Below are 144,179 nucleotides of genomic sequence, written 5' to 3' on the forward strand. Positions count from 1 at the left end.
GGGAAAATTCCTCCAAGGCATACCGTGGATCATATAGTTCGGGGCCTATGTATAGGCAGCCCTATAGGCCATCTGGCTATCCTCCTAGGCCAGTTGGTGGTTCGGGTTCTACTTCCTTTCGCCCGAACACTAGTGTGGCACCTACAGCTTCAAGGCCACCTCGACCTTCGTCTGCATCGGGTCAAGTGCAGAGGGGCCCCGCTCCAGTTCCGACGTCTCAGATTCGTTGCTTCAACTGCCATTCCTATGGGCATTATGCGAAAGACTGTCGGGCCCGACCAGCCTTGCCCTCCAGTCAGCCCTCTGCGTATCGACCTCCCTTACCTCGAGGCAGTCAACCGCAGGGAAGGATGTATGCCCTATCAGCCGAGGAAGCTGAGGCTAGTACAGAAGTCGTGGCAGGTACATTTTAAATTAAGAAGTTCATTATGATTAATGTGGATGACCTGCTGAAATTATATGCATTGTTATATTAGGTATCCTACCCATATCGGGCATACCAGCCTATGTTTTATTTGATTCAGGCGCTACCCATTCCTTCGCATCTAAGAGATTTGTGGGGAAGCTTGGGATGTCACCCAAAATCCTAGACCATGGAATGATTGTTAGTATGCCTACTGGTAAAGTTGCACAGTTGAAGGAAGTGTATGGGCCGTGCCCGGTGGAGATTAGTGGGAAGAACTTTGATGCGCAACTCATTAAGTTCAATATGCAGAATTTTGATGCTATATTGGGTATGGATTGGCTGTCGGCTCACCGAGCTAATGTGATCTGTGCGGAAAAGCTGATTAAGGTAACAGATGACGAAGGGAAAGAGTGGGTATACCGAGCAGATACCATGAAAAGAGTGCGGAAGGTTCTGGTCTCCGCTCTTCAAGCGGTAAAGTTACTAGAAAGTGGATGTCAGGGTTACATAGCCTCGGTACTCGATGTTGATGCAAGAGTTACACCTCTAGAAGAAGTAAAGGTGGTTAAAGAGTTTCCCGATGTTTTCCCAGATGATCTGATGCATTTACCACCTGACAGAGAGTTGGAGTTTGCCATAGACTTGATTCCTGGAGCAGCTCCAGTATCAAAGGCTCCATATAGGATGGCACCAGCTGAATTAAAGGAGTTGCAGATGCAGTTACAGGAACTATTGGAAAAGGGGTTTATTCGCCCAAGTGTTTCACCTTGGGGTGCCCCGGTGTTGTTTGTCAAGAAGAAGGATGGTAGTTTGCGTATGTGCATAGATTACCGGGAGTTGAATAAGCTAACCATTAAGAACCGGTATCCATTGCCACGCATTGATGATTTATTTGATCAGTTGCAGGGAGCCAGAGTATTTTCAAAGATAGACCTTCGGTCCGGCTATTATCAGCTCAAGATAAAGAGTAGTGATATACCCAAAACAACATTTAGGACTCGATACGGCCATTATGAATTCCTAGTGTTGTCCTTTGGGTTAACCAATGCGCCGGCAGCATTTATGGATCTAATGAATCGAGTATTTCAGGATGTGCTCGACAAATGGGTAATTGTTTTTATTGACGATATCCTGATCTACTCCAAGACCGAAGAGGAGCACACTCAACACTTGAGAATGGTGTTACAGAGGTTGAGAGATCAACAGTTGTTTGCCAAGTACAGCAAGTGTGAATTTTGGCTTGAACAAGTTGGATTCCTGGGGCACGTAGTGTCTAAAGCTGGAATCGAAGTAGATCCTGCTAAGGTAAAAGCAGTAGTGGAATGGGAAATTCCCAAGAATGTTACTGAAATTAGAAGCTTCCTGGGTTTGGCTGGATACTACCGGCGTTTCATCGAGAATTTTGCTCGGATCTCAGCACCAATGACCAAGTTGACTAAAAAGGGTGTGAAATTCGACTGGGCAGAAGAGTGTGAGAAGAGCTTCCAGGAATTGAAAGAAAAGTTGGTGACTGCCCCTGTGCTGACTATTCCTGAAGGCACAGGTGGGATGACGGTCTATACCGATGCTTCCAAAGTTGGGTTGGGTTGTGTTCTCATGCAACGTGGGAAGGTAATAGCATATGCATCTCGACAACTAAGGGAATATGAGAAGAATTACCCCACTCATGACTTGGAACTAGCGGCAGTCATTTTTGCCCTTAAGATCTGGCGACACTATTTGTATGGAGAGAGGTGTGAGATATACAGCGACCACAAGAGCCTGAAATACTTCTTCACCCAGAAGGATTTGAATATGAGACAGAGAAGATGGCTTGAACTCATGAAGGATTATGACTGTGATATTCAGTATCATCCCGGCAAGGCTAATGTAGTGGCAGATGCATTAAGTCGGAAGACACAGACGGTGTCGCTCTCATACTTAGCAGTCAGCTCACCGCTTGTGCAGGAGGCGATGCTAATGGATGAAACCCTCTTGTATGAAGGGGCAACCTTAGAGCTTGAACCTTAACCAGAAAACCTTAAGTGGTTGACGGTATCCTTATCGGCCCTACAGGTGCATCCGGCAATTAGGCAAGAGGTGATAATGAAGCAACCCTTGGATCCTGAATTGCAGCGGATCAGAGTTAAGGTTCAAGACCAAACAATGAATGACCCAGATTTTACTTTAGCCAGTGACGGGGCATTGATGTTTCGAGACAGATTGTGTGTACCCGATGACTTGGATATACAGGACAAAATCGTGAGAGAAGCACATAGCTCCGAGTACTCACTCCACCCAGGAAGTACCAAAATGTACAAAGACCTCAAACAGAGTTACTGGTGGCCAAGCATGAAAATCACCATAGCCTTGTATGTGGCGACTTGTCTTACCTGCCAGAAGGTGAAAGCTGAGAGGCATCGACCTTACGGTACCCTTCAGCCACTCCCAGTACCAGAATGGAAGTGGGAAAGGATTACAATGGACTTCGTCACCGGACTACCAGGTACACCTAAGGGAATGGATGCGATATGGGTGATTGTGGATCGGCTTACCAAGACTGCTCATTTCATTCCTATCAAGACCAAGTTCTCCATGGCCAAACTAGCACAACTTTACATGGACAACATAGTGCGTTTACATGGAGTGCCAGTGAGCATTGTTTCAGATAGGGACCCAAGGTTCACTTCCAGATTTTGGAAAAGCTTACAGCGTGCCTTGGGATCGCAACTGAACTTGAGTACAGCTTTTCACCCACAGACGGACGGTCAGTCGGAGCGAACCATACAGATATTGGAAGACATGCTCAGGGCGTGTGCAATGGAGATGGGTGGCAGCTGGGAAGAATATATACCTCTTATGGAGTTTGCATATAATAATAGTTACCAAGCTACAATTGGGATGGCTCCATATGAGGCGTTATATGGCAGAAAGTGCAGAACTCCTTTGTATTGGGATGAGGTAGGTGAACGTCGAATGTTAGGACCTGAGATGATCCAGATGACTTGTGACAAAGTCGACGTTATTAGAGAACGGATCAAAGCAGCTCAGTCCCGTCAAAAGAGCTATGCAGACACCCGCAGGAAGGAGATTGAATTTCAGCCAGGAGAAAAGGTATTTCTCAAGATCTCTCCTACTAAAGGTTTGTAAAGGTTTCACAGAAAGGGGAAGCTGAGCCCAAGATACATGGGGCCATTTGAGATCTTGTCCCGGGTGGGCTCAGTAGCCTACATGCTTGCCCTGCCACCTTCACTTGGAAATGTTCACAATGTATTCCATGTATCCATGCTGAAGAAGTACGTGCATGATTCATCTCATGTACTACCCGTGGAACCAGGGTACCTGGAAGCTGATATGACCTGCACAGAACAGCCAGCTGAAATTTTGGACCGTAAGGTGAAAACCCTTCGTAACCGCTCCATTTCCTATGTAAAGGTGCGATGGGCTGATCATTCACTTGAAGAAGCATCTTGGGAGGTAGAAGAAGAAATGCGAGCCAAGTACCCTCATCTTTTTGATCAACCAGGTACGCAATTTCGAGGACGAAATTTTTCATAAGGGGGGGTAATGTAATATCCCGCTTCTTAAACCCGGTCTGATTTCATGGTTGAACCGGTTTAACCATGTAGGAACCGAGCCAGAGGATGTTAGAGCGGGTTCCTTATGGGCTATGATGGCACGGGTGACCTTAAACACCGGCTGGCCCGACAAGTCTGAGCCAGTGCCAGAAGAGACGGGAGTACCCAAACCGTGTACGTGCACCTACCATAAGGCTATGTACGGATAAAACAGGTATTATATCTGTACTTTAAGATATATACGGAGGCTACAATGTATGCCTGGGGTGGGGTTTGAGCCGAGGTCCGAGCCCGGTCAAAATCCCAAGTTTTGACTCTCGGATGGGTATGTCAGGTGGGTACACCCACCCACCTGAGTGACCCATCCATCACTATTCACTTAAGCAGGAATAGTATATAAAGCTTTATGACTTCTTTTCTTTCCATTTATTGCCCTCGTACGTTTGGTGAGAAAAGTAAAGAGGAGAGAGAAAAAGAAGGGGAAGAAGAAAGGAAGAGGAAGAAAGGGAGGATTTCAGCGGCGCCGAAGCTCGATCTTGCCATTCCGGTGCCGGGAGAGTAATCTTCAACTCGAGATCTACAGTTGGAGGTAAGAAAAGTTGGGTTTCATGAACATTAACCATACCCACGCTTTAAACCCTTGATTCGAGTATGGTTTCTTAAGATCTTGTAAACACCCTTTGAAATGACGAATCTAAGGTTAAATAGATGATTTATGTGTTGATCTTGAAGGATTTGAAGAGATATTGACAAGGTAGAAGGAGCATTGTGAGTTGGAAGTGATTTGGAGGGTTTGAAGCCATACTTGAGCAAAGAAGGTATGATGGTTCCCCTTACTTAAATCTAACTTAGATCTAAGCTTGAACCATCCAATAGGACTTTAAAGGTGTGAAGAATGGGTTGGGAAAAGCCCTATTTGGATCCCCAAGGAATGGAGGAAGTGGAGAAGAAACTGGGGTTTTTCCGCCAAAACCGGCGGGTGCAACCGGTGGGTAGACGACCCGCCTGAGTCACCCACCTGAGAGGCCAGGGGGGTCCCTGGCCTAACCGGCGGGTAGGACCGGCGGGTCCTACCGGCGGGTCCCTACCCGCCGGTCCCAAACCGGCGGGTTGGACCGGTGGGTAGGCTGCCCACCTGTCCGACCCCCCTGTGTGGCCCCGAAGGTGATCCGGGGGTCCGATTGAGCCCAAATCGGACGTGTGACCTTCTTTCGACGTTCTAAACACGATTTTGAAGTCGGATTTCATTAATTTTGATTCTAAAATGGTGAAGTACTAACCCCGCTCAATTATGTTAGGTTCACCAAATCATACCCGATTCGCTCCGGATCTCGCCCGTACCGAACGAGACTTCTTGTACGCTACAAGTAAGTGGAGAGAGGACGTTTGGCCTTGTTTCAAGGCATTTGTTTGGCATTCATATAACTATATCTAATTTAGTCATGTCATCATGAATGCGCTATATAGATTAGTCATTTCACTCATTGATGTGCATATATGCTATGTTTACTTTTCAAATGCAAATTGAATGTGATGTTATATGTTGAATGTGTACATCATGTTGCATAATGCCTTGATAGACTAGGTGCCGTTGTCGGCTTGGAAACGAATGCATTGGTGGCCCGTGGTATGGGACACGGTGGCACTATGCAGTCGTACTGCATATAGGAGCATGCGGTATTAGGATTCTCACCATCCCGTGCTACGACCCTTCCCAACAGGGGTTGAGGTGTTGGGTTGCCATTTGGGGGGAAGCAGGGGTCGCGGTTGTCGGACACTGTGGCGGTTAGGCATTACGCCCGGCGAGTCGTGTAGGACAGCCGGCAACCCCGGTGGTATTTCAAGAGGGCCAATCGTACTGCTTTTAAATTGCTGGAGTCAGCACTGTCATTTAATTTATTTACATTTCTGTTGAGAGCCGGTGGACGGCATTGTCTTTATTTTTCCGAGTACTCACGGTGGGCCTTCTCCAACAGCCCTATGGGCGTATCGCGGGAGGGAGTTCGCGGCTCGTACCCGGAGTATACGCGCACTGTGGTTGTAGTAGCACTAAAACCAAAGACTTAGTAATGTTGATTAGGTGTATGTGATCTAAAATGATTTGCATGGCATGTAGTGCATATGATGTGTTGTGATGTGTGGACTGTTGTGTGTGGTCCACCTCTCTACTTACTGAGCTAGTGAGCTCATTCCACGTGTACACCCTTTTTTTAGATGATTTTGCAGGTCATGCATCTGAGGAGCAGGGGGTGGGTCCCACCGTCGAGTTCCCTGAGGAGGACTGGTGGACCCCTGAGGAGTTTGAGCACGGCATAGACTGCGCGTGTGAGAGCTGTGTTGCGAGGCAGCGGTTCTGAGGCCGAGCTGAGCTCCAGCCTTGATACCGATGCCGGGCTGTGTACTCTGATGTTTTTGATAATTTCCTGTATATAATTGATATTCAAACTTTATTCTTTTTGTGTATATATATCATGCCTTCGGGCCCAAATGTATATAATTATGGTATCGCCATTTGGGTATCAGGTATATGGGAATTATTACAGGTAAAACTTAGTCTTCTGCTGATTTGATGAGTTGATGTTAGTGTGTGTATGCTGTGGTGGAATACAGTGTCTGATGATCCTGGTAGGTTTGGGTTAACCGGTGTTAACTCGGTCACCGCTCCGGTTCAGTGCGAACGGGGTGTGACAATCTCCCTACCGTTTGGTGTATGGGAAAGCTTGTCACTTACCAGTTGAGTTGGAGCATATGGCCTTTTGGGCCATCAAGAAGCTCAACTTTGATTTGTCTGATGCGGGAATTCACCGTAGGCTCCAACTATCTGAGTTGGAGGAACTTAGGAATGATGCCTATGAAAGTTCTAAGATTTACAAGGAAAAGACCAAAGCTTTCCATGATAAACACATTCTGCGTAAATCTTTTACAATTGGTGATAAGGTCTTATTGTACAACTCTCGATTACATCTTTTTCCTGGTAAACTTAGATCCCGATGGGATGGCCCATTTATTGTCCATAATGTATATCCTCATGGGGCTGTGGAGATTTTGAACCCAGGAACAAGGGTAATTTCGAAGGTTAATGGTCAGCGTTTGAAACCGTTCCTCGAGTTTCCTAATACTAGTAGTGAAGAGGTCATGGATCTTCATGAACCTCTTTACACTGATGACTAACTGTTATTCAGGTATGACCCCCTTGCATTATCTTTGTTTTTAATTCTTTCCATGCATTGAGGACATTGCATGACTTAAGTGTGGGGGAGGGAAACCAGTTTTTATTTTTATTTTTTTCACTTTGTTCTGTTTGTTTTTCTTTTTATTTTTTTTGAGCTTGCTAAGGATGAAATCCCACTTTGGCTTTTGGCTAATGATCATACCATTCGGTTGCTTGATGTATGAAAATAAAATTTTTGATTAAGGTACCCATTTTTAACGTATAAAAACCCTGTTGAGAAGAAAGAAACAAGCATGTGTCTTGAGATGGGACTTTCTTTTGAAAAATAAGAGACCCCTGTTTTATGGTGATGGACCATATGTAAGTCTGTGGGTTCCTTGAACTTTTGATTTGGAGTTGAGGCCTTCTTTTTAATTTGGCATGGGTTAACAAATGCACAATTTTAAATGAAATGTGAAATCTGGTATAAAGAAGAATAAGAGTTGATTCCCTTGGAACTAGACAGGGCATTGCGCCTCAGGAAGCGTGGTGTCTTGATCGAAATTCCTTGGGAGGAAACTTCTGAAGTAACTCTAGCATCACTGCCTTTGTAGACATATGCAAAAAGCGAAGCTACATAGTAACTTGGGTGTCTGGTGTTTGCTCCACCATGTCATTCAGGCCAAAAGTAGTGGAGTAGAATAGAGTTTATTTAAAAAAAAAAATGTGCAAATGTCATTATTGCTTGGTAACATGTTTGGTCAAAAACACTCCAACGCCTTAGTCATTGGTTCCCTATTTCTTCACAAGTGGTTTTGCCTTAAGATAAGGATGTTTTGGAAGAGACGAGGTGAGTTCCAAATTAAGAAATGTGCTAGTGCCTGGAATTGATAAAGGGTAATAAAAGTTCAAGTGTGGGGGTCCCTTGTAAGAGAAATTATCTTTGCTCTGGATCGGTATGAGCCTTACCTTTAGCCAAAGTTGGGATTTGTTTATTCTGAATTTTGGGTGTATATTCATTGTAAACACCCACGAGACACAACTCGTCCACTAGGGGTGACCTAGGGGTTTAAAGGCTTGTTGCACATGCTAAGTGCAACCGTGATTCCTACGAAAGTGAGTTAGGTTTTTTATCTTTATTCTTTTTCTTTTTGTTTTGCTCGAGCACTAACAAAGTCTAAGTGTGGGGGAATTCTGATGAGCACATTTATGTGTGAAATCTATGGTAGTAAAACATGCATTTTACATATTTAGAATGGAGCTACCTTGGGTTTTACTCTCTTTTTGCAGGTTTTATATTTTCAAGGCCTTAAGGACTATCGGGCGCTATATCTTCAATTTTACACGTAAAGAGGTCCTATTTCTTTTCATGGTTGCGAAGAGGACAAAATTCTGAGCAAGATGGATGTGTTCAATTAAAAGTACATATTCGTTTGGTCACCTGTACAAATGATTATTCTTTTCGGGTCAGAAAAAGAATAATGGATCAGAACTGAACCGAGATGCAGAATCAGCCCGTTTGCAATTGTCCCAGAGGTACAAGGAATACTCCAAATGCCAACAAGGATCGATGGACCACATCCTTAAGTGATTAAAGATTTTTTTTTGGTAACAGCAACTACCTAGTGTAGTTGGTGAGCTATGGTGTACAAAATTCCCCTTGCTCACCAAGAGGTCTCAAGTTCGAATCTCATGGTTGTTTTTTTTAGAGAATTTTGTTGAAGATTTCCTGCTTTTCACTCACTTAAAGCACTAAGGGCATGGAAGGGATTTTCACATCAAATTAGAAGCAAGGAAAATCGTGGAAGCAAGAAGAGAAGAAAAAAGAAGGAAAGAGAAAAAAAGGGGAGAACCAAAGATTGTCCAAATCTTCTCTCTCCTCCACCTCATCACCAAATATTGTCTAAATCACACAAAGAAGAAGAAAATCATCCCTAGGAGAGAGAAAAAGAAGAAAAATAAATTAGGAAAAAAAAAAGGAAAGAAAATAAGCAAAAAAAAAATTATAGGAAATTTATTTCTCTCTTCTCTCTCCTCCACCTTAGCACTTTTGGACTCAAAAGATCTCACAATCAATTGTGGGTTTCTCTCTTTTAGGAAAGAGAAAATTGTTACTCTACCTCCCCATTCCCTATAAATACAACTCATGTAAAAGGAGGAGAGACAATTCATTCTTCTTCTAGTTTTTTTTTAGTTGCTCTCTCTCTCCCTCTCTCACTCTTTGGTTTTAGTTCTTCTCTATTTTTGCTTTAATCACTTTTGTAATAGTTTTTTTTTTTATGTCAATTAATGCAAGCACTCTTTTATTTTTATTCAGTTCTTTTTATGTTTATGATTTATGCAATTGAGTTGTAATTTTTTAAGTTATAGTTCTAGGCTTAGATCTAGGTGACAAGATCACGAGCCGTGGAGCAATTTTTTTTCAAGTTCAAGCATTGATTCAAGTAAGTAGGCTCCTTCAGTAGTCTTCTCTCCCCCCTCTCATTCCCTCTTCTGACTACCCTTTCTTTCTTAATTTAGGATTTTTATTTTCAGTCGTTACATTATTGTTATTCCTTTCCCCCAAGGTTCATGGCCAGTGTATGTGTTGGTTTTGCCCCTCCTAGCCATAGAACCATCAATTTATTGCTTTTATTTTAATTGTCTCCCTTTCCCTAAAGCCAAGTAGAGAAACCCTTGTAAGAGTGACTCTCTGGTCAAGTAGGGAAGCTCATATTATGATGCATCCCTCGGGCTAAGTAGAGAAACCTATTTGTGAGTCTCTCTCTAGCTTTATCCCCTTTCTTTTACTTTATTTTTATTTCAGCATTTTTTTTTCTTTATTTATTTATTTATTTTTAATTGCATGGGTTGTTTATTTTCAGTTATTTATTTATTTAATTTTAATTGCGTGGCTTGCGTCTTTAAATTCTTAGATGACGAATGGTTAGGACGTTATTTTTAGGACGGTAATTAGAATTAGATCACAACCATTAATCAGTTCACTTTCGCATTATTAAAAGAAATAAAAAATAAAGTGGCTGCTCTCCCTGTGTTCGAACCGTAGCTACACTGATCCGTACGCTTGCGGTTACATTTTAAATCTCAAACAGCTACAGCCAGCAAGGGTGTTGGCAGTAGCCTGTGGGCATGGACTACAGCCAACGGGGCCGTAGGCTATGGCCAGAGGGGGCATGAGTCATGGCCAAAGGGGACGCGAGTCATGCCCAGCGGGGGCACAAGCTATGGCCAGAGGGGGCACGGGTCATGGTCAGCTGCAGTGCAGGTTATGGCCAGAGGGGGCATGGGCTGGGTAGCAAACATGGGTAGCAACCATGGGCAATAGCCAGCACGTAGCAGCACTATCCATCCCTATGGTCATCTTTACCAGATTCCTTCATATATAAAAAGTCAAAATTGGACCCTCTTCTCTCTCACGTGAGGGTTTCTAGGGTTTCAGGTAGGGGAGTGTTTCCATCATCATCTCTATTGATCGGATGCTGGAAGTCGCATCCAAGATCCACATTTCATCATAGCTGAGGGAGGGTGATAAAATTGGGAGTCTACAATTATACCTGAGTTCGACCCCTATTTCAGGTCAAGGGGGGTATGACCCTTCTGAAATGGATGCAAGTTGTTTCTTGATTCTCTCGTCTCAGTGGAAAGCCTCTAATTTCCTTTCTTCAGATGTTCTGACTTCAGTGGTTCTTTGGATGCTCAGACAGAGGTTTGATTTGTGAGGACTAGCTAGTCGACTAGAACTTCGGCAGAGCTTCGGCTTGGGAAGGCTAGTTCTTTGACTAAGACTTCGGCAGAGCTTTGGCTAGGGAAGGCTATTTCCTAGACTGAGACTTTGGTAGAATTTTGCCTAGGGAATGCTAGTTCTTTAACTAAGACTTCGGTAGAGCTTCGGCTAGGGAAGACTAATTCTGGGACTGAGACTTCAGCAGAGCTTCGGCTAGGGAAGACTGATAAGGGACTAGGCTTGCAAGGGCTAACAAGGGACTAGGCTTGCAAGGACTAAAAAGGGATTGGGCTATCAAGGGCTAACTAGAGACTGGGCTAACAATGGCTAACTAGGGACTAGGCTAACAAGGGCAAAGGCTAGCAAAGGGATAACTCACCCAAGGGAGGGGGGTAGGTATACCAACCAAGAGTGCTTTGGAATGAGTGGATAGTGCCCTATTTTTAGATTTCTGGATCCCAAGGGGGGAAATCTGTGGTCTTGCCAAATCTGGTCACCCATTGGCTGAGGGTTGTTCACAGGGCCACGGGCTTCGTGGTCTTACAAAGTTTTGGCATGGGGACCACGAGGCTCGTGGCCTTATAAAGTTTCTCCATGGGTCCATAAGGGAATATTCTTGGAACATTCTAATCTGGCTGTCTACAAGAATTTTATCTTCTGGAGGGGATTACAGGAGATCCAATTGTCCGACTTTGCTATACCATATATTATGGGAATTGTGGTTCTAAGCACTACCCATCTATACGGTCATTTAGACTTATTTATCCATATATGTCATGCCATAATCAGACCCCTTTCCCCAAGTTCTAAGTCTGGGTTTGGGTGTGAGGGGGGGTTTTTTAGCCTGGACCACCGTAGAAAGTCATCTTCTCTGTTGATCGAAAGCAGAGCCCGTGTCCACACTCCATAAGTCATTATAGCCAGGGGAGGGTCACAAAATTGGGTGTCTACGCTACCAAAATGGGGTTATCAGGGGTTTGCTGGGTGACCAATAGCACTTTCTGGACTAATAGGCTCTTATCTAGGACTAGGGTTTGTATTACTGGGTGACCGCGGTGATTTTAGGACTAAGGATACTGCCTAATGTGTTGCAGTAGCATTAACCTAACTTAGTTATATGTTAGGTGGTTAATAATAAAATGAACTGCATCATCTCGCAACATGGCTTATTTGTGTTTACTTTCATAAAAACCCATCCCTCACTGAGCTAGTTGGAGCTCATATCACGTGCATGTTGCTTTTAGATGATTATGCGGGTATGGTGGTGCAAATGGGTATCAATACGTCCTCCTCCATGGTTGAGTATGGTGAGGACTATGGACTCCAAAAACTGAGAAGCACAACAGAGATTGTGCTTGTGATACTTGTGCCTATAGTGCACCGAGATCAAAGACTTGTTGCTGCCATCATTTCTTTTATACTTTTGGGTATTAAATTTTATGGATATTATACTGTATATCTTAACACTTGAACTGGAGGTCATTTTTTTATTATAATATAATAATTAGATTCTCCCCAGTTCTTACAATCCAATATCTATGATATTATTTTTGTTGTATGATTTTCGAATTGGTTTTGGTTGTGGATTGTGAGGTAACGTACTACTTTAGAGATCCTAAAAGTGTGGTAGGTTCTAGTCACAAGTTTGACACCGAAGTAGAGGTAGGGTGTGACAGCTTGGTATCAGAGCATGATGCTTGATGAGTACATTTATGTGTGAAATCTAGGCCATAAAACATGCATTTTTTGATACTTAGAATGGAGCTACCTTGGGTTTTACTCTCTTTTTGCAAGTTTTGTATTTTAAAGGTCTTACGGACTATCGGGTGCCATATCTCTAATTTTACACCTAAAGAGGTCGAGTTTCTTTTCTTGGCTACGAAAAGGACACAATTTTGAGCAAGATGGATGTGTTGCATTAAAAGTACACATTCATTTGGATAACCGTACAAGCGATTATTCTTTTCGGGCCAGAAAAAGAATAATGGACCAGAACAAAACCAAGATGCAGGCCAGCCTTCTACAGTTGTCCCAAGGGAATATTCTAGATGCCAACAAGATGGAGGGACCCACATGGGGCATTGAACACTCTCTCTCTTCCACTTTAAGAGATTCTCTCTTTTTGGAGATTTTGTGAAGATTTTCTCTCTCCTATTTTCCACCTACTTAAAGCACTAAGGGCATGGATGAGATTTTCCATTAAATTAAAAGATTGGTTAAAGAAAAGCAAGAAAAATCGTCCAAAGGGGGGGTTTGTGGACAAGTTTGAAGAGAGAGAGAGAAAAAGAAGGAAATAAAAGAGAAAAAGTAGGGAAGAAAGGCAAGATAAATCGTGGGAGAATCTCTCTCCATACGTTTTTTCCATTTCTTTCTTCTCTCTCCTCCACCTCATCAACAAGATATAAAAAATCATATATTTTTTTAGAAGCTAAAATCGATGGGTTCTCTCCCCCATTCTCTATATAATAGAATCAACACAAGGAAGGGGCGCTTCTCTTTTTCTTAAGGTTTTCTTCTAGTTTGTCTTCTCTAGTTCTTTTTAGTTTTTGTATTATGCACTTTTGTAATTGCTTTTTATTTTATTAATGCAAGCATTTTTGTTTTGATTTAGTTTTTTTATTTTATTGTTTATGGTATTGAAGTTGTAATTTTCAATTTCTAGTTCTAGGCTTAGTTCTAGGTGACAAGAATAAGTTGTAAAGCATCTCTTTCAAGTTTAATTTTTCTTTTCTAGATTTTTGTCTCCAGGCCTAGCAATTTTAGATTTGATTTATTCCAGATCTGGTTTTTAGGGCTGGTAGTATCCCAAATCTATCAAGTTTTCAGTTCAAGTATTAAAGTTCAGGTAGGTAGGCTTCTACATAAGTTTTCTCACTCCCATCTCATTCCTTCTTCTTGCTACCCATCATTCTTAAATTAGGTTTTAAATTTTCAATTTACATTATTGCTTTCCCTTTCTCCCAAGGTTCATGGCTAGATTATGCATTGGCTTTGGCCCTCTCTATCCATAGAATCATCATTTTATTGCCTTTACTTTTAGTTATTTACTTTCAATCATTTACTTTGCCTCCCTACCCCTAAAACTAAGTAGAGCAGCCCTTGTAAGAGTTACTCTCAGGCCATGTAAGAAAGCTCATATTATTTATGGTGCATCCCTTGGGCTAAGTAGAGAAACCTACTTGTGTGCTTCCCTCTGGCTTTGTCCCCTTTATTTGCACTTTTATTTACTTTTCAACACTTTCTATTTCAACACTTTTACTTTTAGTTATTTTCTTTTTAATTGTGTGGTTTGAGTATTTAAATTCTTAGATGACAAATGGTTAGGTTTTTAATTTCAATTGCAATTCCAATTTCCCCAGATGTGTTGGTTAGGACATTTTTAGATGCATTTGTGTTAGAGCGGTAGTTAGAAATAGATCACCCTAATTAATCTGTGCACTTTTGCATTACCAAAAAAACCATAAATAAAGTGGCTGCTCTCCTTGTGTTCGACCTGTTAGCTACATTGATCCATACGCTTGCTGTTACATTTAAATCTCAAACAAGTTTTTGGTGCCATTGCCGGGGAGACAGTTCCATGTTATTTTTCGCTTTCTTTTGGTAGATTGGAGTGTTTTGTTTTCTTTTTCTTTCATTATTTATTGAATTCCTAAGAATAACAACTTGCAATAATTGTTGTATCGGTGGAGGTCACCAAGCCTCACAATATGATCAAGACAGGTTTTGCCCTGTAGCAGTACCTCAGGAATTGAGCATCCCCGGATCCCTGCCAGTAAGCTCCCAAAAAGTAAAAAAAATTCAAAAAATATTTTTTTCTTTTGTGCTTCTCTTATTCTAGTTGTGGGTAGTATTCTATTGCATGAGTTCTAGGTGGGTATGCAATACTGAGAATAGGTTAGAAAGAAGAGATCCAACAAGTAGTGACCCTATACTTATACTCTCATTAATACCTTTCAATATGGGAGACCAACAACCAAAACGTCTACCTAAATCTCTAAAAGATAGGTTCTACCCTGCTAGAGCAGCCCAACCTTCTTGCATAGTTCTACCACAAGCCCAGGGCAATAATTTTGAGCTTAAATCTCAGTACATCACTATGTTGCCCCACTTCCATGGGCTACCCTTTGAGGATGCATATCTATTCCTTAGGGAATTGGAGGAGGTTTGCATTCTCATTAAGGTCCAACAGTTGACTGATGATGCTGTAAATTAAGGTTCATAACTTTTGTGCTCAAGGACCAAGCTAAGAAATGGCTCTATGGTCTGCCTACCAATTCCATTACCGCACGGGATGGATTTACTATAGTCTTCCTGAAAAAGTTCTTTCATTTGCATAAAACCAATAAATTCAGGAGTGACATTCTTCAATTTAGGCAAAAACCTAGTGAGTCATTCTCCAAATTTATGGAGAGATTTAAGGACCACCTTCAAGAATGCCCTCACCATGGAATTGATACATGGAAATTTTGTCAAATCATTTATGAGGGTATTGATTATCAGATCAAGTAATTTTTGGGGTCTATGAGCCCCAAAGGTTTTACATCTTTTATAGATGAAGACGACACTTGGAACTTTTTGTTTGAATTAACTGAGAAAACCAGAGAGTGGGAGTCTACTCAAGAAATTGAGAGGACAAATAAGGGTTACCTAGTAGAAGGTGTTGTGGCCAAAGAGGCGCAACTTGAGAATCTTATCAAGAGACTCGAAGCCATAGTAGTCAAAGGACCTACCCAACTGAACCAAATAAATCATTCTGTGCCTATGTGTAGTTGGTGCCAGTCTCCCACGCATATGATGGAGAAGTGCCCTAATATTTCTAGTGTCAATGGTTTGAGTGTAGGTCCTGAAAATGTGAATTCCATGTCCCAAAACAACCCTTATAGTCAGACCTATAAACCAAGATGGAGGAACCATCCTAACATCTCTTGGAATTAAACCAATAATCAAGCAGGCCCTAATTTTCAACCCAGAGTCAAGGACAGTTTATTCCCCAACAAGCCAATCAAAAGAACATGCCCCCCAATCAGCACAATTTTAGGATCCCCACTCAATCTGCTATTCCACCACCTCCTGCAAATCAACCTCCAGGATTCATTACAGAAGGTGGTGATTCGGCTAGGCTTTCTTTTTTAGAGAAAAGCATGGAACTTCTCATGAGTACTTTCATGACTAGCCAACATAACATGGAGAAGCAAATCTCCCAACTTGCTAATGTTTTGCATGAAAGGGAAAAAGGAAAGATGCCTAGTCAGCCTAAACCAAATCCTAGGAATGTGAATATGAATCATCAACCAACCCCAAATTAGTTGAATTCAATTCAAAAGAGTCCACAACAAGAGCCCTCCAATCGTCATAATTCCATTTATGCCTTAAGGAGTGGTCGTGAATACAAAAGGGATGATTGTGTACCCATTCTACCTGATAATCCCAAGGACTCTTCTGATGAGGTTAGCACTCAACTTCCTTTCCCAGGTTTGTCTGATGAACCTGAAGTTGTTAGAGAAGAAACACCTGAACGAGTCTATGTCCCTAAAGCCCCATTCCCTAAAAGACTAGTAAACAACAAGAAAAATGTTGCCTATGATAAAATTCTTAATATCTATAAGAAGGTGTAGGTCAACATCCCCTTGTTGGATTCAATATCCCAGGTAGCCCCTTATGCTAAAGTCCTTAAAGATATATGCACTCATAAGCGGACTATAAATGTGCCCAAGAAAGCTTTCTTGGCTGCAAATATTAGCTCCATCTTGGCTCAACCAATGGTGGCTAAATATAGGGACCCTAGGTGTCCAATAGTCTCTTGTGTTATTGGTAACACCAAGATTGACCACGCTCTTCTTGATTTAGGTGCAAGTGTCAATCTATTGCCTACTCTATTTACCAACAATTGGCATTGGGAGAGATAAAACCGACGACTATCACGCTTCAACTAGTAGAAAGATCTATCAAGACTCCAAAAGGAATGGTTGAGGATGTCTTAATTAAAGTTAGGGAATTCTTGTTCCCTATTGATTTCATTGTTTTAGACACCCAGCCTGTCTCTTCCATTAGAGATCAAATCCCAATCATTTTTGGTAGACCTTTTCTTGCTACCAGCAATGCCTTAATTAATTGTAGGAATGGTTTGATGGAGCTTTCCTTTGGCAACAGTTCAGTGGAATTTAATTTCTTTAGGTTAGGCAAGCAACCTCATTTAGATGAAGAAGAAGTTCATATGCTCCAGAAATCCCAGATTCCATTAGACATATTTTGATATTGATTTCAATTCAAGATTTCAAGAGTGCATGGAACAATTGGGTGATTTTGATGAGGAAATTATGTCTAAGGTTTGGAGTCTCCAACCACCTATAGAGCCCATTGGACCCTTGTCTACCTCAATGTCCAACCCCTCCATTGTTGAGCCTCCTAAACTTGAGTTGAAGGAGTTGCCTTCTAATCTTAAATATACTTTTTTGGGAGAGGATCATACTCTTCCAGTTATTATTGCTTCTGATTTGACTTCTAGTCAAGAGGAGGAGTTGATCAAGCTTTTAACGAAAAATAAGGAAGCCATAGGATGGACCATGGCTGACATCAAAGGAATTAGTTCTTCCATTGTTCAACATCATATTCATATCATTGAGGGATCCAAACCTTCAAAAAAACCCCATAGAAGAGCTAACCCAGCGATGAAGGAAGCCATACAAAAAGAAATTTTAAAGTGGATGGATAATGGGATCATTTATCCCATTTCTGACAGTCAATGGGTGAGTCTAGTTCAAGTTGTGCCAAAGAGATCTGGAATTACTGTAGTTCAAAATGCCAATAATGAGTTAATTCCAACTCATATCCAAACAGGATGGAGAGTTTACATTGACGACCGTAGGTTAAATGTGGTAACTTGGAAGGATCACTTTCCTTTGCTATTTCTTAATCAGATGTTAGAGCATCTAGCTGGCCACGAGTATTATTGTTTCTTAGATGGCTATTATGGTTATAACCAAATCCCAATTACCCCTAAGGATCAACATAAGATCACTTTCACTTGCCCATTCGGAACTTTTGCTTACCAGCACATGCCATTTGGGTTATGCAATGTCCCTACAACTTTCCAGCAGTGTATGATGGGTATCTTCTCTGATATGGTGGAGACATTTCTTGAGGTCTTTATGGATGATTTTTCCATTCATGGATCCACCTACTCTGTTTGCCTTCACCATCTCTGATTGGTATTAGTGAGGTGTAGGAGAAGAACTTGGTCTTAAATTGGGAGAAATGTCATTTCATGGTGAAATAGGGTATTGTCCTAGGTCATGTAATTTCCAAAGATGGGATTATGGTTGACAAAGCCAAGGTAGACCTCATTTTCAATCTACCACCCCCCCCCCCAGAATTTGTAAGGGACATATGTTCCATGTTGGGGCATGCTGGCTTTTACAGGAGATTCATTTAGGATTTTAGCAAAGTAGTTAGACCTCTAACTAACCTACTGGCTAAGGATCAACCCTTTGAGTTCTCTAAATATTGTCTCGAGAGTTTCGAGCACTTGAAGAAAGAGTTGACCACTACACCCATCATCCAACCATCTGTGTGGACTGAGCCCTTTGAGCTGATGTGTGCTACGTCTGACTTTGATATAGGGGCCGTTTTGGGACAAAGACTCAATAAATTGCCCACAGTGATTTATTATGCAAGTAGGACTCTAAATGATGCACAGCTCAATTACACTACTACTACTACTGAGAAGGAATTCCTAGCTGTTGTATTTGCTTTAGAGAAGTTCCGACCCTACTTGATTGGGTCTCATGTGATCATCTATATGGACCATGTAGCAATCAGATACTTTGTAACAAAGCAAATATGCTAAAGCCCATCTCATTCGATGGGTCTTGTTGCCGCAAGAGTTTGATCTTGAGATACGAGAAAAGAAAGGAACGGAGAATATGGTTACAGATCATCTATCTCGGCTGCCAAATTCTTTGACTAGTAAATCTATAGTCAACAAGAGCTTTCCTGATGAGCAGTTGTTAGCAGCCGCTAGTGAACTGTGGTTCGCTGACATTGTCAACTATTTGGTTTGTGTGACACCTCGCCATTGGTCCAACCAAGATAAGTATAGGTTTTATTCCCAAGTTGAGTACTTTTTTCTGGGATGATCCTCATTTGTTTAAGACATGTCTGGATCAGATTATCTAATGTTGTGTTCCTGATCATGAGCAGCATTCCATTCTATCTTTTTGTCATGATCAGGCATGTGGAGGCCATTTTAGTGTGAAGAAGACTGCGGCCAAAGTTTTACAGTGTGGATTCTATTGGCCTAGCCTCTTCAAGGATGCTTTTGTGTATTGCAAGTCTTGTAAGGCCTATCAATCTTTAGGACATGTGACCAAGAGAAATATGATTCCCCCCAACTCAATTATAGTTGGTAAAATTTTTATGTGTGGGGTATTGATTTCATGGGACCATTCCTTAATTCTTTTGGGAATTTATATATCTTATTAGCTATAGATTATGTTTCCAAATGGATTGTAGCCATTGATTGTAAATCTAATGATCACAAAGTGGTGGTCAAGTTTATGAAAGAGTACATTTTCTCCCGCTTTGGTACACCACATGCTATTATTAGTGATAGGGGTGCACCCATAAGCTGGCTACCCCTTCTCACCCCCAAATAAGTGGCCAAGTGGAGGTGTCTAATAGCCAAATCAAGCAGATTTTAGAGAAAACTATTAATCCCAATCGCAAGGATTGGTCTAATCGATTGGTGGATGCCTTGTGGGTGCATAGGACACTTATAAGATCAATTTGGATCAATCTCCCTATAGTATGGTGTATGAGAAGGCATGTCATTTACCGGTTGAGTTAGAACATAAGGTTTTTTGGGCTATCAAACAGTTAAATTTTGATCTGCCTACTACTGGAGCGCATATGAAACTCCACCTAGTAGAGTTAGAGGAGATTAGGAATGACACCTATGATAGTGCTCGCATTTATAAGGCCAAAACCAAAGCCTTCCATGATAGACAAATTCTTAGGAAATCTTTTCAAGTTGGCAACAATGTTTTGTTATATAACGCTAGGTTACATTTTTTTCTAGGCAAGTTGAGATCTCATTGGGATGGTCCTTATATTGTGCAGACTGTTTTTTGTCATGGTGCTGTTGAGGTTTTGAACCCTATCATATGTGCAATTTTAAAGGTCAATGGTCAACGATTGAAACCCTTCATTGAGTTGCCATCTTCTACTCTGGAAGAGGTCATGGATCTGCATGAACCTCTTTACACAGATGACTGACTTTTACCCAGGTATGGCCCCCTTGAATTGTCCTTACTTTAAATTATTTCCATGCATTGAGGACATTGCATGACTTAAGTGTGGGGAAGGGAAATCAGTGTATTATTTTTCTATTTTCTCCTTTGTTTGTGTTTGTTTTTTTCTTTTTGTTTTTGAGCTTTCTAAGCATGAAGTCCTACTTTGGTTTTTGGCTAATGATCATACCATTCGGTTGCTTGATGTATGAAAGTAATAGTTTTGATTAAGGTACCCATCTTGATCCATAAAAACCCTATTGTGAAAAAAGAAACAAGCCTATCTCTTGAGATGGGACTCTCTTTTGAAAAATAAGAGACCCTTGTTTTACGGTGTTGGACCATATGTAAGTCTATGGGTTCCTTGTACTCTTAATTTGGAGTTGAGACCTTTTTAATTTGGCATGTGTTGACAAATACACAATTGTAAATGAAGTTAGGAAAGAAAGAATAGGAGTTGATTTCCTGGGAACAAGACAAGACATTGCGCCTCAGGAAGCAGAGTGTCTTGATTGAAACTCTTAGGGAGGAAATTTCTGAAAGAACTCTGGCATCACTGTCTATGTGGACATATGCAAAAAGCGAAGCTACATAGTATCTCGCGTGTCTAGTGTTTACTCCACTATGTCATTCAAGCCAACAATAGTGGAGTAGGATAGAGTTCATTATGAAAAGAAAAAAAAAACCACACAACAGGAAAGTATATGAAAATGTCATCAATACCTTAGTAACATATTTGGTAAAAAAAACACTCAAACACCTTAGTCCTTGGTTCCATATTACTTTAGAAGTGGTTTTACCTTAAGATAAGGATGTTTTGGAAGAGACAAAGTGAGTTCCAAATTAAGAAATATGCTTGCACCTGGAATAGATATGGGGTAACAAAAATTTAAGTGTGGGGATACCCAAATCAAGTATAAAAGGAATGATCTTTGCTCCAGATTTGTATAGCCCTTACCTTTAGCCAAGGCTGGGATTTTTTTTTTTTTTTTTTTGAATTTTGGGTGTATATTCACTGCAAACACCCATGAGACACAACTCGTCCACTAGGGGTGACCTAGGGGTTTAAAGGCTTGTTGCATATGCTAAGTGCAACCATGATTCCTACGAAAGTCAGTTAGGTTTTTTTTTATTTACTTTTTATTCTTTTTCTTGTTGTTTTGCTCGAGGACTAGCAAAGTCTAAATGTAGGGGAATTTTGATGACCACATTTATGTGTGAAATCTAGGTCATAAAACATGCATTTTTACATATTTATATTGGAGCTACCTTGGGTTTTACTCTCTTTTTGCAGGTTTTGTATTTTAAAGGCCTTGGGGACTATCGGGTGCCACATCTCCAATTGTACACATAAAGAGGTCCAGTTTCTTTTCATGGCTGTGAATAAGATGAAGTTCTAAGCAAGATGGACGTATTGCATTAAAAGTACACATTCGTTTGGACAATCATACACGCGATTATTCCTTTCGTGCCAGAAAAAAAACAATGGACCAGAACTGAACCGAGATGCAGGGCAACCCTGCTGTAATTGTCCTAGGGGAATATTCCAGATGCCAACAAGATGGAGGAACCCACATGGGGCATTGAACACTCTCTCTCCTCCACTTTGAGTGATTCTCTCTTTTTGAAGATTTTATGAAGATTTTCTCTCTCCTATTTTCCACCTACTTAAAGCACTAAGGGCATGGATAAGATTTTCCATTAAATTAGAAGATTGGTCAAAGAAAAGCAAGAAAAATTGTCCAAAGGGGGGGTTTGTGCGCAAGTTTGAAGAGAGAGAAAAAAAGGAAATAAAAGAGAAAAAATAGGGAAGAAAGGCAAGAAAAATCGTGGGAGATTCTCTCTCCACACGTTTTCTCCCTTTCTCTCTTCTCCACCTCATCAAGAAGATCTAAAAAAATCCTATTTTTTTTTAGAAGCTAAAATCGTTGGCTTCCCTCCCCCATTCACTATATAATAGAATCAACACAAGGAGGGGGCACTTCTCTTTCTCTTAGGGTTTTCTTCTAGTTTGTCTTCTCTAGTTCTTCTTAGTTTTTGCTTTATGCACTTTTATTATAGCTTTTTATTTTATTAATGCAAGCATTTTTGTTTTTGATTCAGTCTTTTAATTTTATTCTTTATGGTATTGAAGTTGTAATTTTTAATTTCTAATTCTAGGCTTAGTTCTAGGTGATAAAAACAAGCTGTGGAGCATCTTTTTCAAGTTATGTTATACCCGTGCCCTAATCCGGTCAAATTTGAACTGTTGTGAAAGGCCTCAGATCAGAGATCGGAAGTATGATCGGGTTTTGGCTTCTGGCTACGCATTGCCGAAGGGGTAGAGATGACCCCACATGTTCATGCATTTCATGCCTATCTAACTGGAGGGGATTCATACCTTCCGATCCCAGACGGTAAGTGACTCAACTCCCCACACTTGAATTCTGGCATGCATCATAATTATCGAGAATCCTTGGGCATGATTGAGGGCAACCACCCATGCGAGACCAACCCTGGGACAGCAAGCTGTCAAGATAGTAGGCTGCCTTGACCACCGGAAACAAGCCACCGAAAGCAGCCTGGGTATGAATCTGGTGCCTATTTTCGGTGGGTCCACTGGCTACTGTCGAGGTTCCGATGTCCGTGGGTCCCGCCACTCACATCGTAAATGGTTCTGGATGATCCCAAATCATCCTCCACATATTCCTCTTGTTGTGAACACCTTATGGACCCAATTATGCGGGTCCTCGTGCCTCGAAACTCGTTTTAACCCTATTGGTTCAAAAGAGGCCCAAACCAAACGGACCCAAAGGGCTAACTTAAGTTATAAGTTGGGAAATGAGGATTCAATGAGGATTGAATCCTCATTTCCCCTGTGCCCAACGTAGGAGAGGAGAGAAATAAGAGAGGAAGGAAGAAGAAGAGGAAGGAGAAGGGGATTGAAGGCCTACCTTGGTGCCGACTGTCGCCTTGTTACCGGAATCACCTTCGGAGGTAAGTACAAGCTCCCATGCCTCTCTCTCTCTTCAATTTGACCTAGGCAAAGCTAGGTATGGATGGAATCTTAGTGTACACACCATGTTAGGGTTGTAGGATGGGTGTTCTACTCTCCCAGTGTTTTTGCCGAGCTCGAACCAAACCCAGTGAGCTCCGACAACATGTAATGCCAAAAGACCAACTAGGGTTTTGATCATTCGATCGATGTATCACCCAAACAACTTAATGGAAATGGAATTTTCTTGGATTAGAATGATGCTAGAAACATCCCCTACAAACTCCACAGAACAAATCCCAATAATCGGGCCCGAGTTGGACCTTTCTGTTTCCACCAAAAATATGGCACAGGAAGCACTATAGCTGTTTTCGGTGAGTTTTTTCCGATGGACAAATGAGCCGAATGTGATCTCTGTCACCTCCATCGGAAACAAGACTGATATTTCTGATGGAAATGCCCTATTTTTGGTGGGTGTTTCCGGTGACAGTGTCTGTACATTTTGGGGGTGACCTGTGTGGGTTCCTCCCAATGTTTCTAACACGTACTGATGTACGATTCCCTTGTGTCTAGGATAGTGACACGCACATGCCCTGAAGTCAAAATTGAATTGATTGATCGGTGGTCGTACTTGAACCCAAACACAACCAATAGTAAAACAGGTGAGGGATTGACTGTGTTTATTTTTTAAATGGTTATTATTTATTAAATTGCTCACATCCTTAAAATTATCTATTTAATTGAAATTGTCATTTTACAATCATGATATGAATTGTATGGAATGTCTGACGGGATCCGGTGTGGCCGAGGTGGTACCGGTACCTTGATCACCATATGTATGTTGGATGTGTATATGTGTGAGACATAATTCGGCATGGCCGAGGTGGTATCGGTGCCATGATTGTCATATGTATGATGCATTCATGCATTGATTATGTGCATTAGAGTTAGTTGTCGTTGCGGGTTACACTTTGTGACTATGGTCACGCTGGTATCGTGTACCCCGGGACTACATTTGGAAATGGATACGCTTCGTGGATGAGGTATTGCCAGTGTTGCATAGTCCATACTCAACTGCTATTTGTATGCTAGATTAGGTAAATGGTCTCGGGTTTCACTTTGTGGCCAAGGTCTCGCTGGTGTCGTGTACCCGATACTGTATTTGGAGATGGATTACACTTTGTGACCGAGGTCTCTCTGGTATTGTGTTATCTATATTAACTATATCATTATGAGGGCATATAGCATATATGTGGTTAGGCATCACTCCCTATGCTACGCACCCTTGCCAACAGGAGTTGAGGTGTTGGATAACCCATTGTGGTATGTTTGATGAGCCTTTCTGAAGTGCCACTCCCACGGTACGATGTGATTGTTGTCGGAGATGGGAACATATCCGGCATGGCCGATGTGTTACCGATGTCGTGACTGCCAGGAGGGTGTTATCAGGGGTTTATTGGGTGACCCATGGATGCACACCGGGACCGGTAGGCTTCTAATCACAGCTAGGATTTGTACCGCCATAGTAGCATTTACCAGACTTAGTTTGTATTGTTAGGTGGATAATAAATAAATGAACTGCATCACGAGCATCATGGACTATGTGTTTAATTTATGCAATCATGCATCATAAATTTCTACTGCTATTGACTTACTTGGATGTGCTTGACCCCACCCCTCACTGAGCGAGTTAGAAAGCTCACCCTACGTATACACCCCTTTTTATATGATGATGCAGGTATCGTGGTGCCAATGGCGGGTGATCCAGTATCTTTTGGGTCGGAGTGCGGTGTGAGCGACTAGTGGATGCCAGAAGCGAAGGAGCACGACCAGGACTGTGCTTGCAACCACTGTGCTTACGTCGCATCGTGAGATTGTATATCATCTTTGATACTTTTTGATATAGTTGTGAATTGTATATTTTGAGATTATAGTATATGTCATGGATGAATGTAACAGAATAACTCAGTTATTGCTATTATATTACAATTAGATGTTTTTTCCATTTTATTTATAAATTCAGCTACTTTGCTCTGATTCCGCTGCTTATATTGGTTTGTGTTGTGTGATTGTGAATATGTTAAGGTATTGCTATCAGAGATCCTGGTACGTGGTAAGATAGGTACGCGTCTTACTCACACCGTCAGTATTCCTAATGGTAAATTAGGTCTACTTTAAGGTGGGGTGTGACAAGTTCAATTTTTCTTTTTCAGATTTGTTTTCTCCAGGCCTAGCAATTTTAGATTTGGTTTATTCCAGATCTGGTTTTTAGGGCTGGTAGTATCTCAAATCTATCAAGTTTTCATTTCAAGTATTGAAGTTCAGGTAGGTAGGCTTCTACACAAGTCTTCTCACCCCTCTCTCATTCCCTCTTCTCGCTACCCATAATTCTTAAATTAGGTTTTAAATTTTCAATTTTACGTTATTGCTTTCCCTTTCCCCCAAGGTTCATGGCTAGATTATGCATTGGCTTTGCCCCTCTCTAGCCATAGAACCATCCTTTTATTGCCTTTACTTTTAGTTATTTACTTTCAGTCATTTACTTTGACTCCCTTCCCCTAAAGTTAAGTAGAGCAGTCCTTGTAAGAGTAACTCTCTGGTCAAGTAGGGAAGCTCACATTATTTATGGTGCATCCCTCGGGCTAAGTAGAGAAACCTACTTGTGTGCCTTTTTGTCTTTGTCCCCTTTATTTGCATTTTTAATAACTTTTCAGCAACTCGTATTTCAGCACTTTCACTTTTAGTTATTTGCTTTTTAATTGCGTGGTTTGAATATTTAAATTCTTAGATGACGAATGGTTAGGATTTTAATTTCAATTACAATTCCAATTTCCTTAGATGTGTTGGTTAGGACATTTTTAGATGCATTGTGTTAGAGCGGTAGTTAGAAATAGATCACCCCAATTAATCTGTGCACTTTCGCATTACTAAAGAAACCAAAAATAAAGTGGCTGCTCTCCTTGTGTTTGACCTATTAGCTACACTGATCCATATGCTTGCAGTTACTTTTAAATCCCAAACAATGCTCTATCTTAATTCACAATCTGATTGAATCTTAAGATTTCTGGGGATTAAGAACCGAACTTAAAAAATCTTAATGAACAAATAAATTAAGTAGTGCACAATTAGGAGACTACAATAGTTGTATAATCTGATTTCATTAATAATCACTGAAGAGCATAAACCTTTACATCAATTTTAGGTAAAGAAGGGAACATAACTAAAATTAAAGAGAAGTTGTATAACTGACAAAAGAGATCTAGGACATAGAACTTTGGAATGAAAACCTCGAACATCAAAGCATAGAAAGGTAAGCCTACTATGTCGGAAAGCAAAAGTCATAAGACTAGAGGGCATTCCAGTGCCACCACTCCTGAGGTGGTGCTGAATGTACCCCGAAGAATGCGGTCCACTCCCTCATCTGCCTCCCGAGAGACACTACCCATCTATCCAGAGTGCCAAACTGCCTGTTTATGCTCTTGAGCCGATTGTCCATCCTCCAAAATAAGGTAGTCATGGTGTTTAGAAGACCACCACCTCTTTCCACCATGTTCCTATGGCTCCGGTGACGAGAAGGCTCCAAATCTCCGAGAAGTGGTGGTGGTGTAGGACCCTAGGCAATAGAGGAGGAAATTCCTCATCGTTCCTCCCCGTATCCATCAGCTATCTATCCTCCTCTTCCCCCTCCTCAGCCAAAGCATCCTATAGGTTTACATTCATCTTCTTGAGGGAGGATGTGATACCCCGTATCAAAATTCAGTTGCATGCCTCAGGTGCCTAGACATAGTAGGCACTGAGGGAAGTTGGGCTGCCTAGTTAGCCAGTGAAGGTTGCATAATGGGCATTCCTACTGCCTGTGCACCTGAGTAAAACACTAAAGGAAATAGGTCAAGGTGGTGCTCTGAAGGTCATGTACATGTATGACATATGGGCCAATGGTGGGGACATCTGGGTGGACAGTTTTGTTGTCATCGATAGGCAACCTACCTAACCACCAGGCAGTTGGTGGTGCTGTCTACAACCCAAAATGCATTAAAGGTCTATGGGCCCCACAACCTTGCTGGCATGCCTCGACCATTCACATAGACTAAAATGGCATCCAATCCTAGTCATATGCCACCCAATATGAAAATGATCAAGTGGGCCCACATGCCAGCATTGATGATTAATGCCAAATAGCTTCTCCTCTCTCATTTCTCTCATTTACAAGAAGCAAATTTAGCTTAAGGGAGAGGAGAAGAAAGAAAGAAGAACAAAAAAAAGGAGAAGAACAAGAAGAAGGAAGAGGAGTAGGGTTGCTTGGGGCTGGTTCTTAGGCTATCGTACAAGCTACTGCTGCATGCTGCCCAACTGCTGCTACAAAATCCTTGGTTCTCCTGTTGTACCCTCATGCTGCTGATGTTAGGGTGGTGATGCTGTTGTAATTGAGTTTTCCATGTCCAATTTAGTGCATGCAACTGGAGTTCAGTACCAAGAGTGGTCCAAGATGAATTCCTACATGCTACTACTGCATGGTTGTGCATGGAGGACTACTATTGCTGCTGCTACTGGTGCTACATGCTACCCTTTTATACTGCTGTTGTACACTGCTACTGCTACTGCCCTACTGCTGCCCCTGATGTTGTTGCTGCTGCTACTTCTACAATTGTTGTCCAATTTGGGGGTACTACTGCTACTACTTCCCTACTGCTATACACATAAGGAAGGTAAAAATCCTACCTCTATAATTTTTGTATAGTAGGGTAATTGGGTTTTAGATGTAATTTCATCCAAGGTTCCAAGCATGTAGCCACCCAGAAATAGGAACCTTAAACTGCATGCCTGGGATTTGGGTAAAATTAGTCACAGGGACTATGTAATTTATATTAGGATGCTTTAATTGTGTCAATGGGGTAAATTATAGGATGGTAGTGGTCCCTATAGCTTCCTTCAGCCAAATTTGGGGCTGAGTGTGTAGGATAAGTAACCCAGGGATGGGGAACTTAACTTGCATGTATGGAAATGGGAAAAATTCAGTCATAGGGACTGATTTCATGCATGGTAGTATGTTGTACATGTGCTCATTAGGAATTGTACAGGTCCCATGTAATCCCTGTAGCTCTCTTTAGCTAAATTGAGAGTTGTAGGTGAAGAATTGGCTAACCCAAGACAAGAAATTGGGTTTTTTGCCTAAGAATTGAGCAAGTTCTTATTGTAATTGACTTATGGGTTTTAATACCCTTGTTGTCCATACATTTGGGACAGTGTATATGTCATAGGACTTGCCTCTACAGCTAATGACAGTTGGGTTTAGAGTGGCACACTAGGGATCCATCTTCCCTAGATTGGAAACCCAACTATGGAAATTGGAATATATGAACTTGGGTTCCACACCCTTGATGTCCACACATTTAGAACAGCATATAGACCTTGGGTGTGGTGTCAGTAATTTGCTACAGCTGACCCTGAGTTGGATATCTAGGATCACTATCTCAGAATTTGGGAAAATTCAACTATGTAGGGTTAATAGTTGTTGTCCATGTAATTAGGGTAGTGTCTAGACTTCATGGCTACCCAATTATGATTTTGGGTTTTCTCATGCCCAATGTGGGGGTTGCTTGTGCTGGAAAGCACAAGTTAGCAGTGCTTGCCTATGCATTGCTGAAATTCAGAAAAGTAGGCCAAGTATGGTTTATGGACCATGATGAAAGGGGGTAAATCATTTGGAAATGATCCCCAGAGTGTGGGACATGTCCACATGCATGGAAGGAACCTTGGGAAACTAAGTTGGTCACATAGAAGGGTTGGATCACCTTAGGCTAGTGGGGAGTTCAGCAGCTGCCAGGAGCTGCTAGAACACCACCACCGGCAAGTGTCTACGGCAGGCCGATGGCCCTGCATCTGACCTGTCGGTGGGTGATTTTTATAGGAGAAATGCTTCTGTCTCACCCACCTATGGAATTTGTGTCTAACCAATTGGTCATTCTATAGCTCAATAAGGTTTAGATATATGTAAGTATATGAATGTATATGCATGCAATATATATATACTTATATATATGCATATATATCTAAGTACCCATACTTAGGTATATATGCACTTAAGGGCCTTTTTCACTCATGAATTCAAATTTATTGCTTGGCCTAGGGTATTAGTCAAAAAGAGACCAAAATACCCCTAGTTGGCCCCATTATCTCTAAGCCCAAGGTATCAGGTTTAAGAATAACCAAAATACTCCTGGTTGGCCCCATTACTGCTTGGCCTAGGGTATTAGGTCAAAAAGAGACCAAAATACCCTTAGTTGGCCCCATTACTACTTGGCCCAGGGTATCATATCTAAGAGTGACCAAAATACCCCTGGTTCACCCCATTATTACTTCACCCAAGGTATCAGATCAAAAAGAGATCAAAATACCCCTGTTTGGCCCCATTATTGCTTAGCCCAGGGTATCAGGTCTGAGAGTGACCAAAATACCCCTGGTTGGTCCCATTATTGCTTGGCCCAGGTATCAGGTTGAAAAGAAACCAAAATACCCTGGTTGGCCCCATTATTACTTGGCCCAGGGTATGAAGTCGAAAAGAGAACAAAATAACCCTTGTTGGCCCCATTACTACTGGCCCAGTGTATAAGGTCTAAGAGTGACAAAAATACCCCTAGTTGGCCTAAATTCTAATTTGATCCTGAGATCAAGGATTGCTTAAGATAACATTGCTTGACCAAATCTGGTCAAAATTATTGTGTACTAACATCTTGGTAGGAACCAATCAATGATAGCTTGTTAAAGGATTCCCACTTAGCTGCTTAGGTAAGATTTCAACTTTCTAGTCAAATTCTCTAGATAGGATCACATTAATTTTTGATTTATCAGGGTTTGCCCACTAAAAATTGATTATCCTTGAAAACTTCATCGATGAATTATTTACTTGTGTTTTCGTATTTGCACTTCTACCATATTTGAGCAAGTTGACGGCAATACATGCTCTGGGTAACAAAATGTGGTAGTTCTTTTCTTTGCCCTTTATCCATGGCACAAGCCTCAGCCAAAAAGGGGCATTCTGTAGACACCTAATTTTTCCATCCACCCCGACAATGATGACAAACAAGGAATGATCAAGGTTCTTTACATCGGAGGAGAATCTAGACCTTTTCTAACAACCCAACCCCAAAAGTAACCTGTAACCCTAATCCGACCTAGGACCCCTTTATAAAAATCATGAACGATCTAGTGGAACATGATATTGGCATGCTATATACTGAAGATTCAATTCTAAGTACTCTCTCATGGTGCAGGAACGGTATAAATAAGGATTGTCGGAACACCCCAATTTCCAATAGGCAGAAAAACCTTCCCTGAAAATCTCAAATTTTTATAAGCAAAAAATGAGCTCAAAAATGCCATGGGATAGTGCTCGAAAAGACGATTCTGACGATATATATTATGCAAAAGTTGGACCACCGGATCTCCCGTAATCACTCCTGGAATTTAGCATAAGGCAGACCAGACCTATTTTTTTCCTTCGATCATTCCTGGACCAGCCAGATTTTTTGTGAGCCCACCAGATTCCCACCAGTTTTCCTATGTTTTTTTACCAGATTTGGCCCGAAACACGTGAAATGCTACCATTTTGGGTGGCGGACTAGAAAAAAAGATACCCGCTTTGGCAGGTCCAAAAAAATCCATGCTGCCTATAAGTAGCACCCCTTTTTGCCATTTTTAGAGTGTGAAAGGAATATGGGAGTGACCTCCAACCTACCTCATGATTGCCTGCCCATTCCCTTGTGAGAGAGCCAAGTGTGGAGAGAATGTTCTCATTCCCTAATCATTAGCCTTTCTTTCCATTTTATTATATTCCTTCACCAATTATCAACCAAACTTTTCCATTTTTATCCCATTCCTTCATTCCAATTATGGCCAATCTAGGTGATGTGTCCTAGGTCAACATTCATTCCGAGGCCAAAATTCTGCCTGATTGCGTCCTACCTTTATTTTTTCACATTGAAGTTCTGTCGAAATTTCTAGAGATTCTCAAGAAGGGTACCAGGTTTGAGGTATTTCCAAACGCCTAGATTCTCCAAAGAAGAGGAGCAAACAGCCAAGATTATTCCTATTCATACAATCATTTCCCCCTCAGACAATACCTTATCTGAGTTTCTCAAAAACCTTACTATCCCAGATCCCCTTCCTTCTTTCATGAATGAAGGACCACAGCCTGCTACACCTCATGTTTCTGAAATGGATGATGATCTTGAAATCCAGAATCCTGAGGATACACCTAGACTGCCCCCTGTCCAACCTTCACCTTTTACCCCATACCAAAACAAGGACCCCAAGCAATTTTTCACCCTCAATGATATTCATGTTTCTAAATGGGCATCCCGGATTGTAGATTTTCATGCATGGATTAATGCTGAACTACTTCATGAAGGAGCTTCAACTGTCACTGTCTTGTCTAAATTTGTTGCAAGACTTCAAGGAAAACTCAGGGAATGGTATTTAGCTCTTGGCCCTTATAGACAACTGCAACTTGTGCAACTTACTGAGAGCCAGTTTATTACCACTCTCTATCAAGAGTTCCTTGGCCTCGTATCAAATGATCTTTCAAAGGCCCATGACGAATTTCTCCAAATGAAGTGTTGTTCTCTGCTTAGACCAGATCTTGACAAACATTTCTCCAGAATAACTGATCGATTCCATAAAATCGGTGGTATTGATGATGAAAATCTAAAACAAGTTTTCTTGAACTCTCTTCCAAAGCCTCTTGGCGCAGATACATAGCAATTTTTGAAGAACCAGAATATTCCATTGGCTTCATGCACTATTGGTTCTCTTTATAGCTATGCTCTTACTGCCCTTGATAAGCTTTGCAACATCAAAAAAGTCTGGAAAGATTTGCAAGATCGTTCTGATAAAGTCTCCTCTGCTTGTGATACTTCTTATCTTAAAATTAAGTGCAAAGGTGACAAATCTTGTGATTGTACTACCAAGACTTCTCATCACAGAAGGTTTCCTCCTTTCTCTCAGCATCAGAAATGGAAGCCAATGAGAAAAAAGAGATTCTCCATCCATTCTCTAAAGAAAAAATGAAGATTTCTCAGGAAAAAACAAGTCCACTGCTTGTTATGTCTGTGGGAAAGACGGCCATTTTGCCAAAAATTGTCCCATGTCTCGCAAAAAAGATAAGGTCATGCACATGTTATCCTCTCTTCACCATGAAGATCTTCAGGATGCAGACCTTGAATCTTTATATTCTCTTGATGAAACAGCCACAGATCTCTCTCTATTTGCTATTGATTTCCCTGACACAGACTCAGACCCAGAGTCTTCTCTCTCCGAGTCCAAGAAATTTGATCCCCTCTACCAAGTGATCCCTTTCCTTTCTCCCACTCAAACCAGTATCCAACCCTCTCTTTTTCCATGCCAGTCAGTTTCTCTTCCTCATGTCTCAGTCCAAATAATCCCTAAACCCTATGCTAAACCTATCAACCTTATTGCCTTCTTAGACACAGGAGCTGCTACCACAATCCTGAACCCAAAAATCCTTCCTAAACCTTTTTGGAAAGTCTGAGATCCACCTCTCCCTTTCCTTGCAGCTAATGGTGAAATTTTCCATATCACCTTAGTGTCTAAACACCCTATCAAAATCCAGATTCTCCCTACCTTGTTTGTCACCCATACAGTCCTAGGAACCCATTTTCTAGGAAAAGACCTCATCATGATGATCTTTTAAGATACATTGATTATTAATCAAGGAACTAATTTATTGCCTTTAGATGTTTGAAACCGCACTTGCCCATGTCAAGTTGCCTATGTATCCCTCGAAAGGAATTAGGTCTAACGTAGTTTAGGCTATTTACCCTTTCAGACATAATATTTCTTGAGTTGATCTATGTTAAACTGTCTGGGTATTTCTTCACCGTTGTTGTCTACGTGTTTCACATTGCCTGGTAGAATCTCTTTGACAATGAATGGGCCACTCTAGTTAGGCCTGAATTTCCCTTTTGGGTCATAAATTGAGGCTCTTTGTTCTTAAAGAACAAGTTCTCCTTCTTCGATGTGACGAGGCTTCACATTCTTCTTGAAGGCCCGGGCCATTCTCAATTGATATTTCTTCAAATTATCCATGGCTTTCATGTGCCTTTCATCGAGAAAATTGAGCTCATCATGTCTGGCCTTTACCCACTCTCCTTCAGGTAACTGACTATCAAGGAGTACCCTTAAGGACGGTACTAGGATTTCCATGGGTAAACCGCCTCAACTCCATACACCAAAGAGAAAGGTGTTGCCCCTGTCGAGGATCGTACAGAAGTCTGGTATGCCCATAAGGCAAGGGGTAACTTATCATCCCAATCCTTGTGTGTATCCGCCATTTTCTGCAGAATGACTTTGATATTCTAGTTAGCTGCTTCTACTGCTCCATTAATCTGTGGCCTATAAGTGGTAGAGTGATGCCTTCTGATACCAAACTTTGTGCAGATTTTGTCTCTCTTGCCCCATAAATGGGATCCCTGATCTGATATCAATTCTTGAGGTACTCCATATCGCGCAATGATATTTTCTTGGATGAATTTGGCTACCTTACCAGATGTGAGGACCGCATAGGACTGAGCTTCTACCCACTTGGTGAAATAATCAATGACTACCAAGATGAACTCGTGACCGTTGGATGCCTTGGGGTTGACCTTTCTAATGATGTCGATGCCCCAAGTGGAGAATGGCCAAGGTGAACTGAGCGAATGCAGCTTGGTTGGCAGGATATGTATGATGTTAGCAAATATCTGACACTTATGACATTTTTTGAGAAAGTCCACGCAATCTACTTCTATTGTGTTCAGTAATATCCCTGCCTGAGGATCTTCTTAGATGACATCTTGGCATTCATATGGGGTCCACAAAGACCTTAATGAATTTCCTCCATAATGGTTGTAGCTTGATCTTCATCCACACATAACAACTGTATTCCGTTATAGGATCTCTTGTATAACAGATCCTCTTAGAGAATAAACTGGGTGGCATATCTTCTCAAAAACTTCTTCTCTCTGTCAGTTGCCTCAATTGGGTACTTCCTTTCCCTCATGAAATCCACTTTGTGAGCGAACTAAGACCAACCATCCACAGTGAGAGAGTTTACGAAATTCTGATAAATGGACCTACTTCTTTGTTCTACTAAGAATGGTAAGACTCTAGCCATAGGGTTGCACTCTACCATGAAAGCCAAGGTTGCAAGGGTATCTTCTTAAAGTGTTCAATCACCTTTTCCAGATGTTCTTGATATGGACTCAACTTTTCATCTCTAGTTTTCCACTTTCCCTATGTCTGACAGATGTCAATGGATGAATCACCGTAAACCTTGATCCTTTTCACCACAATGGTTAAAGCAGTTTTGAGACCCAAAGCACAAGCTTCATATTTAACAATATTTTTTGTACAGAGAAAGTTGAGGCGAAATGATGAAGGCAAAGAAAGGCTGTCAGGAGTGACTAGCAATATTCTTGTGCCACATCCCTTCTGATTGGCTGCTCCATCAAAGAATAACTGCCATTCATTAAATATATCTTCTTCCTCTACCGCTGCTATTCCTTTATTGGGAAAGGCATCATCTAAGGATCTTCCATCTTCAATGGGGTGAGTAGCCAAATGATCAGCTATAGTCTGGCCCTTGATAGATTTCTGAATAACATAGGTGATGTCAAACTCTGATAACAAAAGTAACCAACTGGCCATCCATCCTATTAAGGCCGGTTTCTCGAAGAGATATTTGATGGGATCCATCTTTGAGATCAAATGCACTGGATAGGAAACCATGTAGTGTCACAACCTTTTAATTGCCCAAATCAACGTAGCACAAGTTTTTTCCAAAGATGTGTACCGGGTCTCATATTTCAGAAACTTCTTGCTGAGGTAATATATGGCATACTCTGGCCCCTTTTCTATCTCCTTCTATGCTAACAAAGAGCCCATGGAGTATTCTTTTACAGACAGATACAACAGAAGTGGTTCTCCTTCCACCGGCAGTGTTAATACTGGTGGGTTCATGAGGTATCCCTTGATCTTATCAAAAGCTTGTTGGCATTGGTCATTCTATTCTGTTGGTTGATCCTTCTTCAACAACTTGAATATTGGTTCACAGATTGTAGTCTATTGAGCTATGAATCTGCTACTATACTGGATGTGACCCAAAAATCCTCTTATTTGCTTCTCAGTATGAGGTGTTGGCATTTCCTGAATTGCCTTGATCTTGATAGGGTCCACTTCAATGCCTCTTTCACTCACCAAGAATCTTAACAACTTTCCCGCCATTGGGTAAAGAGGAGGGCTTTTATCCAGTGGGTAAAGGGGAGGGCTTTTATCCAGTGGGTAAAAGGGGGTTTTCAAAAAAATGGGAGGAGAGAAATTTTAGCCGAAAAAAGCGATTTTCAAAAAAACGGGAGGAGGGAGGAACACCAATTTTGGTCGCTGATGGTGGCGCACGGGACCAGGCCGAAGTGCCCCAGGTATGGTCAGTTTAGGCAAGTAGTTGGAGTGACATCACGGGTGCGAGACGAATGATGTGTGGGTAATGGCCGAGGTGGTACGGGTATAGACAATAGGCCTGTGCATATATGGGCAGCAATCAGCGCATGCATGCGTGGGGGCTGGCCTGCTGGCCATGCATGCGTGCAGTCAGGCAGGTGTGAGCAGTAGTGGCCAGCAAGGTTGGGCACCAGTGGGCAGCAGTGTTGGCAAGGGGGCACAGGCCAGCAGGCCATGGGCAGTAGCAAGGCCGCGGGCCTGTGCCCATGGGGGAGCTGTTCTGTGCCCGCTAGGGTGCAGGCTAGTAGGCCATAGGTAGGGGGCTGTGTGCGGCAAGGGGTTGTGTGCGGCGGGGGGCTGGTGTGTGCTGCAGCCCATGGCAAGGGCAGTGAGCATGCATCGAAGCCATAGGTAGCAAGTAAACGTGTGGGCTGGCCCCTTGACCAGTGTGCGCACCACACGTGATTACGAGTTTTTTTGGTAACAATTACATGAAATCCATCGGTCTGATTTTGGCATATCATATATCATCAAAATCGAATTCTCGAACACTATCCATCTATACGGTTATCTTGACCAGATTCCTTCGTATATAAAAAGCCAAAATTGGATCCCCTTCTTTCCCATACAAGGGTTTCAAGCCCAGGAGTGTTTCGAGGTTATCTGGGTAGGTAGGGGATGAATTTTAAAGTATTTGGGCTAGATGGGGGATTTTTCCAGGTTTCCAGCGGGACTGTCCATGTGCGCGGCATATGCGGGAAAGTGTGATTTTTTGGGGATGATTGCGAGAGATCCATCAGTCCAATTTTGACGTATCATATATCGTCGGAATTGTGTTTTTGAGCACTATTCATTTGTACGGTCATATTCACCAGATTCCTTCATATATAAAAAGTCAAAATTAGACTTTCCTCTCTCCCGCATAGGGATTTTAAGGGTTTTGGATAGGGGAATGTTTCCATTAGCATCTCTGTTGGTGGAAGCTGGAAGTCGCGTCCATGATCCATATTTCATCATAGCTAGAGGAGGGTGTCAAAATTGGGTGTCTACAGTACTAAAATCCAGATCTAAACTAAATCAAATATGAAATTGCTAGTACTAGAAAAGACAACTCTTAAGAGAAAAACTGAACTTAAAAGAGATGCTCCACAGCTTGTTCTTGTCACCTAGAACTAAGCCTAGAACTAGAAATTAAAATTATTACACCTTTGAATAACATAAATCATAAAAATAAAAAACATTGCATTCATTAAATAAAAACCAATTACAAAAGTGTTAAAAGTAAGAAAAACTAAGAAGAACTACAACTACAACTACAACTAGAAGGAAAGCACAACTAAAATTAGAGAAAAAGAGAGTAAGAGACGGACAACCCTTTAGGATTTCGGCGACTCCCTTTTATAGGGAATAGGGGAGAGAGGAGGATGTCCAAAGGTTTCCTAATTGGGTGGAATCTCAATTGGTAGGTGAGATTTTTTAGATCCAAAGTGAGGAGGTGGAAAATAAGAGAATAAAGAGAAAAATGAAAGAAAATAGGGGAGAGAAGAGAGAACAGATTTGGTGGGTCCCTCTTGGATCGAATTTGTGTGGTGGAGGATAGAGAAGAGAGAAAATAGGAAAGAAAGTAAGGGAGAGAAAAGCTTGGACGATTTTTCCTTTTTTTTTTCCTTTCCTATTTTTTCTCCTTTTTTTTTATTTTTCTCTTTTATTTCCTTTTTTTCTCTCTTTTCAAATGTTCTCTCTCTTCAAACTTGCGCACAAAGCTCTCCCTTGGCCGACCTCCTTGCTTTAAGTGATGAGTAGGAGAGAGAAAATCTTCCAAAAAATGGCAGCCAAGAGTTTCGAACTTGAGACATCCTGGTGAGGAAGGGATTTTTGCACACCAGAACTCACCAACTACACTAGGTAATTGTTGTTACCAAAAAGGAATCTTCAATCACTCAAGGGGGGTCTATCGATCCTTGTTGGCATCTTGGAATATTCGTTGGACACCTGGGACAACTGCAAACAGGCTAGTTTTGCATCTCGATTCAGTTCTAATCCATTATTCTTTTTTCTAGCCTGAAAAGAATAATCACTTGTACCGGTGACCAAACGGATGTGTACTTTTAATGCAACACTTTCATCTTGCTCAAAATTTCATCTTCTTCGCAACTATAAAAAGAAACGGGACCTCTTTATATGTAAAATTGGAGATATAGCGCTCGATAGTCCTTAAGGCCTTTAAAATACAAAACCTACAAAAAGAGAGTAAAACCCAAGGTAGTTCCATTCTAAATATGTAAAATGCATGCTTTTATACCCTAGATTTCACACATAAATGTGCTCATCATGTATGCAATAACTTTACCATTTTGCATCATCACACAACATAAACCCAATTTGGATGCATCACTATATACTACCATTCTTGAGTTACCACCTGGAATAGTAAGTATTAGAGCTAATACTAATCTTTGCTTCAACTCTTGGAAACTCTTCTCACATTCCTTAGACAATTCAAATTTCACTCCCTTCCTTGTTAATTGGGTCATAGGAGCAAAAATGCATGAGAAGTTCTCTATAAATCTCCTATAATATCTTGCTAGCCCCAGGAAACTATGAATCTCATCCACATTCTTGGGTGCTTCCCAATCAAGAACAACCTTCATTTTTCTAGGATCAACTTCAATGCCCTTTTCCAAGAAACATAATACACATGCTCGATAGGTGGATAACCAATCCACTCCTAATTTGACATCAAAGTCATGCATATTCAGCTTGATTAGGCGAGCAATCATGTCCCCTCCGCAGACTTGTATGGGGCATGGCGCATACACTTCATCCAATCCTAATTCATTTCTAGTGGGTGTCATGTAACCACTTATCTGTGTGTCAAAATCTTGGGTTTAATATTTATTTCGGTAGAAAAAGTTGGAGATACAAATGAATGTGATGCACCCGTATTAAACAATACATATGTAGGTATCATCAAGATCAATAATGTACTTATGACAACCCCGTGCGAAGACCCGGCATCCTCAACAATAAAAAAAAACACCCTACTTTGTGGTCTGACTCCCTGTGGTTAGAGTTGGACAGATAGTTGCTTGTGGCTGAACTGGTCTAGGAGGTCCTACAAATGGGTCACCTGGTCTCCTCTATGGGCAAGTCCTAGAAGAATGACCGGTCTGCTGACATGTGAAGCACTTATAGGGTACCATCTGTGGCTCTGCTACAATAGGCGTAGGTGATTGTGAGTCTTGACCTACCTCGGGCCTCTTGAATCGGATAGGAGCTATATTGGGATAAGCTCCCCTACTAAACCTACTTGCCATTATTGTCCTTCTTCTTTGCTAGGCTAAGTAGTTGTCTCTCTGTCTATCCTTAATAGACTTGGCTACTTGAACAACTTGATCATAGCTCTGAAGGCATTGTGCCACCAATATGGCACCAATCTCTGGCCTTAACCCTTTCTCAAGTCTCTTGGCTTTGGCATTGTCTCATCTCAGATGTTCAAGTGCAAAGAAAAACAACTTCTTAAACTCTTGTTGGTATTCCAACACTGATCTAAATCCTTGCTTTAGGTTCATGAACTCTATATCTTTCCTTTCCTTCACACTATCAGGAAAGTAATTGTTATTGAATGCAACCTTGAAGTGTTCCCTAGTGAGTTTTGTTTCCAATGTTGTTAATATAGGCACAGTGGATTTCCACCATGCATTTGCCTCATTCTGTAATTGGTAATTAGCACAAACCAATTAATGCTCATCTATGCTAGCCAACACCTCAAATGCCTTCTCCCTCTACCCATTTAGTAGGTGTCAGTAGGTCTTGTGCAATCCCACTAAAATAGAGAGGCCTAAACTTTTGTAACTTCTCCATCTGCTTCTCAGTGTCCATCACAAGAGGAAATTTGATCTAGCTCTGCGGTGCCATTTGCATTTGTTGTACTGAAAGGATCTGGTTGTGGAGCTGAGAGTGCATTGGATGTTGTCAGATGCACTATTGGGAGAACTGTGAGTGCGGGAACTTAATGCACTTGGGGAGGAGTTGTTTATGTAGTAGCAGATACTTGTTGCACCTATGGAGGATCTGAACCTCATGAGCCTGAATCACAACATTAATCTATACATTCAATCCTTCATAAAATCCAATTGTTGTTGGTACAACCCTTATAACATGGTATTTTACACCTGCTGCAACCCTTGCAACATATTACCCATGATAGAGGTAACATCCTGGGCAGTCAAAACTGGTGGGGCAGGAGGAGCACCGAGCACTACTTCCCGATCAAGTTCATGAGGTGGTGACCAGTCAGTATTGGATCAAGTAACATGGTGTTGCCTTTTAGATGGTCGTCCTGCTTGTGCTCGGGTTTTCCTCGACGGAATTTCATTTTTTTTAGGGAATGCAGTCAATTCCATTCCATATTGCATTAATTAATAAAAATTGCACATGCACAATTAATAATTGGCCATTCATTCATGTACAACAAAAATCACCCAATTCAGGCCAGCAATGCCTTCACCGGTGGATGCTCACCGATGGATGGTCCAAAGCCACCAATTGACCAGAGGACAAATGCTCTATATATTTACCCCAGCCCTAGAAACCAACTTTTCATTCTAAAAATCCATTTTCCCACCAAGAACGATCAGAGAGATTCCCCTGAGTTTAAGGAACTTCAACTGACGATTTTTATCGCCAATCTATGCCATTTTCACACACAAGGTAAGACCTAATCACTATGTGTAGGTATGGGTTCCAAAAGAAACACACGTAGTCAGACTGCTGCCAGGCAAGGTTAGGCACCCTAGGAGTTTTTGACAAGTTACGGTTGCAAGAAATTAGGAGTTGTCTGGAAACAAGCTCGTAGAGCATGACAAGCCTTTCATTCACTTCTAGATGCCCCCCTTCGAGATTGAGAGGAGGTTTCAAGCTTTGGGCTGGGGGGAGCTTTTGGACCCAAGGAGCAAATGCTACCCGAGGTTGGTTAGAAACTTTTACTATAACCTTAGAGGTGAGCACATTGGCAAATAAGACTACCATCTTACAAGTAGAGTGATGGGAGTATATATTTCCTTCACTATATCCGAGTTTGGAGCAATCACCAGCATTTCCAATGAGGTGAAAGTGTTTATTGTGCCCCCAAAACCAAGCGAAGAGCATTTATGACTCCAAAAGACTTGGAAGAGATGATCCTAACTCGGATTGGGGCAGTAGGGGGATGGGCCAAGTTTAAGAACTTCAAAACCACAATCAAGGTGTTGTGCAGGATCATCCAATTTATTGTAGTACCCACTAGCAGACATTACAATGAAATCTCCCTCCTTAAGGTATATGTCACTTTTTGTGTATACATCGGGGATCAACTCAACCTCCCATACCTGATGATGAGGCATATGATGTACTGAGCCAACTACCTGAAAGATAGCATCCTATTCTGTGGCAGGATCCTCACTAGCATTTTCATTCACTTTGGCGTTCCCTACACTTGGGAGCCTATAGACGGATAGAAAAATATCTGTTTGACAAGCATACACTCAAGAAGATGAAGATCAACCCAATGCAAGTAGTGATACAAGGGATGTTCCCAGAATGTACATATGGAGTGGGCAATGAGGAGGAAGTTGAGGAAACTGAAGAGGATGAAGGAAGTGAAGAAGATGAAGAAGATACTGAAGAAGTTGATTGTCCTCTGAGTTAGGGTCACAGCAAGACCACTCCACCTCCTTACACTTTAGCCCACTGCGATGGTGGGGCTTCTACTTTTGCAGGACCCAGTGGTGGAGCAGGATGGGACCAGGTAATGGAAGCCATGGAGCTGGGCTTCTTGGGTTTAATTACTAGCTTTGACAGCTTGGAGTGTAGAGTCACTAACATAGAGAAATGGTGCCAGTTGCTGAGAGCATCACAACTTTTTATTGAACTTGTTAGTTGTTAAGTCAAAGTGAACTTCTAATTATGTCTTTTCCTTTCTTGTTTCCTTGTAATTTCACTTTCCCTAAGTGTAAGGCTTATGCTTTGAATGGTATTATCAATGTTGTCGACTTTGACACCTATCTAGTCTCCTATGGTGTGTGCTAAAATTTATGATAGTATCTTTTAAGTTTTTATTTACATCCTATTCACCAGCTCTCCAAACATTTCATAAGTTTGTGACTTAAAGCAGAGCATCATGCTCTGATATCACACTTGTCACACCCCACCTTCACTTACCTGAAGGCTGGTGACTTGGACACGCACTTATATCCAAGTGATCCAACTAGGATCTCTGTTGCAGTACTTTAAGATCATAATTTATGAAATGACTAAAACCCACAAGTATTTAATAACAGTAATATAAATACAACTAGTGAACTTCTATTGATATATACCATATTACACGAAAATAATGTTTAATCCTGCTTGAACATAGTTACAAATAGTTACCATCAAATTACATCCATTCTATACATAAAAGAACCAAAAGTAGAAATTGACACTATCATCTTCAAAGTGCCCCATACGCACAATCCACATAAACACACCCTGGCTCGTGCTCAGCTAGTTCTTTGACCTACATCTCATCTCCAAGTAGAGCTGGAGTTTCCACAATAGCATCCGAAGAAATTCCTACATCACCATCTGAAATTCCTACATCACCATCTGAAAGCATACAACAAATGGGGTGAGGTTCCATGAAGCCCAGTGAGGGTTGGACATGCAAGCAAGCACAAACAAATATAAATGCAACAATAATGATCAACAACTTTAAATGAATACCAATATAATTTGGATTATTATCACACAACCTATTCAACAAATCGAAGTCCATATGGGGTCTTAGTGCTGCTGTAACATAGGTGGTATCCTTGGTCCCAAAATTTGCTATCAGTCACCCAGTGATACAAGCTAGTTGGGAGTTAGGAGCATACAAGTCCCTATATACGTACTTCAGTTCCTGGTAAGCCCCTATTAATAATCCCTAGAAATTACAACATTGAAAACTACCTCAGCCATGAAGAGTTTGTCTCAACACCAGAAACAACCTTGGCCATGTCAGACGATTGGGGTTAGCTGATACTTTTCCCCCTAGTGGCAAGGGGTTGTAGCACACGGGTCTGTGTTCCTAGCCCAATGCAAATCTAATATGCACCACATCACATCACAATAGTAAAGTGACCATGATTGGGAATGCAGTACTGGAAACTACCACGGCCACGCTGCACCCACACAACCATAACCACATACTCTCTCACTCGGTGGGCATACAGTACCGAAAACTACCTCGGCCATGTTGCATCCCACCCAACAACAACAACCACAATCTCTCACATTTCACCAACACACTCTATCCACAAATCACCACATGCACTTCCCATTTCTCAAAATAAAAGCAACTTATAAAATGCTCAAACACATAATCATATGCAAAATTAAAATAAAAACAAACACTCAAAATAAAATACAACACCCACTCACCTCTTGTCTCTATGAGTCGTGTGTTGCCGATGACCTTATGTTGTGTAGCCTTACCTCTTGACGGCTCTATTCATTGGAAGCATAGGGGTTTAGGTCAAGAATCAAGAATAGAAGAGGTCTTCCTATGGGTCAACTGACCAACCAAAATGAAAGTCGAAATTAAGTTTCATACAGCTCATCGGTGGATGCTCACCAACTGGAGGTGACCCACCAGTGAGCTCACAATCTGGTAAACCTGAGAGCTTTAGGAACTATGCAGGGTGTCCACCAGTGGATGCTCACCGATTGGTGTTCACCCACAGGCATCCTTCGACCAGTGGAGCCAAATCTAGGGTTTCTCTGCTCGGATTGGCCCTTTTTATGCCTGTGTATGTCCCTAATTTCATCTATGGTGATGATCCAACCCATACTTCTTAGTTTACCCACTTTAGGTTAGTTAACATGTTAGGGTTAGTGTTTTAAGGTTAGATTTCATGTATATAGCACATACATACAATGATTAACTTAGGAATGATGTAATTAGTAACTTAGGTTACATAGATTCTAGGGGGTTTGATCATTTCCCCCCAATTTTAGGTTTTAGGTTTCTATATCTTAGGGAATACGGTTGGGATTTCATGCATTGGTCTTCAATTCCACTTGTGATACTCCAATCTCCTAATCTAGGTGTATTACATCAATTCCCCAACTTATAGTTGAGTTAGGGTTGTAGATCATAGGGATTTTGGTCAAATTCCCAAATTTATTAAGTAGCTCAACTTAGAGATTGAATTGGGGTTTTCCTATCTTACGTCCTCATACTCAAATGTGAGTAGTTCAATTAGCTAAATAAGGTCTCCCACATTAAATCCCCAAATTAATTTGTAAACCAAGTAGGTGTGAGGTGGGGATTTCAGTTAGGGTTGACCCAACTAGCTTTGTGAGAAGGTTAGGGTAAGAGAGAGAGCAAGAGTACATAAGAGGTAGAAGAGAGAGAGAGAGAGAGAGAGAGGATTGAACTAACCTTTGATGGTATAGGTGAGTGGAGATGCTCCCCTCCTTGCTCTAACCCTCCTTCCCTTCTCTTCTTCTCTTGTCTTCACAAATTGTGGTTGTGAAATGAATGAGCTAATAGCTCCTAATATAATTACTTAAGTTCACTAAGGTCTGTTTGGGAAATAAACATGTTTTCTCCCATTACTTGGTTAATTTTCCAATCAGCATTAGTATGTCCACCTCTGGGTGATCTAACACATCAATCTATTCATTTGTACGTTGTACCAACTATTTGAGGTGGTATGAGGTGTACGGGTGCGAGGGCTAGGGCTCCATGGTCAATTAGCCCCTTATTGTCAAGCATTTTCACTAGTGGGTGCTCAACGGCTGGTAGTGACCCACTGGTGAGTATCAACAGGTGTGGGGGCCAAACCTTAGAGCATTTCCCATACTTGGTTTATGTAATTCTCCTCAATGGCAAAGGACTTACACTGACTTCTTTGGGGGCTTGAATCTCTTCCAATTCTTGTAACATGAGTAGCACTAGCACGTGGGATCATTCTTCCCTCTTCGACAGAAAACAACTACTAAGAGGTAACCATTGGTGATAGCCTCCTCATGTAATTCATCTATAATGCATTTAAAGGTAGGTTAGGACTCGGGTATGACACATTTTATCACCCCGTTCGAAACCCTTTGAGACACAGAGTGATCCTATATTTATGGTTAAGATCTTATCTTAGACCTCGTAACATATTTTTTCTTCCATACTGGCATAGGATGGTTAATAAATTGACTGAAAATGTTTTCAAAATTTGTAAATGGTTTTGATACACTTAGAATTGACTAAGACCACCCAACAAACCATAGAATTGAGCCAAAAATCCAGTTGGGCCAAACCAATTGAGTCAACTCAAGCCAGAGTTACACTGACTCAAGCTGATGTCGGGTGCACCTAGTCGATGCTATTTTCATCTAAGCCAACGTCGGCCAAATACCAATTATGTCAATTAGAGTACAAATTGTGCTGGATTCTGTAAATTTTATAGGGATTTGGTGAATCTTTGGCTATATCTTATCTCAATCTCGCACTTGCTACCCAAGGCAATGCACCTAGACCAAGGATTAAAGTATTGGTATCGGTCGCCATATCGGTCGGCCAAAATTAAGATACGTATTGGAGGGTATCGTATCGTATCAGAGATACGCTAAGATACACTAAAGATACACACATAAATGGATAGGAAACACTTTTTTATACACTTTTGCATAAAAAAAATAGTTAAAAAAAGTTATATATAACATGTATTATGCATAAACAGTAAATTAGAGAGTATCGCACTAAGAATCCAAGGTTTGTAAAATCCTTGTTCCCAACCTTGATTTCCACTTTAGTCAGAGAGAAAAATTGTTTGCAGCAACTTTGGAATAAAAACACCTCAAAAAATTGTGTTTTTCTAAAAAATTATCCATTTTGGCCATTTTATGACCGTATCAGTACATATCGGTGTGTATCGGTCGATACATACCAATACACACCGATACATATCGATACATACCGAAACGTACATTTCACTTCAATTTTAAATTTTTCATAGAGTATCGGTGAGTATTGGTGTGTATCGGTGCATATCGGTGTGTATCATAAGATACGTATCGATATAAAAGGGTTTTAAAAATTATATGTATCGTATCGGTAAAGGTCGATACGGTACGATACGGACCGACACTTTAAACCATGACCTAGACACACACTAAGACCTCTAGGACACCGAGAAGATTCTATAAAATCCATGACAAATGTGATTATTTGCCCACACCTTAGAAAATATACACTTCCCATAAATAGACACAAGATCTCTCTCTAAGGAGGAAAGATTTCACCCCTATAGATGGAAGCATTCCTCACCTTCCTTGGTTGACCAAGTGCTCTCCCAACTATAAATACACGACCCCTCCCATGTTTAGGGGATCTACACAAAATTTGGTTATCCCACAATAGTTCAAGTTACCACTATCAACGAGATTTGCGCACTGGAATCACATATAGGAGCTGCTTTGTTGTACTTTGCATCAGTTTTGGTTTTCACTTACAATACCTAAGCCTACACCCTTCCAACCATAACGTACCATTCATGAAAGTTGTAGAGGGCTAAGTTCTATTTCATCTCCATTTTACATTTTTGCATTCCGAATCTTGTGCATTGAGTTATCGCACTTTTACTTAGCATAACTCACTATTGTCCCTAGTATGGCAACAATGAAGTGCAATCAATTACATGATTTTTCATTTAGATTCTTACAGAGCTTTTTCTTTCAAAGTTATAGATTATGTCTAATCTATTTACCGTACAATTTTCATATTTTTCTACTTTTATTAGATCTATTTCCTTACTACTTTGCTCAAATCCTGAGATTTTCGTGCTATGGAATATTACATTAGGAATCTAAAGGCATTTCCCCGTAGTTTTGCAAAATATTTCTCATTTCAAATTGTTTAATTCGATGTTTTCTATCAAACCTTATTTTCGATATTTTTATTTCATTTTCTAATCGAGGGTTTTCTAGTGGTTAGTTCTCTTTTTCAGCATATTTGCATCCTTGCATTTCCCAATTCAATATTCTAATTACCATCTCATCTTGTTTATATGTACACGATACTTATGATGGCTTTATGCAATGATCCTCATCCCCATGTCCATGATGTCATTTGCATCATGTTTCAAAGATCTAGGGCAAACTTTTGTCTTTGATTTCTCAACTATATATCGTGCTTGCTTAATTTTAGTACACTAACCATGCAGACCAGTTGATACTCATATCGTACTTTCTTTTGCATCTCTTGAACATGCTTTCCTTTCAATGTGTGTGTATGTGATATTGATCCATGGTTATACAAAACGAGTTAGTCCATCTAATACCATATGTATTTACTTAGGGTTTAAGGCTAGTTTTTACCAGGTGGACCGAGGTACCTAGCCCCTTTCTCGAACTGCAATCTGGCACGAACCCTAACCTATGGTTAGACAATTCAGATGAAGTCAGTTCAATTTCAATTGTAATTAGTGATGATTCCTAGACCATAATCTAGGCACGAACCCACACTGCTCTTTTCACAATGAAGAAGAGGTCCGTGAAAACTCCTCTTATCCTCACAGTTAGCATAGCTTGAACCAGAAATTTATACTAGTGGTGGGGATAAGGGTGGGTTAGGAACCAATGCTGTGGCATGAGTAGGGGGTGGGCTTGGTGGGATCGGGGAATTACTCACGTGGAAGGAGAGGATTTGCAGAAGAGAGAGAAATATCGAGAAAATGATAGGCCAGACCAAGAGGGAGTTGAAAGCAAGTAAGCCTCAGGTGTGGGTGCCGATGATGGAGATATGGGAAAGGGGAAGGACAAAAGGCCTCATGGAGATGGTAAGGGGTAGGAGCAAGGGCAAAAGGAGAATTGGGGGGATAGGGAGCAGAGAAAGAATCGTGGGGAGAAGTAAGGGGAGGTATGAGAGAAATATTGGGGGGGGTAGAGGAGGGCTGAGAGATACTCAGGTAAAGTGAACCAGAGGGAGGGAATCGAAAGCAGTGATAAGGTCAGGCAAACAGAGATTGAGTGGGGATCTAGTCTTTGCAATCTTGGAGGAGAGGGAAAATTGGGAGAGGAGAGTCATTGCAAGAGAAAAATGAGGGGAGGGTGAATCGGGAAGGAGACCGATATTTTAATTAGGTAATCAAGAGATAAAATCAGGTAGCATCTAGGCATAGGCATAGTTAGTAAATTCGGATTCGGGAATTATTCGGACGGAGAATTATTCGAAATAATTCGACTGGTCAATTTAAGGGTTCGGTCAAAAAAGCAGTCAAAAAGCGGACAAAATAAAAATCGGATTCGGATTCGGGAATTATTCGATTATAAAAATAAAAGTCGGGCAAAAAATTCGGACGTTTTTTTTTATTATAATTTATTGTATCTTTTTTATTTATCAAGTAATTAACTTGATATGTACACCTAGAAAGAGCAAATTACTGTAGTTCAAATATACAATACAATAAAAAACTAGGAAAAAGCTGTCATTGGGTGATAGAAACGATAGTTATAGTAATCCAATTTCTAAAGAAATTGTCTTGTAGGAATATAAAAGTTCAAAATCACATCATTCAATCCATGACTCACCTAGTTCCATGATTCCATCATCCATGCTTAAAAGGAAAAACTATTCTAAATAAAGCAAAACATCCACAAAAGCATAACAAAAGTTATTACTTCACCACAACTTAAGTACTTAACTAAATCAGATAATATTATCTGAGGGTTGAGTCTCGCTCTCAGTAAAACTAGCACTTGCACCAAATAGCAAGTCTTCAGCGATGCTATCATCCACATCATCCAATAATCTTTCTAGCTCTTTATCAACGTCCTCAATGCTCTGATCAAAATCATTGACACCAATACTATCAAGATTAATGGGCAACATGTTTTTTTGTTCAAGTTCACCCCTCTTTTCCATCATTAACGAATTCATTCCGAATTAGACTAAATCATCTAACATCGCTGCTGACAATCTATTCCTCTTTTTTGTTTGTGTTGCATCCTAGACACTCCAATTTCTCTCACAAGACGAAGAACTACATGGTTGGCTCAATATTCGAATGGCATACTTCTGTAAGATAGGAATAGCATCACCTTGCATATGCCACCAAACCCCTGTCATTGGTAAAAGAAAAAAAAATATATATATATATATATATAAATATAAATATACAATTTTAAATGACAAGTAACTTTTACATAAGAAAGAAAAAACTAAAATTTTTAAAAATAAAGTAATTGTTACACTTACGAGGATGACTAGTTTCCATCAGCATCTTGGCACTAGGAGTAAAAATAGTGCTAGACTTCATGTGGTATACTGCCAATTGTCCATAATATTCTCTAGAAGTAAAAACAGTGCTAGACTTCTGTCATTGGTATACTACCACATGTGGTATACTTCATGTGGTGTACTGCCAGTTTTTCACAAAATTTGCATTTGAAATGTGAACCATCAAGTGGCTTAGCGTGCTGCCAAAACTTAACTTTTTGTCTCCCCATTTTTCCTATTTGTTGAAAGTTGAAACACAAAAAAAATAACATAAAAATCATTTCATCTGAACAAACAAATAAATCATATTAATAATTACAAAGAAAACACATCAAGAATACCAAGATTTTTGCATTATGAGTAGAACATACTAGCAGAAACTCATTTGGTTACTGTGCTGATGGCTGATGCAGAGATTTTAATCTGATAAACCTAAGTTTGAATAACCTGATATGCCAGAGGTATAACACCTCCAATAATTAAAAAAAAAAAAAAAAAAAAAAAAACAGAACCAGAAAATACATTCTGATCCAGAACATGAATCATCCAAGATGAACTCTAAAGGTGAATAACACAGTGATAGAAACAACCAAGTGGGGTAGCAGACTTACGTAATAGAGGATGTCGTTTTTTTTTATTTATTTCTGATTGCTCCAATTTCTTGCAAGTTTCGTATTGCCCACTCTGTGCAACATAGTTTAATTCACAAATTTCATTCAATTAAAAAAAAATCCAAACCTATGAAACAGAAGTATAGAACTATAGAAGTGTTACAGAACAAAACAACAATCAAATGCAAATTTAACACAGAGAGGGCAGTTAGATACAATTAGAGAAAAACTCCTATGACAGATGATTTATGGCGATTTGTCATAGGAGTTTATCAAATGCAAATTGTTTGAGATAATCCACACATGGGCTGCAAAGATCCTTCTTTGCAATCTAGTAAGAATCCCTTGATTGTAGACAACCATGAGTTCCAACATCCAACACTTACTGTTTTCTCCTTTAAACAATCAAATTATTTTGGATTTTGCTACCATTGTTTAGGAGGATGATTACTAACCCGTAGCCACAAGAGTCCACAAGAAGGAAGTGGATCAAAAGTTCGGAACTCCGAGGGACTGAAGGAGTGAGGTTGCCGGTAGCCCGTAGCCGCAAGACGGCAAGAGTCCACAGAACCAAAAGATGCCGCTTCTTCAACCATAAGTAGAAAGTGGAAACTCAAAAGGCCAAACCGTGAGATGGGTCTACAAGCTGAGAAGCCTGAAATCTGTTAGTTTTTTCAGAGAGGGCGAGTCGACGAGGCAGCGAGAGGCGAGGCAAGACCGCAGAAGGCGGCGAGCGGCGAGGCAAGGCCGCAGAAGATGGAGAGCGGTGAGGCAGCAAGGGGGCGAGGCTACGAGCGGCGAGGCAGCTAGGTGGCGAGTGGCGAGCCAATGAGGTGCAAACACTGGTTTTCAGAGAGGGTAAGAGATGGGAGAGATTTGATTTCCAGAGAAAATCACGCGGACTTCAAACGCAAGACCGCAGAAGGCGGCGAGGGTGAGGCAGGGCCGCAGGAGGCGACGAGCGGTGAGGCAGTGAGGCAGCGATCGGTGAGGCAACGAGGTGACGAGCTACGAGGTGGTGAGGTGCAGACACTGGTTTTCAGAGAGGGTAAGAGATGGGAGAGATTTAGTTTCCAGAGAAAATCACGCGGACTTCAAAGTTCGGTTTTGAGTTTTTGTATATTTTTCTTTTCTTATCTTTTCTATCCTACCAAACAGCCAAAAACATTTTGTTTTTTTTTTTTATAAGTGGGTTGATTTTCTTTTTGTCTCCTCATACGACAAGCAGTACTTCTGTAGAACCAAGGAGCGATAGTAGGATGTGCTGAATTAAGCGGTGATGGGGCAAGGGGTTTCTTTCAGTAGGCTACCAACTCCATGGGCTTCCCCATCTATCGTTCCAAACACAACATAAAAGAAAATTGTCAGAAAGGAGAAAACTATTCCATGAGTCGGTACGACAAATAGAACCAGAGCATTCAAGAAATGTTGACTGTTGATATTTTTCTACTGCAATCTAACGGAAAAAAATCGTCTGCAATTTCGATCTCGTACAATTCCGTGCAATACCACCTTCAGAAGGTGACACGTGTATTGATACCAATGCAATGGTCCATATCTGATTTAAATGCCTCTTCACTGATTTAATGTTTTATTAGTTGTACCAGATCTGGACCATTGTATTGGTATCAATACACATGTCACCCCCTAAAGGTGGTATTGCACGGAATTGTACGAGATCGGAATTGCAGACGATTTCAACCCCAATCTAACGGTCCAGTCTATTTAATAACGCCCTTTTATCTTCCAGGCTAAAACCCTCGACACTCGTCTCTTCTCCTTTCCTCTGTCCCTTTGCATTTCTTCTCCAAATGGCCGCTACATCTTATCCCGTCGAACCAGCAGAGAATGGTACAGTGCCGGTGCCGGTGCCGGTGATGGAGACTTCTTCGGCAACGGCAATGGGATCTAAAGCAGTGCCGGAGACATCAGACGCTGCAATTGCTCCTGCCGAGGACGGTTCCGACGACGCCACTGAACAACCTCCGGAGACGCCGGCGGCACCAACATCGACAGCGGCTGCTCCTTCAACGGCGGTGACACCGGCGGATAAGAAATGGCCAGGGTGGCCTGGAGACTGCGTGTTTCGTCTCATCGTCCCTGTTCTCAAGGTGGGAAGCATCATTGGCCGCAAAGGTGAAGTCATTAAGAAGATGTGTGAGGAGACTCGGGCTCGCATTCGCATCCTTGAAGGTGCCATAGGCACTGCTGACCGCATCGTGAGTACCTCTCTCTTTTAGGGTTGCTGGATTGTTCTCTGCTTCTTGTTTGTCTGAGTGAAATGCTCTTTTTGGTGTTTTACCCTAGGGTTTGGGTTTTGCTTGGTACATTATTATTAGACTATTTAAGTACAAGATAATAATTTGTTAAATTTACTGGTAGTGGGTATTTTGTAAACACTGAACCCCAATGATTAAAAGACATGGCGATCAGTCACCATTAACAAATGATTGTTTAGTTTTTGTGGTGTTCTATCACTTAATTTAGGGTTTTGCTTGATAAACTGTTGTGACTTAAGCAGAAGATAATAGATTCTTAATGCTTGGAGCTTTAATGGATGATGTGGAAGAGTAGGCTTTTACTTTGAAATTATTTGTTGTGCGGGGCAAAGTGCTGAATTTTTTATTTGTAAAAAAATTCTAAAATTGTTGATTGTACTTTTTTTTTGATAAAACAAATCCTTAATTATTGAAAAGAAGATTTACAGAACGGGGTCTAGTTGCCGAAGAAAAGTTAGAAAATAAGAAGGAAGAGATAAAGGGAGGGGGAGTGAGGTCCCAACTAACAAAACACCGATTATCACAACTAAAGTTCAAAAGAGCATCAGCGACAAAATTTCCTTCCCGATAAACATGGTGGAAAGAGATCATATTGAATCTGGAAGTGAGATTAAAGCAATCTGAGATGATATGAGAAATGCGCCAAGGAGGATCATTGAAGACTCCTTTGAGAAGATTGATGACCATAAGGTTGTCACTTTCCATGATAATATTCTGATATCCCCTTTCAGCTGCAATAGATAACACTTGACGAATAGCCAATGCTTCAGCAACGTAGCCATATGTGAAACCCACAAATTCAGCAAAAGCCGATATGAATTGACCGAACTCATCTCTGAAGACTCCACCAATGCCTGCAGGGCCGGGAGAACCCAAGCAAGAGCCATCAACAGTGATCTTAATAAAATTTGTTGGTGGAGGTGACCAAGAAATAAATAAGGTGTGATTCCTCAGATTGGGTTGTCGATCTTTAAGGAAGTACTCAGCAGCAAATTTAGAGCTTGTGGTGGCAGTATGTTGAGCGCTATGGAGTTTCCCTCTGAATAAAGCATCATTAAATGTGATCCAAATGTTCCAAAAAATCCCAGCCAAAAGGGAAAGATTCCATCTCTTGATACGAGGAGCGTGTTGAAGAGCAAGATTAGAGGCTATCCATGTTTGAATGAAAGCGGAATCAGAGAGATTCCTAAAGCCAACAATATTCCAAACTGCCTTGGCATAGGTGCAATGCAAAAATATATGTTCCGAGTCTGTAAAGAATGAAGAACACATAGGACATATAGAGATTGAAGCCCCATGAATTAAGAAGGCTAGCATGGGGAACCCGATCAAGGAGGAGCTTCCATAGAATTTTTTTTTGCTTTGGGAGCAGTTTTGATATGCCACACATGCTACCAAATGGGATTAGAAGATGAGTCTGATCCATTTAAAGATAGCCGATAAGCAGAGGAAACAAAAATTTTTCTATTAGATGTTATACTCCAAATAATTGAGTCCTCTCTTTGTGAGAAAGCAAGGGGAATAGAAAGGATTGAATTCACCATATTTGCGGGTCACCAGACTCTAAGAAGATCAGCCTTCCAAGTAAAGGAGTTGTAATTAATGAAATCAGCAACCGTAGATGGGGCATTCAATGGAAGAGGGTATGGGGCTTTAGCTAGAGGAAATCCTGGGATCCATGGATCAGTCCATGGATTAACATTATGACCATGGCCAATACGTATGAATAAACCTTTGCAAAGTAGGCTTCTGGTCCGAAAGATTGATTTGAATCCCCAAGAAGCATTTGAATGGCAAGAGGCTTGAAGAAAGGATGAATGAGGAAAATACTTTGCCTTAATGAGACGACCCCATAGATTGTTATTTGGTGAAAGTTATTACCAGGCTTTTTTGCTAGAAGAGCTGAATTCATATGAGAGCATAATTTAAGATTTAGGCCACCTGATTTCTTTGATTTGCATATAGTTTTCTAGTTCACTGTAAGGACAAGAGACTGGTCGCCGCATGACCAAAAGAATTTCCTAGAAATGTTATCCAATTCCTTGTGAATAGAAGCCGGTAGTTGAAAACAAGACATATGATAGAGAGGCATTGCAGATAATGTAGCTTGAATAAGAGTATGCTTTCCAGCAATACTCAAAAACTTGGATTTCCATGAACTGAGCTTTTGGTTGACTCTGTCAATAAGAGTCTGGCAATGAGATCGATTCAAACGTCGTCCCAGAAATGGTATCCCAAGATAATGATCCCAATGTAAAGATGGGGCAATATGAAATCTGTCAAACAACAATCTTTTGATTAATGAAGGGACACATGGACAATATTTCGCTCTTGTTTTGGAGACATTAAGTGCTTGTCCAGAGTACTGACAATATGTTTCAATGACAGATTGAAACTCTGAACACTCTCGGGAGGTGGCCTGCCCAAATAAAATTATGTCATCCGCAAACGCCATGTGAGTAATGGGCTCGCACCCTCAAATACCATGGATTTTCTTCTGCTGTAAAGCCATATCCGGATGACAAGATAGAAGCCCCCGAACTAAACACAAATAAATAAGAGGAAAGTGGATCACCTTGACGTAAACCCCTAGAAGGAGAGAAGTAAGGAAGGGGGGATCCATTGAGCAGAATAGACAGTTCAGAAGTTTGAACACAAAACATGATATGCTGAATCCAGTCACTGTGGAAACCATGAGCAGTCAAAGCTTTACGTAGAAAACTCCATCCAAGGCGATCATACGCCTTACTCATATCAAGTTTGACTGCCATAAACCCAAACTTCCCTTTTTGCTTTTTAAGAATGGTTGACAGAATTTCATGACTGATGAGAACATTATCCTGAATATGACGGCCTTTGATGAAGCCATTTTGACTGAACCCAATCAGCTTGTGAAGAATAGGGCGAAGCCTATTAATCAAAATTTTTGTAATGATTTTATAGATAAAATTACACAAGCTGATCGGTCTGAATTCTCCCACAGAAGATTGGGATTGAACTTTGGGAATCAAGGTGATGAAAGTTCTATTCAAGCTTCGTGAAAAATGCCCATGAGTGAAGAAAGAGGTCACAATATTAACAATATCATGAGATATGAGATCCCACACCTTATGAAAGAAGTGACCAGAAAATCCAATCTGGTCCAGGGGATTTAGAGGCTTTCAAAGAAAAGACTGTCTTTTAAATTTCTGCTGCAGTTACTGGAGCCATAAGAAATTGATTATCCTCTGCAGAAACTCTTCCAACAACAGGAGTGAAGTATGCATCACTAAGAACTGGGTTGGAAGTGCGATAATGTATTGGAGAAGCGACTGTGAAAGATGGCAGCAATATCCTCTCTGGAAGTGAAAGATAACCCATTATGGTTGATGGAGGAAATCCGATTACGAGCTTGTCTTTTTGCAGTAGTGAGATGGAAAATTTTTGTATTAGCATCTCTTGAAGAAACCCAGCTAAGACGAGATTTCTGTTCCCATAAAATTTCTTCTTGTATAATAGACCTCTTGAGGATTGCATTGAGGAGACGTTCTTGTAGAAACCAATGCTCATCTCTTTCATTGAATGGGACAACTTGGAGATCTGAAATGAGATTGCGAGTTTCAGATATGCGATTATTCAGATTACCCACAGTGGTTCGATTCCAACTTCGAAGATGATTGCTTAATCGAGAAAGTTTCTGAACCAGTTGAAAAGAATGAGAACCATTAATGGGAGCAATCCAAGAAGCAGTCACAACATCTTTGAAAGAATCTTCCATAGTCCAAAATGCTTCAAATCTAAAAGGAGATGGCAATCTTGAATCTGATCCATTTGTCTTGAGAATGATGGCACTATGATCAGATGATGTAACATGAATATGATAGACCTGAGAAGAAGGATTATTGGAAAACCAAGCATCATTACAAAGGAATCTATCAAGTCTCTCCTCAATTCTCTGATTTCCATGACGCTGATTACACCATGTGAAAGGGCAACCAGAGAAATTGATGTCAAGAAGCGCTGCTTCATTGATAAAATTAATAAATGTATAGTGATGTGAGAGACTAAATGGTCTGCCCCCGCGCTTCTCTTGTTGTGATGTACAGGCATTCCAATCTCCAAAAGGAATCCAAGAGGAGTCAGAAAAACACGCTAGTTGCTGAAGTGTCTGTAGTTGAGTTGCCCGAAGAATATGATTGGAGCTCAAATACACTGCTGTAAGAAGACTAGGACTTGTACCTGAAGAAGCAGAGACTGAACAATGGAAGCACCGATTGCTTCTCCAAATAATGTCAACTTGAAACTGATCAGACCATAGAAGAACAATACAGCCTCCAGAATTAATGGCGGGGGAAGAGATGAAATGTTCAAGCTGAAGCTGCCGAGAGAAAGTGCTGAAATTAAGAGACTGAGACTTTGTTTCTGAGAGGAAAACAAAGTCGGGTCTATTGGAGCGCGTTAGGGATCGGATCTCTCGACGAGTCGAGGTTCGTCCAAGCCCTCTACAATTCAAGGAGAGAATAATCATGGATTCATGCAATCTGCATGAACACCAAGTGGTAAAGTGGCAGGGGAGTAAAAAAGTATGGACAGTGTGATGCAGTACCAACAAGGGTTTACACAAGGAGAACCAAGACCAAGGTCGACCCAAGTGGCTGACTGAGTCGACCCAGATCTGGTCCAAGTCAGCCCACGGTTTGGGCTGCTGATGGGGTTACTAATTAGTTATTTTTAGTTTCTATTTTGAAGTCCTAAATTAGTTTCTAATTTCAAGTCATTGTTAGTTTCTAATTTCTGTCTAGACTAGTTTCTATTTTCATTAGATTCTAATTTCCAGTTTTTAGTAACTGTTTGTAATCAATTTTTAGTAACTCAGATTTAGTAACTCTGAGTTACTATTACTTGTAAACCCTCCCCATCATTATAAATAAAGGATATGGCTCTTTTATGAGCCACGATTTTGACTAATAAGAAAAAAAAAAAACTCTCTTGTTGCTGTCGCTGGGTATCAATGATGGTTCCTTGTGTTTGATCAAGGCCTAGGGATTGGTGTTTGATCCAATCGACACTCTGCGGCGAGAAGTCCGAGTGGATTGTTATTATTTTCTGGTTTCTCTTATTGTGGATATCTTCTTTAATTTCCCAAGTAAGTAATCTGGACTTTCTGCAGAATTATTCTGGGTTCTGAATCTCTGTTTCTCTTCCACTGACCCGTATTGTTCTAATCATCTAGCCATCTGATGGCTTTAAGCTTCTGGTCGAGTGTTACCCTGGCTGTGTGGAAGACTCGATCCCATTTATAGTGTATTCTGACGATGGATCTGTTAGTTGTTGTAATTATTCCCATTCTAGCCGATTGAAGTTTTCTGCCCAGAATTGCCATCTAATCTGTGTTGAATGTTGATGTTGGTTGCTGCCTTTATTCTCCGATGGACTGGACTTTCTAATTAATAATTTGAGTTGAGTATATGCTCCTTATATTCTGCTATAGAATTTCCTGAAGTTGCTGGGATCGACTGCAAGGTGTCAGAACCTGCTGTCCAGAATTGAGTTATGGTCTGGTTTATCTGTTCCTGTGGTGTCTTGTTTCTGATTGTGCCTTATTCAGTAATCTATACCTGCTGCTGGTTAGTCTACTTGCTGGTGTAATTTCTGTTTTCAGAAATTCCAGATTCTGGGTTTGAAAATTCTGGTTTTCAATGACCGTTGACTGATTACTTCTGGACTGTTGTTGCTGTCTAATGTTGGGTGATTATTGGTTGTTCTTTGGTTTAACTTTCCTGCAGTCTTGGGTCTAGTTTGATTGTCAAATCTATCCCTACATTAAGTTGTATCAGAGCATGGCTGGGAACAACACCCCCACCCTAGCTTCTCTTATGGAGATGCTACAGACTATGAGGACTGAGATGAAGGCTGAACAGCAAGCCTTACGGACTGAATTAAAGGCTGAATTGGATGCCAGGTTGTTGAATGAAGAGACCTCACCACAATAGCCTACTGGCGATTCACGTACAACACCCGAAGTAGAAACCCCATTGAATGTAGTTGCTCAGTTGATTAACAGGAGAGTAAACCCTAATCTGAGAGCACCACAGAGGATTGCGATAGCACAACTTACTGTTGAAAAGCATGTAAGAGGATATTTTGAGACTGAGCGTCCCATACAACAGAGGTATTCTGGAGATTCACAGAAGGTCAAGCTCGATCTGAAGGAGTTTGATGTGAGATATGACCCCCAATTGTTCTGTGATTGGGTAGTGGCACTAGACGACTATTTTGACTATTATGAGTTACCTGAGGAGCGGAAGATGAAACTAGCTTGTGCTAAGCTAGTTGGGGCTGCTCGTGAGTGGTGGAGGACCTATGAGCTAGAGTTAGAAGACCGTGGTAGAGAACCTACTAGTTGGGAGGAGATGAAGCTTGAGTTATCAGATAAATACTTGCCATGCAACTTCAGAGCTCGCATACAAGACCGGCTAAACTCTCTTTGTCAAGGGTCTATGACTGTTGCCGAGTACATGAACAAGTTTGACGCACTTTATTCTCGTACAGGCATAAGGGAGAATGAAAGGCAACTGTTATCTCAGTTTCGACTGGGATTGTGAGCTGAAATCAACAGGGGTATCGGAGTTGTTGAAATGCACTCAGTGAGGGATTGTTTTGACAAGGCCCTACGAGCAGAGGAGCTTCTAGCACAACCATTTAGAAGGTTTGGGTTCCAAGCTGGGGAGGTAAATAAGAATTTTTCAGCTAATAAACCTAGTAGCTCAGCACCTCCAAAGTCCACTGTTCCTCCATGAGCTGATCATAAAGGAAAGGCACCCATGACCGGTGGTAATCAGGTATAGTGTTTCCATTGCCAAGAGGTAGGACATTTTGCTAACTCTTGTCCGCATAAGCATAGGGTTAATGCAGTAACTGAGGTCGAGGGTTCCAATGAGGTGGATGAGTCAGCTCTTTATCCCTATCATTTAGAGGATGATGATGATGGTGGATATGACTATGATATGGAAAACACTAATGAGGATGATACTCAGGGAATAAATATTGTTACTCGCATATTGGTGGCTGAAACCAAAGGAGATGATTGGCGACGTAACTGCATATTCTACAGCCGTATGAAGTCAGGTGAGCATACTTGTCAGATTATCATTGATAGTGGTAGCTGTGTCAACGTTGTTTCTGAGGCCTTTGTGAAGAGAGCAACTTTGAAAGCTGACCCACATCCTCAGCCTTATATGGTATCCTTGCTGAATGGTAATACTCTAGAGGTGAATAAGAGATGCTCAGTTCCTTTGAAACTTTACCGATATGAAGAGAAAGTTTGGTGTGATGTGATCCCAATGAAACTCACAGATGTATTGCTTGGTCATCCCTGGATGTATGACAATGATGTCATGGTTGGAGGGAAGAAGAATCTGTGTACTTTCATGTGGAAGGATGTTCCTACTACTCTCTATCCGGTGAATCTACCGGCTGAAATACGACAAAAAAGATCATTAAGGTCAAATCAGAAGGACATTGACAATGAGAAGAAGGTATTAGCTATGCCCACAAAGGAGTTGCTAGCTATTCCCCACAAACAGTTCTTACGCACAAGTCATGAGACTGGAATGGTTATGGCACTTGTTCCTAGGGAAGTCACTCCCTAACTTAAAGTAACGCATAGTGCACCTATCAGAGAGCTCCTATCTGATTTTTCTGACTTAGTCCCTGATGATCTCCCAGATGAGTTGCCTCCTATGAGAGATACAACATGTTATTGACTTGGTACTTGGTTCGGTTTTACCCAACCTTCTTGCTTACAGACTTAGTCCTACTGAGCATGCCGAGCTGAAACGGCAAGTGGATGGGTTACTACAGAAGGGCTTCATTGAGGAGAGCTTAAGTCCTTGTGCAGTATCAGCTTTATTCATGCCAAAGAAGGATGGTTCTTGGCGTATGTGTGTGGACAGCCGTGCTATCAACAAGATAACAGTCAAGTATAGGTTTCCTATACCACGACTAGATGATATGTTGGATATGTTGTCTGGGGCAAAGGTCTTTTCCAAGTTAGATATGAGGAGTGGCTATCATCAGATTCGCATCCGTTTTGGAGATGAGTGGAAGATCGCCTTTAAGACCAAGGATGGCTTATATGAGTATGCCTTTCGGTCTGACAAATGCAACTAGTACTTTTATGAGGGTGATGACACAGGTCCTTCGTCCCTTCATTGGTCACTTTTTGGTTGTTTATTTTGATGACATTCTGGTATACAGTAAGAACCAAGAAGAGCATAAGGATCACTTGAGGCAAGTCTTGAGAGTACTCTGTGCTGAGAAGTTATACATTAATCTCAAGAAGTGTTCCTTCATGCTGCCCAAGGTTGTATTCCTGGGATTTATAGTATCATCAAAGGGGGTTGAAGTTGATCCGGAGAAGATCAAGAGCATCACTGATTGGCTCACACCTAAGACTCTAACAGAAGTCCGTAGCTTCCATGGGTTGGCTTCCTTCTATAGGAGATTTATTCGGAACTTCAATGTAGTTATGGCACCCATCACTGAATGTATAAAGTCGAGTAAAGGGAAGTTTGAATGGACAACTGTAGCGACCAAAGCCTTCACTCTTGTGAAGAGGAAGATGACAGAGGCACCCATCCTACACCTACCAGATTTTGACAAAGTATTTGAGATAGCTACAGATGCTTCACATGTTGGGCTAGGAGGAGTGATAATGCAAGGAGGACACCCCATTGCCTTTTATAGTGAAAAATTGAATGAGGCCAAGAAACACTATTCGACTTATGATCTGGAGTTGTATGCAGTCGTCCAAGTGCTACGCCATTGGAGGCACTACCTCATTGGTAAGGAGTTCATTTTGTACACTGATCATGAGGCCTTGAAGCACCTTCACTCACAGAAGTTGATTAGCCACAGACATGCCAAATGGGTAGCCTACTTGCAGGAGTTTGTATTTGCTATGAAGTACAAGGCGGGAAAAGAAAATACAGTGGCTGATGCACTTAAGCGGAAAGTGCTCACACTTAACACATTTTCAGCACATGTTATTAACATAAATCAGATACGGGGTGAGTACACATCTGATTCTGATTTTAGCACTGTCTTTATGGAGTTACAACAAGGTGGGCAGCACCTAAAGTACTCTATTCATGATGGGTATTTGTTCTTTGGCACACGGCTTTGTATCCCAAACTCTTCCCTACGTCATCACATCATACGAGAGTTACATGGAAGAGGATTAGGAGGACATTTTGGGGAGATAAGACTCTTGCACAGGTGACTGATCGATATTATTGGCCATGCATTGTAAAGGATGTCGATCATGTGATCAAGAGATACCGTGTATGTCAGTTGGCAAAAGGGGGAAAACATAACACAGGTTTATACTCTCCACTACCTTTTCCTCATGCACTGTGGCTTGATGTTAGCATGGATTTTGTTCTTGGACTATCCCCTACTAAAGAAAGATATGATTCCATTATGGTGGTTGTGGATCGTTTCTCTAAGATGACTCATTTTATACCTTGTCATAAGACTTTTGATGCTTATCAGGTTGCAAAGCTCTTCTTCAAGGAAGTAGTACGACTACATGGGCTGCCAACTAGTATTGTCTGACCGTGATGTTAAGTTCATGAGTTATTTTTGGAAGACATTGTGGTTGAAGACAAATACAAAGCTGAACTTTTCAATTGCATTTCATCCACAGACAGACAGACAGACAGAGGTGGTGAACCGTAGCTTGGGAAACTTGTTGAGGTGTTTGGTTCGAGACTATGAGAAGACATGGCCTTCTATTCTTGACATCGCAGAATTTGCCTACAACAGCTCAGTGAATAGGACAACAGGTCGTACTCCTTTTGAGATCTTGCTTGGAGTTCAACCTAAGCGGCCTATTGACCTTATGTCACTTCCACCCCAGGCTCGAGTTGGTATTGAAGCTGAAGAGTTCTTGCGTCATATCACTGAGGTGCATGCCAACGTCCGACGACGTATTGCCTTGAACAATGAGGTGTATAAGGCTTTTGCTGATCGTCATCGGCGTTATGTGGAGTTCAAACCCGGGGACATGGTGATGATTCGAGTAAATCCTGAACGGTTTCAGACGAGTGTCAATGCTAAGCTACATCCACGAAAGATGGGTCCCTACAAGGTGCTGAAACGTATAGAACCTAATGTTTATGTGCTTGAGCTGTCGGATGACATGACCATAAGCAACGTGTTTAATGTGGCTGATCTTCACCTTTATGTTGGGCATCATTCGAATGATGGAGACATTGAGCAAATGCTGATGTTGCCTCAACTGAAGCTACCCACTTCTGAAGTTATTGAAGACGTCTTGGATGATAATTACAAGACCTCCCGCCGTGGCACCGGTTATCACACTTTTCTTGTCAAGAGGAAAGGCCGTCCCCGTGGTGACTGTACTTGGATTCATGCTGATGATTTCAAGAGTCTTGATCCCGACTTGTATGAGCGCTACATGTCCCTTATCCATTCGTCGGAGTCGAATGTTTTCAAGCTGGGGCGAGCTGATGCAGTACCAACAAGGGTTTACACAAGGAGAACCAGGACCAAGGTCGACCCAAGTGGCTGACTGGGTCGACCCAGATCTGGTCCAAGTCAGCCCACGGTTTGGGCTGCTGATGGGGTTACTAATTAGTTATTTAGTTTCTATTTTGAAGTCCTAAATTAGTTTCTAATTTCAAGTCATTGTTAGTTTCTAATTTCTATCTAGAGTAGTTTTTATTTTCATTAGATTCTAATTTCCAGTTTTTAGTAACTGCTTGTAATCAATTTTTAGTAACTCAGATTTAGTAACTTTGAGTTACAATTACTTGTAAACCCTCCCCATCATTATAAATAAAGGATATGGCTCTTTTATGAGCCACGATTTTGACTAATAAGGAAAAAAAAAACTCTCTTGTTGCTGCCGCTGGGTATCAATGGTGGTTCCTTGTGTTTGATCAAGGCCTAGGGATTGGTGTTTGATCCAATCGACACTCTGCGGCGAGAAGTCCGAGTGGATTGCTATTATTTTCTGGTTTCTCTTATTGTGGATATCTTCTTTAATTTCCCAAGTAAGTAATCTGGACTTTCTGCAGAATTATTCTGGGTTCTGAATCTCTTTCTCTTCCACCGACCTGTACTGTTCTAATCATCCAGCCATCTGATGGCTTTAAGCTTCTGGTCGAGTGTTACCCTGGCTGTGTGGAAGACTCGATCCCATTTATAGTGTATACTGACGATGGATCTTTTAGTTGTTGTAATTATTCCTATTCTGGCCAATTGAAGTTTTCTGCCCAGAATTGCCGTCTAATCTGTGTTGAATGTTGATGTTGATTGCTGCCTTTATTCTCCGATGGACTGGACTTTCTAATTAATAATCTGAGTTGAGTATATGCTCCTTATATTCTGCTATAGAATTTCCTGAAGTTGCTGGGATCGACTGCAAGGTTTCAGAACCTGCTGTCCAGAATTGAGTTCTGGTCTGGTTTATCTGTTCCTGTGGTGTCTTGTTTCTGATTGTGCCTTATTCAGTAATCTATACCTGCTGCTGGTTAGTCTACTTGCTGGTGTAATTTCTGTTTTCAGAAATTCCAGATTCTGGGTTTGAAAATTCTGGTTTTCAATGACTGTTGACTGATTAATTCTGGACTGTTGTTGCTGTCTAATATTGGGTGATTATTGGTTGTTCTTTGGTTTAACTTTCCTGCAGTCTTGGGTCTGGTTTGGTTGTCAAATCTATCCCTACATTACGGTGGGAATAAAATGGCATTTAAAACACTACGAGGGAAATAGAAACATGCATTGGTCAGGATTGGAGGTTATTTACATTTGGCCTAACTGCAGATTTTTGACACATGCATTGGCCCAACAAAAGGAAAGTATTTTCTCCAACTTTTGGAGATCAGAGAAGGACCCAAAGGTAGTCTACACTCTACAGAAATGACTACCAGTCATAAAGAGGAAAATGCTTCCCAAAAGGAAAATCAAACAATGGCGTAGTTGCTGAAATTCAACAAGGACAAGCAAAAACCAACTTGTCTGAACAAAATGGAATTGGAACACTAATGAAACTGATAACAGTAAAAGCAGAAATCTAAAACATCAAAACCACAGGATGAAAGAAGAGGGATTCAGTAAAAGGGAAATGAAACAATAGCAGAAAGGTGAGGGAAATAATGGTGCATGCAAGGAATATCCAAAGATAGGAGGAAAGAACTAGTAGAAGAAAAGAGAAAGGAGAGGACACAGATAAGAAAAAGGATCAGAGGAACAGACCGCTAGGCAAGAACAAAAACAAAGGAAAAACAGCAGGGGAGGCAAAGGCACAAAGAACACCTGGCAGAGAAGACGGAAAAGGACGCCTGAAAACGACTTCAAAAACACCACACACAACCAAGGCGTAGACTGGTGAACAGAAGAAGAGAGACGAACAACCGGAAAACCTGCCATTGGAGTCGCACACCGACCTTCACCCCTGTCATCTTCATTGTATGCATCGAATAATAAGTTGCATTTGTGTGGCCAGACCGGCATGATCCGATCGGCAAACCAAAATAGAGACGAAACAAATCCAAACAAGGGGATTCTCGTCCAAAAGGGGTTGGTAGGGAGTTTATTTGTTTTTTGGGGTTGTTTTTGTCGTTTGATGTTTATTATTTTTGTTTATTAGTTTTATAGTATATGTTGTAGTTTATTTTTTGTCTATGAGACTCTTTTTATGTTTCAACAACATTGTTTATGTAAGCTGCCGAACGATTGAATGAACAGAGTTGAATGAATGGAAATTTTATTGGAGTTATATGTGGTTGCTGTGAGAGTCTACAGATTGGTTCGTTTGCTGCTGTTTTCTTCCCCCTTTGTGCAGATTCTCTGTTCAGTTTAGTCTTTTTCTCAGGTTTGATTTTCTTCTTAAATCTTTTGATTGTTCATATTCTTTGTTCTTTATTTTCTTCTTCCCACCCCCATCTTCTGTTCCTCTTCCTCACCTGATATTCTTGCTATTATCCTCTTCTGATTTCTTTACTGGCAATGTCATTGGTTTGATAAGAGGTTGCTGGTACTCCCATCTCTGAAACTCAGAACGACCTGAAATTTGGGGGTTAGTTTTTCCCTCAAGGATGACTTAAACCTTATAAAGTTAGCTCTTTCACACCTTCTTGTTGTGAGATACTTGCCTGAAATCAAGTCTGATCCTGCTTCTACCGCTACTTCTAGTTTCAGGAATTTTTGTATTAATGTTCAGAATGTTAGTTTGACTGATTTGTGGTTGATCTTCAGAGTCTTTCTGTTAGAAAATATTCTCTTAAATTTTCATGTCAATAGGTTCTCTCAACCCCAAGAGGATCCTCTCCTCTGCTGTGTATTTTTCCATCATTAAGTTGAAGATAACCTTATCTGCTCTATTAGCCAATAAAAAACTTAATCTGTTCTTTTAAGTTAAGGCCAAATTCTCTGATTATTTCCAATAAACCCCTCATTGTTCTGAGTTTTCTTCTGTTTTGTCCCATTCTCATTTCAAATTCCAGAGAGAACCTCTTTTCCAGGTTTAATTACCAATTAGTCCCTCGTATTTTCTTTACCAAAACGGATCGTGAACTTATAAGTCAATTATGAAATTGCCATTATCCTTCTAATCGAATTGTTTATTATTCGGGTGGACCCGTAGCGACCCAACAACAGGTTTTTGAAATATAGGGTTGCCTTAATTGGTATTGATGCGGTAAAATATGACCAGGCGACGATCCTCCTCGCAAGATTGCGTTCTCCATGTTAGACCTACATAGGAGAAAAGATAGGGGAGAGCCGGGCTGATCTGGTTGGGGACTCTTTGACGCAAGTTAGAATCACACAGGTGATTCCAGTAGTAAAAGAATCAATCCCTTTTTTGTTGGTTTACCTTAGTATTTATAAGGTTAGTAGTGGCGGTTGTGGAGAGTCTTACGTTTGGCAAGTGTCCCTATTTGATAGGAGAGCTTAATTAAGAATCTGACTCCTTGTTTGAGGAGTAGATCTTTTGCAAGAGTCCGAGTAGGAAACTGCCTCCACATTTGGAGAGTCCGGATAAGGCAGGAAATCTCTTAGAGAGATTGCTTCCTTGCACCTCAGGTGATGAGATCTGCTGAGCTAGCGGTGTGAGATCCTCAGGATCTTCCCTCAATCATCGGGAGGGTCGACCACGAGGCTGGGTGACTTGGAGGGTCGACCACGAGGCTGGGTGATCGGGAGGGTCGGTGATGTAGATCCATATTATGGGCTAGGCTATCGCAAGAGGAAGCCCAGCCAAAGGACCACTACTGCCCCTCTTAAGTGAGAGGGCTGGCTTATTATTTAGTTCCTTATTATTTAGTAAATTAAATGAAGGCCATTAGGCCCATCGATTGTAAGTCCCCCAGTGGGCCATCGATCATAAGCCCTTTATGGACTATTAGTTGAAATCCTACTCCATGTTGGAGTTAGAAGTCAAGTCCTAGTTCTATTTTCAATTCCTAGTTGTAATAGGAGTGTCTAGTCCTCTTTGGAAACTAGCTCCTAGTCTTAGTATGATTCTAAACTTTTCCTCTATAAATAGAGAGGCATATGTACCATTATTTCTCAGATTTGAATAAAGAAGTTTGCAACTAATTTGCTTAGAGCAGCTGGGATAGCTGTGGGTGAGAAGCCCAGGCTGAGATAGCCACCTTCTCCCCCACTTTCCCTTTGTTATTGCTTCCTTATTTCTGATCTCCTATTTCTGTTACTGTTTACTGTTATTGTGAAGAGCTTAGAGAATTTCAGATCTGTCCAAGGCATCAGAACCAGAATTGATAGACAGGAATCCTCCATTCTTGTGACCTGTGATCTCTCTCCTCTTCTCTATTCTGCAGTCTGATTAAAGAGCTACTGTTAAGGGGTGTTCCAGGCCACTGTAGGACCACTCGGTCCCCTTCTAGGAGCTGTCCAGATAGTCTAGATGTCGTCTCTCTCTCTCTCTCTCCTCTTCTCTACTCTGTAGTATGATTAAAGAGCTACTGTTAAGGGGTGTTCCAGGCATAGTTGTCATGGCATCGCCTAGGTGTCGCCAAGGCGGCCATTTGGCATCCGGCGGAAAAAAAAGTTCATGGCAGTGCTACGATTTATGTGACTCACAAATGGCGGTCGCCATGGCACCGCCATGGACTCCAGGTTATGCCTGATTCACTAAGCGGTCGATTTTTTGTAAAATGCAGGGTGATTTTGATAGGGCTATGTTGATTTTTGATGATTTGATGTTGCTTAATGTTGGTTTTATATGTTGTTGGGTATATATTGTAGGCTTGCAGCATGTTAAATAACTTTAGAAAATAGGGGAAATAAAAAAGTAGCATATTCAATAACTTTAGAAAATAGGAAAAATAAAAAATGATACATGGGTGATTTGACCGCCATGGCAATGCTATAATGGGCGATTCATCGCCAAATCGATTAGCCACCCCTCCACTGCCTTGGATCGATTTGCCGCCGTGACAACTATGGTTCCAGGCCATTGTAGGACCACTCGGTCCCCTTCTTGGAGCTATCCAGATAGTCCAGCTGTTGTCTCTGCAAAAGGCTTTCCGATTCTCTCTTCACAACCAGCCAACAGAAGTTGTTCATCTTTGGGGGTTTTTGTGCCCATAGTGAGGCCTTCCTTCAACCAAAAGATCAGCTCCATCTGAGCTCTGCCCAGCCAACCATAGGTCCCTCTCTAGGACCCTGCACAGGTCCTTTTTCTCTCTCCTATTGTTTGGTTCTTTTTTTTTTTTTTCTGGTTTTGGGGTATTGATTTGCTTGTTTCTTGTGGGCATAACCCTGGGTTGTGTCCTCTTGTGTTTCTAATCTGATTTGGGTGTTTTAAGTTAGTCTTGTTTGGGGTTATACATTGTGGGGGTTAGTTTCTTGTGATCTACTCCTACATTAAGTGGTATCAGAGCTATGGCTGAAGAATGACCCCAACAAATCATTCTAGAAGATGTGTGGAAAGCCCTCCAAGCCTTGACTATAAGGTTGGACGGATGTGACCAACAGATAGCTGAACTAAGAGAGTCGACTGCTGCTCACTCTAATACTTAAACTAATGTTCAGCCTACTGTTAAAAACACTTACAATGTACCTAAAAGGGTCACTATGCAAGCTTGAAAGAATATACCAGTTCGTGATGAAGAATATGATGATTATGACAATTACCAATATTGCTAGGATGCTACACATAAGGTGAAATTGGAACTGAAAGAGTGTTTACTCATGGCTGAGATGTCCAAGTTTTGTAAGGCTATTTAAAGCCGATTGATCATAATGTTAATAGAGATGGAAGTTTATGAAATTGAGTGTTTATGCATGGCTGAGACATAGTTTTTAATGCGGTAAGGCGACGGAGGCGTTTGAGGGTCTTTCGGAGCGCCTTAGCGATAAGGCGGGCATAAAGCGTCGCCTTATTGACTAAAGCGTTCCTGTGTAATTTTTTTATAAAACCAATCTATTTGGCTCAAATCCTAGTTGAATCCTATAACTCATATGTTAAATAAATATTAAAGGTTCATATTCATACTAATGTAAGATACTCATCAAGAAAACAAATCAATAAAGTGAATAAATTAAGTTCATCTTCATCAATCATCAATCATCATAACATATTAACATATAATATAAATACATAATTATGAAGCAAAATTATAAAAATAAAGAAAAGAAGACATAAAAAATACAAGTATTTATTATACCTACCTCTATGATGCCAAAATGAGTGTTTAAGCCCTAAGATCATCCACTATATTTCTACTTCTGTCAATGAAGAATGAAGCTCACTGCTGCCGGAGCAAACTCACCGCTACAGGAGCAAAATGGTCGCCTAGATAAGTGGTTCTTCCTTGTTCCTTGATTCCTTCTCCAAGCCCTTTCTTAAAACCCTTGACAAAATCCAAATCCTGTTTGTGAATCATGTTTTTGTTTTGTTAGTTTTGGTTATTTTTGGTGGAATAAAGTTGGTCACATACATCTTAAGTGTTAATAAAATCATACACCTACCAATAAAAAATCTATATTTGGAATCTTCATTAAGTAATTTTAAAATTGTGTTTTAAAAAAAAAAAAAAAAACCCATAAGGCGCCACTTCACGTAAGGCGGAACACTGCCTTACCATCTCTAGACCGCATCAGCGCCAAGGCGCTAGTAAGGCGTCGCCTTAGCAGCGCCTTAAAAACTATGGGCTGAGATAACTATTACCTTGATGGGTGAGATACCCAAAAACCTGAGGGGTAAGATGCCCATTCACTGATTCTTCCCCCTTCTCAACCCCACTATCGAATTATCTTTCTTTTTTTATTTTCCTTTTATTTTTTTTTTCTCTGAGAGAGTGTCTAAGTGATCAAAGCAAGATTGTTGAAGCCTAGAAGCACCATCGAAAGACCAGTTTGAAAGCCTATGGCTGCTGTTTTGCAGAACTTCCATAAAGTTTCCTTTTCATTCATTAAAACATAACTTCCCAACTAGCCATCAGTTGAGGCTCATCATTTGAAGGATATTTGGGCATCACACGAGGGACCTTTGCTCCAAATTTAAGGTTTATCGGAGTCTGAAATCGCAAGATATCGAAAGTTGTTGAAAGTTTCCTAATTCATGTCAACAACGTAACTCTCAATTCAACCATTAGAATTGGCTCATCTTTTGAGGGGCTTGTTGACCCATCTAGGACCTTCATCTACTCCAACTTTCAGCTCCATCTGAGCCACAGTTTGTGAGTTCTCGAATTTCTCCCTATTCAGCCAGATTTTGAGATCTTGCATGGGGTTAGGATCATTTGTGATTCTAGTCTTACGTTAGTCTTACTTTCAGTCATAATTGCAAAGTCACCTTTTTCCCATGTCATTATGTTTTCCAGGATCTTGTAACAGAGGCAGTATTGGCTCTGGTAGGGTGTGTGGTCTATATTTGCTTGATTATGGCTCGACGTTAGTCTCTGATGAGGCCTTTCTTCTATGTCACCCCCCATATTTGAGTTAAATACAGTGGCATCGTCGGTCATAGTTGTCATGGTGCCAAGACGAACTAAGGCGTTGGAGGGATGCCGAAACGCTTAGGCAACAAGGCGCCTGCCTTACATCGAATAAGGCGATCGAGTGCTATTTTTTATTTCACTATTTTCTAATATTATTTAGTATGTTACATATACCTTGTATCATAAAAAATCAACATTAAACCACATCAAGTCATTAAAAATCAATAGTAAGCCACATCAAATCATCAAATTAAGTCACATTAAGTCATAAAAAATCAACATTTAAAGAAATGCTCTTGTTCTATAGTAAGCTTTACTGGTCAAATGATTTTATTTTTATATGAGACTTTTTGTATTAGGTATAGCACAAAATCAGATTTCCAACAAGTCTAAGATTATTTAAATTTGAGTTGTAATGACAAAGTTATGTTTTTATTAACTTATTTTAAAGTATGCGAATGCTGTTAAAATCACCTAAATGAAAATAGTTTCAAGGACAGCAAAACAAAAGATGGAATTTAATTTTTAAACTATTTTTATTGGATTCAAATAGGGAGTATTCCCATATTTATGAATAATATCTTAAGTAAATGAAATAACAAAATGATATTTGGCATAAATAAGTCAAAAAATATAAGACGACATTCAGTGCAATATGGCTACAGTCGCCTAGAGTCCAGACAAACCGCTTGGATGCCAAGTCATTGCCTTGGCGACGCCTTGACAGCTATGTTGTCTGTTAGGAAACCCTCAATTGGGAACATTAGCTAGCTTTTTTCTTTCTTGTAAGCATTTTACTTCGAGTTAATTTTTTTGTGAGGCATGTGTATTGGCTAAACGACTCGAATCACATATTTTGTTTCGGAAATAAAAGTGCTACTCCATTTTGATTGATACATTTTGATATTTGGGGTCCATCCCACTATGTGTCTGTCAATGGTTATCGGTGATTTGTTTCTTTTATTGATTGTTATTCTTGGATTACTTGAGTGTATATAATGCGAACCAAAGGCGAGACCTTCTAATTCTTTCAGCAGTTTCACCGAATGATTCATACTCAGGTTGGTGCTACCATTAAGATCCTTCTTAGTAACAATGGTCATAAATATACTTCGAAGGGTCCTTTTATTCCTACCCTTTTGCCCATAGGATGATTCATCAGACAAGTTGTGTTGATACTCCGACTTAGAATGGTGTTGCTGAGTGGAAGAATTGCCAACTCTGTGAGGTAGGCTGCCCTCTTATGTTTGAAATGCATGCTCTTCAATATTGGAATGATGCGGTTCTTGCTGCCGCCTTTCTGATTAACCGAATGCCTTCTTGGTTTCTCACCATCCTGTCACGACCTTTGATCTTTCTAAGCAACTGCACAGGCTCTTAGCACTCTCACTAGTTCTAAGTCAGCCTTACTATGCTCCTTAAGGGACTTGGGAAGAGAAGTAGTGAGCACAAAAGAGTTTGAGTGAAAGAACTTGTATTGCACTTGAGAGCTATGAGTATAATGCTTAGATGCTCACTTGCTTGGTGCCTTGGCCAAATGAGACCACTCCTATTTATAGGCAACCAAGGTCTCATAGAATGCCTAAGATGTTTACACTTGTCCTCCATCCAATGGTTAGGAATGCTCTAGTTAAGGAGACTAGAAACTTCCCACTTTCTTAGTGGAGAAATCTAGAAATCTCCTATTCTCTTAGCTGCGTTTAAGTATCATCTAGATGCTTCCATGCTTCTAGAGGTTTCTCTAGAAGTCTCTTTAAACTTGTCCACACAGTGGCAGAAGGTTCTAGAAAAAGGATTTTTCTACAAGTATCTAGACTTCCTACACTTCGGTAAAAGTTCTAGAAACTTACCTAGCCGAATGAACTAAGTTCACGAACCTTTGTTGGGCGGGTTGTGGCATTCCGCTCTCTTCTAGATCTTCTCCAAGATTCTGCTGCCTTCCCTGTTCCTCCCAAGGTATTTGGTAGTGTCTGCTATGCTCAGGATCATCAACTTCACATAATGACTTGAAATTCTGTGGGTTGGTTTTTCCATAAGGGTGACTTTAAACCCTAGAAGTTATCTCTACAACTAATTACTGAGAGACAAGGTTCTAAAACTCGGGAACGGTCAAGGCCGATACCATTCTAGAATGGATTGGATCAGTCGATATTGGACAGATCTATCCCTATTTTTGTTTTTAAACTCAATTTTATTACGTTTTTACCCTTGAACCATACATGTGGAACGAGATTGGAAAGGTCAGGATCGGGGATTGGTCAAGGCCGATACCGTTTTGATCGGGTCGATATTGACCCTTCCGTTCCATTCTTTAGAACCATGCTGAGGGATAATTACATGAATTCAAGTCTGATTCGGTTTCTATCACTACTTCTAGTTTCAAGAATATTTTATTCGTGTTCATATTGTTATTTCAACTGATTTTTGGTTGATCTTCAGAGATCCGTTGTGTTAGAATTCTTCTCTTAAATTTTCAGGTTGATTAGTTTCTGGTTGAGAGAGTTCTCTCAGCCGCAAGAGAAGTCTCTACAACAATTACCACTCACTACCACATGGAGTTTTTTGGTGGGCTAATCCATGAGCTACGTACCGTTGAAGATGTCAGTGATGCTCCTTTGAATGCATGACATGTCTCCCATGATATATTTTGTGCCCATCAATATATCTATATACTAATTCTTCCAAAAATTATATTTGGGGAAAAAACCATTACCTTTAATCTCCAATCATACAAATTCAAGCCGTCAAAGGGTTGAATGAGTAGAACAATGCCAAAAAGCAGGAAAAATCAAGTTTGACAAAAAATGCAAGTTTTTGGAAAAAAAAATCCCCCTTTGCAATGTCATAGCTTGTTAAACTCCCAGCTCTTGGTCAAAACCAAGTGTTGGAACTTGGAACTTGGAACTTGATACAAACCAGTTTTTGATCCTTGGTTTTGTCTCGGACAAGTTCAAGAGTTGTCTCGGTCAAAACTCTCTAAGTTTCGACCGAAACTAAGAACCATGTTTGTATTAAACCGTGTATAATATTTGATAATTTTGAAATGCTTATAATTTTATGTCTGTCCATTCTTAATGCATATTTAAAATTTTTAATTGAATTAAATGATTTATAATACTAAATTTTGTGTGGAATAGGCCATATTAGAGCATGTATATTACAACGTACAATGCCTACTATGTTTTTTTAAGTGTGTATGTTTTTTTTTTATTCTGTGGGTTCCACTATGTTTAGAGGTTCTAAAATAGTATTCACGAGAAGTTTCTGGACCTAATTTGGCTATTTGGGCTTCAAAACCAACCACCGAAACTTGGCCGAAATTTGTGGTTTCGGGAAATATTTAAATTTTGAGCTTTGTCAAAACTAGGCTTGAACTCGAAACCTGGAACTATGATTGTGCCATTGTGGGTAGAGAGTTGCCTACTTTAGTCGGGAGTTTTTGTTTAATACCACAACTTCCAAGGGTCATGGCCAACGACTCCTATTATGATGAATGAATTCTGGCTTATGCTTTTGCTTTTGATACAGTTAGCATGTTGTGAGAGTAGTGAAGAGGGTGGACCTTGGTACAACGGTTAAGGTTGCTCCATTGTGATCAACTGGCAAGGTTCAAATTATCGGGTTATGATCATTAGGGAGAAAAAATTCGGTCGAAATCTGGGAAATTTCAAGGAAATTAGGGAAATTTTTTCGGTTTGGTGGAAACTTTAGTTATGACCCCCAAAATGTGCTCTTTTTTGCCTAATTTTTTGTGTACGTCATATTTTAGACATTTCTAACCCATTCACATAATTAGTTTCATTGAAAAAACACTTAAAGTCATACTTATGGTGTTGACCAAAGTTTGCTAATGCACGTTGAGTCATTGACTGAAAATATACTACATAAGTACATATATAAGTTACTACCTAAAAATGTGAAATATATGATTAAAAATTTAAAACAAACAAAACATAATGTAATGGATCCAAAATACATAATATTACATAATTGTGAGTTATCTCTCAAGTCTCAACAGTCAACAGTCAACAGTCAATAGTCAACAATCAACACTCAATTCCAAGTAGTGTGTCTGGGCGGTTCTAGTTGACGAGCTGCGTACCATTGCAGATGTCGTAGCTGCTCCTCTGAATGCACCATATATGAGTCCCATGACAGGATTTGGGCCCAATTGTTTTGGTAGTCCATCACTGTCCATATATAAGATGCATCATCAATATCAGCTAGGTATCCCAGCCTAAGTAATGGCTCATTCATAGCGATAAGATGTGGATGTCGCACACAAGATTGGGATGGATACCCAAAGATACTGGTAAGAAAGATGACCCACCACTTGAACTATCCTCTTGTCCAAATGAAGTAGAAGATCCACCATACTGTCCATACCCACCACCATATCCAAATGAACCGGTGCTCTCGAAGGATGACACGTAAGATTTGGGGAAGATGAGATTTACCCTTTCGGTCCAAGCTCCCTTATGTAGATTTGCTATTAATGTGCAAAATCCAAGCTTAGAATGAAGATTTGATGCCATAAGATAAAATCTTGAGTGTTTTCCCAAGTTTCCCATTTCACAAAGAAGAAATAGGGTGAGAGGGTCGGAATTTGAAATAAGAAGGTTTGTTTTCCCATTGAAGAAGGTTTTATAAAGGCTTAGGTCGAACCCATTGGTCCACTCCAAAATTCCCACAGTTCGGTCGAAATGTGGGGATTTTGGTTTATACTAGTCGAAACCAATGACTTTTAAAAGTCACATGGTATTTGGAATTGGAGTCCTGGGATATCGTCAAAATGTGGGAAGTTTCGACGGTATCAGTGGAAACCTTGAATCATGCCAAGTGGTTATGGGTTTGAGCAGGAAACAACCTTTCCACAAGCGGGGGTAAGGCTGCTTACATTATGACCCTCGCCAGACCATGTAGTGGTGGGAGCCTTGTGCACTAGGTACACCCGCTGTGAGAGATTGAAGAGAGTAAGAAGCTTTACACTATTGTTTAAGAACTCGAGCAAAACATGCAATATTTTGCATGTAATCATAGTTGTCACGGCGACAAGGCGAACCAAGGCAGTGGAGGGTTGTCTAAGCGCTTAGGCGAGAAGGCACCCGGCTTAAGGCGAACAAGTGTTATTTTTTATTTTTTCTATTTTCTAACATTATTTAATAAGTTATATATACCTTGTATCATAAAAAATCAAGATTAAGCCACATCAAGTCATTAAAAATCAACATTTAGCCACATCAAATCATAAAAAATTAACATTGAGTCATATTAAGTTATAAAAAATCAACATTTAGAGAAATGCTCTTATTCTATAATAAGTTTGACTGGTCAAATGATTTTATTTTTACATGAGATTTTTTGTATTAGTTATAACATAAAACCAGCTTTCTAACAAGTCTAAGATTACTTAAATCTGAGTTGTAATGACAAAGTTATGCTTCAGTCAAACTTATTTTTAAGTGTGCGAATACTGTTAAAATCGCCTGAATGAAAATAATTTTATGAATATCAAAACAAAATATTATTTTACCGAACTTTTGGTTTTTAGCAATGTTTTAACATGATAGAATTTATAAAATTTTCATAATTGAGAAAAACCCTAGCATTTAAAAGTTGAAAATCGTCCCTATAACCAAAATCCAGTTTTTGTTCTTGGACTAGGGGGTTGACTTTTTATCCTTTTGGAATTTGATTTTTAAACTATTTTTATTGGATTCAAATAGGGGGTATTTGTTTATTTATGAATAATATCTTAAGTAAATGAAATAATGAATGTTAAAAACATTGAAATAACGAATATTAAAAACATTGAAATAACAAATATTAAAAACATTGAAATAGCAAATATTAAAAACATTTACTTGAATGATATTTGGCATAAATAAGTGCCGAAATACAAGGCGACATGTAGTGCAACAAGGCTGCGGTCGCCAAGGCCCCAGGCAAACCGCCTGGACGCCTTGGCGACTCCTAGGCGACGCCTTGACAACTATGCATGTTTCGCAAGTATTGCCAGAGGTCAAAATGAAACCTCTGGTGACTTTCGAAAATCCACTGTTTCGACTAGTTTCGACCAGTTTCGACCATGTTTCCCAATTTCGACCTTCTCGTGCATTTTTTTTTCCAAGTGTGGGAAACTTGGGGAAACAGTGGAGATTTTCATTTTTTGACTACCAAACTTGGGGAAACAGTGCTTTGGCACTTATTTATGCCAAATATCATTTAAGTAAATATTTTTTATTCATTTACTTAATATTATTCATAAATAAGGAAATACTCCCTATTTGAATCTAATAAAAATAGTTTAAAAATCAAATTCCTAAAGGATAAAAAGTCAACCCCCTAGTCCTAGAATAAAAACTGGATTTTGGTTATAGGGGCGATTTTCAACTTTTAAATGTTGGGGTTTTTCTCAATTATGAAAATTTTATAAATCCTATAATGTTAAAAGATTGCTAAAAACCAAAAGTCCGGTAAAATAATCTTTTGTTTTGATATTCCTAAAATTATTTTCATTAAGATGATTTTAACAGCATTCACACATTTTAAAATAAGTTTGACCGGAGCATAATTATGTCATTACCACTCATATTTAAGTAGGTTTAGACTTGTTGGAAAGTTGGTTTTATGTTATACCTAATAAAAATAAAAATCGTTTGACCGGTCAAACTTATTATAGAACAAGAGAATTTCTCTAAATGTTGATTCTTTATAATTTAATGTGACTTAACTTTGATTTTTTATGATTTGATGTGGCTAAATGTTGATTTTTAATGACTTGATGTGGCTTAATGTTAATTTTTTATGATATGAGGTATATATAGCTTACTAAATAATGTAAGAAAAGATAACATGCGTGCCTTGAGGGTAGTGAGTCACTACTTGGATGGAACCGCCTAGACATTATTTGGAATTGAGTCACTACTTTCGAGTGTTGAGTAATTGAGTCACTACTGTTGATGATGTAATATTTTTATTTATTTTGGATCATTTGGATTTATAGTCATTATGTAGTATAGTTTCAGGATTTAAGTCAACAAATCAGCATAATGGTTATCGAACCTTTGGTTCACCACACAAGTAAGACTTTTTTTTTTTAATGAAACTAATGATGTGAATGTGTTAGAAATGTTTAAAATAGGATGTACATAAAAAATCAGACAAAAAAAACACTGTTTGGGGGGTCGAAACCTAAGTTTCCACCATATCGGGAAAAATTCCCCGGTATCCTCGAAATTTCCCAGGTTTCGACCGAAATTTCGGTCTCCCCAGGGGTCGAAACCTGGTCGTAACCCGATACCGTGAACCTTGCTCTACACGATTGGTGGTCTGACGGATGATGAGTAGGGAATTGCCATACACCTCAAAGCATTTCCCCGAGAGTTTGAATGTTGCGTGTAACCCAGCTTTACACGCTGGGTATTCGACCTCGTTGTTTCTACATGATTGGTAGGAATCTGATCCAGGCCGTTGGTAGGAAATTAAAGGTCATATCCCTTTTCTTTGCTCTGTTGTTTTTCTACACAATTAAGTCACTGTTTTCTTCCATCGATTGGTCTTGCTGAGTTGTTTTTTAATTTTTATGGTTTGGGTATGCTGCTGAGATTTGGTTAAACTATTGATTTGGGAAGGCTAATCTCTGCACAAGTTACTGTTTACACATTGAGTTTACTGGGGTTTATGATACAGTTTTGAAAGCCCATTAAGGAGCAACCAGCGGCTGCTCTGTTATTTTGGGGCTTTTCTAGATTCCATATTGTAGGGAATCTAGCCACTAGATTGAAGTGAGGTATTAGGGCATGAAAAGACTGCCCTAAGGTGTCCTTCGACCAGTGTTTTGAGAGGTTCGGATCAGAAACAGATATTAAAAATATCCAAATCTGGTTGTCTTGTGACCAGATTCTGAATATTTAATTTCTGTTACAAATCGAACTGTTGGATCTTCATAATATTTTGGGATTTTATATGCTGTTGGTTTACTACATTTTGACCAGATTTGGAACACCATCTGAAAGTTTGACTTTGACATTTATACATCATTCAAATTCTGGTTTTAAGGTTATTTGTCATCCTGTTACTGGGTAAGTTATCTGAACCCTTGTGTTCAGCCTACCATCCCCATCAGCTTGTTTTTTAGTTCTTAGGAACTTTATTGCCCATCTATGTGGTTGTGGGGCATTGGTTGTTTATGCTAGCACTGCCTCACTATTATATTATAATTTTTTATTTTTTGATGAATGACAAGTAGAGTCCGTAAGAATTTTTGGAATTGAAAGAAATCAAAGGCTGGTCAGACAATTGTAGGCAAGCACTATGGCGGTTAAGCTATCCATAATACAATGAAAATATTTGGCCTAGGATGAGTTTAGACTTTAGAGCTTAGTGACCCAATTCTGAGTACTGATCTGATATTTGAATCCCTAGCTTAGCTTCTATCCTATTGTTTGGCCCACCTGCAGGTCTATTAATCCACCTGCATCATTGCCTTTGTACCTATGTATTGCATCTTCTGGCCTTAGTTGAGCTTTTTTGCCATTATTGAGTGCTTGAAGGCTTAGTGGACGTGATCTTGACATTGATATTGTATGAATCCCTTGAAAGTGATGACATATGCATCTCTGAATTTCCTTCCATATCTTGCTTCATCTGTTTTGACATAAATCATCGCCTACCCTGTATTATAGCATTCAGTTTCTACCTTTTTTTTTCCTTCTAGAAAAGCTTGTTTGGGGGTGGGGGCAGGGGAGGAGGCGGGGGCGGGGGCGGGGGCGGGGGCCGGGTGGGGGAGAGACATTCTGTACTTGTGCTGGTATGCCCTTTCTCTGCATATACGATACAAATCCCCAAAAGGCTCTCTTATTTAATTTAAACATTAAACTTGTCTGAATCCAGGAGGTCCACTTTCTTCTTTGAACTCCTCGTGTTGCATTCCGACTCCCGGTGTCTTATGCGACACAAATATATGCCTTGGATTTTACTCTTGATTAATCTGAGATGCATTTATGGGTCCACACTTTCTATGTTTATTTTTCATGGGATATTTTTCTATATTGATATTCAAGCTGTCATTTCATATATGATTGAATCAATTGGGTGACGCCACTAGTTACTGTGCATTGTACCTTGAAATATAAGTGACCCATGCATCACAATTCCTAGCCACAATCATAGTTTTTAAGGCGGCAAGACGGAGCTGTTTGAGGGTCTTTCAGAGCGCCTTAGCAATAAGGCGGACATAAAGCGTCGCCTTATCGACTAAAGCGTTCCTGTGTAATTTTTTTATAAAACTAATCTATTTGGCTCAAATCCTCATTGAATCCTATTACTTATATGTTAAATAAATTTTAAAGGTTCATATTCATACTAATGTAAGATATTCATCAAGAAAACAAATCAATAAAGTGAATAAACTAAGTTCATCTTCATCAATTCATCTTCATCAATCATCAATCATCATAACATATTAACATATAATATAAATACATAATTATAAAACAAAATTATAAATATAAAGAAAAGAAGACATAAAAAATATAAGTATTTATTATACTTACCTCTATGATGTCAAAATGAGTGCCTAAGCCCTAAGGTCATCCAATATATTTCTATTCCTATCAAAGAAGAATGAAACTCACCGCTGCTGGAGCAAAATGGTCGCCTGGATCAGTGGTTCTTCCTTGTTCCTTGATTCATTCTCAAAGCTTTTTCTTAAAACCCTTGACAAAATCCAAACTCTGTTTGTGAATCGTGTTTTTGTTTTGTTTGTTTTGGTTATTTTTGGTGGAGTAAAGTTGATCTCATACATCTCACATGTTAATAAAACCATGTACCTACCTACAAAAAATCTATATTTGGAATCTTCATCAAGTAATTTTTAAATGTGTTTAAAAAAAAAAAAAACCCCATAAGGCACCACTTCACATAAGGCGGAGCACTGACTTACCATCTCTAGACCGCATTAGCGCCAAGTCGCCTTAGCAGCGCCTTAAAAACTATGGCCACTAACTTCTCAACTCTGGTTACAATTGTATCAATTTTTGTTTTCAGGTCCTTATATCTGGAAAGGAAGAGCCAGACACACAAATATCTCCTGCAATGGATGCTGTAATTAGAGTATTCAAACGGGTTCAAGGATTACCAGAGAATGAGGGTGATGATGCAGGTTTAGCAGCTTCTGGAGTTGTAATGTATTCAATCAGGTTATTGGTGGCATCATCACAAGCCATTAATCTAATTGGAAAGCAAGGGTCTCTAATAAAGTCAATACAGGAGAGCACAGGAGCAACTGTGCGGGTCCTATCTGGAGGTATGATTTCAACATTTTTATATCTGAAATGTCTCTGTATTAGAACTGTCACTTTGTATGAGATCGACATTCTGGCTTCAGTATTCTTTGTAGTTTACTTGTGTTACATATGCTGAATCTTTTGACAACCATTGATGAATGAAAACAAAATTTCTGTATGTGGTGTGGTGTTTTTTTTTTTTATTTTTTATTTTTTTTTATTTTTTTTATTTTTTTAAATCATCACATTGCAAATCATATACTGTATGGTTTTGGGCAGTGATTATATTGCTTCAGGTTGGTAGCTAACTCACCTAATCAAATCACATGGCAAAAAAAAGGTATCATTGGGTATCCATGTAACCATATAAGGGATGCGCATGTCCAATTACTAAGTACCACTAACTTCTTTTTCTGCTCATGTAATTGATCAGGTGTTGTTGGTGTATTGATCATGTTCTTAAGGTTTTTCCTGCCGTCCATCGTCTCAGTGGACATAACATATTAATATTGGATTTTGCAGTTCTTTTGGTTGTATCTTTCTAGTAATAAAAAGGGGGTCAAAGCAGAGGTATCAAAACTTGATGCTCTGGTCCTCGTTTCTATAGGATAGTTTGGAGTTATGGATTTGGAACTCCCCCCCCCCCCCTCTTTCAAATTTGTGTACTGTGTAGGTATTTTGGCAAATTTTGTTTGATTCTAGTGGGCTGTGCTGTTAGCCTTACAGGGAAAGTAGGTGCCATCAAAGTTAATATGATTTTTGGATGGATTGTTATAGCACTTGCATGCAAAGTAGCAACATCTATATATATATAGGAGTTTGGATTGTGGTAGATTTTTAATTATGTCAAGATGCATGAGGATTGGTGATTCTGAGAAGTTGAAGATGGTAATATGCCATTCTCTCAATTATTAATAAGATTTTGGTTATTTTTGAACAACAAAAATGGATGTAGGTTTAATGCAATCTGGGGTTCAAAAACCCTGGTTCGGATTTCTCATGGGCCCACCCAAGGGAATAATAGCCAAATTATGAAATGACAATGGCGATTGTGTAATTATCTCAAGGTTTACAAAGGGAGTGGGGGAATTGTAAATAAATATAATATTAAGGGCTGTTTAATAGATAAATAGGGGCTAGGAAATAGAAAGAATTCATATTTAAAGAGAAGGGGTAGACTAGGTGATGCAGTTGGGCGTGGGAAGTTTTGGGATTAATTTAATACCTTGATTTGTTTCCTTTATTGTTAGTGTAGGGTGTGGTCAAGTTAGTAGGGGGATTCAATTTTAAATTTTAGTTTCTAATTTAGGATAGTTTCCAATTTATTTAGCGTCCATTGTTACACTTTGCTTGCCTTTATATTGATATAACTCAATGAAGATTTCAGTTTTGAGAATTGATTGAAAATTGAAGGAATGTGTTTTGGTATGGAACCATAGTTGTAGGCGACGCCTAGGCGTCCAGGCGGTTTGCCTGGGGCCTAGGCGACAGTCGCCTTGTACTGCATGTCGCCTTGGGTTTTGTCTCTTATTTATGCCAAATATCATTTAAGATCATTTACTTAAGATATTATTCATAAATAAGCAAATACCCCCTATTTGAATCCAATAAAAATAGTTTAAAAATCAAATTCCAAAAGGATAAAAAGTCAACCCCCTAGTCAGTGAACAAAAACTGGATTTTGGTTATAGTGGCAATTTTCAACTTTTAAATGCTGGGGTTTTTTCTCAATTATGAAAATTTTATAAATTCTATCATGTTAAAGCATCGTTAAAAACCAAAAGTCCGGTAAAATAATCTTTTGCTTTGATATCCATAAAATTATTTTCATTCAGACGATTTTAACGGTATTCGCGCACTTGAAAATAAGTTTGACCGGAGCATAACTTTGTCGTTACAAATCAGATTTAAGTAATCTTAGACTTATTGGAAAGCTGGTTTTATGTTATAACTATTACAAAAAGTCTCAAGTAAAAATAAAATCATTTAACCAATCAAACTTCTTATAAAACAAGAGCATTTATCTAAATGTTGATTTTCTATAACTTAATATAACTTAATGTTAATTTTTTATGATTTAATATGGCTAAATGTTGATTTTTAATGACTTGATGTTGCTTAATCTTGATTTTTATAATGCAAGGTATATATAGCTTCCTAAATAATGTGATAAAATAGGGAAAATAAAAATAACACTTGGTCGCCTTATTTGCCTTAAGGTGGGGCGCCTTCTCGCCTAAGCGCTTAGACAACCCTCCACTGCCTTAGTTCGCTTTGGTGCCGTGACAACTATGGATTGAGCCATGGTTGCCGTGCATGGTTCTCTACTCTCTCCATCTCTGATTTTTCTCTTTTCTTCTCTCTTCCTCTTCCCATTCCTTGTACTTTGTTCTTCCTTTTCTCTGTTGTTGTTGTTACTTCACTGGTTGCAGAAGGCTTGATCGATCTCTCTCGGAAGTACTCATTTTGGCCTGAGATCTAGAGCGAAGGAAGTTCTTCCCAAGGTGATCTATACCGTAGAACCTTAAGCCCTAATACTATTGAGTTGATGGAGAACCTTAGGGAAGAAAGGGGAAATCAAAGTACGGGGGGAAAAGAGGGGAATCACACTTGCACAAATTCAAATCCTTCATTGATAATCAAATCACTTTAAGTCTTCAATTGATTAAGCCAATAAATAGGAAAATAGGAACATGAAATTAGAAACTTAACTGAAATGGAAACTAGCCTAAACTAGGAAACAACCATAAAAGGAAACCAATGCAAGGAAATAAATTTGAACTCCTAGGTTCAAATCTGGAATGTAAAAGCATGAAATAAAATACTAAGTAAACTACTAATTTTATTTCCAACCCTTGTTGGAGAGGGTTGGACCAAAACCCTGGGTTGGACCGGTTCTTATTGGCTCTTGGCTTCCAAAGCTGGTTATGTTGGTCCAACCAGGTAAGGGAAGCCGTATCTGCATCAACTCTCCTCCTTTGAAAAGAACTTGACTCTGTCGAGTCAGGGAAAGGACCGAGGAGACCGTCTGAAGGAATACGCTGAATAAGGAACGATCCCACCATCTTCTTGAGCTTAATTTCAGGGAGATCTTTGGCAGGATGAAACTTCATAGTCTTGTTGGCATATTTGAAAGCATAGGTATTGGCATAGCCACAATGCTGTACTTTTTTGTCAAACAACCAAGGTTGACCAAGAAGGATATGGCACACCTTCAGAGGGAGGACGTCACATTGGACTGTATCTTTAAATCCACCAATAGAATATGTGACCAAACATTTATCTGTGATTTTGAGATTAGTGTTGTTCACCCAAGCAACCTTGTAGGGATTTGGATGTGGCTCTGTCTTCAATCCTAGCTTACGAGCAACGTCTTCAGAGATAACATTAGTGCAATTACCTCCATCAATGACCAAGGTTAACAACTGGTCATTGCACTTCACACGAGTCTAGAAAATACTATTGCGGTGCCAATCTTCATTATCAATGGCTTTCTGAGTGGTCAACACATGACGAATGACATAAAAAGGATGTTGGTCTTCATCACTGAAAGTTTCATTGACTTCACCTGGCGCACGCTCTTCCCTTAAATCAACTGTGTCAGAACCATGTTGCTCTTTAGGAATATATGGTATAGGAGAATCTTTATCAATAAAAGCAATCAAACGGCTGGGACATTAAGCACTGATATGTCCAAATCCATGGATGAGTAGCGCCGAACTGTAAATTTAAAGAATCAGAAAGTTTATCTGAACCACCCCGAGGGGGTGAGTATGGACGAGTAGGCCGTGAAGATGACATTTTAAAAACATGTCGAGGCGGAGAATACGGCCGACTAGGTCGTGAAGAGGCCATAGATGTAGCACTAGCATGTGGTTTGCTAGATGACCTTTCTTGGGTAGGAGGCTGTTGTAGAACGGAACTAGTTCCTCGAGGAAAAGTATCTGTAAAATTTTTCCGATTATATGGGCGTTTCAGACTTTCCTCAACCTGATATGTTACTTGTACGACATCTTCCATGGTAGGCAGTCGACTAGAAGTAAGGGCAACACTAAGTTGAGGGTACAAACCATTGCGAAATTGTGCCACTAATACTTCATCTCACTCAAAATCAGAACGAGTGGCCAAATAATAAAATCTAGCAACATACTCTTCAACGGTCAAATTCTCTTGTTTCAACTGTGCAAACTTGAGATGCATACGTTGCTTGTAATCAGAAGGCAAGAATCTCTGGTTCATGACTTCATGCATTTTAGCCTAAGTAGTGACCAAACCAATGCCTCGGGATTGGTTCTGTTGTTGTTGCTTGATCCACCAGACTCGGGCCATGCCTTTCAGTTTGGCCTCTGCAAATAGGATCTTTGGAGCCTCAGTCAACCTGTACCATCTGAAGAATGTATCTAAGCTATGAATCCAGTCAAAGTACAGTTTTGGATTGTTGTCTCCATAAAAATCAAGGACATCCAATTTTGCTGTTCTTTCTGCTCCATCATCATGTCTACCAGTTCCATATGGTGGTGGAGGTGGTGGTGGTGGTGTATGATGTGGTGGCGGTGGTGGTAGTGATACTGACAGATCCTGTGGAGTGGTGTTGGAAGAATCCCCAGATTGAATGAGACTCTTTCCTTTATCTGCTGCCACCAAACGATCAATAGAAACTTGCATGGATCCCATAGAAACTTGGATAGATTCCACCATTGTCTTAAGGGGGCGTGATCATGGTAGTGGGAGCATCAATTTTTGTATTAGTTTCTCCTTTATAAGAGTTCAACCGTTGAACAACTTCACTATTGGCCACCATGGTGATGATTAACAAAATAACACTCAAAGAATAATCAAAATAATAAATAAATGGAGGCTTAAAGGGCAGTGGCAGAATGGTAATTATCTCTTTTTTTTTTCCAAGGATGGCAGAATTGTAATTTTTTGGAAGTTCAAATTAAACCACAAGGAAGATCACGTGTGGGTACGGGTGCAACTGGGAATAAAGAAGAATTAAAAGATAAAAGAGGGGTAACGTGGGAAATCAGAAAAAAAAAAAAAAAAAAATTCAGTGGAAGGGTACCGTCACCGACAGAGATGAAGCGTAGTAGGAGTATCAGCTATGAGTCTCCAAAGGTGAAACAAGTGAGGTGGGTTTTCGTAGGCTTGGTTGAGGGGAACCGACCCGAGGAGGGATGATCCCCGAGAGCCGATGGTGATGAAGGAGGTCTTCACTGCTTGGAAGTGACTTGCGGCGATGGAAGAACTGGATCGACAGGTATGTTTCTGTCTCTCTCTCTTCACGGCTTCTCTTCTTTTTTTTTCTTTTCTGTCTTCTCTTTTTTGCTGCTTCTTTTTTTTTTTTTTTTTGGGCTGCTGTCGGAAGGGAAAAGAGGGAAAAAAGAGGAGGCGGTAGGGCAGGGAGGATTTTTTTTTTCCTTCTCTGTTAGTAAATAGAGTCGATGCACCTTTTTTTGGCTGTCGGAACCCTATAAAAGGGGTCGATCACAGAACTTGAGAGAGAATGGGGGGTGGGCGGTGAGATAGGGGATCGATTCTTCTCGGAAGAAATCGTTTTTTTTTGGTTTGTCTGCTGCTGTTGTTTGGATATAAGCAGTGGGAAGAGGGAGACGGTAAGACAAAGTTTTGGTAAGAAAGAAAGGGAAATAGGGAGAGAACGAAGGAAGGATCCTTTGGCTCTGATACCAAGTTGATGGAGAACCTTAGGGAAGAAAGGGAAAATCAGAGTACAGGGGGAAAGAGGGGAATCACACTTGCACAAACTCAACACCTTCATTGATAATCAAATCTTATCAAATCACTCTAAGTCTTCAATCGATTACAACCAATATATAGGAAAATAGGAACATGAAATTAGAAACTTAACTGAAATGGAAACTAGCCTAAACTAGGAAACAACCATAAAAGGAAACCAATGCAAGGAAATAAATCTTAACTCCTATGTTCAAGTCTGGAAAGTAGAAGCATGAAATAAAATACTAAGTAAACTACTAATTTTATTTCCAACCATTGTTGGACCAAAACCCTGGGCTGGACCGGTTCTTCTTGGCTCTTGGCTTCCAAAGCTGGTCATGCTGGTCCAACCAGGTAAGGGCAGCCGTATTTGCATCACTGCAAGTTCGACTTCTGCAACAGTGCTGATTATTTCTCTAACTGCCAGATTCAGTTGCAGGTTTCATGAAAGGTTTGATTTGGGAACTGTTGAGGCTTGTCGAAGCTGTATCTACAACTGTCCTTCTGCTGCGATTCATACCTGAAATCTCAGATTGAGACCAGCCCTGGAGATCGAGATTTGTTTTTCGAAGTGCTTCCTGGTCTACCGCCTTGGCCCTGGTTTCTATTGGGAAGAAGATGGCAGGTTATGATATTGCTTTAGGGAGTTGAAGTTGTGGTTATTACAAGAAAGCCCCCTTGTCCTGAAAAGTGTGTTCTATTACAGGTTTTTTTTCTGCTATTCTACTCACTCTGCTGCACCTTTGTTTTTTAGTCTGATTCAGTCAAGTTTTTTCTTATGCTATCTCTTTACTTACTGTGCTGAGTTAGCTATAAACTGAGACATAAGATTCTGATGCTCCTCTCTTAGTACTTTCTAGATCTGCTACCTGCAATCCTAGTGTCACTAGGACTCCTCTGAAACTCCAAAATCTGTTCTCATATTTAGCTCAAAATTTGCTGGCTGAATCTCATAATAGAATAGGGTAATTGATTGGAGTTTGGAACCATTCTGGGATTTCTATTCTGTTATATTTTTTCTCCTTAATCTGGTTTGTTCTACAATCCTTCTGTGAACTAGTTTCTGCTTAGTCTGTCCTAGAGACTGGTTTACATTAATCTGTAGTATTTCCTCTCATTTTGTTTTGCATTATGATTTCGTACTATATCAAGTGCAAGCATGGTGTTTATTGATCTCATGTATTATTTGACTGCAAGCACGGTGTTAATTGATCTCATGTATTATTTGTGCTAGATGAAGTGCCATTCTATGCCACTTCCGATGAGAGAATTGTAGAGATACAGGGAGAATCCTTAAAGGTTCTTAAAGCACTAGAAGCAGTAGTTGGACACTTGAGAAAATTCTTGGTTGATCATAGTGTTCTTCCTTTATTCGAGAAAACAGTAAGTTCTCTACTTCAATTTTGGAAGGTCATGGTTGTGTGACTACAGTGTAATGAAGCTTGTTATTGGTCTTTCATCAGTGTAATTCAACAATCTCACAAGATCGTGGGGTAGAGGCCTGGCCCAATAAAATGCAAAATATGCTTCATACTGCTTCTCAAACTGGTATTAGCAATGATCATTCGATTTCTTTGAAGAGGGATTCTCTATTTCTTGATCGTGAAACTCAGCTGGATTCTCAAATTCCACACTCCGGACTATCCCTGTATGGACAAGACCCTGCACTTGTGGGGTTACGCTCATCAACACTTGGTCGTCCAGCTGCTCCAATGGTTACACAGGTTGGTTTTCCTTTTTATTCAAGATGTGATTTTGAATTAAAACCCATTCATGTTTAGGGGGTCATTATTTCTGTATTGCTGAATGCAGGTCTAACTAGTTGAGGTGCTACCTTTGGTTATGTTCTGTAGAGTTTTTGATATATTATTACTACTATTATTATTGTCGTTATTGCTCCTGATGGTTTTTTCTTGCTATTGTTGCATCCAATATTTTCTCTTTCATCTGCCCCAAGTAATTCTATACTTGCCTTATTAGTTACTTCTATTTAGGTTTATATGAATTGGCTCTTCTAAAGCTTTTGACTCCAGATACTACTTTCCTACTTTAAACTTACTCTCTGCTGTTTTACTAGTATTGATCTATGCCATAAGTTCCTGTCTATATTTTGCATCTACCATATGCTGTTTGCAGTAAAAACAAATTCTGCTTATCCTAATGCACTTGAAAGTCCGTTAGTCCTTAATCCTACTTACCTAGTGTGCATTTATGAGGGCTTATAGTTTATGTAGATTCATAGGCTGCAGTGGAGAATTGGATAAATCCTAAATGTTGAGTTTAGTGCTAAATGAGAACCTCTTTGACCAGTTAGTTGCTTTTAAGTTCTAATCATTGATATCCTGCCTCTCCTTAAGGTGACATTGCCCTTCTCATTATGGAAACATCATTAGGAAGGACCTGCTTCAACCCCGGAGAAAGCTATCAGAACAAATTATTGGAATATCTATTGCTTCATTGCTGTTGAATAATGTATTATTGTGATAATGGGTTTTAGGGGTTATATTCAAACAGACCCTTAAGCCCTTAGGGACTACTTAGACTACTGTAAGGACTACTTATTTTGCTATAAATAGAGGAGGACTGTGCCCATTAAGGCACAAGTCCATTCCCCAAAAATTCTTCATTGTATTAGAGCAAGTCTGATCATCAAACCCCAAAACCCAAAACCCCAGTCCATTACCTTCTTCCTTCCCTACGTTTTAGCCTCACCGCTGCTGCCAAGCCCCACGCCCTTCCTTGTCGTTGCCAATAACCTCAAAACCTTCTCGTGGCATGCCACACATTCCTCCTACCCAACACCTTACAGCCCAACCCTGCATCGCAACCTTGCACCACCAAGAGCGTACGACCCTTGCCAAACCAGAGGATAATCTTGCCAAACCTTCGATCCTCGCCAAACCAGAGGATAATCCCGCCAACCTGCGATCCTTGCCAAACTAGCGATCCGCATGAACACTTCGTCACCCACATCCCTACAATCCTGCACAACCAAGAACCTCTACAACAACTTGCGATCCTTGCCACATGAACCTTTCGCCAAATCTATGAGCATCACGAACCCCTCTGCGAGCATCATGAACCTCCTACGAGCATCATGAACCTCCCTGTGACCATCATTGTTGCAACCCTCGCTGCCAATCCTGCAACCATCATTGCTGCAACCCTCCTTGCACAACCGAACCCAACCGCACTACAACCAAACCAATCGTTGCCACTAAACCTCATCACAGCAACCTCTCGACACTACCAGTTGTAATTCTCTGCACTATTACTAGCAGCACAACTCCTAATCGTAATCCTCCAACTCCACCAAACCATAATCCTACTCCTAACTTGACTCAAACTAAGGGACCCACCCCTATCGAGGTAGCGTCCCGAAGGTTGCCGAAGGCAAGGAAGACATCGCTTGCACGAGGAAACTTCGCAGCCATCCCAGCTTGCGTTAGTTACAAGGTCCGTTCGCTAACTCTACTTCATGCTACTTTCGGTTGTGTGAAGCGAGTGTCTTTAGCCTAATAAACCAACTACACTAAACCATAATCCTATCCTAAACCGACTACAACTAACCCAACTAAACCTAGCCCAAAACCAACTCCTAAACCAAGTAGACCCACTCCTAACCTAACTTGACCTAACCCAAACCAACTTTAACACCCAAGCCCACCTTAACACCTAAACCGACACCTCCCACCCCACCCTACCCCTTATGCGCTAACCTATCCACCTCACCCTATCGACACCTCTACGTCTACACTACCTTGCGGCTTGCGCCCCAAAATTCCTTTGTAAGGAGGGGCGATTTTGTCTCTCATAGGCTCTCTCCCTAGTGGGCCATTGTCTTAGTGTCATTGATACCCTGTATCTATGCTTGATTAGATTTGGCTTGGTCGTCTTTTCTTGTGCTTGCTTATTGACTCTGCACCCATGGAGTCTGAGGATTCTGGGATATCAGTTACTTAGGAAGGTGGGGGACGTTCCTCTAGTCATGACTATCTTCTCTTCCCTACTAGCACCATCAAGTTGGATGGCAACTACTATCTGATTTGGTTTCGATCTTACTACCTGTCGATTCTTGGTCGTGGTTATACCGGGTTTCTCACAGGTGATTTAGTATGCCCTCCTACTGCTGGTTGTGCTCAAGACAAATGGGACGTTGCCAATTGGATGGTGATGTCCTATTTCCAATTGGATGGTAATGTCCTATCTTATTAATTATATGTCCTCTTCTATTGCTCGGACATATCTATTACTTGATTTTGCTGCTAAGATTTGGAAGGCCGCTAAGGCCACCTATTACCACATGGGCAAGCGTTCCCAGTGTTTTGAACTAAGGAAGAAGGTTCATCGGGATACTCAAAAAGAGCTTTATGTGGCCCAATATTACTCTGATATGTAGGGTATGTGGAATAAGATTGATTATTATGAGACTTATCAACCTGTTTTTGAGATTGATGTTGCGTTTAAGAAGCGTGAGGAGGAGCTCCGCGTTTATGATTTTCTGGTAGGTTTCAATATGGAATATGATTAGATTAGGACTATTGTACTTAATCGTGATCCCTCACCCATACTCGAGGAAGCATATTCATCATTGAGGTTGAGAAACGTCGATTTGAGATGTTATAGCTTGTTTCTCAGGATCGATCCGCTTTGGATCCTGTTGCTGGTATAGGTTCCCGGATTACTACTTCATTCTCTTCCGACAAACCAGTTGTCAAGTGTGACTATTGTGGCAAGGAGCGTCACACTATGGAGACTTGTTGGAAGCTCTATGGACATCTTGCTAACTCTCGTGGGCGTAATTAGGGTCGTGGGAAGAACTCCCAAGCGAATCAGCCAGAAACTACAGGTGACTTAGATAGCTTTACTAATGCCGGTGCCTCTTCTACTGATGAAATGGCTATGCTTCGTCATATGTTGACTTAGATGGGATCTTCTACTGTTGCTACTGCTTCCTCTATACCAACAATCATTGTTTCCCTCTCCGTCCACTCAGGTATCATATTTTGTGGCCATAGTGCACTTGTATCCTCGTCCTAGATAATTGACTTTGGGGCTACTGATCACATGACCGGTTTGCACTCCTTTTTTTCTACCTATTGTCCCTCTTTAGGTAATACCAACGTTTGTGTCGCTGATGGTTCCCTTTCCCCTATTGCTGGATCGGGTTCCATTCAGTGCTCTCCTTCGTTATCATTGTCTTATGTGTTACAAGTTCCTAAGTTTACTACCGATTTATCATCCATTGGTAGTATTATTAAAGATTTGAATTGTAAAGTCACTTTCTTTCCTACTCACTGTGTTTTTCAAGGCTTGGTGATGGGGGCAACGATTGGCAATGGTAGAATGAGTTGTGCTCTCTATTACCTGAACACTGGTCTCTCATGGGCTCTACAAACTTCATTTGTTTTGGCACTCTCAGAACTTTTAGGTTGGCATCGCAGTCTTTGTCACCCCCTATGGGGCACTTTGGTTAGATTATTTCCAGCATTAGTTAGACATTGTTCTATGGACTAGTTTATTTGTGATGCATGTATTTTGACATAACAAACTCGGACTGTTTATCCTCTTTCTGATAATAGAAGTACTGTTCCTTTTGCTTTAATTCATTCTGATATTTGGGCCTTACCCGTCGTGTCTTTGTTCTGGCTATAGATGGTTTTATACTTTATTGATTGCAATACTCGTTCCACTTGGATTTATTTGTTACATCATAAGAGAGGTTTTTCAGTGCTTTCGGGAATTTCATTACATGGTTAGCACACAGTTTGATGCAAAACTCAAGATACTGCGAACTGATAATAGAAAGGAATATATGGATGGCTCCTTCAAGTCTCACTTGGTTGATCATGGGATCATCCATCAGACTAATTGTGTGGTTACTCCAGAACAGAATGACGTGACTTAACGTAAGAATCGTCATCTACTCGAGGTTGTTCGCTCCTTGATATTTGAGATGCAAGTTCATGCTCCCTATTGGGATGAGGCTGTTCTCACTGCTGCCTATCTCATCAATAGGATGCTTTCACGGTACTTGGTTTTAAAAGTCCCATTGAGTTGTTATTCGGCATACTTTTGTTGTTCCTCCAACGGTCTTTGGTTATGTTTGCTTTGTTTGTAATCATCAGGTTTCAGGCAAGCTTGATTATCGTGGTTTCTGGTGTATTTTTTTGGGCTATTCTCCCACTCAGAAGGGATACCGGTGCTATCATCCACCTTCTTGATTGCTCTTTGTTTCCATGGATGTGATCTTTCGTGAGATTGAGGCTTACTTTCCACGTCTTTAGGGGTGCTCTTTGGTGGTGAAGAGGTGATTCAAATTCCTACTTTTGATTGTCTTTTATACCTTACTATAGATGATGGTGCTACTCAGAGGGATATTGGAATAAAGACTACTGGTTCAAAGGTTTCCATTGGTCCAAAGGTTACTGTTTAGGGGGAGCCATCAATTCAGGTGCAGGAGGCTCCTATTCATGGGAGAGTCACAGATTCAACAGAAAACACAGGATGATCCAGTGATACATGTATTCTCTCGTAAAAAAAGAACTGAAACTACTTCTGCTACTCCATTGCTTCTCGATCCAGAGTCTTCTCTTCTAGGTATAACGTTTCCCCTCACTTTTGTTCAGTCTTTTGATTTTCCTATTGCTCATAGAAAAGGTAATGGGACTTGTACTCAACATCCTATTTCTCACGTGGTGTTATATAATGCTCTCTCTCCATCATATTGTGCATTTGTCTACCTTGTCCTCTTTTTCTATTCCTAAAACTTGACATGAGGCAAATGCAAAACCTAAGTGGAAGAAGGCAATGAATGAGGAGATGAGAGCTCTTCACAAGAATAATACATGTGATCTGGTTGTTCTTCCCCTACAAAAGTGACCAGTTGGCTGCAAATTGGTGTTCACAGTCAAGCATAAAGGCAAGACTGGTGGCAAAGGGCTTTACTCAGACTTATGAGATTGATTATCAGGAGACCTTTGCACTTGTAGCAAAAATGAATATAGTTCGAGTTATCATCTCCTTTGCAGTGAACCGAGGATGGGAGCTACAACAACTAGATGTCAAGAATGATTTTATTCATTGAGAGTTGACTGAGGAAGTATATATGGACATTTCACCTAGATACTCTAGTTCAGAAACACAAGGCAAGTTGTGTAGTCTGAAGAGAGCTCTGTATAGATTAAAGCAATCTCCCATGGCATGGTTTGGTCGTTTTCACAAGGCTATGATAGCTGTTGGGTTTACCTAAAGTAATGCTGATCATACTCTATTTATTAAAAGGGTGGGTGACCAGATTACTTTGTTGATAGTGTATGTGGATGATATTGTTACCTGCAATGATACATATGAAATTTCTAAGCTCAAGGCCTCTCTTGGTAAGGAGTTTGAGATCAAGGACCTAGGAAGGCTGAAATACTTTCTTGGCATTGAGGTGACATATTTAACCGAGGGAATTGTTCTCTCCCAGAGAAAGTATACCTTGGACCTCCTCTTAAGAGACTACTGGTATGTTGGGGTGTAAACCCTTGGATACTCCTAATGGTGCTAACTCTCATCAGAAGTAAGGAAGTTGAACCTGTTGATAAAGGTCGGTATCAAAGACTGGTTGAAAGACTCATATACCTATCCTACACAAGACCAAACATAGCTCATGCAGTAAGTTTGGTGAGTCAGTACATGCATGATCCCTATTTCTCACTTATGGTTGTTGTGAACCGTATTCTTAGGTACTTGAAGACTGCACCAGGAAATGGCATTTTATTCTCTCTACAGATCACATGAGGATTAAGGCATATACTAATGTTGTTCTCCAGATGATCGTCACTCGACTATTGGCTACTGTACATTTGTTGGTGGAACTTGTTTATGTGGCGTAGTAAGAAGTAGTCAGTTGTGGCGCAGAGGCTTAGTTTCGAGCTATGGCACATGAGAATTGTGAGCTACCTTGGTTGCAGTCTCGTTCATGACCTGGGTGTTTCCATGTAGGTGCTGATGTTACTATATTGTGATAATAAGTCGGCCATCAGCATTGCACACGGCCCTGTTCAGCATAACCGTACCAGGCATGTCGAGATCGATAGACATTTTATCAAGGAGCAGTTAGAGCAAGGACTTATCTATATTCCTTTTGTGCGAAGTGAAGATCAGTTAGCAGATGTTCTCACAAAGGGACTTAGTAGTAAATCTTTTTATTTTATTTTGTCTAAGTTGGGGTATGTGTGATATCTATGCACCAACTTGAGAGGGAGCGTTGAATATTGCTTTATTGTAATAGGGGTTATATTCAAATAGACCCTTAAGCCCTTAGGGACGACTTAGAATACTGTAAGGACTACTTATTTTTTATAAATAGAGGAGGAATGTGCCCATTAAGGCACAAGTCCATTCCCCAAAATTCTTCAGTTACCACTGAAGAGCGTGCTGTTTTTCTCTGTCGTGTGTGGTAATTGCGGAAGGAATCAGTCTACTGGCATTGTTGCTGCTTATATTCAAACTCAATTATTAGTACTTGGTTTCAATTGATTTGGTTCTCCAAGATGCTTCCAAATAGCTCACCTCAATGAATAAGTTATCTGCTATTTACCAAAATCCCCAGAAAAAAAAGAAAAGAAAAAGTTAACTGCTATCTGTGCTCTTGTTTCACATAATTAGCAGTGTATAGCCAGTACGAAACCTCCCTTGGAACTGATCAATTTTTAATAACTTGAAACAGTTGGGAGTAAAAACTACTGTCCTCAAGGTGCTGCTGCTGAGCCCTTATCTATCAAGATTTATCAGTTTATGACTATCTTAACCGATAAAATTGCTGAAGAGGATCTTGTACAAATTGTCATATTCCACCGTTGATTTCAAAGGGAATAATGGGGCTAGATATTTCATTTATATCCACCCCCCAAATTTTTTTCTTTTGATAATTAAATCCAAGTCTGTCTTTGGAAAATTACAGCGATTTCCTAACTCTACTCTCTTGTGAACTCTGATACTTGGAAGTCTTGGTTTTGAAGCTTGATCCTACTTTATGTTTTTCGAATCCACACATGCTTTGTCCTTAACATCATTATCTAACCATTTCCTTAAATTTAGATTACGCAGACAATGCAGATACCTTTATCCTATGCAGAAGACATTATTGGGACTGGAGGAACTAATATTGCATATATTCGCCGTACCAGTGGAGCCATCCTCACTGTTCAGGAGAGTAGGGGTCACCCAGATGAGATCACAGTGGAAATAAAGGGATCCTCATCACAGGTTCAGACAGCTCAACAACTTATTCAGGTCAGGGTTCATGGTTTCTCTCTCTCTCTGTGCACCCTAACTTATTTTTCTTGGCATAAAAACAGGACGCCTTGACATTTCTATCCATTGTTGTTTAGAATCGTCATGTAAAACAGGATGCTTAGATATTTCCAGTCATTGTTGATAATCTCCTTTACTATTGTCTGCAGGAATTTATGAGTAGTCATAAGGAGCCCATCTCAAGCAGCTATGGCAAGTTGGACACTGGGTTGAGGTCTTACTCACAACTGACTAATACTTCCTATCCATCATCATCCTTGTCAACACAACCACTTGGTGGATATGGATCCTCTGGAGGATACAGTAGCTATAGGCTCTAAATAGTCATTGGATTTATTTCCCTGTATGGTATAGTGGATTTCAGTGAACTTGGATGAGCAGTAGATTTATTTTCCGTTGGTTGTCTGTGGACTAGCATTGGCAGAGTCCTAAAGCATACCTTCCCAGTTCCCACATGAAGCTGGAAACTGTGTAGCAAATTTTCTTACAGCAGGGCATTTGTATGCTGGAGCTTGCCTAAACATCTCTTGTTCAACATTGTAAATAATTTCCTCCAAATTATGGCTGCAGGGTCTTGTCCTGTATGGTGCAACTGTGCTAGATCCAACTCAAATTGGAAGTGCAAACTTTGTTTCACTAGTTAAAAAAAAGAAATTGAGGTTGGGGGGGTGGGGGGAAATGAAGGGTGTGAGTATTTTGGTGGGTTAAAAATTTTCCACATGGCATGTGAAAGTCTAAATTTTGTGGACTGGTGGATTTCTAGGTTCTTTGCTAACAGGTCAAGCTTCAGCCTCCAAAATGAGTTTGCCCGGCAAAGATAGCAGTGAAAACCCAAGATTTAGAGCGTTCATAGTAGTGTTGTTGTTACAGCCAAGTTATACACCAGAGTGTCGGTGTCGGTATTGGTATTGGTGACTTATGAAAGTATCAGTCTACTGTTTTGAGGGACGAAATATAGGCAAAAGGGGGTGGGGAGCCAACCTAAGTATAGGCAAAGGGATTGGGTAAGAACTAAGTATAACAGTAGAAAATTGGTCATCGGTAGATCCCACCGATTGATCAGTGATTTATTGGTGACAGCAACCGTGGATCTGTCTGTTCCAAATTGTATCATTTGCCCATGGGACCTGTTGTACGAGAAGTGACCTTTGTACCCTTGTCTTCACACAACATGGGACTCACCTACTCCATTCATAGTCCTTGTCGAGGTGGTGGACTCCCATGGCTCGACAAACACGTTAAGTCATTAGGCAAAAACTCACTGGACAAGTAAACAGACCTTAGTGAGCTTAGCCTATAAATAAAAAGAAGAGCTTGGGAGCCCATTACATCGACCCTAAAAAGGTGGGAGAGGGAGAGAGAAAGAGAAGAACAAGAGGAAGAGAAAGAAGGAGAAGGAGAAGCTAGGCCACCCCCAGTTTGTTGTTGACACTTCCTTAGGCAAGGGAGTCCCCTATCCCTTTTCTCTTCATTTTGGGTTGGGGTAGACCTAGGTTTCACGATTTTGCCGGATTGGTGAGGTACAACTCAACCCCGATGACCATAGTTGTTGGGAACATACCTACACTCCAAAATTGGTTTTGATGATAACAAACAAATAGTTATTTAAAGGTAATTTACAACACCACCCCCGAAAGAATACCATTATTAAAGAAACACCCCCTGCATAATATCAAATTACACTTACACCCCCTGCCGTTAGTCTCTGTTAATTGAGGATTTATAACGACGGTTTTACTTTTTACTTAAAACACATGACCCAATCATATTTTACCTTAGCCCCTCAATACCCTTTACCTTCACTCACACATTCACAGTGGATTTCAGAGGAGTGAAACCCTTCTCCATCCCAGCGTGGGTGCTCGGTGGTACTTCTTCCTGTGCAACTGTTGGCGCCGCTGAAAACCCACCCACAATAAAACGCCTCTCTTTCTATTCTCTTTCCTTGACCTCTCACTCCAAGCCAACCCTTTCATCCATTTTTTCTCCTTGAAAGAAACCCAAAATCCATGGGGATCATCGCTCGGAGAACGTTGCGAAACATAGCGCCGTTGATCTCGCAGTTGGCTGATTCAGTGCCCGGATCGACCCAGGAGACATAGAAGATGTGGGTAATGTCGATGAGAGGGGAGAGCTTGGCGATCATTTCGTCGCCATGGGAGACTTCGCATTGGATGTAGTCGATGGAATCAATCCTTACTAAAAATGAAATATTTTAGTTTCAAATTGATGACAATATAATGAGGAAACAGAGACAATTGAAGATGAATCGACAATTCAGAATTACCTGTATTCTTCATATTTATCGAAATTCTCCCAATCGTTCCTGTGCCTGTTAGCAGCCATATTATAAAACGAAAGCAATGAGAAGAGTAAACCTATCGTCCTTAACACCACTTGACCCTCTTCAATGAGAAGAGCAAACCAATCAACCCAGGAGACGTAGAAGATGTGGGAAACATCGGTGAGGTAGGAGCTTGGCGATGGTTTCGTCGGTGTTGAAAATGTTGCATTGGATGTAGCCGATTCAATTAATCCTTCCAAAATATGAAATCTCCCAATTGGAAAAAATGTTAATGAGGAAACAGAGAGGATTGAAGATGAACCGACAATTCAGAATTACCTATATTCTTCATATTTATCGAAATTCTCCCAATCGTTGCCATGCTTGTTAGCAGTCATAATTATAAACGAAAGCAATGAGAATACTTGATGACCTGCGAATCCTTTTGAGAGAGAGAGAGAGAGAGAGAGAGAGAGAGAGAGAGATCAGAGCTACAATGGAATCTCCAGGGATGAAAAATTTATCTATTGGTCGGAAAAGGGTGGTCGAAGAACTCAATCGGGGTCGCGAATTGGTTTCCAAAATTTCAGAGTATCCTTTGTACTGAAGATCATGGATCGGTCACAGCAAAGGAGCTGGTTATCTTGTAATCCTTCACCCAAGCTCTTTCAGTACTCAGTTCCACTGAGTCTGGTGAGTTCACCTTGATTCGTTGACTGCACAATAGGATGGAGGGAATGAGGATATGTGATGGGTTAGGGGTTAAGAGAAGGTTATATTAGGTACATCACAATTTATAAGGGTATTTTCGTATTTAACAAAAAATAAACCAGCTAATGTCAGCACTTAAGGTATATTCCTTAACAGAGACTGACGTCAAGGGTTGTGAGAGTAATTCGGTATTGATGAGCACATTTATGTGTGAAATCTTAGATAGTAAAGCATATATTTTTATGTTGAGTCCCGATTGACACTGAGAGGGGGGTGAATCAGTATGCCAAATATTTTTTCATTTTTCAGCTGTACCCCTGATGTGACAATCACTATATGTACTTCAATAGCACAGTTTACTGATGCTGCCTAGAGCTGTTATGTATACTACTGACCATTCTTATTGTTGCACGGAACTTACTCACATAACTTGTATTGCTGTCCAGAGCTGTCTCATAAACCTCACACGGTAATCACTGTCACATACATACACAGTCGTATGCACATCCACACTGCACCACCAAGTGCTGAGGTTTACCAGATGTACACACTCATTCTGCAGCCAAGCACTCCAATCCACAATACAAATACGAGCATACACATCCATAACACAAGAAATACGTGCTTTGGCTAGTTGCCTACATGCATAGAGTAATGCCCACTGCCGGGCTCAACATTTACTCAATACTAGTTATGACTGCACTCACAGCTAAGGGAACACATTCCCAGTTTTCACCAACGACATACAATGGCTAGCTCTTCACCCTAGTTTTCTCAGAATGATTTGAGAGGCTGCACCCACAGCAAATATGTATAGATAGTTGTAACTACCAAGGAACACATAGCCCCTGTGTCTAGCACCCACTGAACACTAATAAAAAATAAAATTGGGCTTATAACAATGTCCTATAGTGAAGCACTCATACATGCAAATTTCTTCCAAATAGACTACAACTATCACTTAGGCATTTTATCAAACATCTTGCCTACAATGATTTATAATAATAGAAATTTGACAAAAGTGAGGTTACCTTGGCAAGGAGTAACCGTCAGAGATGCAATAATGTCGATCTCCACTTGATGAGGACCACAACCACGTTGTCTCAGTGCCGCCAATGCTTCAACCCCAGTTGGCACTTGGGTTTCTTGAAGCAACTCACAAGAACCAAATTCTAGGTTCTTATTCTTCTTCTTTCTTTTCTCCTTGTCTTTACTTTCATGGAGCAACAGTGGCATTCACATTCACACACACACACTCCTCTCTCTCTCTCTCTCTCTCTCTCTCTCTCTACTTCTCCTTTTCTAGTCTTCCTTGTAAATAAAGCTTTAATGGAAAAATAGTATTCTCAACAAGAACCATCAAACTCCATTAATTGGATTTGAGAAAATCTTTCTTGAGAGGCATTCAAGACACACAAAAAGAGTGAAAAACTTCTTCTCTATTTCCCCTTCTTCTCTTCTCTTCCATTTTCTTTTTCTTTCTCTTGGCAACAACCAATAGAGCTTACTGCCTTAGTTTCTAGCAGCTTCCTAAGCCTCTAATGGGGGCTATGGATCAAGTGCAAGAGGATGGAAGTCTTTCATTAAAACCCTTAGCCTACCACGAGCTTCAACTCATTTTTCCGATCACCTCAGCAACCTCTCTACTTGATTTCTTCCCTCTGGTGTGTAGATCTCGAAGAGATGAAGAATCTCCAACTTGAATCGCCCAAATCAGAGTTAAGATGAGGGAGATATGGTCATTTGAAGTTGGACCAACTAAAACACTCAAAATAGAATCTTCAGAGGTTGGCGTAGGATACACCGGCGACACGCGCAACAGGTGCGTAAATCTGAACGTATATCTCATCAAAGGGAATCTCTTAATCTAGACAATCTGATTAAAATAACGGATAGTAAATTTCAGCCACAAGATTTGAATAAGGGAGTCAATTGATGACGTCATGCTAACGTCAACAGTCAGCTGTCAGCTGTCACTTTTTGTTGTCGATTTTTGATTGGTTACTTTTTTCAGATTTTAAGGGAGCTTGTCTCCCACTCAAAAAAGTGAAAGGCTTATCAACCATTGGATCCGAATCCTTTAAGATTGGCTTTAATCAGATCTCATGAGATCCTTTAGATCGGAATCTTTTTAATACCTTCTATGCACACGCGAAACACCACAACATACCTTGATAAGGTGTAGCACCAAAGCATCATAGCTTATGCACCTAACCAATCAAATTCCATGCACAAGCATCTATCTCATCCATGTCAGCACAAAATCTCAGCAGCCTTTGGATGGACATCAAGCCTACGTGGTCGAATTCAGACCATCCATTTCACTTCCCTTTACTCCTCTTTATTATAATCAAGCCCCTGCCTTCATATATTTCAGTACTTAAAGACCCCCTGCAACTCAGACCTAAAAAATCTTGAAATTATACAAAGCCCTTCAAATTTCAAAAATAAATTCCAAAAAATCCACCCAACACCGAGAGTAACTGATGAATTTTCGGTTTAGATTTTCAAACCGGCTTCACGGAAACACATAACTTTTTCATATGATATCCGATCGAGATGAAACAAAGTGTGTTGGAACTGTGACTGGATGCTCTATGACTTTCCAGAAGACCAGATCATCTGACCCAACTATGTCAAAAGACCAAAATACCCCTAGACCTTTCCAATGACGCATCTTTCTCATACGGAATTGAAACTAGATGAAATCAAAACCGTTGGAAAGATCGAATTTGTTTTGTATCGTTACATGGAGAACACTTCCTTTAAAAAATTCATCTTTAATACCGAAACTATCCTCGACTGCCACAAATGCCATAACTTCTTCATACGATATCAGAATGCAACAAAATCAATGCACTGGACTAGAATAATTATAATCTATCTTTTTCATGAAGAAACAATCTTCCAAAAATGTCTTTTTCACTATCAAAATACCCCCGAGAGTAAATAGACCAATTTTACTAGTTTTGACCCAAAAACCCGCACCACATACTAAGGATGTATCAAACCACTCCATGTATACCAAGTGGCTCTGTTATCTCATTGGTGACACTGGACACTACCAGGTCATCATTTTCATCCATGTCACCCAAACTGGCCACGTCATCACCACCACGTGGTCGGGTTGCCAACAAGGACAACCATACAACAACATTTTACATATTTAGAATGGAGCTACCTTGAGTTTTAATCTCTTTTTGCAGGTTTTGTATTTTTAAGGCCTTAAGGATTATCGAACTCTGAACTCCAATTTTACACATAAAGAGGTTCTGTTTCTTTTTATAATTGCGAAGAGGACGAAATTCAGAGCAAGATGGACATGTTACATTAAAATTATAAATCCGTTTAAGATGGATATGTTACATTAAAAGTACAAATCCGTTTAATCACCCATATAAGTGATCATTCTTTTCGGGCCAGAAAAAGAATAATGGACCAGAACTGAACCGAGATGCATAACCAGCCCGTTTGCAGTTATCCTAGGTGTGCAAGGAATATCCCAAATGCCGACAAGAATTGATGGACACCCCTTGAGTGATTGAAGATTCTTTTTTGATAACAATAACTACCTAGCGTAGTTGGTGAGTTGTGGTGTGCAAAAATCCCTTACTCACCAGGAGGTCTCAAGTTCGAACATCTTGGTTGCTATTTTTTGGATATTTTTTTTGGAAGATTTTGGTCAGCCAAGGGAGGTTGTGCGCAAGTTTGAAGAAGAGAGAGAATATAAGAGAAAAAAATAAGAAAAAAAGGAAGAAAAAATCTTGGAGATTCTCTTTCCTATTTTCTCTCTTTTCTTTCTACTCTCTCCCCTCCACCTCATCACACACGATCACCAAAGGATTCCCTTGGGCATCCTTCTCTTCTCTACCCTATTTTTTTCTCTTTTCTCTCTTCTCTCCTAATTTCCACCTCACCACAATAGAATCTCAAAAGATCTTACTTTTTAGAAACCAATTCGTTGGCTTCCCTCCCCCATTCTCTATATAATAGAATCAACACAAGGGGAGGGCACACTTCTCTTTTAGGGTTCCCTCTCTTCCTTTCTTTTTCTCTAGTTTTCATTATGCTCTCTCTTTTTAGTTCTAGTTCTAGTTTTTTGTTTTTTTTCTTTAAACACTCTTGTAATTTGGTTTCATTAAATTAATACAAAGTCTTTTATGCTTATTTTTTTATGCAATTCAAGTTATTCAAAGGTGTACTAATTTTAATTTCTAGTTCTAGGCTTAGTTCTAGGTGACAAGAACAAGTTGTGAAGCATCTCTTTCAAGTGCAAGTTTTTCTTCATGATTTGTTTTCTCCAAGCCTAGCAATTATAGATTTGATTTAATTCAGATCTGATTTTTAGGGCTGATTGTATTTCAAATCGATCAAGTTTTCAGTTCAAGGACGGCAGTTCAAGTAAGTAGGCTTCTTCATAAGTCTTCTCATGCCCCCTCTCATTCCCTCTTCTTGCTACTCATTCATTCTTAATTTAGGATTTAAATTTCAGTTTTTTACTTTGATGCTTTCCCTTTCCCCCAAGCTCCTTGGCTAGATGCATATGTTGACTTTGTCCCTCTCTACCTATGGAACCATCCTTTTATTTTGATTATTTATATTACATCCCTTCCCCCTAAGTCAAGTAGAAAAACCTTTGTAAGAGTACTCTTTGGTTAAGTAGGGAAGCTCATATTATTTATGGTGCATCCCTCAGGCTAAGTAGAGATACCTATTTGTGTGCCTTTCTCTAGCTTTATTTCCCTTTTTATTTTATTTATTTATTTTTCAGCACTTTTTCTTTTACTTTCAGTTATTTTCCTTTTAATTGCATGGTTTAAGTATTTAAATTCTTAGATGACTAATGGTTAGGATTAGATGTGAATGGTGAGGTCATTCAATTTTTATTACAATTTCAATTCTAATTTTTCTAGATGTGTTGGTTAGGACATTTCTCGATGCATTTGTTTTAGGTCGGTAGTTAGAAGTAGATCACCATAATCAATTGTTACACTTTTGCATTACTAAAAGAAGCTAAAAATAATGTGGCTGCTCTCCTTGTGTTTGACCCTTTAGCTACACTGATCCGTACTCTTGCAGTTACTTTTAAAAATTCAAACAAGTTTTTGGCGCCATTGCCGGGGAGACAGTTCCATGTTATTTTTCACTTTCTTTTGGTAAATCAGAGTGCTTTGTTTTGTTTTTGTTTTTCTTTTATTGAATTCATAAGAAGAACAACTTGCAATAATAGTTGTATCGGTGGAGGTCGCCAAGCCTCACAGTATAATAAAGATAGGTATTGCCCTGTAGCAGTACCTCAGGAATTAACACGAGCAACCCCGGATCCCTGTCGATAAGCTCACACAAAAAAAATTAGAAAAATTTTTTTCATTCTTTTGTGTTTGTGGTTTGTCTTATTCTAGTTGTAGATAGTGTTCTGTTGTATGAGTGCTGGGTGGGTACGTAATACTGTGAATCGGTTAGAAAGAAGAAATCCAACAAGTAGAGATCCTATACGTATACTCTCATCAATGCCTTTCATTATGGGAGACTTAGACCAACAGCAAAACCCTCCACCTAAATCTCTGAATGATAGGTTTTACCCTGCTAGAGTAGCCCAACCTTTCTGCATAGTTCTCACAAGCCCAGGACAATAATTTTGAGCTCAAATCTCAAGACATCACTATGTTGCCCGACTTCCATGGGTTGACCTCTGAGGATGCATACCTATTTCTAAGGGAATTTAAAGAGTTATATGTTCTAATTAAGATCCAATAGCTTTTTGATGATGCTGTTAAGCTTAGGTTCATCACTTTTGCATTGAAAGACCAAGCTAAGAAGTGGTTGTATGGGTTACCCACAAATTCCATAACCTCATGGGAACAGTTCACAGTTGTCTTCCTTAAGAATTTTTTCCCAATTCACAAGACTAATAAGCTTAGAAGTGATATCCTTTAGTTTAGGCAAAATCCTAATGAGTCCTTTTCTAAACTTATGGAGAGATTCAAGGATCTACTCCAAGAATGCCCTCACCATGGCCTAGACTTATGGCATTTATGCCAAGTAATTTATGAGGGTATTGATTACGCAATTAAACAAATGATAGAGTCTATATGCCCTGAGGGGTTCACATCTTTTACAGATGAAGGAAAGGCATGAAAATTCTTACTTGACTTAGCTGACAAAATCCGTGAGTGGAAATCAACCTAAGAGAGCGAAAGAACCATAGGAGGGAAAGGATATTTTGTGGATGCGTTAGTAGCCAAGGAAGCCCACCTGGATAGCCAAATCAAAAGGATTGAGGCTCTTGTTCCTAGAGAGCCATCATCAGTCAATATGGTTAAGATGTGCAATTGGTGCCAGTCCCCTGGACATGTTATGGAAGAATACCCCAACACCTCTAGGGGTATTTCCAATGAAAGTGTTAAAGCCTTATATCAGAATAATCCATATAGTAACATTTACAATCCAGGGTGGGGAAATCACCTAAATTTCTCTTGGAACTAGGGCAACCAAGCAGGGCTCCCAATTTCCATAGTCAAGGTCAACCTGGACCCCAAAGGCCTCCCTTTGCACAATAACCTTCTGTCCCAAATACTTTTCCTATGCCAAATGTAGGACCTCAGGCTAGTTTCCCTAGGCCTTCTCTCCTATCATCTTATTAGCAACCCCTTGGGTTTACTAACACTGGAGAGGCAAGTAAAGTAAATGATTTGAAAAATAATATGGCCCTCCTTATGACAAACCATCAAAATCTTATGAGAGAACTCACCCAAGTTGTCTCAATTTTGCATGAGAGGGAGAAGGGAACTTTACCCAGTTAACTAGAGCCTATCCCTCGGCATCAGCCTATTAGTTCACAAGCACCCACTAATGCATCACTGAATGTGGTACAAGGTCAGACCCAACAATGGCCCTCTAACCAATGTCATGTTGTTTATGCCCTTAGGAGTGGTCGAGAGTACTAACAGAGTGTTCCTAAATCTTTCCTGTCTATTACTCCTGTTAACTCTCCTTTTGTTGAGGACACAAGTGTGCCTATTATTCTAGGTTCGTTTGATGAACCTAAAGATTCTTCTGAAACTAAAGATGATTTGGTTGAGGAAATAAAAAATGATTCTTTTGAAAAAGGGTAAATCCCTAACAATCCTAATGTTCCTCATGTCTCCTTTCCTAATTGCTTAGTAAACAAATTTCATGGATAAAATTTTAGAGTATTCAAAAAGGTAGAAGTGAACATTTCTCTTTTGGATGCCATATCCTAGATCCCCACCTATGCAAAGGTCCTAAAAGATTTGTGTACTCATAAATGTATCACTAGTTTACCCAAAAAGGTATTCTTGACAGGTAACATTAGTTCCATAATTACTCAGCCTATAGTCGCAAAGTATAAGGATCCAGGGAGCCCTACCATAGCTTGTGTCATAGGCAACGCCTACATTGAGCATGCCTTACTTGACCTTGGCGCAAGTGTGAATCTTTTACCTTACCATCTATATAAGCATTTAGGATTGGGAGAATTGAAAGCCACTGGAACTATCTTCAGTTGGCAGATAGGTCTGTTAAGATTCCTAAAGGGATGGTTGAGGATGTCTTACTTAAGGTGGGGAAATTTATTTTCCCTATTGATTTCATTGTTTTAGATACCAAGCCCTTCTCAAACAAGGATGAGATCCCAAGAATTCTAGGAAGACCATTCCTAGCTACCAGTAATGCATTAATCAATTGTCGGAATGGTTTCCTAAAGTTATCTTTTGAGAACCAAATTGGTGAGTTTAACATGTTTAGGATAGGCAAGCAACCACATATGGAAGAAGAGATCAATATACTTGAGGATTATCTGGATTTTTTTGATGATTTAATTACCAACTTTGATATTGATTTTGTTCCAAAATTCTAAGAGTGTATGGATGAGTTGGATGATGATAGTAAAAATTTCTTTTCTAAAGTCTTGAATCTTCACACACCTGTGGAGCCCTTAGGATTCCTTTTCAATTCCATTCCCAAACCTTCTATAGTTGAGCTCCCTAAGCTAGATCTTAAGGAGTTGCCTTCTAATTTGAGGTATGCCTTCCTAGGGCCTGACCAGACTCTTCCTGTAATAATTTTTTCAGATTTGACTTCTAGTCAGGAAGAAGAATTACTTTAAAAGACAATAAGGAAGCCCTAGGATGGATCATGGCTGATATCTGTGAGGGTACCAGCCGGAGATGAGATCTCTCCGCCCCCTTTTGGGGGGAAGGACTTTAATTCATGCATTCATTCCTCTCTCCTCTCTTTCTTTTTCATGAGGGAGGGATGTGTCATGTGTGCTTACCTTGTGGGTCCTGCACCATCGTATCACCGCTCAGAGATACATGAAGGCTTATTTCGTAGGAGTGTAAAGTTCATCATTTGAGATAGAAATTTGATGATGGTCCAATACGGGGATTGGGATCATGCAAAAGGATTTGGGAGTCACCACTTAGGATTACGGGCCTAGGACCCTGAGAAAAGGGCCCAAAAGTTGGTCTGGTTCAGAGATTTAGGATAAGTGTTAGGTTATAGAATTGGAAAGGTGTTAGGCACCCAATCTACCCAGTTCAACTAGTCTTCCTACTGAATGTTTCAGAATGAATATTTTCCACAATTATTCCTATTCTGCATGTATGGTTAAGTTATCACACATATATACATTGACTGAATTTAAATAACTATGTATATTAAAACAAGGTCCATATAAAGTTTACATTGTGCTAATTCTATTAAGAAATTATACTTAAGCTTGATCCCTGTTTTGGGTCAAGAGGGATGGACCCCCTGGTTGATGCTGGTATGAACTTTCTTGTGGATTCTCTTGGGTCAGGGGAAGATGGTCTTAACCTCCAACTTCATTTCTCGTGAGATGTTGACTATAATAATATTCGGACAGAGTTCCGGCTAGGAATGATTAATTTTGGATTTGAATTTTGATAGAGCTTCAGCTAGGGAAGGCCACTTCTGGGCTTAGACTGAGGTGGTAATTTGGCAGAGCTTCCGCTAGGGATGGACTACTTCAGGATTTTGGCTGAGGTGGCACTCAAGCAATACTTCCACTGGGAGGGCTAGAGATGGCACTTGGGCAGAGCTTCTGCTAGGAATGAGCTGAAACCTAAATGGTTGAAGAACTTCGAAGGCCTGAAGAACACTTCGAAGATTCAAAGGAATCTTACAAAGATCTCTCCAAAGACTTGAAGAACTTAAAAAGGGGGTGGGAGACTAAGGGGAAGCTTTTCCTACACGAAATCTCACTTAAAGAAAGCAAAGGATTGAAGAGTTTCGAAGGCTCGAAGAACACTTCGGATCTTATGAAGATCTCTCCGAAGACTTGAAAAACCTCAAGGGGGAAAGGGGAGGAGAGAGGATAGAGCTTCACTACTTTGGGATGCTCACTAGGAGGCTTGAGTTTTTGTGTTGTGTAAAACCAAAGGGAGGGGGGTATTTATAGAATTTTTGGACCAATAGGGAGGAAAGAGAAAATTCCCTAGCCAATGGTGGTAAAAAGTAATTTTTCTAAACCAATAAGGTGAAAGTATAAAATTTTGGACCAATGGGGTGGAGGGTAAATTTCTTTGGCCAATGGGGGGAAAAGTAATTTTTTTGGACCAATAAGGTAAAAAGATGCCGTTTTGGGCCAATGGGAGGCTGCAGTGTACGGTACGCTAGCGGGACAGTGTGGGGTATATAGGCAGGTGAAGAGGGAATCCCTTCTCCAAATCAATAAGATTTTGATCTCTAACGGGGATGTCGGGGCCTCGATGGGGGTGTTGGGGCTTTAACAGGGGCACTGGAGCTTCAACAGGGACGTTAGAGCTCCAGTAGCGATGCTGGAGCTCCAGCAGGGCGCTGGAGCTCCAACAGGGGCATTGGAGCTATAGCAGGGGCACTAGAGCTCCAACAGGGGTGTTAGAGCTCCAACTGGGGCATTGGAGCTTCAACAGGGGTATTGGAGCTCAGGCAAGGGTGCTGAAACTTGGCCGAATATGCGTGGGGCTTGGTCAGGTGCATGCAAGGAACGGGCACGGATACGGGGTAAGGCGTGGGGGCTCGCATGGGCAGGGTTTGGGCACTCAAGTTAAGGTGTGGGTGCTCATATGGGTGGGGTTTGGGTGTTTATGGAGTAACTTCTGGGAATGATTGCGAGAGATCCAATGGTTCAATTTTAACATACCATATATCGTTGGAATCATGATTTCGGGTACTATGCATCCATATGCCTAAGACTGAATTCCTTCATAAATAAAATTTCATAATTGGACCCTTCTTTTTTCTCACACAGGATTTTTGAGAATTTTAGGTAAGTATGGAATGCTTATAGGAATAGTTACCTCAGTCAGTTGTCATCTCTATCGATTAAAAGTGAAAGATCACGTCCAAGATCCATAAGTCATCATAGCCAGAGGAGGGTGAAAAAATTGGGTGTCTACAGAATATCCCTCTTTGGCCGAGGCCTGCGGCAACAGTTGAAGGGAAAAAAAAAGAACGACCACATTTTATCACCCGGAGCATGTACTGCCATCATTTTACTCATCAATGACGGAGTTGAAAATGCAATAGGTAATATTTCTTAACTACTTTAAAGTTTAAAACTTACCTCGGCTGTCGATTGTAGGAAAGAAATTCGCTGCTCTTCTAATCCTGCAAAATATGTTAGTACTTTGATCTTTGACTTTTCCTAGGTTGGGCTTCCATGTGCCAATCTAGGGATATCTAGTCTCCAAGTTGGGTCTTTTGAACCAACTTGAGCTATCTGGTCTCCAGGATGGTTCTTTCGAACCAATCTAGGCTATCTGGTCTCAAAGTGAGTTCTTTTGAACCAATCTGGGCTATTTGGTCTCCAGGTGGGTTCTTTCGAACAATCTGGGCTATCTGGTCTCCAGACGGGCTCTTTTGAGCCAATTTAGGCTATCTGGTCTCCAGGCGGGTTCTTTTGAACCAATCTGGGCTATCTGGTCTCCAGACGGGCTCTCTCGAACCAATCTGGGCTATCTGGTCTGTGGATGGGTTCTTTTGAACCAATCTGGGCTATCTGGTGTCGTCAATTACAAGAAAGAAATTCGTTGCTCTTTCAATTTTGTAAAAGAAAAACTATTTGATTCTTGAATTTTCCTTGGTCGGGCTTCCATGTGTTGGCTTAGGGAATTGATTAATGAGATTGGGCCACCTGGGGCCAGGTCAGTGAGATTCTTTCTTTCCTTGATTTGAGTTCTTGAATTTGAGTCATGAGATTGGAACCTTAAATTTAGGCCCTGAAATCTTGAAATTTGGCTCTTGATTTGGAATCTTGAATTTTGACTTTTGATTTAGAATCTTGAATTTTACATTCATGTGATGCAATATCTTGAATTTGATTTTCACTTTCCCTTTTTGTGTGATAATTTTCCTTTACCTCACAAAATTTACCTTTCATTCTTATGTGGGGTAATTCTTTACCTACTCATTAACTTTGACTTGCATTTCACCTTCCCTTTTGAATTCTACCTTCCAATTTCATGTGATATAATTTTCATCTACCACACAAATTATTTTGAATTTGGTATTTTGTGGTAAGAATCTTTAATTTGCACCTTGGAATTAGAATCTCAAAAGATTTTTTTTTTTGGGAAAACGAATTATTTAACCATAAAGTGGTCCCCCCTCTTGTTTATTCCCTATTTCGATTTTCTTGAGTTAGGAACGATTCGTGAGAGAGTGAGCTCGGGTTCTTGAGTTTCTTTGAAGATTCAAAGTTTTTTGCATTTATTCGGGTTTCCTCAAAATTTTTCCGAAGATCTTTGAGTTTTCTTCAAAGTTCTTCATCTTCTTATTGAAGATCTTCATAGTTCTTGAGGAGGGGGCCATTTGGAGAATTTGAAGTCTTTTTATGCCTTTTTGCAAATTGTGAAAGTTCTTGGGATTCTTTACAATTTTTGGGAAATATGGCCTAAAGAAGAAAGAGAAGGACCCCAAGAGAAATCCGGCTGAGTGGTGGAGAGAGCGGTGGTACATCCTCCCAGGAGGACGATGGTCCTGCAGATTGGTACATTGGGCAGACACTACACAGGACCCAAGACCATATATCTAACTCTGTGTGGGGCACATGGGTAAGTCCCCTCATTTATTCATTATTATTATTTTTATTCATTTTTAGTTATGCATATTTTTTTATTTTTGTTTTATTTTAGAGGCACAATGGGGGAGCACCCCCCACATTGGCTAGGTATGTCACCCAAACGTGGTCCGGGAATGGTACCAGACGCTTCCACACAGTTCAGGGGCAAGTAGATTCCACTTCCCTTAGCCTATTGGCCTTACTGGAGACCATAAAGTTCAGCTCGGCATTGGCGGGAGCTCTGGTGGAGAGGTGGTGGCCGAGCACTCATTCCTTTCATCTCCCTACTGGCGAGATCACTATCACACCCTTGTGCTTTTATTCTATAACAAGTATACCCTTGGGGGAGAGGCCCCTATCCCTTTCTGCGACTTTGACAGCACAGGAATTTACGGATTTGATGGGTATTGAGATTCAGGAGAATCAGACGTATGCTCATTTAGGTGTGATCAATGCCCGTTGGATGAGGGCGGACCTGAGGGTGAACCCAGGTAACATTGAACAGATAACCCACTCTTTCCTTTTGTTTGCTGTGGCACAGTGCCTCTTCAGTGACCTCTGGGGTGGGATGGATATCCCCATGGTTGCCCCCTTCTGGAACCTTTGGGAGGTGGATTCTTGTGATTAGGGTGGGGCCGCCTGTGCATACCTTTTGCAAACCCTGGACCTGCTAGCATATGCGGATCAGGGCCTCAAGGGAGCAGGCTACATTCTCCAGGTGACTTCACATTTTCCTTCTGTTCTTTTTTTATATTTATTGATTGCACCTCCTTATTTTGATATTTCAATTCAGCCTTGGTGTTATAAACACCTGGAGACCTTAGCCCCCGTGCTGAAGTATCCTCAGAACTCGCCCTTCCCTATAGCTACAAGATGGGGAGATAAGCGAGTGTTGAGGAACTGACGCTATCCTTCTAGGACCACCTCCCATTCTCTCTTGAACAGTCTCACCGAGGTAAGTCATGTTTGGTATCAAATTTTCCCTTTTGCTTTCTGTTGTACTCACTTCTTCTTAACTTTGCAAGTTAACTGGAGACCATTCTGATACCTTAGATTCCCCAACCCTGATGAGTTTGCTCAAGCCAAGTACCTAACAGTGAGCGGCGTACTGTTCAGGGGTATCTAAGGCCACTCTTGGTATCTGGGAGAGTGTGTCACTCCTTAGTGGTCTGATCCTACTGTACTCTCCCCTCCTTGCTTTTCACCATCTACTATGCATAATCCATAGTGTATCCCTACGGGTCAGATTAAGAGATTGGCTGAAGGGGTATGGGATGACTCCCTCCTAGACCAGGAAAAGGATTATGAGGCCTTTCTTGAGGAGGAGATGGTTTGCGCTCTTTTTGGTCCTAGAGGGCCACTGGTACCTTTCCTCTCTTGAGCTTCTTTTCCATATTAAGATCCTTCTCTCTCTCTTTTTTTTTTTTATTGATGTTCTTTCAGTGGAGGACACGGCATGTGGACCCCCCTTCTACTCAGTTATGAGCAGGTGCTACTACCTCATCCCAGGCTGGGTCTTTTGTTGTTGTGAGTGGACCCCTCTGGATGCCTACTAGTCCTTTCAGTGGTTTCTCGGGCTGGTCCTATCTTAGTGTGACCCATCCGGGCATTCCTCAGCTCCTAGAGCACAGATTAGATAGAGATGCCTCCTTCGGACGTTCCATCCCATTTGACTGTGTGAGTATCCAAACACTTCTTATTTGATTGATTCTGACTTCTTTTGACTAACATGCTCTTTCTCAGGTGTCTCTAGAGATCTATGCTGAGCTCAGAAGAATGCATCGTAGTTTATCTGAGGTTGTGGTTGACAAGGTATCCTCCTATTCTTAGTCCCCATCCCTCTTCTTTATTACTTATTTTCTTGATCATTCCTTATGTTACCCTAGAAGAGGGAGAACAATGCCTTGCGGAGACAAGTCAACTCCTATAAGATAGGAGAGTGCTCGTTTGCTGAGGCAGATTGAGGATCTTACATGGAGGCTAGAGAGTTTGAAATTAGCATCTACTAGCCTTCCCACTTTCCATGAGCATGGTTTGGACGAGGAGCATCGTTCTGGCAAGGATCTTGACTTCTAGGGATTTATTTCTGTAATTTCTATAAACACAAACATATGCATATCTTCCCCCCCTTGTTGTTTGTTATTATTTTTTGTTTTTTATTTTGGAATCTTATGAATGGAAACCTATCTTTAGCATAAAGAAAATCTCTTTTTGTTTATGGTTTGGAATGTTTTTTGGCATAATCAATTCCATAACTCAAGTCTTCATTAGAATAATCAGGATAACATGAAAATCCAAATATTCCTTCATTCTACTACCAAGTGAATTACATGAAAATAACTTTCTTACCATAGACAAGATAGGTAGGTAACAAGGTGGGGAGACAGTTCTTGGGGTGGGTAAAAGTTTACTAACTCCTTTGGGTCCACTGCCTCAAGCTCATATTGTTGGCTGATATAAGTGGACAAGTAAAAAGACATATGAGTCAATCCCATCAACCTGACATAATTGTATCCAGGGGTCTTCATCAGAAAATCTTCCTGTGGCTTCCCTGGGTATCTCCATGCAATGTCCTTTGTAGTTCTTCCTTGTAGGTAATCTTTTCATTCGACAATGAGTTTGAATTCTAGGACTTCCCTCCTTTCTTAGTAACAAAAAGCCCTAAGTTAACCTCCATTTAACGGCCTGATCAGCTTCAGCTTATCAAGTAGCCAGAGTTGAAAAATAGTGGGACTTCTATGATAATGATCAAGTCCAAATCTATGGCTATAGCTCATGTCATCAAGTCCTTTGAATGTCTCTGCAAGGACTGTAGGAATGATATCTCCTCCTTTCTTCAATTGTTTTACCACCTCTATTAGAACTAGTGATGTACCACATCCAGAAGTTCGGAGAACATAGCGAGCTATCATGCACAAAAGGTAAGCATCCTATGATCTTTGCTAATGGATTCCCCCTAGTGGTAGATATTGAATGAAGATCCTAGTCACCTTTAGAATGTTAATCTTTCCATATATGATGAATTGCTTTATTTCCTCCTTTTCCCATCCGAAAAAGTCTTGAATCTCCACTGAATGGTCTTTCTTCAAAGATGGTTGAATCAACTTACCCTTAGGTGGAGATAACATATAAACTTGGATTCAAGAGTTGGATAGGTCTCAACCAACCTAAACCAAAATACATGAAGATCGGCATCCTAATGCTGAGGCCCTTGTCGGAGCAGATTGTCATGTAGCTCAATGGACCCAATCCAGCTGACCATTGACATACTCGTAGATTCTAGTAAACCTGGTGTCACTCTGTTTATGTTCACGGTCCGTTTTCTCAATGTCTCATCTAAAGAGTCCATGACTTTTTCTGAAACCATCATAAGCAAAGAAGAGATGTGATGATTTTTCAAAGTATCACTCATTAGCTATTGACACAACCAAACCTTTACCACTGTTACATCAAAATCTTTTATTTTTTTGACTACTCAAGTGTGGGAAGTGAACTGGCCTTGACATACTAGTGCCGGGTGGTGACTTTTGGGGGATGAAATTTTGGATAAGAATCTGGAGGACCCTAGGCGAATGATGGATGCCTAATGGCCTTGCATGCCAAATGACGATTCTTGGGGGACACAAGCTATGATTTTCTTTTTAAGATACCTTAATTATTAATCTAGGAACCAACTTATTGCCTTGAGATTGTTGAGACCGCACTTGCACATGTCAAGTTGCCTACGTATCCCTTGAGAGGAATCGGGTCTATCGTAGTTCGGGCTATTCACCCTATTAGATATAATATTTCTTGAGTTGATCTATGTTGACCAGTTTGGGTATTTTTTCATCGTTGTGGTCTTTGAGTTTCACAGTCTTGCTTGGTAGAATCTATTCGATAGTGAATGGGCCACTCCAGTTAGGCCTGAATTTCCCTCTTGGGTCATGAATTGGGGCTTTTTGTTCACGAAGAACAAGTTCACCTTCCCTTATGTGACGGGGCTTCACATTCTTGCTGAAGACCCTTGCCAGTTGATATTTCTTTAGATTATCCATGGCCTTTATACGCCTTTCATCGAGAAAGTTGAGCTCGTCTTGCCTGGCCTTCACCCATTCTCCTTCAGGTAGCTGACTATCCAAAAGCACCCTTAGGGATGGTACTAGGATTTCCACAGGTAGCACTGCTTCAACCCCATACACCAAAGAGAAAGGAGTTGCCCCTGTCAAGGATCGCACATAAGTCTGATATGCCCATAAGGCAAAGGATAACTTATCTGCCCAATCCTTATGTGTTTCAGCCATTTTTTGTAGGATCACCTTGATGTTTTTATTAGCTGCTTCTACTGCCCCATTGGTCTATGGCCTGTAAGTGGTAGAGCGATAACTTTTGATACCAAACTTTGTGCAGATTTTATCGATTTTTCCCCAGAAATGGGATCCCTGATCCAATATAAACTTAAAGTACTCCATATCGGGAAATGATATTTTCTTGGATGAATTTCACCACATTAGTAATTGTGAGGACTGCATATGACTGATCCTCTATCCACTTGGTAAAATAATCAATGGCTACTAAGATAAACTCGTGGCCATTAGATGCTTTAGAGTTTACCTTCCCGATGATATCAATGCCCCAAGTAGAGAATGGCCAAGGAGAACTGAGTGAGTGCAACTTCGTTGGTGGGATGTATATGATATTGGAAAATATCTGACATTTGTGGCATCTCTTGACATATTCCACACAGTCTGCTTCCATTGTGTTCCAATAGTATCCCAGCTTGAGAATCTTCTTAGTTAGCAACTTGGCATTCATATGGGGTCCATAAAGACCTTGATGAATTTTTTCTATGATTGTTACAGCTTTCTCCTCATTCATGCACAATTGTATTCCCTCATAGGACCTCTTATATGGCAAGCCCCCTTGAAGAATAAACTGGGTGGCATATCTTTTTAGAAATTTCTTTTCTCTTTCTGTGGCTTCAACCGGGTATTTTCTTTCCCTAATAAAATCTGCAATATGAGGGAACCAAGACCGACCATCTATGGTGAGAGAGTTTACTGATTTTGATAAATGGGTCTTCTTCTTTGTTCCACTAAAAATGGTCGGACTCTAGCCATAGGGTTGTATTCTACTATGGAAGCCAAAGTTGCAAGGGCATCAGTAAACCGGTTGTTCTCTCTGGAAGTATTCGAACGAGATCTTCTCAAAGTGTCCAATCACCTCTTTCAGATGTTCTTGATACGGCTTCCGGTTTTCATCTTTGGTTTTTCATTTTCCTTGTGTCTGACAAATGACAATGGATGAATCTCCAAACACCATAATCCATTTCACCCAAATAGTCAAGGCTATTTCTAGTCCCAATGCATAAGTTTCATATTCAACAATATTGTTGGTACAGGGAAAGTCAAGGTGGAATGACGAAGGCAACTAAGGCCATCAGGAGTGACAAGCAATATTCCCGCACCATACCCCTTTTGATTAGCTACTCCATCAAAGAACAACTACCATTCATTAGCTGTGTCTTCTTCCTCTATTGCTGTGATTTCTTTATCAGGAAAGGCATCATCCAAGGCTCTTCCATCTTCTGTGGGGTGGGCAGTCAAATGATCAGCTATAGCTTGCCCCTTGATGGATTTTTTAGTAACATAGGTGATGTCAAACTCTGATAGCAAAAGCAGCCACTGGGTCATCCTTCCTGTTAGAGTTGGTTTCTCGAAGAGGTATTTGATTGGATCCATTCTTGAGATCAAATGCATTAGATAGGCCACCATGTAGTGCCATAACCTTTTTGTTGTCCAAATCAATGTAGCACAAGTTTTTTCCTAAGATGTGTACCGCATCTCATATTCCAGGAACTTCTTGCTGAGGTAATATATGGCATGCTCTACCCCCTTTTCTGCCTATTTTTGCACTAGCAATGAGCCCATAGAATATTCTCCCACTGATAAGTACAATAGAAGTGGTTCTCCTTCCACTGGTGGTGTCAAAATTGGTGGACTAATCCTTCTTCACAGATTGTAGTCAGCTGTGCTATAAACCTATTGATATACTGGATGTGACCCAAAAATCCTTGTATTTTCTTCTCAGTTCAAGGTGTGGGCATTTCCAGAATTTTTCTGATCTTGATAGCGTCAACTTCAATGCCTCTTTCACTCACCAAGATCCCTAACAATTTTCCTATTGTTGCCTTGAATACACACTTCTGAGGATTCAACTTTAGCTGATACTTCTTGATCCTTTCAAAGAATCACCTTAGTGTGGGAATATGCCCATGCCGATCTTTTGACTTCACTATCATGTCATCCACATGGATTTTCTACATCTTTGTTCATTATGTCATGCAATATGGCCCTAGTTGCTCTCTGATAAATTGACCCAACATTCTTTAGTCCAAAAGGCACCACCTTGTAACAATAGGTTCCCCATAGAGTGGTGAAGGCTATCTTCTCATGGTCCTCAAGGTGCATGCTCACTTGGTTGTATCCCAAGAATCCATCCATAAATGATAACAAGGCATGCCACGCTGTGTTGTCTACCAATACATCAATGTGAGATAATGGGAAGTCATCATTAGGGCTTACACTATTAAGATATTTGAAGTCTACACACATTCATACCTTGCCATCTTACTTTGGTACTAGTACTATGTTAGCCAACCATTGGGGGTACTTCACCACTTGTAAAAACCCTGCATCCTACTGCTTCACAACTTCTTCTCTAATCTTCTCACTCCATTTTGGCCGCATTCTTCAGAGCTTCTGCTTTACCGATTTTACCCCAGGGTAGGTCGACAATCGATGTTGCACAATATCAGGATCTATAACAGGCATAACCTCATAAAACCAAGCAAAGACTTTGGTGAACTCCTTTAGAGGACTAATCATTTGGTCTGCTTCTTCATTGTCTAAGGTGGTACCAATTTTTACCTCTCGAAGGCATTGGTTGGTTCATAGATTAATAACCCGAGTATCCTCAAGGATGGGTTGGGCTTTCTTTGGTTTGTATTGTTTTATAAACTCTTGATATTTATTACGATCATCATTAGAAAAAGGAGGCAAGTCATACTCGAAATCAGAAATTTCATTCATAAAAGGAGTAACAGACTCGACACACACGGACTCTGGACTCTCCTCGAGAGGGGAGGCTGACACAAAATCATAAACAACAGACTCAACTACAAACTTGATGACTGAATTGAATGCTTTTGTCAGTGGTATGTAGGTTGGTTGACTCAGTAGCATGAGTAAACTTGAAGTCTTCGCCAATGCTAGTCCAATTCAGGAGCGATTCGATGGCTCAATGGATGAGGAGATGTGGCAAAGGACCTTCTTCTCCTTCGGAGAAAGTTTCTGCTATTTCTTCAATGGTGCAATGGTTCATCTGGATAGGTGCCTGCTTATTCAAAAATACCAGCTAATCAACCTTGTGCTCTCAGAAGCCAAACTTTCTAAGGGGAGAGGATTGGTGGAGACTGCTCAATCCTTTTTCTATAAAGTCCATCTTTTCAAGCCTATTGATGGAGGCCATCCCGGTTCCTCGATCACATCTTTGACCATCCTCACGGACCTTCCCGTTGTAATTGATTCGAGCATAGCGCATGCATACCATCATTCTTTGTGCTCTTCTTTGCTTCATATATACACTTCTTCCTCTCAAAGGAGGAGGCTTGAGCTCATGTAACTCTTGCGCTCTTGGTTCTTGTAGGAGGGAGCAAATATAGCTTTTCAAATCAATGGGGAGCTGAAACTCCAGGTGAGCCTTATCTTCTTTTTCCATTCTCTTTTCAGGAGGACTCGAAGACTTGGTGCCTCTTTTGACCGGATCAATATTGTAGGGTTGCTAGAGGAAGATCCATTCTCAATCAGTGTAATTTCTTCTATCCTGGTAATGCCACTGTCTTGATCATTTTTTTTACTAGCATTTGCTATTGTTTTACCCCATGAGTTACCCAGTTGAACTCATCCTGAAAGAATACTTCAAATCCTGGTTGCATCTTTTCGGCGGTTTCATCCAACCATAGTTCAACATTTCCGCAAAATGGAAAACCTTCTCCTTCCCTTACGAAGTACCCGTTGAGAGTGGGGTAGTAAGAGGCGGATATTTTCCTTGTCATTCTTAGTACCTATTGCCCTTTGCTGCCATTCTTGCTCCTAAGTCTAGGGGCTTTAGGAATGTACCCAGGACCACTCCTTCCTTTGTTAACCACCGGAGTAGGTAATTTTGAAACACCCTAATGCTTTCCCAATCCCATCCCTGAAACAGTTGCATGTTCCTCATCATTTGATTCACCGGAGGGCTCCATATAGCTTCATAGTTAGCCATAATATTTTTATCTAGCAATTCCTTGGCGAGTGCTACACACAAGGATTAAAGTATCGGTATCGGTCGTCGTATCGGTCGGCCAAAATTAAGATACGTATCGGAGGGTATCGTATCGTATCGGAGATACGCTAAGATACGCTAAAGATACACACATAAATGGATAGGAAACACTTTTTTTATACACATTTGCATAAAAAAATAGTTAAAAAAAGTTATAAATAACATGTATTATGCATAAACAGTAAATTGAGAGTATCGCACTAAGAATCCAAGGTTTGTAATTGTCCCATAAATGTAAAATCCTTGTTCCCAACCTTGATTTCCACTTTAGTTAGAGAGAAAAATGGTTGGCAGCAACTTTGGAACAAAAACACCTCAAAAAATTATGTTTTTCTAAAAAATTACCCATTTTGGCCATTTTATGACCGTATCGGTACGTATCGGTGTGTATCGGTCGATACATACCGATACGCACCGATACGTATCGATACATACCGATACATACCGAAACGTATATTTCACTTCAAATTTGAATTTTTCATAGAGTATCGGTACGTATCAGTGGTGTATCGATGCGTATCGGTGTGTATCATAGGATATGTATCGATACATAAGGGTTTTAAAATTTTCATGATACGTATCGGTATGTATCGTTCCGATGCCTATCGATACGGCACGATACGCACCGATACTTAAAACCATGGCTGCACAAGTTTCCTCTATTTCAAAACCACTAAGTTGAACTTCATGTTCTTGTTCTTCTTCATTTTCAATATTAGCTAAGGTGTTCACCACTTCGGGATCCCCGGCTATTGTAATCATCTTCTAATGGAGACTAGAGGACACTGCCTTCGCATGAAGTAACTAAGGCCTTCCCAAGAGCATGTTGAAAGATTCCGGTATTTCAATGATCTGGAAATCAATATCAAACTTCACCGGGCCAATCATTACGGCGATGGTGAGAATGCTAAGGATTTTCCTCTTGGTGTTGTCATATGCCCGTATAGTTTGGTTTGATGACCTCATCTCTTCCAAGTTGACGCCACAAGGGTAGGACATTCAAAGCGGACCCATTGTCAATGAGAACCTGGGGAACCACCTTTTCAAGACATTCTACCGTGATGTGTAGAGATTTATTATGTTGGGCTCCTTTGGGGAGTTCAGAGTCTGAGAATATTAATGACTGTACCATATAAGTTGCCCCTACTATGTATGAGAGATGCACTGAATCTATCTCGATTGGCATTTGCACATTAGTGAGAGACTTCAAGACTGCTTCATGGTGTGTGGGGGAGGCCATCAACAATCCCCAAATTGAGATATTAGCCTGGGCCTCCTTGAGCTAAGCCAAGGCTAGATTCTCTAGTTCTTTCTTGAAGACACTGGTTCCAACATCATTAGTCCTTGACTATTCTACTGCTAGGGCCTTACCCTTGTAGTCTCTTCCACTTCGAGTTTCCACCACATTGGCGGGTTTTTTTACGATGATCTCTGTAGGATAACACTCTTCATCACACTATTTGTTATGGTAATTATTCCTACCATAGGATCATCCTCTTCTTCCGATTCTTCTTCCCTACTTGGGGTGGGAAGTCGAGGTCTTCTGCGAATGTCAAGGGCCCTGGCTCACACCTGCTTGACTGCATTAGAAAGCCATACAATTGTTGTATCCACCATTTCTGCAAGTGTGGCATGTCCCCCTGTTTTTTCAAGGATTCTTAACTACTCAGTATAGGATTGTTCACTAATGGCTACTTCACCTAACATTTGATCAATCTCATCAGCCTCAAGTTTGATGTCAACCAACTGATTATAGACATAAGCCATGTATTCTACTATAGGATTTCCTTCACCTTCAAAAGTGATCTCATATCCTTCACTAGCTTCTAAATCCGATGTTGGATCTTCCCCTTCCATGTGAATTGTGAGTGCCAACTGAATAACATCTGTGGAATTAACCATCGGGTCATCCTTGCCAATTGCATATACTGAATAACCTCCCAGATCTCTTAGAAAATAATATCTGGACTCATCATCTTCGTTATTATCCTAAGGCCCCTAGTAGTCATCCCAGTCCGGGTACTCATCATCACCTTGAGACTCAGAGTCATCCCTATCATTCTCATCTTCGTTCTCATCCTCATTGTTGTCGTCATCATCATCCTCTTCTTCACTGATTTCTCCCTCCGGTTCTTCATCAGATTCCCCCTGACTATCAAATTATGCAGTGGCCAAGACCTTGGATCTTGCATGCACTAAATGCGGTGGGAAGCAGTTTTCCGGTCAACTCTTTTTTTGGGTTGGGATGCAAAATTCCATTACCTTAACCAAGCCTTGCTTGTCAAATGGGCTTGGAGATTTGTGACGCAACTAGAGCCGGTGTGGGCTAGGCATAGTTGAGCTAAGTTTCTTCCGCAGGGTTAGTTCTTCACGTCCATTAGCGTTCTTCATAGTATTCAAAGCGTATGGATCAAAAAATTTCCATAGGTTAGACTTGGCCTCGTTAGCTCAAAGACGGATTAGACTAGACTCATCATCTTTTGTGCCACTCCCGATGTGGATTAGGGAGTGGATAGGGGTCGATGCCCCTAGTCCACTCCATATCATAAGCAAGAGAGTCATACAAATGGCCTGTCAAGAATATTCCCATAAGACATTCTTGTTGTTTTATGGTTGTCCTTGTTGGCAACTCGGCCACGTGGCGGTGATGACGTGGTCAGTTTGGGTGACGTGGATGAAAATGATGACATGACAGTATCCAGTGTCACCGATGAGATAACAGAGCAGCTTGGTATGCATGGAGTGGTTTAATACATCATTAATAGGTGGTGTGGGTTTCTGGGTCAAAACTGGCAAAATTGGCCTATTTACGATCGAGGGCATTTTCGGCAATGAAAATGACATTTTTGGAAGATCAGTTCTTCATGAAGAATATAGATTGTAATTTTCCTAGTCCAGTGCATTTGATTTCGTCACATTCCGATACTGTATGAAGAAGTTACGGCATTTATGGCAGTCAAGGGCAGTTTCGGCATTGAAGATGAATTTTTTAAAGGAAGTGTTCTACATGTAACAATACGAAAAAAATACAATCTTTCCAACGGTTCTGATTTCATCGCATTCCGATTCTTTATGAGAAAGATACGTCATTGAAAAGGTGTAGGGGCATTTTGGTCTTTTTACATGGATGATTCAGATGATTGAGTCTTCTGAAAAGTCGTAGAGCATCCAGTTACGATTCCAACGCACTTCGTTTCATCTCGATCGGATATCGTATGAAAAAGTTATAAGCGTTTCCGTAAAGTCGGTTCGAAAATCCAAACCGAAAATCCATCAGTTGCTCTCGGTGTTGGGTGGATTTTTCGGAATTTATTTTTGAAATTCGAAGGGCTTTTGTGTAATTTAAAGATTTTGAAGGTCTGAGTTGCAAGGGGTCTTTAAGCACTGAAACATATGGAGGCAGGGGCTTGATTGTAATAAAGAGGTGTAAAGGGAAGTGAAATGGACGGCCAAGATTCGACCACGTAGGCTTGATGCCCATCCAAAGGCTGCTGAGATTTTGGTGTGATATGGACGAGATAGATGCTTGCGCGTGGGATTTGATTGGTTAGATGCATAATTTTTGATGCACTGGCGCTACACTATATCAAGGTATGTTATTGTGTTTCGCGCGTGTATAGAAGGTATAAAAAGGATTCCGATCTTAATGATCTCATGAAATCTGATTAAAGCCATCATGGAAGATTCGGATCCAACGGTCAATATGCATTTTCACTTTTGTGAGTGGGAGACAAGCTCCCTTAAAATCCGGAAAAGCAACCAATCATAGATCGACAACACTTCTGACGATGTCAGCGCCTACGTCATGATGACGTCATCGAGATTCAAATCTAACGGTTTGGATCTGTTGTCCGTTGGTTTAATCGGACGGCTTGGATTATAAGATCTCTTATATGAGATCTACGGTCAGATTTCGCCCCTGTTGCGCGCGCCGCCGGTGTAGCCTACGCCACCCGTACGAAGATTCCATTTCGGGCTATCTCATTGCTCCAACTTCAAAAGGTCATATCTCCCTCATTTTAAGTCGGATTTGAGTGATTCAAGTTGGAGATTCTTCATCTCTCCGAGCTCTACACATCTGAGGGAAGAAATCAGGCAGAGAGGTTGCTGAGGTGGTCGGAAAAACGAGTTGAAGCTCGTGGAAGGCTAAATGTTTGAATGAAACACTTCCATCCTCTTGCACTTCATCCATAGCCACCATTAGAGGCTTAGGAAGCTGCTGGAAACCAAGGTAGCAAGTCCTATTGGTTGTTGCCAAGAGAAAAGAAAAGAAAATAGAAGAGAAGAGAAGAAGAGGGAAATAGAGAAGAAGTTTTTTCCTCTCTTTGTGTGTGTGTGAATGTGAATGTGAATGCCATTGTTACTCCATGAAAGTAAAGACAAGGAGAAAAGAAAAAGAAGAAGAAGAAGAACCTAGAATTTGGTTCTTGTGAGTTGCTTCAAGAAACCCAAGTGCCAACCGGGGTTGAAGCATTGGCGGCACCGAGACAACGTGATTGTGGTCCGCATCAAGTGGAGATCGACATTATTGCATCTCCGACGGTTACTCCTTGCCAAGGTAACCTCACTTTTGCCAAATTTCCATTATTATAAATCATTGTAGGCAAGATGTTTGATAAAATGCCTAAGTGATAGTTGTAGTCTATTTGGGGGAAATTTGCATGTATGAGTGCTTCACTATAGGGCATTGTTATAAGCCCAACTTTATTTTATTGGTGTTCAGTGGGTGCTGGACACAGGGGCTATGTGTTCCTTGGTAGGTACAACTACCTAAACCTATTTGCCGTGGGTGCGGCCTCTCAGATCATTCTGAGAAAACTAGGGTGAAGACCTAGCCATTGTATGTCATTGGTGGAAACTGGGAATGTGTTCCCTTGGCTGTGGGTGCAGTCATAATTAATATTGAGTAAATGCTGAGCCCGACAGTGGGCATTACTCCGTGCATGTAGGCAACTGGCCGAAGCACGTATTTCTTGTGTTGTGGATGTGTATGCTCGTATTTGTATTGTGGATTGGAGTGCTTGGCTGCAGAATGGGTGTGTACATCTGGTAGACCTGACCACTTGGTGCTGCAGTGTGGATGTGCATACGACTGTGTATGTATGTGACTGTGATTACTGTGTGAGGTTTATAAGACAGCTCTGGGCAGCAATACATGTTATGTGAGTAAGTTTCATGCAACAGTAAGAATGGTCAGTAGTATACATAGCAGCTCTGGGCAGCATCAATAGACTGTGCTATTGAAGTGAAAATAGTGATTGCCACATCAGGGGTACAGTTAGAAAGTGAAAAAATATTTGGCACACTGATTCACCCCCCCCTCTCAGTGTCAATCGGGACCCAACAATTCTATGTAATAAAGTCATGCTTTCCTTGCTCTTTTTCCCACTAGGTGTCCTTCCTCCTGATTTTCTCGAGACTTCTCGGGACTTTACGTGACTCTAACGGGATTGCCCCTAAGTCACGTATTTGGACATTTTCTTAAGAAGGAGAGACACCTTCTATCTGAAACCCACTTAGGAAAGAAATTCTTTACGACGGGAATACAATGTCGGAACATTCCTTTCTAAGACCGCAAACAAGTTCTACAGTTAGATTGTGGCGCTCCTAGCTTCTTCATCTATTTTCTACATGATGTTGAGTATGCAGTGGATGCAATAGGATCGATAAGGCTTCCTTGACATGATCTATATACGTAAGGTACGTGATCCTTTTGATATACCCATAGGTACGAGATCAAGGGGTGACTTCCTTGCCCATTACTCGTGACTAGACATGAGGTGATGGAGCCGTGAGTGATTATGTGCAAAAGTGTAATGTAGGGTAACCATCATTCGATCTCAGGATGCCATAAAGTGCGCAGACCTCCCTGAGGGTGCTGGCACAATTACAACATCCTCGTCATTTGACAATGCCTTCCATTCTTGTACAGGAAGCAGATATAATTTGCTCTCAGATTACTCTTCATGACATGTGCTGACCTCCCCAAGGGTGCGGGCATGACAGGGAGTCCCTCGCCAAATGATTTCACTTCAAGCACGATACATGATGCGGTTAGCGAATACAATTACAAACATGGGGTTAGCTAAACACGTTTTCAAACGAATATGGTGGAAAATGTTCTTGCATTTAAAGGTAGCATCTAGTATTGGAAGATTGACATTTTTCCCCAGTGGAATCGCCACTGTGAGGGTAGCGGCCAAAAATTGGACTCATGCGTCGATTCCATCCTCTCTCCTCTCTTTCTCTTTTATGGTGAGGGAGGGGTGTGTCGTGTGTGCTTTGTTTATGGGCCCCACACTGTCGTATCTCCCCTCAGAGATACGTGGAAGCCTATTTTGTAAGAGTGTAAAGTTTATCATTCTAGACGGGGGGCTTGATGATGGTTCAATATGGGGATCGGGATTGTACAAAGGGATTTGGAGTCACCACCTAGAATTATGGGCCTAGGACCTGGGGGTGGGCCTAGTTCTGGAGAAAAGGGCCCGATAATTGGTCTGGTCCAGAGATTTAGGGTAAGTGTCAGGTTATAGAGTTGGGAAGGTATTAGGCACCCAATTTGCCCAGTTCAACCAGTCTTCCTACTAGATGCTTAAGAACGATCATTTTCCACAATTATTACTATTCCACATGTATAGCTAAATTATCACACATATATACATTGACTAAATTTAAACTACTATGTACATTAAAATAAATTCTATTAGATATCTACATTATACTTGAATGAGGAGAGAGATTATACCTGAATTTGACCCCTGTTTCGGGTCAAAAGGGTAGGCCCCTGATTAGTACCGGCTCGGACTATCTTTCGTGTTCTTTTAGCTAAGGGGAAGATGGTCTTGACCTCTAACTTTCTTTCTTGAGGGATGCTGATTGTGATGATATTCGGACAGGGTTTCGGCTAGGAACGGTTACTTTCAGATTTGGATTCGGACAGAGCTTCGGCTAGGGAAGGCTATTCCCTGGCTTAGGATGAAGTGGCACTCCGACAGAGCTTCCACTGAGGATGAGCTAGGAGAGGGCTATGCTTAGGTGGCACTCTGGCAGAGCTTCCGCTAGGGATAGGCTAGGGGAGGCCTAGGCTAAGGTGGCACTTTGGCAGAGCTTTTACTGGGAATGGCTATTTCTGGAAAGATTCCAGGGGCACTAGGATAGGGCTTCCGCTAGGAACAACTATTTTTGGAAAGAAATGGATTGACCTAAAAATGGACTAAAGATCTCCAAAATCATGAAGAACACTCTGAAGATCCGAACATAGTTCTGGATCTTGACAAAGATCTCTTTATAGACCCGAAGAACCTCAAGGAGGGGTTTTTATTTCTGGTAAAACTCAAGAACACTCAAAGGAGGGGGTTGAAGAACACACTATTTTTGGAAAAAATTGGATTGGACTAAGAACTTGGATTGAAGATCTTTAAAGTCCCGAAGAACACTTCGACGATCCGAATAAGATTTTGGATCTTGACGAAGATCGCTCCGAAGACCCGAAGAAAATCAAGAGGGGGAGGGGAGGAGAGACGGCAGAGCTTCACTACTATGGAGTGAGATGGGGTTGATTGGTGTGTAAAATCCAAAGGAGGGGGGCATTTATAGGTTTTTTCCAGCCAATGGGAAAGAAGGAACATCTTTATCCAACGGACAAAAGAGGGTTTTTTAACTAAAGTGGGTAAAGAGGGCTTTTATACAATGGGTAAAAAGGGGTTCTCGTACCAAAATGGGTGATGAGGCTTTTATACAATGGGTAAAAAAGGGTTTTTTTGGGAAAGAGAACCCTTAGTTAGGGGATTTTTGGTCTTACGTGGGTGAAGAGGGAATTTCTTCACTCATTGGGTCAGGAGAATATCAATCTCGACCATTGATGGCAGTGCGCGAGACTAGGCTGAAGTGCATGGGGCATGGTCAGTATAGGCTGGCAGCCGATGTGTACAAGGTGTGTGGGCAATGTCATGAGTGTGCGACGCATGACACGGGGGACAGTGGCATGGGTGTGCGGGCAGTGGTATGGGTGGCAGGGGTAGCACACATGGCAGCAGTGGCAGCACGCATGGGTGACAGGGGCAGCACACATGGGCGGCAAGCATGGGCGGCAGGGACAGTACACAAGGGCAGCATGCATGTGTGCAGGGTAGGGGTGAGGGCCTATGCATGCAGGGACACAGGTCTGTGCTCGCAGGGGTGTGGGCCTATGCACATAGGAGCATGGGCCTATGCACCCGGGGGTGCAGGCCTATGCCCACGGGGGTCCGAGGTGCTGGGTGGGGCTAGCAGGGTGCATGGTGCATGGCACAATGTGTTGCAGCCATGGGCAGCAAGCACGCATGTGGGCTGGCCTGCTGGCCAGCACGAGCAACGTGATTTACAGATTTTTCTGGTGATGATCACGGGAGATCCGTTGGTCCAATTTTGACGTGCTATATATCATCAAAATCGTACTTTCGAGCACTATCCATCCGTATAGTCATCTTGACCAGATTCCTTTGTATATAAAAAGTCAAAATTGGACCCTCTTCTCTCCTGCGTGAGGGTTTCTAGGGTTTCAGGTAGGGGATTGTTTCTGGGTTATCTGGGTGGGTAAAGGTGAATTTTAGGGTGTTTGGGGTAAGTATGGGATTTTTCCAGGTTTCTAGTGAGACTGTCCGCTTTTGTGGCATAAGTGCGAGAAAGTGTAGTTTTTCGGGGATGATCACTGGAGATTTGTCGGTTCGATTTTGACGTGCCATATATCGTCAGAATCATATTTTCAAGCACTATCCATTTATACGGTCATCTTGACTAGATTCTCTCTTGTGCAGGGGTATCCAAGGTTTTGGATAGGGGAATGTTTCCATCATCATCTCATTGATTGGAAGTCGAAAGTCACCTCCAAGATCCACATTTCATCATAGCCGGAGGAGGGTGACAAAATTGGGTGTCTACAAATCTACGATTGAAAATCAAGATCGATCCCAAATTAAAAAAAATATATAAAATAAAATATAAAACAAAAAACAAACCTTGGTACCATGATAATTGAGGAACAATGAAGTATCCAAAGTTATAGGCCCATATCCTTACTCAAAAACATTTAGCAACATCAACAACATTCAATGTCTCTAAAGCAATAAAATAAAATAAGAAAGGAAGTGAAATACTATGGTTCTATCCAACTCCTACTCTGCCTTGCCCAGGCATTCTTGCAATTTTTCAATACACTCTGGGAGATCCTTATGCTCAACATCATCAGCTCCCCTAGTCTTATTTGAATCGTCGTCCACTTCATCCTCCATCACTCTTCTGCTTCATCAAACTAGTTTCTCCATCCGACATTCTCTTCTAAACACTCATTCTGTTCCAAGCAGTGTCCCTCGGGTGAGGTATCTCCATGTATGACCTTTCAAATTCAAGAAACCAATTTGGATACTAGCGAGTGGTAGAGATGAAGTACGTAAACTCGCCATTAGTCATCAACACAGCTTTTCTAGGCCTTGGCAATATAAGACGCAATCGAGTCAGATGATCAAGAAGGTGAATCTCCTTCGAATCTTTGGGAATTGATTACATAAAGTGATACGAACGAATGATTCTACTAGGCAAGTAGAACAAGGTGCGGGTCAACCCCAACATCTTCACATAGTCATGACCACCTGAACTCTTTAAGGTCTCAGAACTATGAAATGATTCTACAATCGATATCGATAATAATAATCAATAATGTAACATAACTAGTGAATTCTATTGATATCTACCATATTTACACAAAAGAATTTTTTCCACAAATGGATCATAATTACAATTATGCCCCTAGGGCTACATCAGATATATACGCAAAAGAATAAAAAGAGAAGACAAACACTATCCTCCTGGACCCAAAGATCATCTCCGTAGAGGGCCGGCTCCTTGACCATAGTCTTTGGATAGTTCCCAAGATTACAATCTAAAAAGGATGCAACAAATGGGGTGAGCTTCCACGAAGCCCAGTGAGGGGCAGACACAAAAGAAATTAAAGATCTTAGATGGATTGTGGACACATGTGTGTGTCCAGGTCACAAGTTCAGGTAAATGGAGGCAGGATGTGACAACGAGTGGTATTAAAGTGTGATGCTTTGCTTTAAGTCATAAATTTATGAAATGCTAAGAAATGCTGGTGATTAGGATGTAAATAAAAGCTTAAAGATAAATGCATAAATCATAGTGCACACTTAAGAGACTAGTCAGGTGTTAAAGCCGAAAACATTGATAATTTCATTAATAGCAAAAGCTTTAAATTTAGGGAAAAAGAAAAATTACAAGAAACAAAACAAGAAAAAACATACCAAAAGCTGTCAGATACAACTGGAAAGTTCATAACAACTAGAGACATAAGAAAAATAATACGGAAATCCTAGAAAGCTACTCCTGGGGTGGATATCTTGGTGGCACTGAGGAAATTGGGGTGGTGTCGACGAGCCCAAAATAAGTGTTCCATCTATGGATCCACACCTCTAAGTTGTTGACCCTATCCTCTATGTTGTCCAGACGGGTGTTTAAACCTTGAAAACCCATCTCCATAGCCTCCAACACTCGGTCCCATCCTACTCCACCACCAGGCGTGGCAGAAGTAGAAGAACCACCACCATACTGAGATGAAGCATAAGGAGGTGGAGGAGTAATCCCTCTATGGTCATGATGCAGTGGAGACCTCTCCTCTTCAATATCTTCCCCATCTTCTTCACTCTCCTCAGCCTCCTCATTCTCCTCCATGTCCTCCTCATTGCCCCCACCACTAGTACCCTTCATTGGAATATCCGCTGGCACCTCCTTAACATAACAGCCATCATTGTGGCCAATGTCCATCTTCACCAAAGAATATATGTCCAAAGGAACCCTCTTTGTTCCATCATTGGCTCCCTAATGTAAGGAACCCTAAAGTGTACGAAAATGCTTGTAAGGATTCTCCCATAGAACAAGTTGTCGTCTTTTCGGGCACTTGGCTCTGTACACCATGTGCCTCATATCAAGTAGGGGAGGTTGATCCCCCACAATAGGAAAAATATAACATAGGCTTAGAGCAGGGAGACCTCATTGAAGTGGCCACTAGTTGGTACTATATTGAACTGGACGATCTAACAAAGCATTTTGGGTGTAGGCCTAAGAAACCTGAACCTAGCCCAACCTCCAGTGGCCTCCAATCTACTGCTGACTCAGCTCCTCTAGATTGGCCTGAGACATGTACGCCTTCTTCCTACTCTTGGGAGCATAGTACACACTCTCCCTGCACTGAAAATCCCTGTGATGGCTTGAATTCAGCTGTAATGAATGAAATGTCTATCCCCATAACTCGGCTCGTGAGGGGTAGTCATTCTCACCAACTTCCTTGCCCTTCAAAATGTAGTAGAAACATCGGACCAATCTTGGGTTTCATTTACTCCTTGGGTCCAAGAGCTCTTCCCACCCCATTTCCTAGAACCTCCTAGCTATGCTAAAGGAAGCATCTAATGGTGCATAATAGGCTTTCAGGGATCCACAAGTTTCTCCTTAAATAGTACCCAAGTTTGAGCACTCTCTACTAAGTTGAACCGTAATCTGTCAAAATTTGGCTCTGGGAGCTCTTGGTCTTGTCTAGTAGCACTTTCGCTATGTGTGCTCCTTCTAGATTCCATATCTACATATAAACATACAAGAGATATGTAAACAAATGTAATGTATGCAAAAGAAATTGGTGATTTTGAAGAAAAACACAAATTTGTCATAAAAACCCCAGTTAGGGTTTCACAAGGAAGAAAATTGAGAAAGAACAAGAAACTAGCTAAGAATGTCGATAAACCTTACCTCGTGCATGAAAAAATGACGGGAATTAGTGGTAAAATTCACCAGGTGATGTTCCTCAAGTTGTGGGGAGGAGCTCTCTAGTCGCCCTTGGCAAGAATATTCAGGTTTAGAGGTGGAAGAAGTGATTATCAAGCTTGGTTACATATACAATAAAACTCTCACCGACCAAAGTTTTACCATCCACTAGTGAATGCACTCTTGATTGTTTTGAGGCTGACCTATGTAGAGATGCATATAGGAGCATATGAATCCCTATACATGTATACATTTGTTTAAATGATGCAAATTGGATTGATTTGACTGTGTTGTCTCAAAATAGGAAATCCCAGTGGCTTCGAGAAAAACCTGAGCACAAATGGGACGGCCGTTCAAAAGGCAACACCGTATCACTAGATCCACTGTTGACTGGTCACCAACTCTGGAATATAATTGGGAATTAGTGCCCAGTACTACTATGCCTGGAGCCCCTCTTGCTCCACCAATATTATTTACCCAAGATATAACCTCAATTATAGGCAACATGTTACAAGGGTTGAAGCAGCAACAAAACACTATGATGCAAGGGTTGCAACAAAAATAATTGGAATTCATGACGGGAATAAATGCACAGATTAATAATGTGCTTCAGACTTGTGAGGGTCAGACTACTCCACCATAGGTCCAGCAAGTGTCTAATGTTGCCCATAAAGCTATTCCACAAGTACATCAAGTCCCTGCATCCACAGTTCACCCTATAGTACATCTGGAAGCCTTTAATGTACACTTGACTCCACAACCTGACCCAAATGACACCACAAAGCCATATCATAGTGCCTATGGTGATGGATAATGTGAAATTGATGGAGAAATTCCAGAAATTTAGGCCTCCTTATTTCAGTGGGATTGCACAAGATGCATTGGCACCCACGAAATGGGTAGAGGGGATGGAAAAGGTATTCAAGGTGTTATGCATAATGGATGAACAAAAATTATTGTGTGCAAACTACAAACTTTAGAATAAAGCTAATGTGTGATGGAAGTCCACTAAACCTATCTTAGCGGCATTGCAACCCAACCTCACTTTGGAACACTTTAAAGTGGCATTCTACAATAACTACTTCCTGGATAGTGTGAAAGAGAGGAAGGAAACAGAATTCATGGACCTGAAATAAGGGTCCAAGTTAGTGTTAGAGTATCAACAAGAATTTGAGAAATTATTCTTCTTTGCGCCTAACCAGCTGAAAGGAAAAATTACAAAGGCTAAAAGATTTGAGAAGGGATTGAAACCCTCAATTGGTGCTATGTCAGTTGCACAATACCTACAAAGTTATGCCCAAGTGATCTAGGCTACCAAGTCCATTGAAGATAAGCAAAGAGACAACTACCAAGCTCTACAAGGAAGAAGAGCAGCAACACCCATCAAATTTAGTAGGGGAGCATATCCTAATGTAGCTCCTAGCTAGCTTAGAAGGCTAGAGGTAGGGTAAGCTCCGTTACCACCTAGGTCTACTATAACATAGTCACAGATGATTCCCAATAGATCTTATGCTTACCAATAAATGGGTCACTTTGTCAAAAAATACCCATAAAGGAGACAAGGTGACCCATATGTATAATCTTCTATACCAGTTCAACTATTGTCAACCATCCATCCAATTCAGGCATCACAGGGATCCAAACCACAAGGAAAAGTGTTTACATTGACTGTTGAGGATGCAGAGTCATCACCCGGAGTTGTCCTTTTTACTTTGCTGATATCAATGATCCCTGCATATGTATAGTTTGATATGGATGCATCACATTCATTTTCATCTTCAACTTTTGCTATTAAGATGAGAGTTAAGCCAAAGGTGTTGACACATAAATTAGTTGTTAGCACACCCACCAGGAGTGAAGTAGGATTAGATGAAATATATGAACCATGCTCCATTCAAGTCTGTAGGCGGGACATGATTGCCCACTTGATTAAACTAGAGATGCACGAATTTGATGTCATCTTAGGCATGGATTGGTTATCCGCCTATAAAGCATGTGTACTATGTGCCGAGAAGAAAACTGTATTCAAGATTTGTGAGGGAGGTGAGTTTGTTTACAAAGGGAAAAAGGTCAAGAAATTTCTTGCTACGGAGCCCGCAAGGGGGTTGTGGATACTACTATCAGACCATCAGATGCTGGATACCAAAATCAAGAAATTAGTTATATCTACACTTGAAGTGATATGGTTACTAGAATAAGGAAGTGAGGGTTACTTGGCATCTATGGTGGATATAACTAAGGAAAGCAAGTCTATAGAGGAAATAGAAGTAGTGAAATATTTTCCAGATGTATTTCCCGAAGACTTGGCTGGGCTACCCCTAGACCGAGAGACCGAATTCATTATTAAATTGGTTCTTAGGGTAGCACCAGTGTCAAAGCTTCCATATAGGATGGCCCTTTTAGAACTGAAAGAGTTGAAGGAAGAGTTACAAGATTTATTAGAGAAAGGATTCATCCGATCCAGTGTGTCCCAGTGGAGAGCACCAGTGCTCTTTGATAGGAAGAAAGACGAGAGCATGAGAATGTGTATAGATTTGATGAACTGGTTGATCAATTACAGGGTGCAACAACATTCTCTAAAATTTATCTTAGATTTGGATAGTATTAGCTCAAGATCGAAGACTGTGACATCAAGAAGATAGCTTTCAGGATTTATTATGGACACTATGAGTTCCTAGTTATACCATTTGGGTTAACCAATGCACATGCAGTATTCATGGAGCTGATGAATAGAGTATTCTATGACATATTAGACAACTTCATCTTTGTATTCATAGCTGACATTCTGATTTACTCCAAGATCAAGAAGGAATATACTATACATTTGAGGTTGGCACTGCAGCAGCTGAGAGAGAAAAAATTATATGAAAAAATCAACAAATGTGAATTTTGGCTTTCTCAAGTACACTTTCTAGTGCATGTTTTCTCAGAGAAGGGGCATTGAAGTTGATGCTGGAAAGGTGAAGGTTGTTATGGATTGGGAAGCACCCAAGAATGTGGGTGAGATCCGTAGTTTCCTGGGGCTAGCAAGATAGTACAGAAGGTTCATAAAAAATTTCTCACGCATTTCAACCCCTACCGACTGACACGGAAGGGAGTGAAATTTGACTGGTCCAAGGAATGTGAGGAAAGTTTTCAAGAACAGAAGCAAAGACTGGTAATAGCTTCAGTGCTTACTATTCCATAAGGCAACTTTGGAATGGTAGTATAGAGTGATGTATCCAAGTTGGGGCTTAGGTTGTGTGTTGATGCAAAATGGTAAAGTTGTAGTAGAAGTCCACCAGGGTCTTTATGGACCCCATATGAATGCAAAAATGTTGCCAAAAAAGGTTCTCCAATTGGGATATTATTGTAATATCATGGAGGCAGGTTGCGTGGATTTCATCAAAAAATGCCATAAGTGCCAAATCTTCACCAACATCATACACATTTGTAGATACCCAATTTTGTCACCCTCCCCTGGCTATGATGACTTACGGATCGTGGACACAGCCTTTTACTTCCAATCAACAGAGATTACAACTGACTGAAGAAACACAACCTCGAAGCACTCCATACTCACCCAGAGACCCTAAAAACTCTATACGAGAGAAAAGAGGGGTCCAATTATGACAACACATATACAAATGAATTTGGTCCAAAGTGACCATACAGATGGATAGTACTTAGAATCACAATTCCAACGATATATGGTATGTCAAAATTAGACCGTCAGATCTCCCGTAATCATCACCGGAAAACAAAGCCCATCAAAGTTCTTGGATCAAAATCTGGCATATTCCTGCATCCAACAAACCCCATGCACACCAAACCCTCAGCCCCCGTGCACCAAACCCCAGCCTCCATGCCCCTGCCTGTAGCCCCACCTCCTCCAATGAGCCCCCATGCGCTCCCGCGCACCCCTGTGGGCAATCGACACCCCCACTCCAACGACTAGATTTTGGATGAGATTCCCTCTTCACCTGCTTGTGTATCCTGCACCCCCTACTAGTGTACCCTACACCGCGACATCCCATTGGTAAAAAAATCACCTTTTTCACTCCATTGGCCAAAAAAGCATCTTTCCACCCCATTTGCTTTTCACCCCATTGGTCAAAAAATCACCTTTTTCACCCCATTGGCCCAAGAAATATAAATACCCCCCTCTCCTTGAAATTTCGTACTTGAGCCTTCTAGTGAGCACCCCTTGTAGGAGAAACTCTACTCCGCTCTCCCGTCCCCCTTTGAAGTTCTTCAAGTCTTCAAAGCGATCTTCATAGATTCAAAGTGTTCTTCAAATCTTCAAAGTGTTCTTCAAGCCTTCGAAGTTCTTCAAGCCTTTGAAGTTCTCCAAAATCTCAGCCTAGCCCTCCTATAGCCTATCCCCAGTGGAAGCTCTGCCAGAGTGCTGCCTCAGCTAACCCTCCTATGGCCTATCTCCAGCGAAAGCTTTGTTGAAGTGTCACCTCAGCCTAGCCCTCCTATAGCCTATCCCCAGCAGAAGCTCTGTTGGAGTGCCATCTCAGCCTAGCCCTCCTACAGCCCATCCCCAGAGGAAGCTCTGCCGGAGTGCCACCTCAACCTAAGCCCTCCTATAGCCTATCCCTAGTAGAAGCCCTACCTGAGTGCCACATCAGCCTAAGTTCGAAAGTAGCCGTCCCTAGCCGAAGCTCTACTGAAACTCAAATCCATAAGTAACCTTTCCAAAAGTAACCCACCAGGGGTCCACCCCTCTTAACCTGAAACAGGGGTCAAGCTCAGGTATAATCTCTCACCCAAATTAGCATAATGTAAACTCTTTATTGACCTTGTTTTAGTGTACACAAGTAATTAAATTCAATTAATATATATATATATATATGTGATACCTTAGCCATGCACGCGGTATAGGAATAATTATGGAAAATATTCGTTCTTAAGTATCTAGTAGGAAGACCGGTTGAACCGGGTAGATTGGGTGCCTAACACCTTACCAACTCTACAACCTGACACGTACCCTAAATCTCTGGACTAGACCAACTTTCAAGTCCTTTTCTTAGGAATTGGGCCCACCCCTAGGTCCTAGGCCTATAATCCTAGGTGGCAACTCCAAACCCCTTTTGTATGATCCTAATCCCCTATATTGGACCATCATCAAATACCTGTCTCAATTATGACCTCCACACTCCTACGAAATAGGCCCCCACGTATCTTTGAGTGGTGGTACGATGGTGCGGGGCCTGTAAAAGCACACACAACACACCCTCCCTAAGAAAGAGAAGAGAGGAGAGAAGGCCAAATGCAAGTCTTTTTTCTCCCACAAGGGGAGAAAATGGGAAGAAGAATTTCGACCACTACCCTCACAATGGCGACTCCACTGGGGATACATGTCAAGCTTCCAACACTAGATGCTCCCATTAAATGCAAGAACATTTTCCACCACATCTATTTAAAAACATGTTTGGCTAAACCCATGTTTGTAATTGTATTCGCTAACCACATCATGCATCATGCTCAAAGTGAAATCATTTGGCAAGGGACTCCCTGCTATGCCTGCATCCTCGGGGAGGTCAGTGTATGTCATGGAGAGTACTCTAAGAGAAAATGATAACCACTTCCTATATAAGGGTGTGGGGTATTATTAAATGGTGAGGATGTTCATAATTATGCCAGCACCCTTAGGGAGATCTATGCACTTTATGATATTTTGAGATCGAATAATGGTATTCTCACATTACACTTTTGCACACAATCACTCACGGTTCCACCACCCCCATGGCCAATTGGTTAACCTCGTGTGTAGTCACGAGTAATAAGCAAGGACGTCACCCCTTTGATCTTGTACCTCTAGGTATATCAAAAGGATCACGTACCTTGGGTATACAGATTCAGTCAAGGAAGCCTTATTGGTCCTATTACATCCACTGCATGCTCGCATCATGTAGAAAATAGATGGAGAATGTTAGGAATGCCACAAGCTGATCTATAGAACTTGTTTGAGGTCTTGAAAAGGAATCTTCCTATAATGCATTCTAGTTATAAGGAAATGCTATCCTAAGTGGGTTTTCAATAAAAGGTGTCCTTCCTCAGAAATGAGATGTGGATGATTTAATATATGTGACTCCGGGGTGGTTCCTATCAAAGTCCCACAAAAGGCCAAATTATCTAAAAGAACCGAGGAAACCAGGAGGAATGTCACCTAGTGGGATAAGAATAAGGAAAGCATGACTTTATTGACAGAGAAGGTCTTATAGGAATATTCTGTTCAATCCATTTGTGTATCTCCCACCCATGACATTGAGTGGACTAGGGGCATCAGCGCCTGTCCACTCCCTATCATTAAGTGGCTAACTTTGGATGAATCATTGGTTGACAATTGAGTGGATGAATGAATAAAGGGGTGGGAAGGCAAGAATCCTAAAATAAACCACTTTTAGTTCAGGCACAATTCCACACCTCAAGTATTCTCTATGGTCCGTTTGGACACTTCAGGGTAACCGGTTGACTCACATAAGTCCAGTGTCACCTTCGTCATCTCTCTGAGAATGTCTCCTTCCAAGTGATTACAGTCCAGTTCACATGGATCCGCCCAACGCTGAATCACCTGAGCAAGCATGGTTTCACCTAACAGAGACGTTACAAATAGAAATGGTTGAAGTCAAGAATGGATTAGCTCAATTATTACACCTATTGTGGAACCCTCCCAGGACTGATCCTAGGGTTGATCCCACTCTGATCACATGAGAGGAAGAATAGAACAGACCCACGGGTCATCATGGAACTTCCTCTAGAGTTGACTTAGGAGAACCAGAACCAACCCGTCCAAATCGTCAACGAGGAACTTATTCTTGAGTTCCTCCACCAAGGGTTGTGATTGAGGATGAGGATGAAGATTTTGCAGCACATGTCCAGATGGAACCTCCAGAGACGAAGAGAAAAAGAAAAACTAGAGAGCAATTAGAAAAGTTGGAGAATATGATTCGAGCACGAATGAGTTTGAAAAGTCAAGTAGTGGATTATGATGAGAAGAGTTTATTTTCTGGGCAAGGATTCCCTAAAAGTTAAAATGGCAAATTGATAGATTTGATGGGTCAGGGGACCCTAAGGCTCATTTGAAGGCCTTCCTCCGCATTACCAAGTCATGGCAGCTTGATGATAATCAGATGGGTTAGGCATTCATGTTGACACTATCAGGGCCAGCATTGAGATGGCTCACACAGTTGGAGTCTATATAGACATAGAATTGGACAACAGTGCTGAAAGCCTTCACCAAGCAGTACTCTTACAACACTGAAGTAGATATGAAGTGTCAAAAACTTGAGACCTTGAGACAGCAACCTAGAGAAGGATTCACCGCCTTCTTGATAAATTTTAGAGACAAGGCCGCCAAGATGGTAGATCGACCTTCCAAACTGAACAAGTAGTGATGTTGATTGAAAACCAGTCCAAGCCTTACTATGATGTTCTCTACTATCAACCTGCTTTGATAGCTACAGGGACACATTTTGAGAACAGAATCCTAACGGATGCATATTATCAAGGAGCTTCTCAAGATGTGGGAAAGAATGCCAGAGTTGGGTGAGGAAAGAATCCTGAAACCAATGTGGTAGGCGTGGTCCAACAGTCAGTATCACCTATCACCTCTTCACAACCATTTGTGATACAAGCAGATGCTTCTGCTCAGAAGGATCCTTGCCCAAGGAGACAATTCACTGATTTAGGATGCATGTGGTAGCAGTATATGAGAAGTTGAAGAAACAAGAACTATTAGGCACTATAGCTCCAAAGGTGATTAGCAATCCTCCCCCATCTTGGTACAGGGACCATGAATATTGTGTCTACCACACTCGAAAGGGGGACACCACTGAAAGGTGCCTCGGTCTTCAACATGCAATTCAAGACTTGGTAGATAATGGACTATTGAAGTTAAAGTCAAACAGCCTCCCAGTGTCACTACCAGTCCACTCTCAAATCATGGGACAGTTAACATGTTGTCAATAATAAATGATCAAAGAGATTTTGATCCTCGATTCTATAATCCAACTCATCTTATCTGGAACTCCAAGAAGTACTATGTCCAGAGGCAATATGAAAGGGTAGAGAAGTTACTGCATGTGAAAAGGTTGTCTCTTCCCCTGGAAATAGTAAGGCATATAATCAACTTCATTAAGGTAGCTTATCAAAAGGAATGTGACTCTTTCCAAAGGACCATTCATATATACTACGTGGACAGGCACTTCTATCGTCCCATGTTTTATAGTTCTCACTCGAGTCATGAGTACAATCTGAAAGGGGAAACAACAGAGAGTGATCCCACTCAACTCATCAGATCTAGAGCTCAAAAAAATCACATGGATGCCTACGCCTACCAAAAAATCATGAGGTAAAGGGCCAAAGTTATGAGAACTCCAAAAAGAGAAGAGTCATCAGAAGAAGAATCAGAAGATCAGGTATCCGCCATCCCTCCTTCATCATCAATAGGAGAATTCACCGTACCACACACCATGCCATCAACCTTCACTGTACCATCAAAGAGAAGGAATCTCCTCATCATTCTACTCCCCATGGACTTCGTTAGAATACCCTACCTCTTAGATCATATCACCTTTATATCACCCTGCCTCATATCCCTCATCACCCTCGTATCACTCCCATTCCTAGGGTTTAGTAGACAACCCAAAAGAAGGATGGATTGGTGGGTACAGCTAGAAGGATATGCTTGCATTACCAAAATCTCCAAAAGTGACCTCGTCAACAGGATCAGTGAATGTCTTAGGGGAAATCAAGATGTCAACCTCACTTCTTTGATTTAGGCAACTGTACCTCAGGAAGACAGTCTAGAAAAAATTGAAGAAGTTTCAGATGACCTTCTCAGAGCAGTAATGGCATTGACAGTAGGTGAACAAATCAAGAAGCACACCTCCTTAATCCATATGAGGAGTGATACAAAAGATGATGAGTATGGTCAGATCAAGCTCCGAGCCAATGAGATCAAGTCTGGCCCTATGGAGATTTTTTCGATCCATACACTCTGAATACTATAAACATTTGGATGCAAGAGAATTTAAGGACCATGAGGAATCTGATGAAGAACCAAGTGACGGGGAAATCAATGAAGAAGAGGATGAGGACGATGATGATAAAGGCAAGACTGAGGATTGGAATGATAGTGATGAATCCAATACTTGAACTGATGATGAGTACAAGGACTGGGATGACATTGACTACCAAAGACCTTTGAATAATGATGAAGATGATGAATATGGGTATTACTCACCAAGGGATCCAGAAGGGTACTCAGTATATGCTATCGGCGAAGATGACCTGATGATTGACCCGACAGATGCTATTCAATTAGCACTCACGATTTGCATTGAAGGGGATGAGTCTACATTATACTCAAAAGATAGTTTCAAAGAATATGAGATCATCATTGAAGGTAATGTAGACATATGGCAGGACAAATGATTGGCATTTACTGGTGCTTGGGTGAGATGAAACTCGAAGTTGAGGAGATTGACCAGATGTTAGGTGAAGTAGCCATCAGTGAATGCTACTACGCTGAACAAATGGAAGACCTTGAAAAAATAGTGGGAGATGATACACTTGAAGAAATAGTGGATGCAGTGGTCAAACGCCTTTCTAATGCAATTAAGAAATTGTGAGCTAGGGCTCTCGATATCTGTGGAGGACCTCGACTTCGCACCCTGAGCCAGGAAGGAGAATCTGAAGAAGAGAATGATCCTATGGTAGGGATAATTACCATAAAAGACAGTGATGATGAGGATCATTATCCCATAGAGATTGTTGTGAAGAAGCCTGTCAGTGTAATGGAGACTTGAAGCGGAAGAGATTACAAGGGCAAGGCCCTAGTGATAGAATAATCAAGGACCAATGAGGCTGGAACTAGTGGCTCAAAGAAAGAACCTGAGAACCCGGTCTTGGCCTAACTCTAGATGGCCTAGGCCAATATCTCAATTTGGGATTATTAATGGCCTCCCCTTCACATCGTAAAGTAGTCCTAAAGTCCCTCACCAATGTGCAAGATCCTATTGAGATAGATCCAACGCATCTCTCACAAATAGTAGGGGCAACGTATGTAGTGCAGTCACTGATGTTTTTGGATTCTAAGCTCCCAACCAAAGGAACCCAGCTTAACAGACCTCTGCATATAACAGTGGAATGCATTGACAAGATCGTTCCTCAGGTCCTTGTTGACAATGGGTCCACTTTGAATGTTCTACCCTTGAGGTCAGCCAAGAGTATTGGTGCCAAAATAGAAGAGATGAGGCCATCAAACTAGACGGTACGAGCATATGACAATACCAAAATTGAAGTCCTTGGGATCCTTACCATAGCTATTTTGATTGGACCAGTGAGGTTCAATATTGACTTCCAGATCATCGACATACTAGCATCTTTCAATATGCTTCTAGGAAGGCCATGGCTACACCATGCAAAGGCAGTGTCATCCAGTCTTCATCAGAAAGTGAAATTCCTACATTAGGGGAAGGTGATCACTATCATAGAAAACTCAGAGATAGCGAATACTCTGGCCAATATTGAAAAAGGGGAGGAACCAGCCGAAGAGGTCCAACTTAAAATGCAAGGAACTTGCGTAGTCCTCGCTAAAGGGACATCTGAAGAGCACATCTCGGCTGATTATGAAGCAGTCTGGAGTCCATCAGTGAGTCGAATGATGAAAAGCATACAATACTTCCCCAGAATGGGATTAGGGAAGTATCATCAAGGTGTTTCAAAGCTACTTACTTTGGTTGTGAGAAAAGGAAGAAGCCGTCTAGCGTACAATCCTCAAACCCCCGGATCAAGAAGCAACAATATCAGCAAGGAGAAAAAGGTACTAAGAATGACCAGGAAAATATCCATCTCTTACTACCCTACTCTCAATGGGTATTTCGTAAGGGAAGGAGAAGATTTTCCTTTTTGTGGGAATGTTGAGCTATGGTTTGATGAAACTGCCGCAACGATGCAACCAGGGTTCGAAGTGTTCTTTCAAGACAAGTTTGACTAGGTAACTCATGAGTTAGAACAACTGCAAACCAAGGAAAGTGACCAGGAAATCTACATTACTGGAATAGAAAAAATTGCATTGATTGAGAATGTGTCTTCCTCAAGAAATCCTACAACATTAATCCAGTCAAAAGAGGCACCAAGCCCCTGGGTCCTCCTAAAGAGAGAATGGGAAAAGAAGATAAGACTTGTCTAGGGTTTGCATCATCCCACAGATTTGAAGAGCCATATTTGTTCCTTTCTACAAGAACCACGAGCTCAAGAGCTACATAAGCTCAAACCCAAGCCCTTCAGAGGAAGGAGCATGTATGCAAAGCAAAGAAGAGCACAAAGAATGATGGTTTGCATGTATTATGCCTGAATCAACTGCAACAGAAAGGTCCGTGACGGTGGTCAGAGATGTGACCAGGAGATATGGATGGCTTCGATCAACTAGCTTAAAAAGTTGAATTTCATATAAAGAAGTTTGAGCAGACTCCACTACCTCTCACCCCTCAGAAAATTTGGCTTCGGAGAATATGAGATTGATCAGCTCATCTTTGTGAACAAGCAAGCACCCACCAAAGAGAACAATGTTAGCACCACTGAAGAGATAGCAGTGACCTTCTTGGGAAAAGAAAAAATCCCTTTGACACATCTTCTCATCCATAAGTCTGTTGAACCACTCCTGAACTGGACAAACATTGGAGATAACTTTAAGTTTACTCATGTTGATGAGTCAACCAACTTAAATACCACTGATAAAAGCATCAAGTTAGTCATTGAGTCTGTTGTCAAGTCTATTATTGAGTCCTCTATTCATGATTACGTGTCTTCTTTCCCTTCCCTCTTTAGGAAAGCCCAGAGTCTATCAAGTCTGTTACTCCCTCTTCCATGAACGAAATTTTTTATTCCGAGTATGACTTGCCTCCTTTTTCTGATGATGATCTTAATGAATATCATAACTTAATAAAACAATGCAAACCAAAGAAAGCCGAACCCATCCATGAGGATACTTGGGTTATTAATTTGGGAACTGACCAATGCCTTCAAGAGGTAAAAATTGGTACCACCTTGGATGATGAAGAAGTAGAGCAGATGATCAGCCTTCTGAAGGAGTTCGCTGAGGTCTTTGCCTGGTCCTATGAGGATATGCCTAGGATAAACCCCAACATCATCAACATCATTTGCCAACCAACCTTGGGGCAAAGCCAATCAAGCAGAAGCTCAGAAGAATAACCCATATTGGAGTGAAAAGATCAAAGAAGAAGTCATGAAGCAGTGGAATGCAGGGTTTCTACAAGTGGTGAAGTACCCCCAAGGGTTGGCCAATATAGAACCGATTCCAAAGAAAGATGGTAGGGTATGCATGTGCTTTGATTTTCGGGATCTTAACAAAGTGAGCCCTAAAGATGATTTCCCTTTACCTCTCACATTGATGTATTGGTTGACAATAAAATAGGGCATGCCTTGCTATCATTTATGGATGGATCCTCAAGATACAATCAAGTGAGCATGCACCTAGGGGACTGTGAAAAGACAGCCTTCACCACTCCATGGGGAACGTATTGCTATTAGGTGATGCCCTTTGGATTGAAGAATGCCAGGGTAACTTATCAAAGAGTAGCCATAGTCATACTGCATGCCATGATGAACAAAGATGTGAAAGTCTATGTGGACGACATGATAGTGAAGTCAAGGGAACGGCAGTGGCAAATTCCTGCACTACAACGATTCTTTAAAAGGATCAAGAAGTATCAGTTGAAGTTGAATCCTCACAAGTGTGTATTCAGGCAATCAGGAAAATTGTTGGGATTCTTAGTGAGTGAATGGGGCATCGAAGTTGACCCTATCAAGATCAAAGCAATCCAAGAAATGCCTACATTTCACATTGAGAAGGAGATACGGGGATTCTTGGGTCATATTCAGTATATCAGTAGATTCATAGCTCAACTGACTACGATCTGTAAGCCAATCCTCAAGTTGCTAAAGAAGGATCAACCCACAGAATGGAATGACCAATGCCAATAAGATTTGATAAGATAAAATGATATCTTATAAACCCACCAGTATTGACACCACCGGTGGAAGGGGAACCACTTCTGTTATATTTATCAGTCGGGGAGTTTTCCGTGGGCTCATTGCTAGCACAAAAGAAAACAAAAAAAAGGGGTAGGGCATGCCATATACTACCTCAGCAAGAAGTTCTTGGAGTATGAGACACGGTACACATCGTTGGAAAAAACTTGTGCTGCACTAATTTGGGCAACAAAAAGGCTGTGACACTACATGGTAGCTTATCCAATATGGTTGATCTCAATGATGGATCCAATCAATTACCTCTTTGAGAAGCCAGCGCTAACAAGAAGGATGGCGCGATGGCTGCTATTGTTATCAGAATTTGACATCACCCATGTTGCTCAAAAGTCTATCAAGGGGCAAGCTATAGCCAATCATTTGGCTACCCACCCTATAGAAGATGGAAGGACTATAGATGATGCCTTTCCAGATGAAGAAATCATAGCAATTGAAGAAGAAGAAGATACAACTAATGAATGGCAATTATTCTTTGATGGAGCGGCTAACCAAAAGGGGTGTGGTGCTAGAATATTACTTGTCACTCCAGACGGCCTTTATTTTCCTTCATCATCCTACCTTGATTTCCCCCATACCAACAACATTGTTGAATATGAAGCTTGTGCCTTGGGACTAGAAACAACTCTAACCATTGGGGGGAAAAAGATTAAAGTATATGGAAATTCAGCCATCGTCATCTATCAGATGCAAGGTAAGTGGAAGACCAATGATAAGAAATTGAAGTTGTATCAAGAACATCTGGAAGAGGTAGTTGGATACTTTGGGAAGATCTCATTTGAATACTTCCAAAGAGACA

General features: G+C 40.8%; 1 protein-coding gene, 1 long non-coding RNA gene, 2 other non-coding genes and 1 pseudogene across 4 annotated transcripts; 3 read left to right on the top strand and 2 right to left on the bottom strand.

Moving 5' to 3' along the window:
• Positions 1-15,182: 15,182 nt before the first annotated feature.
• On the bottom strand, positions 15,183-15,289 carry LOC122094565. The gene has a single exon (XR_006144880.1). It is a non-coding gene; the product is annotated as a small nucleolar RNA R71 (small nucleolar RNA).
• A 70-nt stretch (positions 15,290-15,359) lies between these two features.
• LOC122092955 lies at positions 15,360-20,111 on the top strand (annotated as a pseudogene).
• A 30,741-nt stretch (positions 20,112-50,852) lies between these two features.
• Positions 50,853-95,658, top strand: LOC122093764 (RNA-binding KH domain-containing protein PEPPER-like). Its single transcript, XM_042664235.1, has 7 exons — positions 50,853-50,875; positions 51,232-51,700; positions 79,789-80,047; positions 86,998-87,146; positions 87,227-87,487; positions 94,851-95,045; positions 95,216-95,658. Exons 1-7 carry the CDS (start codon positions 50,868-50,870, stop codon positions 95,384-95,386), a joined length of 1,512 nt encoding a protein of 503 aa, XP_042520169.1. The 5' UTR covers positions 50,853-50,867; the 3' UTR covers positions 95,387-95,658.
• Positions 87,514-94,161, top strand: LOC122093765. Its single transcript, XR_006144550.1, has 2 exons — positions 87,514-91,793; positions 91,892-94,161. It is a non-coding gene; the product is annotated as an uncharacterized LOC122093765 (long non-coding RNA).
• An 8,316-nt stretch (positions 95,659-103,974) lies between the features above and the next one.
• Positions 103,975-104,081, bottom strand: LOC122094517. The gene has a single exon (XR_006144832.1). It is a non-coding gene; the product is annotated as a small nucleolar RNA R71 (small nucleolar RNA).
• Between the last annotated feature and the right edge of the window lie 40,098 nt (positions 104,082-144,179).

The sequence above is a fragment of the Macadamia integrifolia genome, chromosome 11 (genome assembly GCF_013358625.1).
Source record: "Macadamia integrifolia cultivar HAES 741 chromosome 11, SCU_Mint_v3, whole genome shotgun sequence".
Lineage (NCBI taxonomy): Eukaryota > Viridiplantae > Streptophyta > Magnoliopsida > Proteales > Proteaceae > Macadamia > Macadamia integrifolia.

Bases quoted from the DNA above. Each gene is read 5' to 3' on its own strand.
- LOC122093764 (XM_042664235.1), top strand. The intron at 51,701-79,788 runs GTGAGTACCTCT...TTTTGTTTTCAG, and splicing joins TAGGCACTGCTGACCGCATC to GTCCTTATATCTGGAAAGGA. The intron at 80,048-86,997 runs GTATGATTTCAA...TATTTGTGCTAG, and splicing joins TGTGCGGGTCCTATCTGGAG to ATGAAGTGCCATTCTATGCC.